The 131,083-nt window shown below is 42.5% G+C and overlaps 11 protein-coding genes, 1 long non-coding RNA gene and 2 pseudogenes across 13 annotated transcripts; 9 read left to right on the top strand and 5 right to left on the bottom strand.

Annotated features, from left to right (window-relative positions):
* Positions 1-6,141: 6,141 nt before the first annotated feature.
* Positions 6,142-7,746, top strand: LOC146253854 (uncharacterized). Its single transcript, XM_084676658.1, has 3 exons — positions 6,142-6,266; positions 6,351-6,858; positions 7,444-7,746. The coding sequence occupies exons 1-3, from the start codon at positions 6,142-6,144 to the stop codon at positions 7,744-7,746; spliced, it is 936 nt and encodes a 311-aa protein (XP_084532784.1).
* Positions 7,747-9,049: 1,303 nt separating this feature from the next.
* Positions 9,050-10,570, top strand: LOC146253853 (uncharacterized). The gene is made up of 3 exons (XM_084676657.1): positions 9,050-9,510; positions 9,679-9,850; positions 10,268-10,570. The coding sequence occupies exons 1-3, from the start codon at positions 9,050-9,052 to the stop codon at positions 10,568-10,570; spliced, it is 936 nt and encodes a 311-aa protein (XP_084532783.1).
* Positions 10,571-11,873: 1,303 nt separating this feature from the next.
* LOC146253852 (uncharacterized) lies at positions 11,874-12,582 on the top strand (annotated as a pseudogene).
* Positions 12,583-17,729: 5,147 nt separating this feature from the next.
* Positions 17,730-24,052, top strand: LOC146253850 (toll-like receptor 2). The gene is made up of 4 exons (XM_084677644.1): positions 17,730-18,142; positions 19,007-19,637; positions 22,138-22,482; positions 22,862-24,052. Exons 1-4 carry the CDS (start codon positions 17,730-17,732, stop codon positions 23,939-23,941), a joined length of 2,469 nt encoding a protein of 822 aa, XP_084533770.1. The 3' UTR covers positions 23,942-24,052.
* On the bottom strand, positions 19,883-20,895 carry LOC146253851 (uncharacterized). Its single transcript, XR_014731666.1, has 2 exons — positions 20,611-20,895; positions 19,883-20,256 (listed from the first exon to the last, which is right to left on the bottom strand). It is a non-coding gene; the product is annotated as an uncharacterized LOC146253851 (long non-coding RNA).
* A 3,778-nt stretch (positions 24,053-27,830) lies between the features above and the next one.
* LOC146253848 (uncharacterized) lies at positions 27,831-57,753 on the top strand. The gene is given in 6 exon segments (XM_084676638.1): positions 27,831-27,962; positions 30,746-31,059; positions 34,768-35,951; positions 35,954-36,790; positions 36,793-37,302; positions 57,026-57,753. Coding segments are annotated over 6 exon segments (3,705 nt in total).
* On the bottom strand, positions 41,585-45,583 carry LOC146253849 (uncharacterized). Its single transcript, XM_084676753.1, has 2 exons — positions 44,438-45,583; positions 41,585-41,929 (listed from the first exon to the last, which is right to left on the bottom strand). The coding sequence occupies exons 1-2, from the start codon at positions 45,452-45,454 to the stop codon at positions 41,756-41,758; spliced, it is 1,191 nt and encodes a 396-aa protein (XP_084532879.1). The 5' UTR covers positions 45,455-45,583; the 3' UTR covers positions 41,585-41,755.
* Positions 57,754-61,148: 3,395 nt separating the features above from the next.
* On the top strand, positions 61,149-64,092 carry LOC146253847 (uncharacterized). The gene is made up of 6 exons (XM_084676980.1): positions 61,149-61,666; positions 62,449-62,502; positions 62,693-62,794; positions 62,914-63,639; positions 63,803-64,023; positions 64,080-64,092. The coding sequence occupies exons 2-6, from the start codon at positions 62,470-62,472 to the stop codon at positions 64,090-64,092; spliced, it is 1,095 nt and encodes a 364-aa protein (XP_084533106.1). The 5' UTR covers positions 61,149-61,666; positions 62,449-62,469.
* On the top strand, positions 64,069-65,954 carry LOC146253846 (uncharacterized). 2 transcript variants are annotated; one of them, XM_084676660.1, is made up of 5 exons: positions 64,069-64,126; positions 64,240-64,596; positions 64,687-64,854; positions 64,974-65,025; positions 65,130-65,954. In XM_084676660.1, the coding sequence occupies exons 1-5, from the start codon at positions 64,103-64,105 to the stop codon at positions 65,240-65,242; spliced, it is 714 nt and encodes a 237-aa protein (XP_084532786.1). In that variant the 5' UTR covers positions 64,069-64,102; the 3' UTR covers positions 65,243-65,954. The 2 variants fall into 2 exon arrangements, with proteins under 2 accessions (XP_084532786.1, XP_084532785.1); XM_084676659.1 differs by having other exon boundaries at positions 65,127-65,954.
* A 3,765-nt stretch (positions 65,955-69,719) lies between these two features.
* Positions 69,720-128,618, top strand: LOC146253841 (uncharacterized; annotated as a pseudogene).
* LOC146253845 (interferon-induced protein with tetratricopeptide repeats 5-like) lies at positions 81,953-84,888 on the bottom strand. The gene is made up of 2 exons (XM_084676642.1): positions 84,858-84,888; positions 81,953-84,240 (listed from the first exon to the last, which is right to left on the bottom strand). Exons 1-2 carry the CDS (start codon positions 84,880-84,882, stop codon positions 82,667-82,669), a joined length of 1,599 nt encoding a protein of 532 aa, XP_084532768.1. The 5' UTR covers positions 84,883-84,888; the 3' UTR covers positions 81,953-82,666.
* LOC146253844 (uncharacterized) lies at positions 89,017-100,866 on the bottom strand. Its single transcript, XM_084676678.1, has 6 exons — positions 100,833-100,866; positions 94,706-94,753; positions 93,813-94,464; positions 93,493-93,551; positions 92,103-93,332; positions 89,017-91,825 (listed from the first exon to the last, which is right to left on the bottom strand). The coding sequence occupies exons 1-6, from the start codon at positions 100,855-100,857 to the stop codon at positions 89,835-89,837; spliced, it is 4,005 nt and encodes a 1,334-aa protein (XP_084532804.1). The 5' UTR covers positions 100,858-100,866; the 3' UTR covers positions 89,017-89,834.
* LOC146253843 (transmembrane protein 184B-like) lies at positions 113,722-120,553 on the bottom strand. Its single transcript, XM_084676752.1, has 7 exons — positions 120,529-120,553; positions 120,259-120,349; positions 119,828-119,903; positions 119,588-119,679; positions 118,845-119,014; positions 117,256-117,450; positions 113,722-115,451 (listed from the first exon to the last, which is right to left on the bottom strand). The coding sequence occupies exons 1-7, from the start codon at positions 120,551-120,553 to the stop codon at positions 115,222-115,224; spliced, it is 879 nt and encodes a 292-aa protein (XP_084532878.1). The 3' UTR covers positions 113,722-115,221.
* Positions 121,298-123,859, top strand: LOC146253842 (uncharacterized). The gene is made up of 5 exons (XM_084676751.1): positions 121,298-121,872; positions 121,968-122,015; positions 122,152-122,536; positions 122,569-123,461; positions 123,610-123,859. The coding sequence occupies exons 1-5, from the start codon at positions 121,846-121,848 to the stop codon at positions 123,685-123,687; spliced, it is 1,431 nt and encodes a 476-aa protein (XP_084532877.1). The 5' UTR covers positions 121,298-121,845; the 3' UTR covers positions 123,688-123,859.
* Positions 128,619-131,083: the final 2,465 nt, after the last annotated feature.

Below are 131,083 nucleotides of genomic sequence, written 5' to 3'. Positions count from 1 at the left end.
ATATAAATTACATCTTTTGTCTGTCATAATGGACCACTTTGCCACACAGGAGAGAAGCCCTACAGTTGTGACGTCTGTGGTAAAACCTTTAGACAGGCCGGGGATTTAACAGTTCACCGCAGGACCCACACAGAAGAGAACATCTAAGCAGCACACACTGACTATTAATGTCTAACAAATGACATATTGAAGACATTGCATAGACTCTGGCATATCTATGATAGAAAAACCAACAGGGTGAAGTTGTCCCAGCAGTCACCACCTGACAGAACCTCTGTATGACGCACAGCTGGAAGAACTACTGGCCTGCACCTAATAGGACAGCTCATGCAGAAGATCAATTACCAGAACAAGCAAAACTGACAAGAATTATACCGTATATTTTATTGTTGTTTACTTTATCATAGTGTTTATGGTTCGATGATCGTGTTTTATTGATTATCTAATTAAAGTCTCATTTTGACATCATACTTTGAGTCAAGTTCCTCTATGGATACAATGTTGTACAATGTAATATCATTTTTTGTTAAGTTTGGCAACTGAAGTGTTGAGATACACAACTCATTAATGATTTTCTTTTAGAGAGAATCATTTTGTCCCAGTTGTGAATGATTTTGTGAGGCAAGACTTGCCCCCTAAAAATGTACCCATCATGTTTGTTCAGCATTAATACCATTCTAGTAGTCATCATGAAATGAGGAAGGAACATTGCAGCCTTTTTTGCCCCAGTAAATAAAAAAGGTTTGAGAAACATATCAAGGTATTGAGAGAGCTGAATCTGACTGATTGTGGCCTAGGAGAAGGCGACAATCCAGTCCTACTCATTCACAAACTTTCCACATACTACAGATATGCCACCACACCCCCCACGACCCCACCCCACGCCTTGGCCTGCTTCGTTCCCCCAGTGTGCCAGTCTGTGACCAGCACCTATCATGGCTACTGGACCGGATGGCTGCTTGTCTGCGCTGGCTTACCTCCATACCCCCACCCCCCTCCCTGTTGCAATGTTGTACAATGTATGTGCTTGTGTGCTGAGGTGGGTTTTTTTCGTTCCCACACTGTACTCCTCTAGGAGCATAGTCTGGGGTTGCCTTTTGTATGTTTGCTGAATGAGCTTTGGATAAAACAAGTTAGGAACGTAATAGTAAATGTTCACAAACTTGCAGGTAAGCAGCAAGCATGGTCACAGCCTCTGTGTGGCCTGTGAGGAGGAGCTCCTGTCCACACGCGTCAGACAGGAAACCGGAGACAAAGTAGTGGCACGTGCCACACGACCCCTGGCACTCCACAAAGGTCTGGGCATGAAAGTCTCGGAGGCAGCTTCCCTGATGATGTCAGAGACTGCCCACCCCCCTCATCACCAGCACCTGTGTGCAGCAGGGTTCAGTATGTATATGCGTTACATACAAATCGGACATATAAATTGTTATTCTTACCATCAGGAAAGAATACCCAGGGAGGTCACTTCACACACCACACAGCGGCTGATGTGCTCCTCTATCTCCTCGCCAGCCACAGGGATCATGGCCACAGCTGCCGTAGTGGAAAGCCAGTAGGACTGGTCATTGCGGCTGGCATAGTCACAGGTGCCCATGTTGTAGTAGGAGAAGGACATGGTGCTGAACAGGCCCATGCAGGAGCCTGCCTGGCCTGGTGAGAGTGAGGGGGTACACAGGAAACACCTGATGACTCCTCATTTGGTTACTGGTTATATACACTATCCTTCGTCATGTACGTTAGCTTGAAACAGACGTAAGACTGTTTTGAGTGAGTAGTGCTGTAGCGCCACATACCAAGGTCCTGTGGGTGAGCTTTTTCCTGGCCCTCCAGGCAGAGGAGGCACCAGTGTGTGTCGAAGGATCCTTAAGGAGCCTTCGTTTGAATGAACTTTGGAGAAATAATGAATGGAAATGCTCACTAAATAAAATGTGTATCTAAACAAGATATATTAGCAACTGCTTGCATAGGCCAACATTATACAAGCTAATACACGCTAACATTGCTTACATCGCCTTACGTAGGGAGAGTGGTGGGGACGGATCGGGGTCACTATCTGCGCGCATGCAACTCATGAATGATTTTCTCTTTTAGATAGAATCATTAAGTGTGCCAGCTGTGAATGATTTTGTGAGGCAAGACTTGTCCCCCAAAAACGTACCCATAATGTTCGTTCAGCGTCAATGCACCCCTTTAAACTGGTCATGCTGGTGTTGTGAGTGTCCGAGCCAAGGACACTGGACATCATGTAATGAGCGATAGATGGGTTCTGCCGCCTCCTCATAAAATAAATAATTCGAATGGTCATTTTAATCTGCGATGATATTGCGAGGTTCATTTATGTAGACAAAATACATGGAATGATGGAGAACAAAACATTGTGGTCTTTGGTCAAATTGAAAGTAAAGTAAAATCATCTGTGGCAGTTGCTTGTCGCTTGATTTCTGTAATCTATAAATATAATAGATATAATAGATATAATAGATATTATAAATAAATATCTGCCAGCGCACAGAAAAATGATTTATACATGTGACAAGCAGTGGCGATTTTAGACCCTTTTTAAGGGGTGCTCAAGCACACCTACATTTCATCTCAACACCCCTAAAAATAATAATAATCAATTAAAAAATTAAAATTATTATTGTTTATTATCATTTGATGCTGGTAGTTCATGAAGAAAGGGACATCCTTATTTATTTATTTCATTCAATATTTTGCATAATAATACATAAATGTATTCATTGTTATCCAGTGAAATTAGGGATTTATTACAGGCATTGAAACTCACCTTTAGGTGAGCCTCACCTGCATGACTGTTATTAGCAAGGGGGTTTAGCACTTTTGCAAGGCACTGTATTCATTCATTGACACAAAATGCATAGAGTAAACACAAAATAAAAATGCTTGAACGTCTTCTGCACACAATCTAAACCAAGACCAAAACTATCGATTTTACCAATGTACCAATGCTTTCACACTGTACATCAACCAATTGTCATAGTGATTGACTGATTATAAAAAACTGTATCTATTCATTATCTTTTTTGTATCATTGATAAACAGTCTTTGTGCTGTTTTCTTATGCCTGCATAGCCATAAGTTAGTTCTTTGTAAGGTGCAACTAGGAAAGGCCTGTGACACTAGTGTTGGTCAGAGGTCAGAATATTACCAAAATGCGATGTGATAAAACCTTTAGACAAGCTGGGGATTTAACAAATCACCGCAGAATCCACACTGGAGAGAAGCCCTACAGCTGTGAACTCTGTGGTAAAACCTTTAGGCAGGCTAGTGGTTTAACAGTTCACCGCAGGATCCACACTGGAGAGAAGCACTAAGCAGCCCACGCTGACTATTTATGTCAAACAAATGACCTATTGAAGACTTTCTTGAACATCTATGATAGAAAAACCAATGGGGTGAAGTTGTCCCAGCAGTCAACACCTGAGAGAACTTCTGTAAGACCCACAGCTGGAAGAACTACTGGCCTGCACCTACTGGGACAGCACATGCAGAAGATCATTAATACATTGACTCATACTTTAAGTCAGGTATTTTATGGATACAATGTTGTACACTGTAACATAATGTTATGTTAAGTTTGGCAACTGAAGTGTTGAGATATAGAACTCATTAATGATTTTTCTATTTTAGAGAGAATCATTGAGTGTCCCAGCTGTGTAAGATTTTGTGAGGCAAGACTTGCCCCCCAAAAACGTACCCATAATGTTCGTTCAGCGTCAGTGCACCCCTTTAAAACGGTCATGATGGTGTTGTGAGTGCCCGAGCCAAGGACACTGGACATCAAGTAATAAGCGATAGAAGGGTTCTACGGCCTCCTCATAAAAGGAATACATATTTAGAATAGTAATTTTTATCAGAGATGACATTGCAAGGGTCAATTACGTATTGGCAAAATACATCGATTGATGTAGAATAAACCATTGTGGTCTTAGGTCAAATTGAAAATAAAGTCAAATCACCGGTTGCAGTTGTTTTGTCGCTTGAATTCTGTAATCTGTGCCCTTGCCTGAGACTGCAAACAATACAGGTGAAATCGGTGATCCATCGAAAACCATGGGTTTAGCACATTTGTTCATACTGAAATCACAAAACTCTTAGCAAACACTTGACACAAGTCTATGTATACTTTTTCCATTGCTTTCACACAGAATACATTGAATAACTACAAATGTTTTTTTTGTATCATTAGTTACATTTTGTGAACCAGCATACTACTGTCAGAAAAAAATGCTATTGAGGATCCGTTTTGGTTTTGCCCCTTTACCTCTGAGGTCAGATTTACATAACGGCCTAGTGGCTGGCACTGCACACCTTCGAGGATCACAATGTAGACTTACAATATAAATTGGTGTGTGAGTGTTGCCTATGAATATAATCCACAGCACACAATAGATTCTCAATGAGTTGTCAATGAGTAGGCCTACATGAGTATCTGTTGCATAAGCACACATTAAATCGCGGACCCATCATTATAGGACTGATGAGTGTAGCATCAGACCAACAACTAAATAGTTTGTGGCTGTCTTGATGTATTAGCGAGTGGTGCAGCACAGGCTACCGCTGCCATCTAGTGGTAAACTGGGGTAATGCACGCAACCACACATAACGAGTGGAATAAGTGGTTTTCAAAAGTGCAGTTATACACGTTCTGTTGCAGCAATTAACATGTTCTAGAAGAGGGGTTTTGTGTTGGCCTCAGAGGCATGTATACCAAAACATGACATGGTCATGTTATCATTCTTCATGTTGAATTTACATTCACACAGAGAAGCCTGACTCACCTTCTGAAGGGTATGACTTTACCCTCGGTCATCCAGCTTCATAGACAGAACCCAGTGACATGTTTTTTTTTTTCTTTTTCATTGAGTACAAATCTGAGAATGGGCAGTATTTTTGTGAGTCAATCTTCATACTAGTTGGTGAATGTGAAAATAGCCCAGCCTGGGTGTGTTGGCGTCTGTTTGCGGAGAGAGGCCCAGCTCTCTTACTGGATGATAAATGAAGAACCTTAAGGTTCCTTATATAACTAAGTATTTCGCAAACCTAGACTTTGTGTTCACAAAAAATGTTCACCTTTATTGGAACATTTCATATGAATCATCTAAGACCAGCAGATCAATGATCAGTAAATATGCAGGATGAAAAAGATAAATGAAGATAATGGAATAAATAGAATACAAACAAAGACTGATATGTCTCTGTGGTTTTATTTGCCCTGTAAATTGAAATCCATCCATGTGTAGTCAGATTTCACGTTCATCACACGAAGGCTCCCATTCACAAGCAGCACAGGGGTAGGAGCCTTTGCCATCTCTGAAAATCCCACAACAAATACAGTAACTTACATTAATACATGACATTTACACTGTGGTTTTCAAGCACTCTCCGTTTTATTGAATTGTGTCAGTGCATTTAGTCAAGATATTTGATTGGACAGTTATCTGAACATACATTATATTATACTATAGTATGTATTGTGTAGGCTTATCATATAACCTATAATTTTGGAGAAACCAAATCACTGTAAAGAGGAGTTGTATGCCAAATACGTTTTTGTCAGTGTTGTGTTTCCACAGTCAAAATAAACATGAGAAACATACACCTCTCAACAAATGATCAACATTACATGTGCAAAGAGGCCCATTATGACAGACAATGGATTTCATTCATATGTGAAAGCTGCAGATCCCCTAATGGCCAATCATACTTGATCATGGGCGGAGACTAGACAGAGAAGACTCCTTAAAGGCTCCAGAGAGACTAAAGACACTCAGCCAGAGAGACTACAAAGAGAGACTCAACCAGAAACAGCAGTAACCAGACAGAGGATCAACCAGAGACACTACTGAGACAGACTCAACCAGAGATACCACAGAGAGAGGCTCAACCAGAGACTACAGACACTCAACCAGAGAGACTCAACCAGAAACAGCACTAACCAGACAGAGCATAAACCACAGAGAGTACTGAGACAGACTCAACCAGAGAGACTAAAGAGAGAACCTCACCCAGAAACAGCAGTACCCAGACACAAGACCAACCAGAGAGAAACAAGCTTCCAGAGACTAGATACAGGATCCAGAGAGACCAGAGAAAGAACAAAGGGAGAGCTGAGTAATGGAGACACATCACTGTGATACATGTGGGAAGAGCGTTTCCTCATCCAGTAGCCTCAAGAAGCACATGAGGATTCACACTGGAGAGAAGCCCTACAGCTGTGACCTCTGTGGTAAAACCTTCAGGCGGGCTGACCATTTCAGAGTTCATAGCAGAATCCATACTGGAGAGAAGCCCTACAGCTGTGACCTCTGTGGTAAAACCTTTAGCCGGGTTAGCAGCTTCACAGTCCACAGCAGGATCCACACTGGAGAGAAGCCCTACAGCTGTGACCTCTGTGGTAAAACCTTCAGGCGGGCTGACCATTTCAGAGTTCATAGCAGAATCCATACTGGAGAGAAGCCCTACAGCTGTGACCTCTGTGGTAAAACCTTTAGCCGGGCTGACAATTTCACAGTTCATAGCAGAATCCATACTGGAGAGAAGCCCTACAGCTGTGATCCTTGTGGTAAAACCTTTCGACAGGCTGGGGATTTAACAGTTCACCGCAGAATCCACACTGAAGAGAAGCCCTACAGCTGTGACCTGTGTGGTAAAACCTTCAGGCGGGCTGACCATTTCAGAGCCCATAGCAGGATCCACACTGGAGAGAAGCCCTACAGCTGTGACCTCTGTGGTAAAACCTTTAGCCATGTTAGCAGTTTCACAGCTCACTGCAGAATCCACACTGGAGAGAAGCCCTACAGCTGTGACCTCTGTGGTAAAACCTTTAGCCGGGTTAGCAGTTTCACAGTTCACAGCAGGATCCACACTGGAGAGAAGCCCTACAACTGTGACCTCTGTGGTAAAACCTTCAGGCGGGCTGACCATTTCAGAGACCATAGTAGGATCCACACTGGAGAGAAGCCCTACAGCTGTGACATCTGTGGTAAAACCTTTAGCCATGTTAGCAGTTTCACAGCTCACTGCAGAATCCACACTGGAGAGAAGCCCTACTGTGACCTCTGTGGTAAAACCTTTAGCCGGGTTAGCAGTTTCACAGTTCACAGCAGGATCCACACTGGAGAGAAGCCCTACAACTGTGACCTCTGTGGTAAAACCTTTAGCCGGGCAAACCATTTCAGAGCTCATGGCAGGATCCACACTGGAAAGAAGCCCTTCAGCTGTGACCTCTGTGGTAAAACATTTAGCCAAGCTGGCAATTGCACAGCTCACCGCAGGATCCACACCGGAGAGAAGCCCTACAGCTGTGACCTCTGTGGTAAAACCTTTAGCCGGGCTGACAATTTAAGAGCTCATAGCAGAATCCATACTAGAGAGAAGTCCTAAAGCTGTGATCTTTGTGGTAAAACCTTTCGACAGGCTGGGGATTTAACAGTTCACCGCAGAATCCACACTGGACAGAAGCCCTACAGCTGCGACCTCTGTGGTAAAACCTTTAGCCGGGCGGACTATTTCACAGTTCACCGCAGAGTCCACACTGGAGAGAAGCCCTACAGCTGTGACCTCTGTGGTAAAACCTTTAAACAGACTGGGGAATTAACAGTTCATCGCAGAATCCACACTGGAGAGAAGCCCTACAGCTGTGACCTCTGTGGTAAAACCTTTAGCCAACCTGGCAATGTCAGAGCTCCATGCAGGACCCACACAGGAGATAAGATCTAAGCGCCCACACTGACTATTTATGTCCAACAAATGACATATTGAAGACTTTCTTGCCTATGCTTTTGGAAAGACCTGTCTGAGGGCATTACATTACATTTCATTAACTATGCGTCACGCTAAATACACCAGGTTGTGCACATAGAAAGTACAGCTGAAGATCAATAACCAGAACAAACAAGACAGGCAAGAATTATACTTTTTTATTCATTGTTGTTTACTATTTTGGTGTTTAGCTGTAGTTTCATGATCGTGTTTTTTTAATGATCTAAAATAAAGTCTTCATTTTTATTGTTGTTTACTTTATTATAGTGTTTATAGTTTCATGATCATGTTTTTTATTATCTAATTAAAGTCTTCATTTTGACACCATACTTTCAGCGTCAACTATCTCCATGGATACAATGTTTTAATATCACATTTTATTAAGTTTAACCTTTTTATTTACATATCAGGCTTTTAAAAAGTATACAACAATAATGATTCAGAGTTGATCATTTCTAATAAGCAAAAAACAAATAATAAAAATGTAAATGAATACAAAATATGACATTATACATTTAGAGCAAGACATTTGCTATTTTAATTACACCTATTGGTACCTTATCATTTGACTTGTCACCAACCATTCACTACATACAAATTAGAGTGTTCTTACATTCTCTGCATATTGAACTCCAATGATGAAATAGATCCCCAGTAGGGCGCCAACTCCCACTGAGATGTCCTCTACCTTTACAATGTCCTTTCCATCCATGGGCAGTCACATGTCACAATCAGCACTGAAGGGGTTCCCACTCATGAGCAGCACTCTGGTAGGAGCCTTTGTCATCTATGAAAAGCCCAAAACAAATACAGTAACTTACATTATTACATTTACACTTTGGTTTTCAAGCAATCTCCGTTTTATTTAACTGAATTAATGAATTAGTCAGTGCATCTGATTGGAAAGTTATCTGAATATCAATTATATTACACCATAGTACCTCTCACCAAATGATCAACATTACGTATGTAAAGTGGCCCATTATGACAGACAATAGATGTCATTTATATGTTAAAGTTGCAAATTTTCTACTGGCCAATCATAGTTGATCATGTGCGGAGACTAGACAGAGAAGACTCCTTAAGGCTCCAGAAAGACAGACACTTAACCATAGAGACTGCAGAGACTCAACAAGAGAGACTACAGAGAGAGACTCAACCAGAAACAGTAGACAGAGGATCAACCAGAGAGAAACAAGCTTCCAGTGACTAGATACAGGATCCAGAGAGATCAGACAGAGAAGAAAGAGAGAGCTGAGTTATGGAGACACATCACTGTGACACATGTGGGAAGAGCCTTTCCTCATCCAGTAGCCTCAAGAAGCACAAGAGGATCCACACTGGAGAGAAGCCCTACAGCTGTGACATCTGTGGTAAAACCTTCAGGCGGGCTGACCATTTCAGAGCCCATAGCAGGATCCACACTGGAGAGAAGCCCTACAGCTGTGACATCTGTGGTAAAACCTTCAGGCGGGCTGACCATTTCAGAGCCCATAGCAGGATCCACACTGGAGAGAAGCCCTACAGCTGTGACCTCTGTGGTAAAACCTTTAGCCGGGCTGACAATTTCAGAGTTCATAGCAGAATCCATACTGGAGAGAAGCCCTACAGTTGTGATCCTTGTGGTAAAACCTTTCGACAGGCTGGGGATTTAACAGTTCACCGCAGAATCCACACTGAAGAGAAGCCCTACAGCTGTGACCTCTGTGGTAAAACCTTCAGGCGGGCTGACCATTTCAGAGCCCATAGCAGGATCCACACTGGAGAGAAGCCCTACAGCTGTGACCTCTGTGGTAAAACCTTTAGCCAAGTTAGCAGTTTCACAGCTCACTACAGAATCCACACTGGAGAGAAGCCCTACAGCTGTGACCTCTGTGGTAAAACCTTTAGCCGGGTTAGCAGTTTCACAGTTCACAGCAGGATCCACACTGGAGAGAAGCCCTACAACTGTGACCTCTGTGGTAAAACCTTCAGGCGGGCTGACCATTTCAGAGACCATAGTAGGATCCACACTGGAGAGAAGCCCTACAGCTGTGACATCTGTGGTAAAACCTTTAGCCATGTTAGCAGTTTCACAGCTCACTACAGAATCCACACTGGAGAGAAGCCCTACTGTGACCTCTGTGGTAAAACCTTTAGCCGGGTTAGCAGTTTCACAGTTCACAGCAGGATCCACACTGGAGAGAAGCCCTACAACTGTGACCTCTGTGGTAAAACCTTTAGCCGGGCAAACCATTTCAGAGCTCATGGCAGGATCCACACTGAAAATAAGCCCTTCAGCTGTGACCTCTGTGGTAAAACATTTAGCCAAGCTGGCAATTGCACAGCTCACCGTAGGATCCACACCGGAGAGAAGCCCTACAGCTGTGACCTCTGTGGTAAAACCTTTAGCCGGGCTGACAATTTAAGAGCTCATAGCAGAATCCATACTAGAGAGAAGTCCTAAAGCTGTGATCTTTGTGGTAAAACCTTTCGACAGGCTGGGGATTTAACAGTTCACCGCAGAATCCACACTGGACAGAAGCCCTACAGCTGCGACCTCTGTGGTAAAACCTTTAGCCGGGCGGACTATTTCACAGTTCACCGCAGAGTCCACACTGGAGAGAAGCCCTACAGCTGTGACCTCTGTGGTAAAACCTTTAAACAGACTGGGGAATTAACAGTTCATCGCAGAATCCACACTGGAGAGAAGCCCTACAGCTGTGACCTCTGTGGTAAAACCTTTAGCCAACCTGGCAATGTCAGAGCTCCATGCAGGACCCACACAGGAGATAAGATCTAAGCGCCCACACTGACTATTTATGTCCAACAAATGACATATTGAAGACTTTCTTGCCTATGCTTTTGGAAAGACCTGTCTGAGGGCATTACATTACATTTCATTAACTATGCGTCACGCTAAATACACCAGGTTGTGCACATAGAAAGTACAGCTGAAGATCAATAACCAGAACAAACAAGACAGGCAAGAATTATACTTTTTTATTCATTGTTGTTTACTATGTTGGTGTTTAGCTGTAGTTTCATGATCGTGTTTTTTTAATGATCTAAAATAAAGTCTTCATTTTTATTGTTGTTTACTTTATTATAGTGTTTATAGTTTCATGATCATGTTTTTTATTATCTAATTAAAGTCTTCATTTTGACACCATACTTTCAGCGTCAACTATCTCCATGGATACAATGTTTTAATATCACATTTTATTAAGTTTAACCTTTTTATTTACATATCAGGCTTTTAAAAAGTATACAACAATAATGATTCAGAGTTGATCATTTCTAATAAGCAAAAAACAAATAATAAAAATGTAAATGAATACAAAATATGACATTATACATTTAGAGCAAGACATTTGCTATTTTAATTACACCTATTGGTACCTTATCATTTGACTTGTCACCAACCATTCACTACATACAAATTAGAGTGTTCTTACATTCTCTGCATATTGAACTCCAATGATGAAATAGATCCCCAGTAGGGCGCCAACTCCCACTGAGATGTCCTCTACCTTTACAATGTCCTTTCCATCCATGGGCAGTCACATGTCACAATCAGCACTGAAGGGGTTCCCACTCATGAGCAGCACTCTGGTAGGAGCCTTTGTCATCTATGAAAAGCCCAAAACAAATACAGTAACTTACATTATTACATTTACACTTTGGTTTTCAAGCAATCTCCGTTTTATTTAACTGAATTAATGAATTAGTCAGTGCATCTGATTGGAAAGTTATCTGAATATCAATTATATTACACCATAGTACCTCTCACCAAATGATCAACATTACGTATGTAAAGTGGCCCATTATGACAGACAATAGATGTCATTTATATGTTAAAGTTGCTAATTTTCTACTGGCCAATCATAGTTGATCATGGGCGGAGACTAGACAGAGAAGACTCCTTAAGGCTCCAGAAAGACAGACACTTAACCATAGAGACTGCAGAGACTCAACAAGAGAGACTACAGAGAGAGACTCAACCAGAAACAGCAGACAGAGGATCAACCAGAGAGAAACAAGCTTCCAGTGACTAGATACAGGATCCAGAGAGACCAGACAGAGAAGAAAGAGAGAGCTGAGTTATGGAGACACATCACTGTGACACATGTGGGAAGAGCCTTTCCTCATCCATTAGCCTCAAGAAGCACATGAGGATCCACACTGGAGAGAAGCCCTACAGCTGTGACCTCTGGTAAAACATTTAGCAAGGCTGGCAATCTCAGAGTTCATAGCAGAATCCACACTGGAGAGAAGACCTACAGCTGTGACCTCTGTGGTAAAACCTTTAGACAGACTGGGAATTTAACAGTTCACCACAGAATCCATACTGGAGAGAAGCCATACAGCTGTGACCTCTGTGGTAAAAGCTTTAACCACGCTTGCAGTTTTAGAGCTCATAGCAGGATCCACACTGGAGAGAAGCCCTACAGCTGTGAACTCTGTGGTAAAACCTTTAGCACGGCTGGTAATTTCAGAGCTCACTGCAGGGTCCACACTGGAGAGAAGCCCTACAGCTGTGAACTCTGTGGTAAAACCTTTAGACGGGCTGGGGATTTAACGGTTCATCACAGAATCCACACAGGAGAGAAGCCCTACAGTTGTGACGTCTGTGGTAAAACCTTTAGCCGGGCGGACAATTTCACAGTTCACCGCAGAATCCACACTGGAGAGAAGCCCTACAGCTGTGACCTCTGTAGTAAAACCTTTAGACATGCTGGGGATTTAACAGTTCATTGCAGAGTCCACACAGGAGAGAAGCCCTACAGCTGTGACCTATGTAGTAAAACCTGAAAGGCTGGCCCTTTCAGAACTCACTGCAGGACCCACACAGAAGAGAACATCTAAGCAGCACACACTGACTATTTATGTCTAACAAATGACATATCGAAGACTTTGCATAGACTCTGGCATATCTATGATAGAAAAACCAACAGGGTGAAGTTGTAACAGCAGTCACCACCTGACAGAACCTCTGTATGACGCACAGCTGGAAGAACTACTGACCTGCACCTACTAGGACAGCACATGCAGAAGATCAATTACCAGAACAAGCAAGACTGACAAGAATTATACCGTATATTTTATTGTTGTTTACTTTATCATAGTGTTTATAGTTTGATGATCATGTTTTATTGATTATCTAATTAAAGTCTTCATTTTGACACAATACTTTCAGAGTCACTCCAAAATTAGGCTCGATACCGAAGGTACAAAAACAAATTTTAAACTTTTATTTTGAAAGCGCGACAAAGAAGATATAGGGTCAATATGTCCCCCCCAATGTCAAAGTAAATCCTCTGTCATTGTAGAGAACCATTGAGTGTCCCAGCTGTGAATTATTTGATGAAGTAAGACTTGCCCCCAAAAACGTACCCTGTTATGCTGGTGTCGTGAGTGATCGAGCCAAAGACACTGCGACATCAGGTATAAGCGATAGATAGGTTCTGCCACCTCCTCATAAAAAGAATACATATTTAGAATGGTCATTATAATCTGCAATGTTCATCTGGTTCATTTATGTATGGGCAAAATACATTGAATGATGGAGAATAAAACATTGTGGTCTTTCGTCAAATTGAAAATTAAGTGAAATGACCCGTGGCAGTTGTTTGTTTCTTGAATCCTGCAATCTCTGCCCTTACCTGAGACGGCAAACAATACAGGTGTTGTACCAAAATCAGTGACCTATCAGAAACAGATTGGCAGTGTGGCAATCAACAACAAAAAATTACAATGGGATTAACACCAGGGGCGTCGTTAGACCCTTTTTACTGGGACACGTGCCCCAGTATTAATCTGCTGTGCCCCAGTAAAATCTAAAGTTTGAGTTTTAACAATTTACTTCATTAGTCATGGCATTAACTTAGATTGATAATCCTGGAAAACATGTACACAGTATCCCAATCAACGCCAGGGGGGGTATTCCAGAAAGCAGGTTATGCAACATAACTGGATAAATTAACCCAACAGCTGATTTGCAATGTTGCTACAACGCTGGGTGTCATCTGGGGAGTTAATTTACCCGGGCATGTCACATGACCTGCTTTCTGGAATACCCCCCAGGCATCGGACTCGGCACACAAGTCAGAATTGAGGTAGACCAAGAAAATATTACAAAACTAAAGATAGTTTCTAAACGATAGGCCTACCCATCATCTTATTTTGACTAAAACATAAAAACAATATTACTTGAAGTTCAGAAAACAGTATTTGCACTCAAATAAATGTGAAAAAAACACGAGTGCCTGCATTAGCTATTTATGTCCCTGGCAAAGCTAATATCAAACTTGCATCCCTGTACTGTTGTAGAGAGGGTTAAGCAAGGGGAGTTTCTGTAGCCTGTGTATTGAGCGCAGCAAGCTTGAAATACAAAATAGGGAAATGAATTAGGGGCCTGTGTCCCAGAAGAGTTTTATGTCTAACAACGCCTCTGATTAACACATTTCTAAGTACTGAAATCACAAAACTCTTAGCACACAGTTACCACAAGTCTGTGGACTAAACTGGATACTTTTGTCATTGCTTTCACACAGAATGCATTGAATGACAATATATATTTTTTTTAAATCAATATAGTTAAATTTTTTGAGACAGCGTAGTCCTGCCAGCAAATTTAGCTTCAGAAGAGATTATAAATGAGTATATGAGCATCTGTACGGGCTACCGCTGTCATCTAGTGGTAGACTGTGGTAATGCAGGCAACCAGACCGTGTTTTGTCATGTGTGGAATAAATCAGAATCAGAATCAGAATGGGATTTATTCGCCATGAAAGTTTGCACAGACAAGGAATTTGCTTTGGCAGGAAGGTGCATACAGTAAACATATAGGAATCTTAAATTTAAATATGTGGTCTAACTATACTAAAGATACATAAACTAGCAATACTAAGTGGAATATAATTAAAATAAAATATACAATAAAGTAAAATATAAGTTGCCAATTTACAATATAAAATACAATATAAAACACAAATAATTACAGGAATTGAGTGTAGTGCAAAATGTAAATAGTTTTTAAGGACATTCAGTCAGTGTGAGCTTTGGCCTTGTTGAGGAGGCCAACAGCGGAAGGGAAGAAACTGTTTGTATGGCGTGAGGTTTTGGTCCTGATGGACCGCAGCCTTCTGCCAGAGGGGAGGGACTGAAACAGGGAATGTCCAGGGTGGGAGGAGTCAGCCACAATCTTATTCGCCCGTCTCACGGTCCTCGAGGTGTGCAGGTCCTCGAGGGAAGGCAGATTGCGGCCAATCACCTTCTCTGCAGTGCGGATGACACGCTGCAGCCTGCTCTTGTCCTTGGCAGTGGCAGCAGCGTACCAGGTGGTGATGGAGGAGGTGAGGATGGACTCAATGATGGCTGTGTAGAAGTGCACCATCATTGTCTTTGGCAGGTTGAATTTCTTCAGCTGCCGCAGGAAGTACATCCTCTGTTTAATTGTTTATGAAATCCCCAATGAGCCACACGAAGTGCAGTGATACAAGTACCAGAACATGAAATCAAGACATCTTCATGTTAAATTTACATTCACACAGAGAAGCCTGACTCACCTTCTGAAGTATGACTGGTATGACTTTCCCTTTGTTCATCCAGCTTCATAGACAGAACCCAGAGACGTGTTTTTTTGTTTTTTTATTGAGTAAAAATCTGAGGATGGGCTGTATTTTTGTGAGTCAATCTTCATAATAGTTGGTAAATGCGAAAAGAGTCCAGCCTGTGTGTTGGGCGTCTGGTTTTGGAATGTCAGAATCACAAAGCTGTAAGAACCTTAAGGTTCCTTATAGAAATTGTATTTCGCAAACCTGGACTTTGTATTCACAAAAAATGTTTACCTTTATTGGAACATTTACATTGAGTCATTTTACATTAAGTCTTTTAGCAGATGCTCTTATCCAGAGCATTTCTTATGATTAATCTTAGACCAACAGATCAATGATCAGTAAATATGCAGAATGAAAAAGATATGATGATTGATGGCTGATTGGATGTTGCAGTGTTGTGGTCTTGTGACGCCCAGACTGATGGCTTATTGGATGTTACAGTAGGTGTGTTCGACTTCATGCAGCGCCCGCATCGCCTGCAGGCGCCTGCCTGACTTGAAACAGCCAATGGCATTCTCAGCTTCAAGGCAGCCGGCTGCAGCCGACTGTCGGCGCCCCCGGCGCTGCATGAAATCAAACACACCTAGTGTTGTGGTCATGTGACCCCCAGACTGATGGCTGATTGGATGTTACAATAGGTGCGTTCGACTTGACCCGACTTCATGCAGCGCTGCAGCCGGCTGCAGGCGGCTGACTTGAAACAGTGAATTCTGGTTAGACTTTTTGTCCGACTTGAGACGAAGCAGAGGATACGTCACTGTGACGTCGCCATCAAAGTACCGTGAGATCGACACAAGAACTTCCCAGCTATGTATCCGAGCGCATTTTCTCAAGAGCAACTGCACAGGTTCAAGTGACGACACAGCTATTTCATGATTGGCCAGACACACACAACAACTTTGACGCATTTTGTAATATTCGGACACCTTCAGTGTCAATATTCCGCACCTATTCCAGCTTCTCGTGGTTTGCTGTGTTGATGTCAGTCATGGCCGATCAAGCGCTGTTTGCTTACTTTGCTTTATTTATAATTAAACTTAGTCTTTCCGTTAGTGAAGAGCTGACTAAAACCCTTTCTTCAACACATTTTTTATTCAATTAAACTTTTTTGAGCGTTGACGAAACTGAAGGTGTCTGAATATTACAAATATTTCACTTTGATGGCGACGTCACAGTGATGTATCCTCGGCGCTGTCTCAAGTCGGACAAAAAGTCTAACCAGAATTCACTGTTTCAAGTCAGCCGCCTGCAGCCGGCTGCAGCGACGCATGAAGTCCGGTCATGTCGAACGCATCAACTGACAGGATGTGTGTGCGTGCGACTCTCTACTGACAAGGCCGGTGGCAGAGACCACTGGACACTGTGTGTATACATGTGTGAACCTGTGTGTGTATTCATGTATATATGTATATGTGTGTGTGTGTGTGTGTATAAGTGTGTGTATATGTGTGTATACGTGTGTGTGTATAAGTGTGTGTGTGTGTGTGCTGAAGCTTCAGAATGTCACCCTCTCACACTTTTAGACACGGCTGGAGTTCGAACATATTTTTAACACAGATGTTGTTAAGATTATTTTACAGTTCCTCTTTTTAGATCATGTGAATAACCTACTACTTGCTCTGTCTCTCTCTCTCCCTCTGTGTCTCTCTCTCTGTCTCTCTCTCTCTGTCTCTCTCTCTGTCTCTCCCTCTGTCTCTCTCTCCCTGTGTGTCTCTCTCTCTCTCCCTCTGTCTCTCTCTGTCTCTCTCTCTCCCTCTGTCTCTCTCTCTCTGTCTCTCTCTGTTGGTCTCTGTGACAGTTTCATATAATAGTCTCCTGGTTTTACTCACTGAAATAAAACCCATATAGAATACCTGTGTTTGCAGGTTATTTGAAACAGTGTTTTTATCAGAGGACCTGTGTGTGTGTATGAGTGTTTGTTTGTTATCACCCTGGGCCTTAGGGGAGATAGTTGTCATGGTAATCGCGGTGGAGAATCTGTAACCGGGAAGAACAACTGCTCATTTCCTCTTTTTACGTTTTTAAACCTAACAGGCAGAACACACACCCACACCCACAATTAGAGTTCCTCTGTACCTCTGTCAGTCCAGATGCAAACACGCTCACACACTCTCACACTCTCTCACACATTCTCTCTCACACTCTCTCACACACAAACGCTCTCACACACAGAAGGTGAACCACACAGAAGAACTTCAGAAAGGTACAGTCTTCCATCCCTCGCTCTTTTTCTGCAGTTTACAGAACCTGCTTGACTAACCCCTCCCTCTATCTTACACTCTCTCTCTCTCTTTCTTTTCTCTCTCTCTTTCTCACCATTCACTCATTCTCAGGACAGCCATGCCTTCACCACCCTTCCTCCTCCTCCTCCTCCTCTCCGGGGGTCAGAGTTCAGATCCGGGGGCGAGGGCTGAGTGGGGGACTGCGTGCGGCTGTGACGTGCGTCAGGTGTGTGACTGCTCCTCCAGGAACCTGAGCCTCATCCCCCAGGTCCCTCTCCACGTTGTCGCCCTTGACCTGTCCCTCAACCGCATCGCCGCGGTGACCGACGCTGACCTCGCCGCCTACGCCCGCCTGACCATCCTGCGTCTCCACGGCAACCGCCTCCAGAGCGTGGCGGGGAGGGCGTTCCGGTCGCTAGGGAAACTGGAGCGTCTGGACCTGTCGGCCAATCGGTTGGCCAGCCTGAACGCTGACTGGTTCACAGGGCTACTGTCTCTCACACACCTCAACCTGCTGGACAACCCCTACAGGTACATGTGTGTGTGTGTGTGAGGGAAGGAGTGTGTGTGTGAGGGAAGGAGTGTGTATGTGTGTGTGTGAGGGAAGGAGTGTGTATGTGTGTGTGAGAGGGAAGGAGTGTGTGTGTGTGTGTGTGAGGGAAGGAGTGTGCAGTGTTTCCCCTATGTTGATTTTACCATGGCGGCCCGCCACGGTTACATTTCTGCCGCCACGGTATCAGAAATAGGGCTGTACAAAATGTTAGGCCGTCTGTCAGCCGTGATTGTTAGAGCGCATGTCGCACTTCACAGCGCAGTTGAGATTGCGCGTGTGCGTCCTTGAGAACTGAGAAGTCGTATAACTTATGTTGTCAGTTCATTTAAGCCTGTTATTGTATTAGTCTATAGTTCTTGCAAATTTAAATCAAGTTAACTGGTGATTTTCGTTGTTTATATTCTTCCCCTGCTAGCGAAATTGCACGTCTGTTGATTCGATAGCGATTGCTGCCCTTGCTCACGTTTGTATTTTAGGTGCATTATTATGCTTAAGTAGCCTAGTTTTGATGAATAATAGTGGGTATATTGTTATTATTTGCTACAGAAGGCTTAGCCTATCAAGATCAAATGAAGCAGACAGTGTACATGCTTCCGGGTGGCCTACCTTAATCTATAGGCTAGGCCACTGCATTTACAATAAGTTGTTACGTCAATTATTAATTGGCAGCATTTATGCCATTTAGAACATACTGTAAGGTGTCTTTAAGTATGCACATTTTATTTATTTAGGGGAAATAATACGAACATATGTGCAATATTACATTAGCTAGAGAGAGAGAGAGAGAGAGAGTTTGAAGGAGGGAGTGTGCGCTATGTTGATCTCACCCCTGCCCCGCCCAGGTCCCTGGGCCCCCGCCCCCTGTTCCAGGGCCTGCTGTCCCTACGGACCCTCCACCTAGGTGGCCCCTCTCTGGAGGAGATCCAGAGCCACGACCTGGCAGGGGTGGGCCGGCTGGACCTCCTGGAGCTGCACGCCAACCACCTCCGCCACTACGACCCGGGTTCCCTGTCCCGGCCCTGGCCCCTGGGCGCGGCCACCCTCAGCCTGCGGGAGCCCTTCCTGACCAACCAGACGCTGGCGGAGGCTGTCCTGGACGACGTGTCGTACCCGGAGACTCCGCTGACCCTGTGCGACCTCCAGATGGCCGGGAACGCGTCGGTGCGTCCGCTTGCTGCCGTGGCACGGCGCCGCGTGCGCTCGCTGTCGCTAAGCAACACCTCGCTGTCGGATGAAACGTTGGTCGACTTCCTGGAGGTGACGGACGGGTCGCCGCTCAGCTTCCTGTCGCTGCAGGATGTGAGGTTGGTGGGGACGGGGCACCTGGAGCCAGCACGGAAGACACAGCATGTGGGGCTTGACACGTTCTACCTGAGGAACGTGAAGATCGTCAACTTGTACCACTTCAGCTCCATGCAGCAGCTGGGGTTCCTGCTGCAGTATCCCCGACAGGTGTCTGTCATCAAGGCCAAGGTGAGGGGGGGGGGAGAAAGGGGGGAGGGGGGGGGATCTTAACATCCCAGATTCAGATCCATTCTCTGCTCTGGCAGAGATGGGACTTCACAATTAATTTTTCAGAAAAATATCTGTACATTCTACCTTCTCACATTTTCATGCCAGGCTTGTTACTTAAGTTTTAGTCTGTATTTGGTGGCATGATCAATATGTAACAGATCTTGTTCTGCGTTGTGTCTATGTGAGTGAGGCACACACTGGAGTCGAGTTGAGTTGGTTTATTTCTTATTTGGGAGATAAAAAACACGGGCGTCACACACAGTCCACATAGAATCTCTCTCCACTCAGCTCCGAGCATCCGTGCTCACTCAAGCAAGCTTCATAAATTATTATTGTATTATAAATACATGTGGAAGAAATTAATTAAATAAAAACACAGTTTATAAAATATATACACCAATACAGTAATACGTTTTTTTTCTTCACAATGCATCAATTGACGTTTTCTTCTCACACTCATCAACTCATTTTCTGTTTTACACAATAAGAAAAGTCAAAAACACATAACAGGCATACCTTATTTGGGAGATAAAAAACACGGGCGTCACACACAGTCCACATAGAATCTCTCTCCACTCTACAAAATAAAGGAAGCAAATGCTTAACTACACATATAAATCACACAGCTGCATTCAAAAAGTCAACACAGACAAGCAGCAATCTTTTTTCCCCTGCTAAAACTCTCGCGGCCGGGAAACCCCGTAGTAACTGCCGCTAGCCTAAAGCTAGTTCATAAAACATTTTTATAACACATAAAAGTCCGTTTTTTTCAACAGTTTAACCAGCTTAAAGTTATCTGTGAAGCATGAATTTCTCCCGCGTGCCTAAAAGCACGTCATAAAGCAGTTTGAATTATAATGTATCATTTAAGAGCAACAAATAAAAAGTTTATAAAAAAATCAACGGGAGAGAGATATAAAACATAACTTACCAGCTCCGAGCATCCGTGCTCACTGAAGCTGGACACACAGGTGCAACGCTAAAATTACTCCCCAGGGAAACAAAAGGATATGCTATGGAAAATAACAATGTGGGACCTATTTACACTTGGAAACTATTTTGGGGAGTTCACAATGAAAAAAGGTGTGGATAATGACCAAAAATAAAATGAAAATAAAATAAAATTTAGCTCGGCTACAAATACCAGGATAAATATTATTTATACGGCTGTGAAAAGTAACGCCTTAACGCGTTATGATTAAATTACAGGATTAATTCGTTATTTTTGTTTAACGCATTTAACGTAATATATCCACAATTCCATTCCTCCATCTGCAACTTCTGGATGAGAATTTCGTGTTCCAAAAAAACTAAGATAGAACATCCAATAAAATATACTAGTGATATGCACACTCTGGGAAGATGTTATCGCTCTGCATAAGAGCGTCTGCTAAATTACTGAATGCTAAATGACTGAATGTTATCGTTTCACCGCAGCAATACCAGCCTAAAGTAATCTATACCACCTCAACGCGAAGCATGCGTTGGTCGGCGAGGGGAGTTCGAGTAGAATGCGCCAAACCACCCTCACTGAACAGCGTAGGGCCCTCACTAAGTCTGCCTGTGACAAAGTGACTAGCACAGATGCCAAATATATTGCAAAAAGCTGTAGACCGATTGATATTGTTGAGGACGAGGGGTTCACCGCCGTGTGACGGGTGACTTGAGCATCAAGGTAGGCCTACCGCAAAATCAAAGACGCACACTAATGACGAAAATTCGGAAAATCGGTAATAGCCTATGTAATTAATCATGATTAATCCACAGAAACTTGTGATTAATTTGATTAAAATTTTTAATCATTTAACAGCCCTAATTATTTATTGAAATTGCTGTTTAATTTCACGCACAACAAACGTAAGCTAGTCTATGAAGCTACCATGGAGCTGTGCTCTTGTACTCGGCTCTGCTGTAATCTACTCTGTTTTAGGATTCGCTGTTCCCCTTTCCTTTTCTCTTCTCTCCTTTCAATGTGTGTGAACAAAAGGTTTTTAATAGGTTGGAAAAAGAAAGTTTCCCCAAAACATTTCTACAGGTGAAAAAAAAATCGCAAAAAAGGTTTCTACAGGTTGAAGTTTTTTTTTTAAAGGTTACTAAAAAGGTTTGCATCATTGACTATACTGTAATCTAGAGTAAAAAGAAAAAGAATACAAAAAAGTTTAGATTTTCTTTTTTCGAAAGCCTCTCCCCCCTCTTTCTGTCTCTCTCTCTCCTCTCTCTTCTTTCACCTTGTGAAAAAACCTTTGAAAAAACATGTAATTTTTTGTGTCGGGTTTAAAACAATTTCATTTTTTGATGTGATTTCAAATGAAATGTAATGTTTTCGAAAAAAAGGTTTGAAATAAAGTTTCACAAAAGAAGTTTCCATCATTGATAAGTACCCCCCTCCCTCCTCCATCCCTTTGTCTCCCCCTCCCCTCTCTCCTCTTTCCCCCACTCCTCCCCTCCCCTTCCCCAGGCCTACGTCCTCCACTGCTTCACCTCCGTCCTCCTGACCAACCTCCAATACCTGGACCTGAGTGAGAACCTTCTGACCGACCAGACCCTGAAAGAGACGCTCTGCTACGGGGCTGGCTTCCTCCGGAAACTCCGGGTCCTCAACGTCAGCTCCAACTCCATCCAGTCCCTGGCCCTGGCCGGCCGCCTGGTGGCACGCCTGGACAGGCTCACTCACCTGGACCTCAGCGGGAACGCCCTGGCCTCCATGCCCGGGGCCTGCTCCTGGCCGGCCTCCCTCAGGTTCCTCAACCTCTCCTGGGCCTCGCTGCGGAGGGTCACCCCTTGCCTGCCCAGCACCCTGGAGGTAGGGGCGCGCTGACGCCACCGGCACACACTAAGAAGTCTGTGTTACTGAGGACTGGGTTTAACAGCCCCTTAAAGCAGGTCTAGGTTCTAGATCAGGGGTGTTCCCCCCTGGTCCTCAGGGGACGCTGTCCTACATGTTCTAGATCAGGGGTGTTCCCCCTGGTCCTCAGGGTCCGCTGTCCTGCATGTTCTAGATGTTTCCCTGCTCTTGCACACCTGATTCTAATGAATGGGTTGTTATCAAGCTTCCACTGAGCCTCATAATATATGTAAAACATCATATAAACATAAGATCCCTATAAAAAAATATACGTATATTTGTGCTTTCTTCATATAAAAAAAGATATTTAACCTCTGACATGCATGTGTGTGTGGAGGTTTTGGACCTGAGCCACAACGACTTGACCAGCCTGGGTGTGGTGCTTCCCAGGCTGAGAGAGCTGCTCCTCCCTGGGAACAAGATGCTGGCTCTGCCCTCCCCCTGGAAGACACCCAACCTGGAGCTGCTGGTCGTCACCACCAACGCCCTCAGCGACTTCTCCCCCGACGACCTACGACCTTTCGGGCGTCTGCGAGAGCTGCAGGCCGGCGGAAACAACTTCCTGTGCTCCTGCTCCTTCGTGGCGTTCATGGCGACGGCGTTGTCCGGGGCGACGGTGGAGGGGACGGGACCGGGAGGTGTGGGGGTGCGTCTCACGGACGATCCGGACAGCTACGTCTGTGACTCTCCGCTGTGGGCGCGGGGCGAGAGGGTGGGCGGGGTAAGGTTCTCGGTGGTAGACTGTCACCGCCTGGCGTTCGTGGCGTCTCTGTGTGGCATCTCCCTCCTCGCCGCCGGCCTCCTCGCTGCCCTCCTCCACCGGCTGCACGTCCTCTGGTACCTCCGGATGATGTGGGCGTGGCTATCTGCCAACCGCAGCGCCAGGCGCCGCCGCCATCGCCAAGACCGCAGCCGTCTCCTCGGCACCGACGACGCCGTCAGTGACTCCTCGCGGTTCAGCTACGACGCTTTTGTCTCCTACAGCGAGCAGGACGCCGACTGGGTGGAGCACTTCCTGGTTCCGGAGCTTGAAGAGGACTCCAGCTCCCAGGATGCACCTCTGTCCCTCTGCCTCCACAAGAGGGACTTCCTGCCGGGCAAGTGGATTGTCGACAACATCCTCATCGCCATGGAGAACAGCCGGCGCACCATCTTCGTCCTGTCGGGGCACTTTGTGCAGTCGGACTGGTGCCGCTACGAGCTGGAGTTCTCACACCTGCGGATGTTCCAGGGCGACCAGGACGAGGCGGCCATCTTGGTTCTGCTGGAGCCGCTGGGGGAGAAGGACGTCCCCCGCAGGTTCTGCCGGCTCAGGAAGATGATGAGCTCCAGAACCTTCCTGCAGTGGCCCCGGGAGGAGCAGGGGAGGGAGGAGTTCTGGAGCAGCCTGAGGACTGCTGTGAGGGGGGATGACTGAACACACACACACACCTGTACACACACACGTGTACACACACACACACACCTGTACACACACAAGTGTACACACACACCTGTACACACACACGTGTACACACACACACACACACACCTGTACACACACACCTGTACACACACACACACACACCTGTACACACACACGTGTACACACACACACACACACACCTGTACACACACACGTGTACACACACACACACCTGTACACACACACACACACCTGTACACACACAAGTGTACACACACACCTGTACACACACACGTGTACACACACACACACACCTGTACACACACACCTGTACACACACACACACACACCTGTACACACACACGTGTACACACACACACACCTGTACACACACACGTGTACACACACACACACACCTGTACACACACACCTGTACACACACAGGAGCATGCAAGCAGATTGACACTGATACGTGGGTTTTCTATAAATGTGTGAGGTTGTCTCTTGCTGTGGTCAAGTGGTCACGCAGCAGGTCTCGGACAATACACATATAGATAGGAGAATGTGCTACTTTCACCTTTAGAAAGAGCAACATGCAGAAAATAGTACAAATGATGAGTGATGAATGAACCGCTTGGGTTGTTCTCACTGTGCATTAAGTTGTGGAATGTATACCGTTTAAGGACATGTTTTGGGGGTTACTATGTTTGTATGGTTCAGCTCATGCATATAATGTTCATCTGATAGACATGTTTGTCAGTCACGCCAACCACTTTGCCTGTCGTGGTGACCTGATCCGAGCAGCTCGATTAATAAACAAAGTCAACTCTTTTTCATTGCGGTGCGTTCCTTGGCCCATCCTCCGACAGAATATCATCTAACAGACACAGATCATTTCTTTCTACGAAGGGTACGCCTGCCAGCCCTGTTTGATGACCCCCTATCCTGACCCGAACACACGGCCACAGAATACATTTAATGTGGCCCTAAACAGAACAAAGATAGAAATGACCTTTGGAATCTTGAAAGCACGCTTCAACTGCCTGCATGGCGTCCGAGTGGACCCAGACCGGGCTGGTCAGATGGTGACAGCCTGTCTTGTGCTCCACAATGTGACCTCCATAACAAGGGAGAGAGCCCCACCTGTCAGTCAGCATCCCCCAGATGTGGGAGATCCCTTCACCCTTCACTACCCAACTGGCAGGGCCGTGACAGCCGCTATAAAGCAGCAGTTTTTTGTTTGAGGGGATACAGGCTAAGCCATTATTCTTTAGATTTAATCATTTAGCAGCATTTTTTACTTTTCAGTTGGGCTATTTTGGTTCCATAGCATTTGAGCTATATAGATTTTATTTGTGTCCTTGGCCAAGGCACTTCACCCCACTTGCCCTGGGGGAATGTCCCTGTACTTACTTTAAGTCGCTCTGGATAAGAGTGTCTGCTAAATGACAACATGTAAATGTATTTAATGGCTGTTGCCACCATATTCTGATTATGAAATGTTGAAAGCGATATCCAAAGTGCCCTCTGTAGAAACTTTGGACTCTAATATGTTGACAAAATGAAACAAGGATTTGCATTCTGTCTACATCCAATGTTATGATTTCCGTTCTTGAAATGTATGCAAATATATCATATATCAATGTATGCATACTGTGTATATCATATTTTACAACTTAATGCTTCATTTTCTCATAGAAACATACATTTACAACTGGGGAGGTTTTGTGTTGATATGTATATATTCACTGGGGTGTCTCCACTTAACCCATTTGTTTGTCCTTGGGTTGCTTTGACCCATTTTCTGATAATTTCCATATCAGATATGTTGGTTTCCTTCAAACAAAACATTTCAAACCAAAAAGAACAATGTATAGAGTACCCTGCAATGCTCTTCACAAGTTAAATAAATGATCATTTCACATACTTTCATTGAATTTGAATGTTTTCACTTATATTTCAATTCATTCAAAAAACAACAAATAGAACATTGAAAGAAAGAAATGTTAAAACACCCCTCGAATAGACTAAGGCACAAAATACATCTTTGGGACAAGCCACAAAAAAAGGTACAAAAAGACTCAAACCTAGAAAAGAGTTAAACAAATACATCTTCCTCAAGTGTCTCCCTACCCCAGGAACACAGAGAAAGAATATCAGTGTAACTGCAGCTAAGTTTAGTGTAATTCATTCGTACATTCAGTCAGTCATGTAATACCTTCTCATATTGCAGTTTCTCTATCTCCAGCCTTGTTTTCTCCATTAAAAGCCTCTCGACCTACGGTCTCGGTTAACAAACGTTTAACAAATCTCGGTTTACAAAGGCGTTTGCAGACCTGTCGAGGAGTAAACATTTGCAGTTTATCATGGAGATACGTAAAGTGAGGTGTCCCTACTCTACGTTTGAACGTTTATTTTGAGACCTAATTTATTTAATGGTGATATGTTAGTAGGTTGTGGCATGCAGTCAGTGTTCTGAGTCTCAAGGTACGTACGAGTTTTGTGAACTTTAATTTGACCGCCCTCATGGGCAGCGTAAAGACAGTGTGCTGTGTTCTGTATTGCTGCAGTGGAGCCAATATAAGTTTGGCGCTCATAAACATTCTGTGATTTATTTCATATGTTGTAAATATCAGTTTTTAAATAGACACACAATAATATATTAATATTATTGGATTCAAAACTTTGCAATTCCAATCCAAAGTCCTTTATTGTTAATTTACATGTAATGCTTATTGCAGACATCCCAACCTGCAGAGACTCATTGTAAGGCAGATTTTCTGTGTAGCCTACATGTACAGCCGAAGTATCTGTAAGGTCAAGAGGTCCTGCAGCAAGGCCTCTCTGAGCAGAATATAGGACACAGCCCAGACAGTTAGGAGACTGTGAGGCAAAACATGTACGAACTGGGACTTGAACGTAATTAACGACCACCGTAGCTGCTCTAGTGTACAGTGTACTGACCACTGAAGACCCGTCAAGGAAGCAATTCTGTGCGTTCTATATCCGTACTGTCCAACTCATGTATTCAAGCAAGGCTGAGAGACAGAGTTTTCACTCATGCCATCAGTTTGTCTTGAACTGATTGTTTGATCCGGGTGCTCGACTAATATACCAAAGTCAAACTCCTTTCCGTTGTCATGACTCCTTCGGCCTGCCTTTCTTCAGAATAACCTCCCTATCACTCATTTCAGGGAGGTGGCTTCTCCTGGAACTTCTGGGAGACTTGGGATGTCTGCTTATTGTGTATTAAATAAAGGTAGGGAAGGCAATGTTTGTTACAAAAGTAACTTCATGTCTTCATAGCAACCACTAAAAAAGAGGTTTGACGGTAATATGAAATCATTCCAACATCTGTGGGCGTGGCAATACTGTAATAAGAACGGCCAATCATTAAGGGGTACCCTGACTATTGATTGGACGGGCAACCTGTCTGTCTGTCGCACTCTGCCCCTCCACTCAATGCTCGTTACTGTAGTTTTGTGGGAGTTGCTTTAAGGGGAGGAGGTGGGATATTTTGGTTGAAATTGTGTCAAAAAGAAGCTAAAAATGGCTAGCTTCACGCAACTTGCCTACCCTGCCATTAACTTGGGACTGTTTCTTCCAGATCCCCTACTGGCCAATCATACTTGATCATGGGCGGAGACTAGACAGAGAAGACACCTTAAGGCTCCAGAGAAACTAAAGACACTCAACCAGAGAGACTACAGAGAGAGGCTCAACCAGAGAGACTACAGAGAGAGACTCAACCAGAGAGACTACAGAGAGAGACTCGACCAGAGAGAGACACAACCAGAAACAGCAGTAACCAGACACAGGATCAACCAGAGAGAAACAAGCTTCCAGAGACTAGATACAGGATCCAGAGAGACCAGACAGAGAACAAAGAGAGAGCTGAGTTATGGAGACACATCACTGTGATACATGTGGGAAGAGCCTTTCCTCATCCAGTAGCCTCAAGAAGCACTTGAGGATTCACACTGGAGAGAAGCCCTACACCTGTGACATCTGTGGTAAAACCTTTAGACAGACTGTGGAATTAACAGTTCACCACAGAATCCACACTGGAGAGAAGCCCTACACCTGTGACATCTGTGGTAAAACCTTTAGACAGAATGGCCATTTCAGAGCTCACTGCAGGACCCACACAGAAGAGGAGATCTAAGCAGCACACACTGACTATTTATGTCAAACAAATGACATATTGAAGACTTTCTTGCACATCTATGATAGAAAAAACAAGGGGGTGAAGTTGTCCCAGCAGTCACCACCTGAGAGAACTTCTGTATGACCCACAGCTGGAAGAACTACTGGCCTGCACCTACTGGGACAGCACATGCAGTAACACCAGATCTACAGTCCAACATGACTGGACACAGGGAAGATACTCTACCCCTGTAACAATGGAGGGGAAGCTGTGTCAGACTGGGTAGAATCTAGGTAAACACTGGCTGACACCTTTCAGTTTTGAAGCACATATTTGTATTTTCATAAGAAACCCATCATGTTTATCTCTGCAGCCCTTTAGAGTGTCTGTGTGTTTCACCCATTTATTGAGTAAGATTGGTTGGTTTGTTATTGTTTTAATTACAACCTGGTGAGGGTAATGCAGGTTGTTCTTGAAACTGTATCTGTACTTTAAGGAATACAATACTTCGTAGTTCTGACACCAAAACTGTGTCAATACTGAAGGATTGTTAAGGATTTTACCATTAGCACCCCTATGCTTTGGAAAGACTTGTCTGAGGACATGACATTATATTTCATTCACTAAATACACCAGATAGTGTACGTAGAAAGTACAGCAGAAGATCAATAGCCAGAACAAGCATGACAGGAAAGAATAATACCTTATTTTTTATTGTTGTTGTTGAGATACACAACTCATTAATGATTCTCTCTTTTATAGTTCTCTCTTTTTAGAGAACCCTTGGCATAGGAACGGGGGGGAACGAGTCCCCCTCAATATTGGAAAATGCTGCATGTGTCCCACCAAAACATTACCCTAGATACCACAGGGACAAAAACATTTTTTAACTTTTATTTTGAAAGCGCGACAAAGAAGATTTCGGGTCAATGTGTCCCCCAATGCAAAAGTAAATCCTACGCCCTTGTAGAGAACCATTGAGTGTCCCAGCTGTGAATCATTTTATGAGGCTAGACTTGCCCCCCAAAAATGTACCCATAAAGTTTTCAGCGTCAATGCACCCCTCCATCCCCGTTATGCTGGTGTCGTGAGTGATCGAGCCAGAGACAATGGACAATAGGTAATATAAGCTATAGTTATGAGGTTCTGCCACCTCATTAAAGGAATACATATTTCGAATGGTCATTATAATTTGCAATGATAATCTGGTTAATTTATGTAGGCTATAGGCAAAATACATTGAATGATGGAGAATAAAACATTGTGGTCTTTGGTCAAATTGAAAGTAAAGTAAAATCATCTGTGGCAGTTGTTTGTCCCTTGAATTCTGTAATCTCTGCCCTTGCCAGAGACTGCAAACAATATAAGTGTTGTACCGAAATCATTTCAAACATCGTCAGTCACATAAGCGCAGCTAGTTCTGGCAGGGCAATCGGGCAGCGCGCGTCATTGATTTAACGGGGACGTAAGGCGTCTTACTCCACCTTCCTTTACTCCACCCACTACCACACCCATGTTAGCAGCGCATATCCATTGGGCCACGTCCGATAAGGCGTCTTTAAAAGACGCGCGGATATGCACACACTCACCCCGGTCGTTGTATGATCAGTGACACGTCCCGTTGCAGCAATTTAAAATGTTCTAGAAGAGGGGTTTTGTGTTGGCCTAAGATAAATATATACCAGAACATGCCATGAGACATGTTATAATTTTTCATGTTGAATTTACATTCATGACTCACCTTCTGAAGGGCATGACTTTAACTTCGTTCATCCAGCTTCATAGACAGAACCCAGTGCCATGTTTAAAAAATATAAAAAAATCTGAGGATGGGCAGTATTTTTGTGAGCCAATCTTCATAACAGTTGGTAAATGCGAAAATAGCCCAGTCTGTTTGGGTTGAGTGTCTGGTTTCGGAGAGAGGCCCTCTCTTACTGGATGATGAATGTAAGAACCTTAAGTTTCCTTTTATGAATAAGTATTTCACAAACCTAGACTTTGTGTTCACAAAAATGTTTCACCTTTATTGGAACATTTCATATGAATCATCTATGACCAACAGATCAATGATCAGTAAATATGCAGGATGAAAAAGATAAATGAAAATAATGGAATAAATAGAATACAAACACAGACTGATATGCCTCTGTGGTTTTATTTACCCTGTAAATTGAACACCTGTTTCTTTTTTACCACTTCTAATCATATAGCCTATAATTTTGAAGAAAACCAAATTACTATGAAGAGAAGTTGTATGCCAAAGAAGTTTTGTCACAGTGTTAGGTGTTTCTCCAGTAAAAATAAACCTGAGAAACATACACCTCTCACCAAATGATCAACATTTCATATGCAATGTGGGCCATTATGACTGACAAAAGATGTCATTTATATGTGAAAGTTGCAGATCTCCTACTGGCCAATCATACTCGATCATGGGCGGAGACTAGAAAGAGAAGACTCTATAAGACTCCAGAGAGACTACAGAGACTCAACCAGAGAGACTACAGAGAGAGAATCAAACACAAACAGCAGTAACCAGAGGATCAACCAGAGATGTGGGAAGAGCCTTTCCTCATCCAGTAGCCTCAAGAAGCACATGAGCTCACATCAGAATCCACACTGGAGAGAAGCCCTACAGCTGTGACCTCTGTGGTAAAACCTTTAGCCAGGCTAGCTGTTTCAGAGTTCACAGCAGGATCCACACTGGAGAGAAGCCGTACACCTGTGACATTTGTGGTAAAACCTTTAGCATGGCTGGACATTTAAAGGTTCACCGCAGGATCCACACAGGAGAGAAGCCCTACAGCTGTGACCTATGTGGTAAAACCTTTAGCCGGGCTGACAATTTCAGAACTCATAGCAGGATCCACACTGGAGAGAAGCCCTACAGCTGTGACCTCTGTGGTAAAACATTTAGCCATGCTGGCCATTTCAGAGCTCATAGCAGGATCCACACTGGAGAGAAGCCCTACAGCTGTGACCACTGTGATAAAACCTTTAGACAGTCTGGGGATTTCAGAGCTCATAGCAGGATCCACACTGGAGAGAAGCCTTACAGATGTGACCTCTGTGATAAAACCTTTAGACAGGCTGGGGATTTAACATCTCACCGCAGAATCCACACTGGAGAGAAGCCCTACAGCTGTGACCTCTGTGGTAAAAGCTTTAGACAGGCTGGGGAATTAACAGTTCACTGCAGAATCCACACTGGAGAGAAGCCCTTCAGCTGTGACCTCTGTGATAAAACCTTTAGCCGCAATAGCAATCTCAGACGTCACCGCCTGTCCCACACTGGAGAGAAGCCCTAAGCAGCCCACACTGACTATTTATGTCAAAGAAATGACATTCATGCAGATCTATCATAGAAAAACCAAGGGGGTGAAGTTGTCCCAGAAGTCACCACCTGAGTGAACTTCTGTATGACCCCCCAAAAAATGTGTTACGCATAACGCAGCGTTATGCTGGTGTTGTGAGTGCTCGAGCCAAGGACACTGGACATCAATAAGCAATAGAGCCTTGGTGGCTGCCGCCTCCTCATAAAAGGAATACATATTTCGAATGATAATTTTAATCTGTGATGACTTTGCGTGGTTGATTTATGTATGGGCAAAAGAGATTGAATGATGGAGAATAAAACATTGTGGTCTTTGGTCAAATTGAAAATAAAGTGAAGTGACCTATGGCAGTTGTTTGTCGCTTGAATTCTGCAATCTCTGTCCTTGCCTGGCTGAGACAGCAAACAATAGACCAATAGATAGTTGTACCGAAATCGGTGACCTATCGAAAACACTCAGTTTGGCAACTGAAGTGTTGAGGTATACAACTCATTAAGGATTTTTCTCTTTTAGAGAGAATCATTGAGTGTCTCAGCTGTGAATGATTTTATGAGGCAAGACTTGCCCCCAAAAACGTACCCATCATTTTGTATGACCCACAGCTGGAAAAACTACTGGCCTGCACCTACTGGGACAGCACATGCAGTAACACCAGATCTACAGTCCAACATGACACAGGAAAGATACTCTACCCCTGTAACAATGGAGGGGAATACAATACTTAGTTGTTCTGATGTACACCAATAATTGTGTCAATACTAAAGGATTGTTAAGGATTTTTACCATTAGAATCGCTTTGGAAAGACCTCTCTGAGGACATATATTTAATTCACTGTACGTCATGCTAAATACACCAGATAGTGCACATAGAAAATACAGCAGAAGAACAAGAACAATAAATCTACCTTACTTTTCATTGTTGTTTACAATATTATTGTGTTTATAGTTTCACACGTGCAAACAGGGCGAGGGACGTAACAGTCTGTGTTCTGCACCTCTCTTTCACCAACTGTCTTTGGAGGAGGGGAGCATTGAACTGATCCTCCCAAGGTTTCTAAAAATACATCTCAAATGTTCCTTGTTTTTTGGTTGGTTGAGGGGAAGTTCTATGGGCGTATGTGAATCCCTCTGTGACATTGCTTGTAAAAAGGGCTATACAAATAAATGTGATTTGAATTTGATGATCAGTCGTCCAATGCCTACTGATCTCTATCCATTGTTGAAGACTATGGACGCACTTCTCTGTATTTACATTTACAAGTAAAGGGTCAAGAGACTAGATGGTTCTGCAACAAAAGGGTTAATTGTTCTATTTACCAGATGATAGCCTGAAAACAGGGCAGTTTGTACCCTTCTCTCCTACTTCACTGGAAGATGAAGACTGGAACAGAGATGTGGTAAACACAGGGCTGGGCTGTAAGGCCTATGTCCTCAAATCTACGTCATCACATTATAAATCTGAAGCACGGACAGTAACGGTAGGCTATATATCACGATATATACATTTTTTTGAAACATTTTTTGTCCATTTGTTTCAATAGACTGCAATCTGCACCGTCCATAATTTGGTACATTTGGTACAACTCTAAGTTTGGGGAAAGGGAAATGTGCTGCGAAGCATGTAACATAAAATACACTCAGGACTCTGCTTTGTGAAGAGGAGGGTGTATTTATGTTAGTCAAGTTGAGAGATCATCTGAGTGAGTGAACCAAGTACAGACTACATACCAGTGACACTAGAATGCTCTAGTCCAGCTGTTACTCTGCTGCTCTGAGGGAAAGCCCCAAGAAACAGGATATGGGTTAGATAAACCTTCACAGGCAATTGCGGTTATTATATCCACCTGTGATCTCTAATAGTCTTTCACATATTATGTGAATGTTTTCATTTTTCTCATCCACAGCCTAGTCAAGTCAAACATTGTCAGTCAACTAACATTATACTTGATTTCTCTTGTCAAGAAATGACATACGTTCACCACAATAATTACTACCTAAATAAATACTTTTGACATTTACAGTCAAATATAATCCTGTACTTTCGACAGTTCAAACTTATTTAAATACAACAGAAAATAATGCTAAAACCTACAGGAAAATATTTAAAGACAAAAGCAATTTCAGTCTTACTCCATACTATGTAGCATATTACAGAGTGTACTGAATTATGTGTATTTACATATGTTGTGTGTCATAGGTCTGGAGACTCAGACATGTATGAAACAGTATGGGGATTAATAAGGAGGATTTCTTTTTTTAAAGATGGGTGAACAACTGAAACAATATTCATTAATCGGTGAGATGACTGAAGCTAAATAACTTACTGAGCACAGCCCTGTGGGTAACGGTTCTTACTATCTCAAATGAAAACAGCATAGCAACTAATACATAAATCTCTTCATAATTATGAATTGATGATACTGAGTTAAGTACTATACCCACATTAAGATAGTAAAAGAAAATATTTTAAAAGAGCATTTGGTGGGTACAACATGTTCATGTCCGACAAAGCAGGGGGAGTGAGGTGACATGGAATAATAATAGTCACATTTAAAATATCCGCTGTCGATTTTCTGTAGATGCTCAAAAAGGAAACCATTTTTATGCAGAGACACCAACTGTTCAGTGTTAAAGTAACTTTAGATGATTAAGTAATACATGTTGAATTTGTTGAGAATCTGCTGTACATAACATCTGCAGATGGAATATTATCAAATGATTGTGACATTGTACAAGAGTGTTGTTTGTGTGTGTGCGTAAGTGGTTGCGTGTATTTGTGAGAGGAATATTCTATTTCCATTTTTTAATTAGAAAAATGAGCAATTTCCAATCCAAGGTCCTTTTATTGTAAATTTACATGTAATGCCTATTGTGTAGTAATTAATCAGATAGGTTTGTATTATTTTGAAGAAAAGCAAATTAGTATAAAGAGTTGTAAGCCAAATAAGTTTTGTCACAGTGTTTTGTGTTTCTCCAGTAAAAATAAACCTGATAAACATACACCTCTCACCACATGATCGACATTACATATGCAAAGTGACCCATTATGCCAGACAACATGTGTAATTTATATGTGACAAATGCAGATCTCCTACTAGCCAATCAAACTCGATCAGGGGCGGAGACTAGAGAGAGAAGACTCCTTAAAGGCTCCAGAGAGAAAACAGACACTCAAACAGAGAGACTACGGAGACTCAACCAGAGAGACTACAAGGAGAGACTCAAGAGGAAAAAGCACTAACCAGACGGAGGATCAACCAGAGAGAAACAAGCTTCCAGAGACTAGATACAGGATCCAGAGAGCCAGAGAGAGAACAAAGAGAGAGCTGAGTTATGGAGACACATCACTGTGACACATGTGGGAAGAGCCTTTCTTCAACCGGTAACCTCAAGAAGCACATGAGGATCCACACTGGAGAGAAGCCCTACAGCTGTGACCTCTGTGGTAAAACCTTTAACCAGGCTTGCAATTTTAGAGCTCATAGCAGGATCCACACTGGAGAGAAGCCCTACAGCTGTGACCTCTGTGGTAAAACCTTTAACCAGGCTTGCAATTTTAGAGCTCATAGCAGGATCCATACTGGAGAGAAGCCCTACAGCAGTGACCCCTGTGGTAAAACTTTTAGCCATGCTAGCAATTACACAGTCCACAGCAGAATCCATACTGGAGAGAAGCCCTACAGCTGTGACCTCTGTGGTAAAACTTTTAGCCATGCTAGCAATTACACAGTCCACAGCAGAATCCATACTGGAGAGAAGCCCTACAGCTGTGACCTCTGTGGTAAAACCTTTAGACAGACTGGGGAATTGACAGTTCACCGCAGAATCCACACAGGAGAGAAGCCCTACAGCTGTGACCGTCGTGGTAACACTTTTAGCCATGCTAACACTTTCAGAGCTCACAGCAGGATCCACACTGGAGAGAAGCCCTACAGATGTGACCTCTGTGGTAAAACCTTTAGCCGGGCTGACACTTTCAGAGCACATAGCAGGACCCACACTGGAGAGAAGCCCTACATCTGTGACCGTTGTGGTAAAACCTTTAGCCATGCTAACACTTTCAGAGCTCACATAAGAATCCACACTGGAAAGAAGCCCTACAGCTGTGACCTCTGTGGTAAAACCTTTAGCAATGCTGGCAGTTTCACAGTTCACCGCAGGATCCACACTGGAGAGAAACCCTACAGCTGTGACCTCTGTGGTAAAACCTTTACACAGACTAGGGAATTGACAGTTCACTGCAGAATCCACACAGGAGAGAAGCCCTTCAGCTGTGACCTCTGTGGTAAAACCTTTACACAGACTGGGGAATTGACAGTTCACCGCAGAATCCACACAGGAGAGAAGCCCTACAGCTGTGACCTCTGTGGTAAAACCTTTAGTCGTGCTTGCGATTACAAAGATCACTGCAGGATCCACACTGGAGAGAAGCCCTACAGCTGTGACATCTGTGGTAAAACCTTTAGAATGACTGGGAAATTGAAAGCTCACAGCAGGATTCACACTGGAGAGAAGCCCTACAGCTGTGACCTCTTTGGTAAAACTTTAGCCGGGCTGACCATTTCAGAGTTCATAGCAGGATCCACACTGGAGAGAAGCCCTACACCTGTGAACTCTGTGGTAAAACCTTCAGCCGGGCTGACTGTTTCAGAGTTCATAGCAGGATCCACACAGGAGAGAAGCCCTACACCTGTGAACTCTGTGGTAAAACCTTCAGCCGGGCTGACTGTTTCAGAGTTCATAGCAGGATCCACACAGGAGAGAAGCCCTACAGCAGTGACCTCTGTGGTAAAACCTTTAGGCAGGCTAGCGGTTTCACAGCTCACTGCAGAATCCACACTGGAGAGAAGTCCTACAGCTGGGACCTCTGTGGCAAAACCTTTAGGCATGCTAACAGTTTCACAGACCACCGCAGAATCCACACTGGAGAGAAGCCCTACAGCTGTGACCTCTGTGGCAAAACCTTTAGGCATGCTAGCAGTTTCACAAATCACCACAGAATCCACACTGGAGAGAAGCCCTACAGCTGTGACCTCTGTGGTAAAACCTTTACACAGACTAGGGAATTGACAGTTCACTGCAGAATCCACACAGGAGAGAAGCCCTTCAGCTGTGACCTCTGTGGTAAAACCTTTACACAGACTGGGGAATTGACAGTTCACCGCAGAATCCACACAGGAGAGAAGCCCTACAGCTGTGACCTCTGTGGTAAAACCTTTAGTCGTGCTTGCGATTACAAAGATCACTGCAGGATCCACACTGGAGAGAAGCCCTACAGCTGTGACATCTGTGGTAAAACCTTTAGAATGACTGGGAAATTGAAAGCTCACAGCAGGATTCACACTGGAGAGAAGCCCTACAGCTGTGACCTCTGTGGTAAAACTTTAGCCGGGCTGACCATTTCAGAGTTCATAGCAGGATCCACACTGGAGAGAAGCCCTACACCTGTGAACTCTGTGGTAAAACCTTCAGCCGGGCTGACTGTTTCAGAGTTCATAGCAGGATCCACACAGGAGAGAAGCCCTACACCTGTGAACTCTGTGGTAAAACCTTCAGCCGGGCTGACTGTTTCAGAGTTCATAGCAGGATCCACACAGGAGAGAAGCCCTACAGCAGTGACCTCTGTGGTAAAACCTTTAGGCAGGCTAGCGGTTTCACAGCTCACTGCAGAATCCACACTGGAGAGAAGTCCTACAGCTGGGACCTCTGTGGCAAAACCTTTAGGCATGCTAACAGTTTCACAGACCACCGCAGAATCCACACTGGAGAGAAGCCCTACAGCTGTGACCTCTGTGGCAAAACCTTTAGGCATGCTAGCAGTTTCACAAATCACCACAGAATCCACACTGGAGAGAAGCCCTACAGCTGTGACCTCTGTGGTAAAACCTTTAGACAGAATGGCCATTTCAGAGCTCACTGCAGGACCCACACAGAAGATGAGATCTAAGCAGCACACACTGACTATTTATGTCAAACAAATAACATATTGAAGACTTTCTTGCAAATCTATGATAGAAAAAACAAGGGGGTGAAGTTGTCCCAGCAGTCACCACCTGCGAGAACTTCTGTATGACCCACAGCTGGAAGAACTACTGGCCTGCACCTACTAGGACAGCACATGCAGTAACACCAGATCTACAGTCCAACATGACCGAACACAGGGAAGATACTCTACCCCTGAAACAATGGAGGGGAAGCTGTGTCAGACTGGGTAGACACTTGGTAAACACTGGCTGACACCTTTCAGTTTTGAAGCACACATTTGTATTTTCATAAGAAACCCATCATGCTCAATATCAATTTCTGGTTGACCTCTGTTTATCTCTGCAGCCCTTTAGAGTGTCTGTGTGTTTCACCCATTTGTTGAGTAATATTGGTTGGTTTGTTGTTGTTTTAATAATTCTTGAAACTGTGTCTGTACTTTAAGGAATAAAATACTTATGTCAAAACTTATGTTAAAATATTTGTGTCAATACTAAAGGATTTTTGAGGATTTTACCATTACCACCCCTATGCTTTGGAAAGACCTGTCTGAGGACATTATATTTAACTCACTGGACATCATGCTAAATACACCAGATAGTGCACATAGAAAGTACAGCAGAAGATCAATAGCCAGAACAAGCATGACAGGAAAGACTTATACTTTATTTGTATTGTTGTTTACTCTTACAGTATTTATAGTGTTATGATCATATTTTTTTGAGTCAAGTTCCTCTATGGATACAATGTTGTACAATGTAATATAATTATTTGTTACAGCAACTGAAGTGTTGAGATACACAACTCATTAATGTTTCTCTCTTTTATGGTTCTCTCTTTTTAGAGAACCATTGGCGTAGGGAACAGGGGGGGGACGTGTCCCCCTCAATATTGGAAAATGCTGCATGTGTCCCACCAAAATATTAGCCTAGACCGCTGTGACAAAAACGGTCTTTTTTAACTGTTATTTTGAAAGCGCGACAAAGAAGATTTTGAGTCAATATGTACCCCCAATGTCAAAGTAAATCCTACGCCCTTGTAGAGAACCATTGAGTGTCCCAGCTGTGAATCATGTTATGAGGCAAGACTTGCCCCCCAAAAATGTACCCATCATGTTTGTTCAGCGTCAATGCACCCCTTCAGCCCCGTTATGCTAGTGTCGTGAGTGATCGAACCAGAGACACTGGACAATAGGTAATATCAGCGATAGTTATGAGGTCCTGCCACCTCCTCATAAAAGGAATACATATCTCGAATGGTCATTATAATTTGCAATGATAACCTGGTTAATTTATGTATAGGAAAAATACATTGAATGATGGAGAATAAAACATAGGCTCGCGGTCTTTGGTCAAATTGAAAATAAAGTGAAATGACCCGTGTTATCTGCCCTTGCCAGAGACTGCAAACAATACAGGTGTTACAGGCCAAAATCGGTGACCTTTCGAAAACAGATTAGCAAAACAGTGTAGCAAGCAACAACAAAGAATTAGGCCTACAATTGGTTTAGCACATTTGTTCGTATTGAAATCCCAAAACTCTTAGCACACACTTAACACAAGTCTGTGGACTAAACTGTGGATACTTTTTTCATTGCTTTAACACAGAATACATTGTGTGACTGCACTTTATTTTGTTAAAATCATTATAGTCACATTTTGTGAGACAGCATAGTCCTGCCAGCAATAGTTTTTGGACCCTTTACCTCAAAAGTCAGATTTACATAACGGTCTGGCGGCTGATGCACACCTGCAGGATCACAATGTAGACTTATACAGTTTTTTACAATCGCTATGACAGTTTTTTCAATACTTTAAACGAGTTTTCTAAACTCTTAACGCACCAACACACCTACCACACACAATTGGCATAACAGTTAATTTCATGCTCAAAATCACACATCGTAAACTAAACTCAAACACTAAATGTCATAACACAAAAATACACTATACATATCACCATGTCTACCAAACACTAACACAGTTTAGTCAATTTTAGTCAATCATAGCACAATGGCATAAAAACACTCACATCAGATGGAATTACAGAAACTGCATTCTTTTACGTATATGTGCCAGGTCTTACATTATATAGATTATAGGTTGTGTAAATGCATGCATTTTGTTTCTTTTATTGCATTTTATCTGTTCTGACATATAGTGTGAAAGCATTGGTAAATTAGTCCCTAAAATTCGATTGTTTTGGTCTTGGTTGAACTTGTTTGTAAAAGAAGTTCAAGCATTTTAAATTTGTGTTTACTCAATCCATTTTGTGTCAAAGAAACAATAAATGCGTTAATTGTATAGCCAACACAGGTGGATGTTGTGCTAACTGTGTCAAGAGTTTAGGAAACTTGTTAAGGTATTGAAAAAAGTGTCATAGCGATTGTAAAAACTGTAAAGAGGAGTTGTAGCCTATATGCCAAATAAGTTTTGTCACAGTGTTTTGTGTTTCTCCAGTAAAAAATAAACATGAGAAACATACACCTCTCACCAAATGATCAACATTACATATGCAAAGTGGCCCACTATGACACACAAAATATGTTATTTATATATGAAAGGTGCAGATCTCCTACTGGCCAATCATACTCGATCATGGGCGGAGACAGTGAAGACTCCTTAAGGCTCCAGAGAGAATACAGAAACTCAACCAGAGAGACTACAGAGACTCAACAGTAGACACTAGAGAGAGACTTAACCAGAGAGAGGCTCAACCAGAAACAGCAGTAACCAGACAGAGGATCAACCAGAGAGAAAAAAGCTTCCAGAGACATGATACGGGATCCAGAAAGACAAGACAGAGAACAAAGAGAGAGCTGAGTTATGGAGACACATCACTGTGACACATGTGGGAAGAGCCTTTCCTCATCCAGTAGCCTCAAGAGGCACATTTGGCATGACGGGGAATCGATCCGGCAACCTTCTCATTACAGGCCTGACACCCTCCCTGTAGTCTCTCTTGTTGAGTCTCTGCAGTCTTTCTGGTTAAGTGTCTGTAGTCTTTCTGGAGCTTTTAGGAGTCTTCCCTGTCTAGTCTCCCCCCCATGATCAAGTATGATTGGCCAGTAGGAAATCTGCAACTTTCACATATAAATGACATCTATTGTCTGTCAAAATGGGCCACTTTACATAAGTAATGTTGATCATTGCGTGAGAGGTATTGTGGTGTAATAATGATATTTAGATAACTTTCCAATTAGATGCACCAACTACTTTAATTCAGTTAAATAAAATGGAGAGTGTTTGAAAACCGCATTGTAAATAGATTTTTCCAAGTTAATGTATTTGTTTTGGACTTTCATAGATGGCAAAGTCTCCTACCCCAGTTGTATACTTTTCAAAATATCTGATATGTAAATAAAAAAGGTTAAACTTAACAAAAAGTTATATTAAAACATTGTATCCATAGAGGAACTTGACTCTGAGTGTACGGTATCAAAATGAAGACTTTATTTTAGATCATCAAAAAAACACGATCATGAAACTACAGCTAAACACCAAAATAGTAAACAACAATGAATAAAAAAGTATAATTCTTGCCTGTGTTGCTTGTTCTGATTCTTGATCTTCTGCTGTACTTTCTATGTGCACTATCTGGTGTATTTAGCGGGACGTACATTGAATTAAATATAATGTTATGCCCTCAGACATGTCTTTCCAAAGCTTAAGGGTGCTAATGGTCAAATCCTAACAATCCTTCAGTATTGACACAATGATCGGTGTTCATCAGAACTACAAAGTAATGTATTCCTGAAATTATAGATACAGTTTCAAGAACAACCTGCATGACCCTCACCAGGTCGTGTTGCTGTTGTATAGCCCTTTTTACGAGCAATGTCACAGAGGGCTTCGCATACGCCGTAGAACTACCCCTCAACCAACCAAAAACCCTCAAAAAAGGAAGACAAGGACATTTGAGAAAAAAATGGAATAAATATAAAAGAGACCTTGGGAGTTCAGTGCTCCCAAGTGTCACAGCTGTAAAACTCAATGATTCTATTTTAGAGAGAATGTATGAGTTGTGTATCTCAACACTTCTATTGCGAAACTTGACATAAAATGATATTATATTGTACAACATTGTATCCATATAGGAAACTGACTCAAAGTATGGTGTCAAAATGAAGACTTTAATTAGATAAGCATTACAACACGATCATCAAACTATAAATAGTAAACAACAGTATTTTTAAAAGTATAATTCCTGCCTGTCTTGCTTGTTCTGGTTATTGATCTTCTGCATGTGCTGTCCAATTAGGTGCAGGCCAGTAGTTCTTCCAAAAAGATCTTAAAGAAGTTCTCTCAGGTGGTGCCTTCTCAATGGGTCATTTGTTTGATATAAATAAACAGTGTGGGCTGCTTAAATCTTCTCTCCGGTGTGGATCCTGCTATGAGCTCTGAAATGGTCTGCCCGGCTAAAGGTTTTATCACAGAGGTCACAGCTGTAAGGCTTCTCACCCGTGTGGATCCTCATGTGCTTCTTGAGGTTACCGGTTGAAGAAAGGCTCTTCCCACATGTGTCACAGTGATGTGTCTCCATAACTCAGCTCTCTCTTTCTTCTCTGTCTGGTCTCTCTGGATCCTGTATCTAGTCACTGGAAGCTTGTTTCTCTCTGGTTGATCCTGTGTCTGGTTACTGCTGTTTCTGGTTGAGTCTCTCTCTGGTTGAGCCTTTGTTGTCTCTCTAGAGCCTTAAGGAGTCTTCTCGGTCCAGTCTCCGCCCATGATTGAGTATGATTGGCCAGTAGAAGATCATCAGCTTTCACATATATATATATTTTTTTCTTTGCATAGCCCTTTGCATATGTAATGTTGATAATTTGGTGAGAGGTTTATGTTTCTCAGGTTTATTTTCACTGGAGAAACACAAAACACTGTGACACAACTTCATAACTTCTCTTTATAGTAATTTGGTTTTCTTCAAAATAATAGGCTATATGACTAGACATGGTAAAAAAAGAGACACGTTTTGTTTTACAGGGCAAATAAAACCACAGAGACAAATCAATCTGTGTTTGTATTCTATGTATTCCATTATCTTCATTTTCATTTTCATCCTGCATATTTACTGATCATTAATCTGTTGGTCTAAGATGATTCATATGAAATGTTCCAATAAAGGTGAACATTTCTTGTGAACAAAAAGTCTAGGTTTGCGAAAGCCTTATTTATGAAAGGAACCTTCAGGTTCTGACATTCATCATCCAGTAAGAGATGGCCTCTCTCCAAAACCAGACGCCAACACACACAAGCTGGGCTATTTTCGCATTTACCAACTATTATGAAGATTGACTCACAAAAATACTGCCCATTCTCAGATTTTTACTCAACGAAAATAAACATGTCACTGGGTTCTGTCTATGAAGCTGGATGGACGAAGGTAAAGTCACACCCTTCAGACGGTGAGGTTACACAGACGGTTATCTGTGTGAATGTAAATTCAACATGAAGAATGATACCATAACAATTTCATGTTTTGGTATACATGCCTCTGATGCCAACACAAAACCCCTCTTCTGGAACATTTTTAATTGATGCGACTGGACTTGTATCCCTAGCCTGGCTCTGCCCTACTACGTACTTCCGCTCAATTTGGATTTTGCTTCTGTACAAATGAAGGACCAGGCTAGTGTATCCCTGCACTTTGTGAAAACGATTTATTCCACTCGTCACATGGGAGTGTGGTTGCATGCATTACCACTAGATGGGAGAGGTAGCCTGTGCTGCACCACTCGGTACTAGATCAAGGCAGCCACAGACTATTTCGTTTCTGGTCTGATGCTACACTCATTAGTCCTTTTATTGTGATCAGTCCGCGACTTAATGTGTGATTATGCAACAGATACTCATGTAGGCCTACACTCAGACAACTCATTAAGAATGTATTGTGTGCTGTGAATTATATTCATAGGCAACACTCACACACCAATTTATATTGTAAGTCTACATTGTGATCCTCGAAGGTGTGCGCCAGCCGCCAGATCGCTATCTAAATCTGACTTCCAGCGGATCATTGATATGGTGTGTTCCATTATTAGAATTGTGTTTTTAGAATTTTGCACTACTGTGTGCTGTGAATGCTTCGAAGTGTGCAGCAAATGCTTGTGTGTATTGTTATTAATGGTATGTGTGTGTCACTGTCAAATATGGCTGTGTGTACCAACTGAGAACACGAGTTGCATTTTGTGAACAGGTAAGAGATTTGATTGCAAAGAGTCATCTCTGTGAGGTTTTCAGTTTTGTGCATACAGTTTTGAGAAAGCCGTTATTGTTTTGAGAAACGTTTGTTAACAATTGTGAAAAACTTTAAGAGTTTTGTGATTTCAGTACGAACACACATGCAAAACCAATTGTAATTCTTTATTGTTGCTTGCCAGTTCTGCTAAACTATTTTCGATAGGTCACGGATTTCGGTACAACACCTGTATTGCAGAGAATGTCTAATAAATGAACAGGCTCTGTGTATTGTTTGCAGCAAAGGCGTAGGATTGACTTTGACATTTGGGGGACATATCGACCCATCTTCATCTTTGTCGCGCTTTCAAAATAAAAGATCAAAATGTACCGTTTTTGGACCCGCGGTATCTAGGCTAAATTTTGTGTTAAACACATGCAGCAATTTTCCAATATTCTCTCTAAAAGAGAGAACCATTCATGAGTTGTGTATCTCAACACTTCAGTGTCCAAAGTTAACAAAAAAAAATATTTCATTGTATCCATAGAGGAACTTCATTCTGAAAGTATGGTGTCAAAATGAAGACTTTAATTAGATAAGCAATAAAAACATGATCATGAAACTATAAACGCTATAATAAGGTAAACAACAATATGTTGTACACTTCTTGCCTGTTCTTGTTATTGATCTTCTGCATGTGCTGTCCTAGTAGGTGCGTGCCAGTAGTTCTTCCAGCTGTGGCTCATACAGAGGTTCTCTCAGGTGGTGACTGCTGGGACAACTTCACCCCCTTGGTTTATCTATCATAGATGTGCAAGAAACTCTTAGGTCATTTGTTTGATAGAAATAGTCAGTGTGGGCTGCTTAAATCTTCTCTACTGTGTGGGTCCTGCGGTGAACTTTTAAATCAGAAGTCCGTCTAAAGGTTTTACCACAGAGGTCACAGCTATAGGGCTTCTCTCCAGTGTGAATTCTGCTATGAGCTCTGAAATTGTCAGCCCGTTTAAAGGTTTTACCACAGAGGTCACAGCTGTAGGGCTTTTCTTCAGTGTGGACCCTGCAGTGAGCTGTGAAACCGCTAGCCTGGCTAAAGGTTTTACCACAGAGGTCACAGCTGAAGGGCTTCTCTCCAGTGTGGATCCTGCTATGAGCTCTGAAATGGTCTGCCCGGCTAAAGGTTTTACCACAGAAGTCACAGATGTAGGGCCTCTTTCCAGTGTGGATCCTGCTATGAGCTCTGAAATGGCCAGCCTGCCTAAAGCTTTTATCACAGAGGTCACAGCTGTAGGGCTTCTCTCCTGTGTGGACTCTGCGGTGAACTGTTAAATCCCCAGTCAGTCTAAAGGTTTTACCACAGAGATCACAGCTGTAGGGCCTCTCTCCAGTGTGGATCCTGCAATGAGCTCTGAAATGGCCAGCCCGGCTAAAGGTTTGACAACAGAGGTCACAGCTGTAGGGCTTCTCTCCTGTGTGGATCCTGCAGTGAGTTCTCAATTGGCAAGCCTGGCTAAAGGTTTTACCACAGAGGTCACAGTTGTAGGGCTTCTCTCCTGTGTGGATTCTGCGATGAACTGTTAAATCCCCAGTCAGTCGAAAGGTTTTACCACAGAGATCACAGCAGTAGGGCTTTTCTCCAGTGTGGATCCTGCGGTGATCTGTGTAACTGCTAGCACGGCTAAAGGTTTTACCACATAAGTCACAGCTGTACGGCTTCTCTCCAGTGTGGATCCTGCTATGAGCTCTGAAAGTGTCAGCCTGGCTAAAGGTTTTACCACAGAGGTCACAGCTGTAGGGCTTCTCTCCAGTGTGGATCCTCATGTGCTTCCTGAGGCTACTGGATGAGGAAAGGCTCTTCCCACATGTGTCACAGTGATGTGTGTCCATAACTCTATTCTCTCTTTCTTCTCTGTCTATCTGGATCCTGTATCTAGTCTCTGGAAGCTTGTGTCTCTCTGGTTGATTCTCTGTGTGGTTACTGGTGTTTCTGGTTGAGTCTCTCTCTGGTTGAGCCTCTCGCTGTAGTCTCTCTGGTTGAGTCTCTGTAGTCTCTCTGGAGCCTCCTCTGTCTAGTCTTCGCCCATGATCAAGTATGATTGGCCAGTAAGGGATCTGGAAGAAACAGTTCCTAGTTAATGGCAGGGTAAGCAAGTTGCGCGAAGCTAGCTATTTTAGCTTATTTTTGACAAAATTCCAACCGACATATCCCACCTCCTCCCCTTAAAGCAACTCCCACAAAACGACAGTAACGAGCATTGAGTGGAGGGGCAGAGCAGAGTCTGTTTAAGGATATATTAAAGCTATATTAGACATTCTCTGGGCAGAGTGTGCGCTGGTAGGTAGACAGACAGGTTGCCCGTCCAATCAATAGTCAGGGTACCCCTTAATGATTGGCCGTTCTTATTACAGTATTGCCACGCCCACAGATGTTGGAATGATTACATATTACTGTCAAACCTCTTTTTTAGTGGTTGCTATGAACACATGAAGTTACTTTTGGGCAAATATGACAATAAGTGCTTCTCAACAACATTGCCTTCCCTACCTTTATTTAATACACAATAAGCAGACATCCCAAGTCTCCCAGAAGTTCCGGGAGAAGCCACCTCCCTGAAATGAGTCTCTGCAGGTTGGGATGTCTGCAATAGGCATTACATGTAAATTAACAATAAAGGTCTTTGGATTGGAATTGAAAAGTTTTGAATCCAATAATATTAATATAATTTTTGTTTGTCTCATTTGCTATTTAAAAACGGATAGTTACAACATGAAAAATAAATCACAGAATGATTTTCATTACTCAACGGTGCCTCTGTGGCTTTCAGTGGTTGTTTAATGTATTTAATGTGTCTTGTCCATATATTAAAGCAATAATAATAACAAATACACAATTCTAAATAATACATTCTTTATATGGCCATATTAAAAAAAGAAAATTAAGAATTGTTTCAGTCCTCCTCATCAGGGCCAGGTTAAGGACATCTGGGGCCCGGGGCAGAAGCCGACCCAAAAATATCCGTATGTGATACATTGTAATTTCAGTGGCGGCTGCTGGTCTTTCAAAGAGGGGAAGCTAATTTTCAGCCTACATCCTAAAAATGTTTTATTTATTTGGCTAGTTCACTGGCTAGTTCACCCTTACACCAAGCCTAGCCTAATGAATGAATTAATGAATGAACGAACAATCTAACAAAACAATATTAATCAAGGAGGAAATGTGGAAATGAAGTTAAACTGAAACAAGGAACGTGGTGTGCAATTTCGCCATGCAAAGAAGCAAAAAATAGGTTGCTGCAGTTTGTCCTTCAACTACAGTTGCAAAATCCGCGATGGGACTGAGCTTGAATACCTTCTGTGACTTTTTGTAGTACAAAATTATTGTAAATCAAAAGGAGATGCAGTCTTTCGACAGACCCTCTAATCATCACGCAGAAGCCCAGCGTCCAGGCCAGCCCACTCCTCCATTCACCCCCAGAGACGCTGAGCGTCCGAGGCGGGACAAATCTCAGCATTCATCCAATGACCGTATAGTTTCGAAGCACTGAAAAAAACTGTTCAGAGCAGCCACATTGAAGTCCATGGAAGCTGAGCTTCAACAGGGAAATGCACTGTGACGCTACGGGAATGTATGAGAAGGAAATCAGTCCGTCGAGCTGCTAATATATGTAGCTGATTCTGAAAGAACTCGTCTTCAATATGAACGTGTTTCAATTGCAGGGGAAGCTGAGCTTCCCTTGCAGTCTTAAAGAAATCGCCACTGATTGTAATACATTGTAACACGCACCCCTAGCTAGGGATGGGTATCGTTAATTTGTATCGATATCGATATCATTTTTGAGACTGCTTAACGATTCGAGTCTTTATCGATACCACTATCGATACTTTTCTATATCTTAAGTAAAACAGATACATCAAATTTTAGGGGTATATGCGAGTCAAATAGTTGCACTGTTGAGCCCTGAATTGGCTTATTATTGTCAACAACGGAGACTCGTTACGAAGTTGGGGTGCGCTCACCAGAGCATTGTGCTGCAAAGGCAGCTGGAGTTTGCACCGTTGCGACTCGGAGACAGTCGAAGATGAGCTGGGAGGAGGTCTGCAGGAGGGAAAGAGAGGAACCGGGAGGGGGGGGGGGGTCTCCTGGATGCCCAAGTGTCACATGACTGCAAATGTTGTGGATAGGTTGTGGTTGGGTTCACGGTGTTGCTGTTATCATCAACCCTAATACTGGACACTATTCACATTCACAGCTGTGTGCTGGTTATGTAATTTAACACATTTAACCCTATAACACATAAATGCATGAAAAAAAAGAAGAAATTGTTGTTTTTTTGTTTTATCTCCCGTGCCGGAGCCCCCTAGTGGCCGGGGCCCGGGGCAGCAGCCCCTCCTGCCCATTGCACAAACGCGGCCCTGCTCCTCATATATTCAAGCAGCAATGATAATGAAGGCGGCAAGGTTCTCACATCGTTGCCAGATTGGAAATGGTATCATACAAAGCTCAAAATGATCTGGCAACACTGAGAAGGCGGTTGACCAATGACAGTTCTCTCTACAGACAGAGCTCGCGCAAGAACTTCTTGAAGAAGGTGGAAAGTAAGGGAGATACCCTTTCAAAAACGTGTAAGGACGTAATAACTAGTTTGTTTGTGAAAGACCCAGAGGAACACAAATATCCGACGAGGCAAAATCCCGGATTATTTTGGAATCCCTGCCGGACGCATTTTTTAGGTCTCAAAGGGATTCCGGGTAAAAGAGGACGTCTGGTCACCCTAACTAACATATCACCAATGATAATTCACCATTAATAATGACAAACAGTGAATCTAGCTGACAACACAATCGAAGTAAAGCTAGAGTTAGCAAGTTACCACCGAAATGAGTTTAAAAACAAGCTCAAAGTTGCAAATCTTTGATACAACGTCAAAAGCACCGCTTATAATGCTCGTACTTACCTTCAACTGTTGGAACGGCAACAGAGGTTTGATCTTTAAATAAATTAGGACTCAAAATAAACGTTTAACGCTAAACGTAGAGCTAAGGACACTTCGCTTTACGTATCTGATAAACTACAGTTGCACATTTGAAACACCAGGTGGCACCAGAACGGTAAAAAGGCTACAATATGATTATTCTCACCAGATCACTGGAAATACAGCTGACGATATCAATATAAATCAATTTAAATTTCTTACTGATTGAAGCTGTTTTATTTTGCGGGCGTCAGGGAGCCGCTATTGAAATGCGGGAGACTCCCGGAACTTCCGGGAGACTTGGGATGTCTGAGTTTATGTGATGGATGGGCTGGTAAGAGACAAGTCTGATTGCTGGTCATACCCTGTGTTCTGGGATTTTGGCAGGTCTATACTGCACAGCTAGCCTGGTCCTAACCAGACCCTCGTACATTTGGGCCCCAGACAGGGTCTGGGCAGGGCCGATCCGTCCGAACTCAACCCAGATCTTTCCAATCTAGAGACTTCCGCGTTCACATAAAGGGGCGGGGTTTGCATCGTATGTCCAATCGCAAACATGGACAAAACAAGAGCACATTTCACGCAGGAGGAGCAGACAATAATTATGCAAGCGTTACGTATCAAACACAAACATATCATGCAGGCAAACATTAATACTGTAGCTGCTGCCAGGTTAAGGAGAGAAAGCTGGCAGAAAATTACAGACGCTGTTAATGTGTAAGTTACATGACTTACTGATATCACTGCCCCAGGCACAATATGTGACCATAATTACACTTGTGCATTCCATAACGTTAAACTTGTATTGCTGTAATATTAGCAAATATAAGAACATCATTCAAACCGGTAAGTAGCAGTAGGCAATACTTACACATATTTTAAGGCCAATAAGTACAAGGCTGAATTGTCTGAGTCAGTCCCTTTTGTAGGATATTGGTATACAAAGGGCCTATAGAACAATGAAATTGCTTGCAGCCAACAGGAACAAAAGTGACGTGAAGAAAACTGGAGGGGGCCCTCCTCCACAGGACTTCACTCCTGCTGAGGAGCTGGCCCTCTCCAGCTATCAGGGTCACCCCATGATGATGCATGATGCAAAACAATAGCATTAGAGCTGTGTCTAAGCATCCCCAACACACACTATTTATTGAAGATATAATAGAGAGTGAGAGTGAGTATAATAGAGAGTATAATAGTCGGTGAGAGAGTGTGTGAGAGAGTGTGTGAGAGAGTGAGAGAGTGTGAGAGAGTGTGTGAGAGAGTGTGTGAGAGTGTGAGAGAGAGAGTGTGAGAGAGTGTGAGAGAGTGTGAGAGAGTGTGTGTGAGAGAGTGTGTGTGAGAGAGTGTGTGAGAGAGTGTGAGAGAGTGTGAGAGAGAGAGTGTGAGAGAGTGTGAGAGAGTGTGAGAGAGAGAGTGTGTGAGAGAGTGTGAGAGAGTGTGAAAGAGAGAGTGTGTGAGAGAGTGTGTGTGAGAGAGTGTGTGAGAGAGTGTGAGAGAGTGTGAGAGAGTGTGAGAGAGTGTGTGAGAGAGTGTGTGAGAGAGAGTGTGAGAGAGTGTGAGAGAGAGAGTGTGAGAGAGTGTGAGAGAGTGTGTGTGAGAGAGTGTGAGAGAGTGTGTGAGAGTGTGTGAGAGAGTGTGAGAGAGTGTGTGAGAGTGTGAGAGAGTGTGAGAGAGAGTGAGAGTGTGTGAGAGAGTGAGAGTGTGAGAGAGTGTGAGAGTGTGAGAGAGAGAGTGTGAGAGAGTGTGAGAGAGAGTGAGAGTGTGTGAGAGAGTGTGAGAGAGTGTGTGAGAGAGTGTGAGAGAGTGTGTGAGAGAGTGTGTGAGAGAGTGTGTGAGAGAGTGTGTGAGAGAGTGTGAGAGAGTGTGCCTCCCTCATGCTCAAACCTTGGTTGAGCACATGGTCAGCCACGGTGGCCCTTTTTCCTCCTTCTACTCATCTTCCTCCTCCTCCCTTTTTTTGTCGTCCTCCTCTTCCTCCTCCTTATCCTCCTCATTATCCTCCTCCTCCTTGTTATCCTCTCCCTCCTCTTCCTTGTCCTCTTCTTTGTCGTCCTCTTCCTCTTCTCACTCTTACCTCTCTCCTTCTCTGGTTGTTGATTTGTTCTAAGGTCTCCATTGTTCACCAAACAAAACAGAGCCTCAAGGCCCTTTTTATGCTGCAGTCCAGATCGCAAATTGCTCACCAGACCTGAGTGTTTAGAGATCTGAATATTTGTGTGTTTTAGCTTGATGGAGGGTGAAGTAGTGCCAAATTGGGTCGATCAATTATTACATGAAGTTACGTTTGTGAAAATTGTGACAAATGTTTGCTTTTTGTGTGTGTTAACAATTGTGAAAAACTGTAACACAAGTCTGTGGATACTTTTTGCATTGCTTTCACACAGAATGCATTGAATGACTGTAATTATTTTGTTAAAATCATTGTAGGTCTAGTTACATTTTGTGAGACAGCGCAGTCCTGCCAAGAAAATAAGCTATTGATTATCCATATTGTTGTTGACCCTTTACCTCGAAAGTCTGATTTACATAACAGTCTGGCGGCTGGCGCACACATGCGAGGATCACAATGTAGACTTATAATATAAATTGGTGTGTGAGTGTTGCCTATGAATATAATTCACAGCACAGAATACATTCTGAATGAGTTGTCAGAGAGTAGGCCTAGGTCTTTATCTTGCTCTCAACAAAGGCAGTCAAATTTTCTTTCCCTCTCCTCCCCCTGACCTTCCCTGCTTGCTTCCCTGCTTGGCTTCACGGAGAAATGGTCTGAAGTTTCAGTAATTTAGATAGTTTTCGATGATATTATTCAAAATCAAGTGAATTAACTACAACCACAAAAAGGAACAACCTGAGGGACTGAAGCCCAAGGAGAACAGAAGTATTTTGGGATGCTCTCCCAGACTGACCACAGGCAAGCAAGGTAAAGCGTGTTCCCTGTAGAACTATGGCTTGCAACGACTGCAAACAACTTACTCAGAGGATAGTTGAACTGGAGTTAAGAGTCAGAACCCTCCCCCCCTTTATAGATTCCATGCTACCTAGCCCGGAGGCTAAGCTACCGGCTAATGAGCCACCCTTGGAACCAGCTTTCGGGGCGCTGTTCGACCCCCTATCAAGTCTAATCAGACAACAATTTCACAGGATTATAAAGATCCAAGGTATGCTAAGACTATCCACAGCCCATCAGCTCTTAGAGGAGCTAACGCTGGTAGCACTATAGAATCTATTGCTAGCATTGACACAGTGGCTAACCTTGGTCTGGCAAAAGGACCTATCATTGTTAACCCAAATAAGATAAGAACTGGCTCCACAGCTACAAATAAGGCAAACGTTAGAAATGCAAACACAACACCACATAAGGCCACTATCTTGATTGGAGATGCCATGACAGCACATGTTAAACTGGCAAAGACAGAAAATATTTGTCTTAGCAACATATCTGTCGAGGAATTATCGTCAGAGGTACAAACATAAACAAACATAATACTTAAAAAACATTTCACCCAGCTACTGAACACACTCAACAGATATCAAGATGTATTCATCAGTGGACCAAATGCATGCTTTCGAAGAGGAAAAGAAGCCTTCAGTCTACTACTATCTTTCAACACATGGTTGGCATCTGTCTGTCTGGCACACAAACTGAGATTTATCGATAATTTCAATGTGTTCTGGAACTGTGCAGACCGTTTTCAAGCTGACGGACTCCACCCAAACTGTAGAGGATCTCAACTACTAACAGCAAACATCAGTCACGTGCTCCTGACCACAAATCAAGTTGCTCCCCCTATCCCTGTTGTGTCTAAGATGACTGACACATTCCAAACAACCTCCCATGGAACAGAACAGAACGTTCAAACAGCCTCCTGCAAGGACATGGGCCCTGCACTGATCTGCACCCCCCAGAGGAATTCCCTTATGATGGAACAGCTCAGTGACATAGACTTTCCCAATGAAAAGCTACGCTAGGACAGCCACCATGCTATTTCATTAGACATACCGGTCATCATCACAAACAGAAAATGGCATGGTAAAATGCATGGTTACAAACCTGAAACTAGTGTTAGAAGTCACAGAACTATCCATATTCTTCAAACAGATTTATCAACCCCTGTTTTATCTGTTAATACCCCACAGATGAAACTGGCCCTTCTAAATGTTAGATCACTAAATAACAAAACATTTCTAGTTAATGATCTGGTCAAAGAAAACAAATTAGACTGCTTCTGTTTAACAGAAACCTGGCTAAACAACGACACGGCAACAGCAACTTTGATAGAAGCATGTCCGCCAGATTACAGCTTCCACCAAGTTTCTAGGAAATCCAAAAAAGGTGGAGGAGTCGCAGCTATCTTCTCCTCTGAACTATTGTTCAAAATCACTGAGCTAGGTGAATTCACCTCATATGAATATCTTGCTATAGAGCTAAAAACCGAATCAATACTTTTTGTCATTATGTATCGGCCACCCAAGCACTCGCCAATATTCATACAAGAATTCTCTGAACTATTATCACTATGTGTCACTAGATATGACAAATTAGTTTTAAACAGAGACTTAAATATCCAAGTAAATAAAAAAGCCGACCCAAGAACTATTGAGCTCTTAAATCTCCTAGACAGTCTCAATCTAACTCAACACATAACAGACCCAACACACCGGCACGGAAACACACTAGATCTAGTGATAACAACTGGACTAAATATCAATAATATCTCAATAACTGATCTACCCCTCTCAGACCATCACTGTATACTTTTTAATGTGGAAATTATCCCAACAAAAACCACAAAAGAATTCTTAGTCCAAAGAGGATATTTAGACGATACAGCTATGATTAACAATTTGCTCTGTATGAACCAACTAATCATGATTGCTCTCTGAATGAAATGGTAGAAAACCTCAATGATGCACTATTATCTGTGTTAGACTCTGTTGCACCACTGAAAAACAAAAATTCAGTCCACAAGCAGAACCTCCCCATGGCTGAGAAATAAAAATGTTAGTGAAACGAAAAGAAAATGCTGTGCAGCAGAGAGAAAATGGAGGAAAACAAAGATCACTATCCACTACAATATCTATAAAGATACACTAACCACCTACAACAAAACCATCTGTCTAGCGAGGAGAGAATATTTTTCCAACATTATTACAGAAAATGCCAGAAACTCCAAGTTCTTTTCTCCACCATTGACCAGCTGCTAAACACTGTCCCTACCCCCCCGCCATCCTCAGCAGTTAAATGTGAAGAGCTTGCTTTGTTCTTCAAGAACAAAATAACTTTGATCAGAGCTAGTACTAGTAATAGTGGGGTCGAAACTGACATCAGTAGATTCTGCAACAAAACCATGAGCACATTTACCTGTATCACACTTAGTGAACTTTCAAACATTTTCAGTGAATCTAACTCCACAACCTCAGATATTGATCCTATACCCACAACATTCTTTAAGCGAGTGTTTGATAGTGTCTCAGGTCCGGTGCTAGAGATTATAAACACATCCCTTAGAACTGGCGTCTTCCCAGATGCCTTCAAAACAGCTGTTGTAAAGCCCCTATTAAAGAAACCCAAATTGGATAACAGTCTACTTGCAAATTACAGACCAATATCAAACCTTCCATTTATTAGTAAAGTACTGGAAAAGATAGTTTCAGTCCAACTAAATTATTTTCTTGAAGAAAATAACATTCTGGAAGTCTCGCAGTCAGGTTTCAGGAAAAATCACAGTACTGAAACTGCTCTCACCAAAATAATTAGCGACCTCAGACTAAACTCTGATGCAAATAAAGTCTCTATCCTTATCCTTTTAGATCTCAGTGCAGCATTTGATACCATTGATCACAACATCCTAATCAATAGACTGGAAAAGCTTATTGGGTTCACGGATAGTGTATTGAACTGGATGAAATCATATATCACAGGAAGGAATTTTTATGTTAGTTTAGGAGACCATAGGTCTAAGAAACATGAGAACTGCTAGGGGGTTGCTCAAGGAAGCTGCTGGGGTCCATTACTTTTCTCTCTTTATATGCTACCACTTGGTGACATAATCAGAGAACATAACATGAATTTCCATAGCTATGCGGACGACACTCAACTATATATATCCACTGAACCCAACGATGCAACGGCCATCAATACCATTACCAGCTGCCTGTTGGCAATAAACAAATGGATGAATGATAACTTTCTTAAATTAAATGAAGACAAAACTGAAGTCCTACTATGTGGCCCCAAATCCAAAAGAGAGATGCTTACTAAGAATCTAGGAAGTTTAACCCCCTGGCTTAAACCAGAGTTGACAAGTCTCGGTGTAATCCTGGACTCAGATTTGAATTTCACTCTCACATAAATAAAGGGACCAAAACTGCATTCTTTCACCTGAGGAATATAGCAAAGGTACGACCATTCATAGACCAAAATGATGCAGAGAAGTTAATTCATGCTTTTATATCCAGCCGGCTGGACTACTGTAACGCACTTTTCGCTGGTCTTCCCCAAAAAAACACTGAAAGACTACAGCTCATTCAAAAATTCTGCAGCTAGATTATTAACCAAAACTAAAAGGAGAGAACACATTACTCCTGTCCTAGTTACTTTACACTGGCTCCCTGTTACATTCAGAATTGACTTTAAGGTCCTATTCCTCACATACAAAGCTCTACACGGACAAGGACCTAGCTACATTGCTAACTCTCTTATAAACTACACACCAGCTAGAACACTGCGATCATCAAATGCAGGCCTTAGAGGTCGCCGGAAGCAGCCATAAGAAGATTGGTGATGCTGCCTTTGCCAATTACGCCCCAAAACTATGGAATAAATTACCCATAAATATCAGAGAAGCAAATACGCTAGACATTTTTAAAAGACAGCTTTAAACCATTTTATCCATTTTTGTTGAGTTATTGTATTTTGTTATTCTGTAGTTACTATTTTTATTATAATTTTACTCCGCAGATAGAGTGCGGCTTGTCTGGGTTGTTATATGTTTGGAAACTGCACGAGGCAGCTCGGATCCAAGACGGATTCGAGAGACCGCAGAGAGAGTGCGGCTAGTCTGGTTTGTTTTAGATGTTTTAGATCTATTACTTTTATCACTTGTATTATTCTTTTTGTTGATTTTATGAAAAGCACCTTGAGCTGCAATTCCTGTATGAAATGTGCTATATAAATAAAGTCTTACTTACTTACTTACATGTAGGGCTACAGTATCTGTTGCATAATCACAAATTAAGTCGCGGACTGATCACGATAAAAGGACTAATGAGTGTAGCATCAGACCAGAAACGAAATAGTCTGTGGCTGTCTTGATCAAGTACCGAGTGGTGCAGCACAGGCTACCTCTTCCATCTAGTGGTAGACAGTGGTAATGCACGCAACACACACATGTCGAGTGGAATATATCGTTCTCACAAAGTGCAGTGAAATACGTCCCGTCGCATCAATTTAAAATGTTCCAGAGGAGGGGTATTGTGTTGGCATCAGAGGCATGTATACCAAAACATGAAATTGTCATGTTATCTATCTTCATGTTGAATTTACATTCACACAGAGAAGCCTGACTCACCTTCTGAAGGGTATGACTTTACCTTCGTTAATCCAGCTTCATAGACAGAACCCAGTGACATGTTGTTTTTTTCCAGTGAGTAAAAATCTGACAATGAGCAGTATTTTTGTGAGTCAATCTTCATACTAGTTGGTGAATGCGAAAATAGCCCAGCCTGGGTGTGTTGGCGTCTGGTTTTGGAGAGAGGTCCTCTCTTACTGAATGATAAACGTAAGAAACGTAATATTCCTTTTATAAATAAGACTTTCGCAAACCTAGACTTTGTGTTCACAAAATGTTTTCACCTTTATTGGAACATTTAATGTGAATCTTCATAGACCAACAGATCAATGATCAGTAAATATGAAGGATGAAAAAGATAAATGAAGTTGTCTCTGTGGTTTTATTTGCGCTGTAAAACGAACATGTGTCTCTTTTTTACCATGTCTAATCATGCAGCCTATAATTTTGAAGAAAACCAAATTACTATAAAGATTAGTTGGATTCCAAATACGTTTTTGTCACGGTGCTTTTTGTTTCTTTTTGTTTCTAAACCTTAGAAACATACACCTCTTACCAAGTGATCAACATTACATATGCAAAGTGGCCCATTATGACAGACAAAATGTTATTTATATGTGAAGTTGCAGATCTCCTAATGGCCAATCATACTTGACCATGGGCGGAGACAAGACAGAAAAGACTCCTTAAGGCTCCAGAGAGATCAAAGATACTCAATCGAAGAGATTGCAGGCACTCAACCAGAGAGACTACAGAGAGAGACAACCAGAAACAGCAGAAACCAGACAGAGGATCAACCAGAGACAAACAAGCATCCAGTGACTAGATACAGGATCCAGAGAGACCAGATAGAGAACAAAGACGGAGCTGAGTTATGGAGACACATCACTGTGATACATGCGGGAAGAGCCTTTCCTCATCCAGTAGCCTCAAGATGCACAAGAGGATCCACACTGGAGAGAAGCCCTACACCTGTGACCTCTGTGGTAAAACCTTTAGCCGGGCTCATACTTTCAGAGCTCATAGCAGGATCCACACTGGAGAGAAGCCCTACAGCTGTGACCTCTGTAATAAAACCTTTAGCCAGGCTGGGCATTTAACAGCTCACTGCAGAATCCACACTGAAGAAAAGCCCTACAGCTGTGATCTCTGTGGTAAAACCTTTAGCCGGGCTGACAATTTCAAATCTCATAGCAGGATCCACACTGGAGAGAAGCCCTACAGCTGTGACCTCTGTGGTAAAACCTTCAGCCGGGCTGAACATTTCAGAGCTCATAGCAGGATTCACACTGGAGAGAAGCCCTACAACTGTGACCTCTGTGATAAAACCTTTAGACAGGCTTTCAGTTTCAGAGTTCACCGCAGAATCCACACTGGAGAGAAGCCCCACAGCTGTGACCTGTGTGGTAAAACCTTTAAACAGACTGGGGAATTTACAGCTCACCGCAGAATCCACACAGGAGAGAAGCCCTACAGTTGTGACCTCTGTGGTAAAACTTTTAGCCATGCAAGCAGTTTCACAGCTCACCACAGAATCCACACAGGAGAGAAGCCCTACAACTGTGACCTCTGTGGTAAAACCTTTAACAATGCTAGCAATCTCAGACGTCACCGCATGTCCCACACTGGAGAGAAGATTTAAGCAGTCCACACTGACTATGTACGTCAAACAAATGACCTATTGAAGAGTTTCTTGCACATCTATGATAGAAAAATGAAGGGCTGAATTTTTCCCAGCAGGCACCACCTACTTCTGTATGACCCACAGTTGGAAGAACTACTGGCCTGCACTTAGCAGGACAGCATATGCAGAAGATCAATAACAAGAACAAGCAAGAATTATACTTTTTTTTTTATTTATTTTTTTACAGTTGTTTACTATATTATAGTGTTTATAGTATGATGATCGTGTTGTAATGATTATGTAATTAAAGTCTGAAATTTGACACCATACTTTGAGTCAAGTTTCTCTATGGATACAGTGCCGTACAATGTAATATCATTTTATTTTAAGGTTGGCAAATAAAGTGTTGAGGTACACAATTCAATCATCTTCTATTTTAGAGAGAATCATTGAGTGTCACAGCTGTGACACTTGGGAGCACTGAACTCCCAAGGTTTTTTCTATATTTCTTCAATTTTCTTCAAAAAATGTGGTGGTCTTCCTTGAGGGTTTTTGGTTGGTTGAGGGGCAGTTCTACGGGCATATGTGTATGGAAGCAAATCGTGACCAAAATTCAAATGAAAATGCATTTCCAGAAATGCTTTTTCATTTTAAGAATGTGGCTGCATTTGACTCATAAATACAATTAGTAATCAATCATCCTATTTGCATTTTAATTTTCTTCTTTAAGACTGCTCATTCTTTCACTTAATTAAAATGAAAAAGACATTTGAAATTTAATTTTCAAAATATGCCCCAGCAAATAGATACCAAAATTCAATTTGAAATGTAAAATTCGAAAATGAAAATGCATTTCCAGAAATGCATTTTCAGTTTCAAGAACATGGCTGCAAAATCGTGACCACAATTCAAATTCAAATGCGTTTCCAGAAATGCATTTTCGTTTTCGTGTTCTGCCCGCAAAGTATGGAGGATTATAGGGGCCAAAACTAAATAAATAAATACTTGGATAAATAAATAATTATATAACGCAAAGCTTAAATAAATGACACAAAATATATAAATGTTACATGTATTTGTGTGTATATATATATGTTTACGTTTTCATGTGTTTACATGTATTTATTTATACTTACATTTATTTATTTATACTTACATTTATTTATTTATCCTTACATTTACATTTATCTACGGCGTTACTTGCACACAGCAAAATAAATCTGTTGTCTCACGTCACCAAGTCAGGGGGCGGGTTAAAGCCTCTGATTGGTGAATGAACAGTAATACACACCAGGCAGACTCCACCAGTCGATCATGTCTCTTCAATCTAGAGGGATCTCTACAGCTGCTAGGGGTGTGCGACACTGTACGATGTGGTATAGATCCGATACCAAGGAGTAAATACAGGGCTAGTATTGCCAATACCGATACTTTTGTCTTAGAAAATCAGTTTATCTACTTTCGTGTCGGGGAAAGCAATGCCTCAAAATTGATTAAGTGAATGCATCATCAATATGAATATTTGAATGAACATTTAAAATGTTTCCTTTAATGAATTGTTCATGATTATGATCATAATAAAACACAGGACAACGAGTTTTGTCAAAAATACAAATGTGTACCGGTGAGTCGTGTTACTGCACGTACACGGCAACAACTCAGCCTAGCAGGGGAGGGGCAAAGTGAGTTTGAGCGAAGTTAGACGGTGTTTGCACAACCACTCTGGTGTAAAGGGAGTTGTGTACTCAATGTGGAATTGAAACTTAAGTATCGATCTTATCACACTATCAATCAGGCTATTGATACCAACGTTGGTTGGTCGGTCTTGAGATCTATTTGCCCACCCCTATGCTGTATCATCTCGCAGAGGATCGTGAACACATTTTCATTCATGTCTGTGTCAGTTAGGGTCAATATTATTGCTATAATTTCAGCAAAGCTCTCAATATGATGTAAAAAAGAAGTGAATTGGCAGTTGCCTCCATCTCTTCAGCTACCGCCATCTTGGATTAGTAAAATCAGTCGAATCAAGTTGAACCACCAATGAGAGGCTTTAACCGGCCCCCTGACTTGGTGACGTGAGCCATCAGATTTATTTTGCTGTGTGCAAGTTACGCCGTGGATAAATGTAAATGAAAGGATAAATAAATAAATGTAAGTATATATAAATAAATACATGTAAACACATGAAAACATAAACATACACACAAATACATGTAACATTTATATATTTTGTGTCATTTATTTAAGCTTTGTGTTATATAATTATTTATTTATCCAAGTATTTATTTATTTAGTTTCGGCCCCTATAATCCTCCATAGCAAAGAACTGCCCATAATTCGAAAACGAAAATGCATTCTGAGCGGCGCAGCAGAGTGACGTCAGTAGCCTCTCTTCTCAGCTCCCTCCTTACCAAGCTACCCATCTTGTTCGGTAGGGGGCGGTGTGCACATACGCATTGCATTACATGGCTAAATTTGCCGGGAAATTGATTGAATTGCCGGGTCTTTAGAGGACGCATCACAGATCATGGCGCTCCCTCAAATTGTGAAGACACTGATAGAATTAGTTGAGCTGGTAGAAACTAATAATAGGCCTATATCTGAGTCTGATGCCCGTGACCGAGTAGAACAAACTGAGTTGAAAGTTGCTTGAGGAAGACCCAGATCATCTGGGATAGCACACATACGTCTTGCCGACATCCGCCCGATGTGTAGAAGATACGTCGGTAAGATAGGCTAGTATGGAGTTAGTTGGTATTTGATCGAAACTGACTTCCAGACGACGTGTGGACGATTAATCAAATCACACCCGGCCGCACTACAGATATATTCTGATAGATAACTCCTTATGCTGTTAAATACTAGGCTATGTCCGATCTCTCAGAAAGCAAATATTTCACTATCCATAACCGATATGAAATGTTACTTAGCAAATGAACATAGCCTATAGGCTGAAAATTGACTTTGATAGGAATAAGGAGACAATGAAAAATATGCTTGACCATCCAAAATTGTCTATTAGCAATACAGTAGCTAGCTAGCGTGACTTGATTCAACCTGGATTTTCTGTGTGGGTATAATTAAGAGACACAATTGAAGTTCATGATTTTATATCAGGCTGGATGTTGATGGCATCAAGCTCTTAAAGGAACTCCAACACAGAAAAGAAAACAACGAAACATAAATGTATAGGCTATAGCTTTGCCAGTTGTTCCACGTTTTCCATCGGTCTCCGCCGCCCTCCGAGTCTGTCTCGACTCACTTGGTAACAGTAACTGCCGATTTTGGCAAAGGAGAAGACAGAAGTTTTTACAAGTTTCATAAGCAGTTGCTCCATACTGTTCATCCAACGAGCAAACTGAGCTATTGTTCTGAGGTAAAGTTCGGTCGTTCTGAAATCGTCTACTTTTCCCTTTGAAAGCAAGCTGTTTCACCTTTGGCCTATTTCAGACCAAATTTGAATTTCCGAAATCTGAATTTCAGCAATCTGAATTTCAAGAATCTGAATTCCTGCAATCTGAATTTTTGAAATGTGTTGTTACTTCCTTTCTAAATGCACTAGATTCTTCTGTTGACTCGTTTATATTTAGTTATTGATATCCTTATCGTTTTGATTAAATAACGTATTTATTTTCGTCGTTGTTATTGTTTGTTTGTTGAACTGTAATGTTATTTTTCACCATTAGTGATTGACAACAGAACCGCACAGATCTGTTACATTGAGTTATTGGAATAAATACGTCATAATGGATACGTCAAAAGTTAATATTATAAATGAAAAGACAACATTATGAGTCACCAGAAGTTATTTGACCTCGATCACGTTGCGACCAATTTTGCGTTCCGTTGAATAATTTACTGCAAGAGAAGAAGAAAAACACAACAAATTCGCCTATTTAAATAACCGAATTCTCAAGTAAGCCTTTCGGTATGTGGTATTTTATTTAATGTAATAGGCCTACTTAAAAAGGTTAAGTCTTCTTTTCTATGTCAGTCCATAAATGTTGATTTGGGTTCATAGTACGTGGTTCAAAAGCAATCTCGGACAGGCCTGTGTCGATATCTGGAAGTGAGTGTCACCTTTTGAACGTAGCAAGCAAAGCCAGTGATGAGCTCTGAACTAAATCTCTGTTGGATAAACTGATGCGCGATGCTGTTATTAGGCTACCCTAAATTACTGCCGTCTATTATTATGACCAATTATGCCATATCAATTTAAGTCATTTTGTGGTCGAGGCAGTTTAAATGTTTGATGGACTAATGGCGCTGGTAGTTTCCCATGACTACAATTTTCAAACATGTAGACCTATAGGCAGTTTATATGAATGGACAGTATAAGCTATGGTTTATATAAATGACCCATATTGTGCATCATAACATTTATTTAGTTGGTATTATCATTGATTTCCACATCTAAATGTAGCCTATGTAATTAATAGTATGCTACCCTAATCAATATTCAGTTTCTGTGTACAGTTGTTATGGTTTTGACAAGAACCATGACGCATCAATAACTGTGATGTCACAATGTCTTAATTTCCCATGATGTCATTCCATTCTGAAGTACTAAAGTAAAAACTTCTTTTTGTCCTCTTCACAACAGCACCAGCATTGTAGTAAACCGTATCTGCAATAATTATCAGTAAACTATAATGGACGTTATTTAGATATCTTTTTATAGACATTTTGATTGCCTATGTCATTCTTTAGGTAAATGACTGTTTCACCAAAATGGACAGTGAAGATGAATATTATGAGATTCAGGTAATATTACACAGTAGTATTTATTTAAATCTGCTATTGCTGAATACTTAATATGTTAAAGATTAAGTAACCAATGCTTATTCAAAATGTAATGTGTCTGTAAAGAAAAGAAAAAGGCTCGGAAGTCATTATTTGAGTGACATTTTGGAGATGATTATTCAGTGTTAATAGTTTCAAATGTTGCATTCAGGAGGAGAACACCAAAATGCTTGAGCTAGTTTGTGAGCTGGAGAACATTCTCAGTGAAATGCAAGCATACGAACGTCGTTTGTCAGAGCTGTTTGACGGAAAGGTATGAATGACAACAGCAGTCGTTTCTGTCCTTAGCCTCTCTCATGACACTGAACAGATTTAGTTTGGTGACTAAAATATCTCAATTGGATCTCCTTATCTCTTTCTCTCTCCGTGAAGATCACAGTGGAGGGTCTGGACACGTTCCTCCAAAAGATCAGGTCTGCGGCAGCTCAGGATGTGAGGACATGCCTCTCTCCGGCCTTGAAAGGCCTTCCTATTATGGCAACAGGGAGCATGAAGAGCACTTCCACATCATCGTCTGGACAAACTGAACCAGAGTCTTTAGCCCTGACCATGCCTGACTTCACCATTGGAGCTGAGGTCCTGGTCCCAGGCATGATGACCTGTTCCCTGAAGCACCTGCTGGAGAAACCCGGAGAGATGGTCCAGCAGTCTCTGGCTAAGTTAACCATACAACTCAGTAACCTGGGCCTTGTCTCTGTTGTGGGAAAGAAGGCTGTGGCAGCCACTTGTGAAATCTATAATCTAGTCATGAGAGTGGTTTCCATCTTCCTGTCCCATTGTGGCAACTTCTCCAGGCACTTCTTGATCTCAGTTACAGGCATGATTGCACGGGACAACATGGCCGCTGTGCTTCGGTGCTTCACAGAAACAGCCAAGACCTTCAACCAACTGGGCTTCAACAGCACCGTGTTCCAGTTGAAGCCTGCAGTCCAGGCAGTGGTGACCTATCTGGGAAAGACATACCAAAGCAAAATGGCTGCTGCCTTCAAGTACCAGCTACCCCTGGCTGATGATTATTCTTCGGAGCTTGAGGAGTTTTGTGGGAAGATCGAGGCACCCATCATTGTTGAGGAAGTCCCCAGTGAGCTCCTGGAGAAGGTGGTGGACTCAGCAGAAAAGATATCTGGCTGACCTCTCTTACTGTCACAGGCCTATCCTGGCCAAACAGCTGACAGACATATCTAAAGTTATTTTACCTGCCTTGTCAGGTTCAATGTTCATATTGCAACTCAATGTTCTATGTTTACGTTGTTTTTTTAAGAAAGAAAAACTTGCTGCAGCTGGATACATCATTTATTATGATGATCCTGATGAACTCCTGGAGAAGACAGAGAAGAAGTCGGTGGAAAAGGGATCCCTGGCTGCTGTCTCTGAACGTCTTTCCCTGGCCTTACTGCCTCCTGAAGCCATACAGCTTGTGGCAACTGGACACATCGCTGATGTCCGTGCTGAAAAAGCCTTCATGAAGGCTGAATCCAAGGAGTTGGTTATGGCTGGCCTGAAGACTGCAGCTTGCAAAGTTGTGGAGGACCTCATAGCAGCAGCCAATAAAGTGGTTGGAATGGACACTCCCCTTAATACTGAGGTGAGAAATAATTACCTCAACATGGCACAGTCAACCTTCCCATTTTATGTTGGGTTTGTAGTGTTTTTTTGTTGAACAGATATATTTAACTGGTTTCCTACAACTTTTTACAGATCTCTCAGACTGAGAAGGTGGCCCTCATCACTGGCAAGGCTAAGTATCACGTTACTACTGAAGATGTTCCGGATGAACTCCTGGAGAAGACAGAGAAGAAGTCGGTGGAAAAGGGATCCCTGGCTGCTGTCTCTGAACGTCTTTCCCTGGCCTTACTGCCTCCTGAAGCCATACAGCTTGTGGCAACTGGACACATTGGACACATTGCTGATGTCCGTGCTGAAAAATCCTTCATGAAGGCTGAAGCCAAGGAGCTGGTGATGGCTGGCCTGAAGACTGCAGCTTCCAAAGTTGTCAAGGACCTCATAGCAGCTGCAGTAGAGATGGTTCACATGACCACTCCCCTGGATACCCAGGTCTGGCATCATTCATCAAAGCTTACTTTGCTGTTCAGACAACAGTACATATAACTTATTTAAGTCTTTACACTGATTTGCTGTTTACAGATCTCTCAGACACGGGAGGTAGCCCTCATCAACGGGAAGTCTGAGAATGCTGCTGAGGATGTTCTTAATGAACTCCTGGAGAAGGTTGTGAAAGAGTCAGAGAAGAAGAGATCCTTGGCCCTGATCTCTGTCTCTGACTGCCCCCCCTTGGCCATTCAGCTTCCTCAGGTAAGAGACAATATGGGTTCAGATTTTCTAAGGTTTGTGCACCTTGCTCTTTTTTACTAAACACCATCTTCACCTTTGGATGTTTTTACACATGTTCATTTCTGTGTCTTTGTATTCAGCTCACCGATCTTGTTCCTGAGCAGTGCAGTGGAGAGGCTGCAAAGTGTGCTGGTGTGTTATTCAAAGCCCCACGATGGCCTCCTTTTGGCCCTTCATTACCTTAGTTTGAAATGCGTGAAATGAATTCAGTGATGTATGCTGTTTTTATTCAGCAGATGAAGACAGACAGGTGAAGAAGGAGAAGAAGAAGAAGAAGGGAATCCGTGCATTCTTCAGAGGGCTTTGGAAGAGGGTGATATGTTCCTCTGGAATCCCAAAGGATGACTGAGGCCCTGTCACCTAGGAGTGTCTGTGCCCCTACAAGCAACACACAAAGTATATTTTGAATCCAAAATAAAACTGTTATTGGCATTTCCAAGAAGTTGTGATCCATGCAGAGATGTGTACACAGGTCAAACAGTACTGGGGCTAAATGTGTAGCGGGCTCCAGGATTGTAAATGAATCATGAACATAATTCAACTTTGATTTTATCCTCAACATATGAAATCTCCATATCTGGTATAAATCAACTCGGTCTGTACACAGTGTAAATGAAAACTTCTCATTTGTTTTTATATACATGCATTGTGCTGAAATTTAACATTAAAACTACTTTCTTGTTTTCTTTATTCAGTGAAATACATTGGTGTATAGCTGCCTGTCTATGTTACAGCCTGAAAAGGGGAGATATCAATGAAGACTCTTACACATGATGCATCCCTTCTGGCAGCTGCATTGAGAATCTGTATCATTTTCAAAGTGATTTACATAGTTACAAAAGTTCTCTCAATAGATACAAGACACAATTTGGAACAATAATAAGCATATCCTTTACATTCCAAAGTTAACTTGCTAATCTAATTTTCTTATTCTCTTCCAGTAATCTTTTACAAGTAAATAAACAATAAATTGTAATTTCTTACTCTTTTCTTAAACAGGTCAAATCAAATGTGACAGTATTCATAAAGATGATGTATTTGTCAATAAACAAGTTAAATTATAAAACATATGTACTGGGGACAACCACAGAGATATTGCAAAACATTACTAGTCATTTGTCTCCTCTATTCCTTGTTACCTACTATGGTTAATTCAGAAATGAACACACAACCACAAGTCATTAATCAAAAACATAAACATTGTCAATATTAACCATACACATTGATAACCTCATACTCTGCATGTTTTACTGAGCTAAACGTTATCAAAATGCATTCAACACGTGTTATTCTCATGCCGCTTTGTACAGAGTTCAGCTAGGTGTGTTACCGTCTCAGCTGGTCACATGGTCTGTCCAGTTTGACGAAGTCACATGGTCTGTCCACATCACTGAGGAAGTCACACGGTCTGTTCACATCACTAAAGAAGTCACATGGTCTGTCCATGGTGAGCAAGTCACATGGTCTGTCTACATCACTGAGGAAAGGTGCGTTCGACATGGACTGACTTCATGCAGCGCTGCAGCTGGCGGCTGACTTGAAACAGTGAATTCTGGTTAGACTTTTTGTCCGACTTGAGACGCTGCAGCTGGCGGCTGACTTGAAACAGTGAATTCTGGTTAGACTTTTTGTCCGACTTGAGACGGCGCCGAGGATAGGTCACTGTGATGTCGCCATCAAAGTATCGTGACATTGATTCGAGAACTGCCGGCTGTGTAGCCGAGCGCATTTTCTCAAGAGCAACTGCACGGGTTCTAATGACGACACAGCTATATCATGATTGGCCAGACTCACACACGACAACTCACCGGTTGTTTAATGCAGCCGCAGTCCATGTCGAATGCACCTAATGTCACATGGTCTGCCCACGGTGAGGAAGTCACATGGTCTGTCCACATCACTGAGGAAGTCACATGGTCCGTCCACATCACTGAGGAAGTCACATGGTCTGTCCACATCACTGAGGAAGTCACATGGTCTGTCCACATCACTGAGGAAGTCACATGGTCTGTCCACACTAAGGCTGTTGTGAAGAAGGGATACCAGCGCCTCTTCTTCTAGAGACGGCAGAGGAAATTTGGAATGAACCACCACATCCTCACGCTGTTCTTCACCAGCACTGTGGAGAACCTCCTGACTGGCTGCATCACTGTCTGGTACGGCAACAGCACTGCCCTCAACTGCATATATGTGTTGTGTATTTGATTGTACCTGTGTATTGTCTATACATATTGTAATTTGCTAGGTTCAATTTTACACGAAAAAAATGAAAGAGGGAAATGTTATGACGATATGACTATTGTGAAAACAGCCAGGTGGTAGATTTTAATATAGATTGCTGTAAAAACATTGATTTGTTTGCTACGTGAGAGCCTGTCAGCCTCCATTGAAGATTGCGGCAGCGACAACAGTGTTGTCAACAGTGTTGACACTCTGTCGATCTGCGTCTGGTGAGTATTTTCTTAATTTCGTACCAGGGTCAATTCTACATCTAAATGGACATCAGTGTTTAAAAGATATGGCGATTGCGAAGACAGCCAGTGGGTCAGCATAGTTTGTTATTTGTGTAAAACTTGGAATTTGAGTGAGACTGCGTCTTGTTTTGACGTTAGCCACAGAGTCACAGACTCTGCTCGCCCACTGGCAGTGTAGTAGGCTACAGTACGTCTTCAATGCCACAGCTATGGCTAAACTTTATTATGTCTTTTTACACGGCTGTTCTTAATAGTGTAGAATACTCCATTCACTTGAATGGGGCTTCCCAACGTTCTGCAATGAACATTTTTCTCATATTTGACCGTTGCTATGCATATTTGACCGCTGTCAAGGGAAGTGGCCTTTTTGCCTTGGATTCACGTCTTTCGTAGCACTCCGCAAGTAGTTGGTTTCATAAAAATTGGAAATTGGAAAACTACGCCCCGCTCTGCCCACCCCGCTGCAGTGTGAATGCACAATTACAGTAGCTTATTTCAAAGGGTGTTCTTAATGAATTATGCAATTTTAGTAGGCTAAATGCTTGAAATATCACTAGAAGCAGGGTGCAAGCAAGCACACCCTACAATTTCCCCAGAAATTGTACCCTCTCTAGTTTAAGGAATACAATACTTTGTAGTTCTGATGAACACCGATCATTGTGTCAATACTGAACGATTGTTAGGATTTGACCATTAGCACCCTTAAGCTTTGGAAAGACATGTCTGAGGGCATAACATTATATTTAATTCACTGTACGTCCCGCTAAATACACCAGATAGTGCACATAGAAAGTACAGCAGAAGATCAAGAATCAGAACAAGCAAGACAGGCAAGAATTATGCCTTATTTTTTTTATTGTTGTTTACTATATTAGTGTTTAGCTATAGTTTTATTATCTTATTTTTTTTATTATCTAATTAAAGTCTTCATTTTGACACCATACATTCAGAGTCAAGTTCCTCTATGGACACATTGTTTTAATATAATTTTTCATTAAGTGTAACCTTTCTCTTTACATATCAGACTTTTGAAAAGTATACAACAATAATGATTGTGGTTTGATCATTTCTAATGAGCAAAAATGAATAAATAGAAATCTGAATGAATACAAAATACAGCATTATACAGTTAGAGCAATACATTAGCCATTACAATTACCCCTATTGGTACTTTATCATTTGACTTGATACAAATTAGAGTGTTCATTACATTCTCTGCGTATTTAACTCCAAAAATTAAATAGATCCCCAGTAGGGCACCAACTCCCACTCTCTCCCAATCTATATCACAATATATACGTTTTTCTTAAGAATGTTTAATCCATTTGTGTCAATAGACTACAATCCTCACCAGCCATATGAAAATAGAAGATTAGAGATTTCATACACATACATCTATGCATATGACCAACATTTCTACAACAGTCACCACCGGAGAGAACTTATGTATGACTCACAGCGGCTGGCGCACACCTGAGAGGATCACGATGTAGACTATAAATAGGTGTGTGAGTGTTGCCTTTGAATATAATTCACAGCACAGAATAGATTCTCAATGAGCTGTCAGCGAGTAGGCCTACATGAGCATCTGTTGCATAATCCCACATTAAGTAGCGGACTGATCACGATAGGACTGATGAGTGAAGCATCAGACCAAAACTAAATAGTCTGGGTGCCTAGATTTACAACCGAGTGGTGCAGCACAGGCTACCGCTACCATCTAGTGGTAGCCTGTGGTAACGCACGCAACCACACTCCCATATAACGAGTGGAATAAATCGTTTTCACAAAGTGCAGTGATACACGTCTCGTAGCAGCAAATACAGCAACTTACATGAATACATTACAGTTACACTGTAGTTTTCAAGAACTCTCCGTTTTATGTATCTTAATTAAATAATTAGTCAGTGCATCTGATTAGAAAGTTATCTGAACATCAATTATAGTACAGTATAGGTAGGTATAGGTATAGGTAGGTAGGTATAGTATAGGCAGTCGCTCTGGATAAGAGCGTCTGCTAAATGACTAAATGTAGTACACTATAGTACCTCTCACCAAATGATCCACATTACGCATGCAAAGTGGCCCATTATGACAGACAATATTTGTAATTTATATGTGAAAGTTGCTGATTTCCTACTGGCCAATCATACTTGATCATGGGCGGAGACATAGAAAAATCCTTAAGGTTCCAGGGAGACTACAGACACTCAACCAGAAAGACTACAGAGAGAAACTCAACCAGAAACAGCAGTAACCAGACACAGGATCAACCAGAGAGAATCAAGCTTCCAGTGACTAGATACAGGATCCAGAGAGACGAGACAGAGAACAGAGAGAGAGAGACAAATTATGGAGACACATCACTGTGACACATGTGGGAAGAGCCTTTCCTCATCCAGTAACCTCAAGGAGCACATGAGGATCCACACTGGAGAGAAACCCTACAGCTGTGACCTCTGTGGAAAAACCTTTAGCGAAGCTACTAATCTCAGACATCACCGCAGAATCCACACTGGAGAGAAGCCCTACAACTGTGACCTCTGTGGTAAAACCTTTAGCCGTGCTAGCAGTACCACACATCACCGCAGGATCCACACTGGAGAGAAGCCCTACAGCTGTGACCTTTGTGGTAAAATCTTTAGCATGGCTATCAATCTTGGACATCACCACAGAATCCACACTGGAGAGAAGCCCTACAGCTGTGACCTCTGTGGTAAAACCTTTAGACTGACTGGGGAATTAACAGCTCACAGCAGATTCCACACTGGAGAGAAGCACTACAGCTGTAACCTCTGTGGTAAAACCTTTAGCAACACTAGCTGTCTCAGACGTCACCGCATGTCCTACACTGGAGAGAAGCCCTAAGCACCTTTGGCAACTGGTGTTGAGATACACAGCTGTGTTGAGATACACAACTCATTAATGATTTTCTCTTTTAGAGAGAATCATTGTGTCCCAGCTGTGAATGATTTTGTGAGGAGCGTCAATACACTCCTTCAGCCCTGTTATGCCTGTGTCGTGAGTGCTCTATCGGTTTTAAGCGATACATAGGTTCTGCCACCTCCTAACGTTACCACGTCACTGAATGTTAATGAGCCTACCTTAAGTTAGAATTTTGCAGTCACAATAAACAGTGGACCAGAGACCTTTTTGTTTTTATATTCTGTTTATATAGTGTATTTGTAAGTGTAGATTACACAATTTAGATGAATAAAAGGGAAACCACTGGATTCACAGTTTATTGAAAGGCACGTGCCGGAAAAACGTGTTGGCAATGTGAATAAGTTAACACTTTTGGTTATTCAAATATAATGTATCATTATTTGTATCATTATTAATAATATCAAAATAACACTCTATACAATATGGTAAGAGGTTTAAACTTGCTAGCATATATAGTACAAAATAAATTAACCATTTTGTATCCAGGAAAGAGCATTGTAGCTGGTGAATTGAAAGGCCAGAGACACTTGGTGTTTGTCCTTGTCTTGGGAACCACAATTCACTTTTGGTTACATTCTCAGGGAGATAATTGACTCGTTAATAAAACATATTTATTTCAAATTTTAGGTAATTCAATTGGATTTGAGTGATTTGCATATTTTCCATAGTCAGGCAAAAGGTTGTTTTGATGTATAAAGGGGGGTGTTTGGGGGTTATTTTTAATTTAAAGGGCTATTTAGGTGTGTCAACAAACAAACAAAAGTACCTGACACAAGAAAACCTGGGTACAAATCAGATTCTGGGGGTTAAAGAAGCTGGGGTCAAATTGACCCCAAGGACGAAAGATGTTAGTAAATTTGAGGATAACAGGAGGGTTAAGTTAAAACTTATTCCCAAAAGCTATGTTTATAATCAGTTAGCCGCATCAACCAGACTAGATCAAAGTTTAGCTTGATAGATACGTTTCAAGGAGAACAAGTAACTTAAAATGCACATTAATAGTTCATTATCTAAATAGTAAGATAATCAAATCAATGATACTGAAATATCATCAAATACAAAACATGCCTTCAGAGCAATGGTTAACAGAGGTATTCACAATGAAGATTTGGCGCCTAACGCACCGGAGCTGTATCGTAAACAGAACTCAAAGTGATGAAGCGGTCATATGACTGAAAAGTTGTCTAATGCATACAAATTCAAATTGGATCATTAATCAAGGCTGCAGTAGACCAAGTGGTGCCCTTGCAAGACAAGGGAATATGTTAAACACATATGGTCTGCTGCAGGCACAAACTCTGTAAATCATGTACATGTTACAGTATTAAAATTATAACTAAAATTTAATACATAAAATAAGAAACAAAAGCATATCAAACATGACATTAAAAGCTGTTTAGAACAATATTTACAAGAACACAACTTTCAATGATAATTTCAGAGTCTTCCTCTGTCCACCTTCCTCTTCAACTGTTGAGATCACCTCTCCAGAGGTGAGTCATTAAAGTGTGATTGTCATTTTAGCATTCATGCAAATCAACAACTGTCCCAGACGAGTGTCTGGGTGACCAGTGACAAAGGGGCTGCCAAAACGGCGGGCTGATTATTGTGTGGCAGTGTATTAAGGATAGATGGAGTCACCTTTAACCTAATTTAGGAGAAGGCCTGTTGAGCAGGAAGGAATGTTGCCGCAGACGCTATGTCTGCCTTGGAAGGCAGGAGGAGTGCAGAGAGTGTGAAGGTGCCAGTATGGTACTCCGACTCCGTTACGGAAGGGCGGGTCGCCGGATAGGACGGATTAATTAGCATTTCTGTTGCCTTTATGGTTCTCCGAAGGCTGGGAGTGCTGAAAACAATTCACCGCCAGAACAGTAGGTGGAGAAGCGGTTTTTTGTTAGGGTTAACAGGGTTAACCCGAAAACACGTTGCTTTGTTGCGTCTTTGTAAGTTAGAAATCGTCGTTGTTTATCTCCCACCTCTCATCACACGTGTGACACTTTTACCAGTTGTCACTAGTCAGACGATGAGTGCAGCAGGTGCAGTCACATAATATTATATTAAAGACAAACTCAAGGCCCGCCGCGTCATTTTATGTGGCCCGCGGAAGATTAATGGGCTATTAAAATAAGTCTACGCTGCTTTACAGCGTGCATTGACCATAAACGACATCTCTCACCATGCATTTCAATTGTGTTACGGCAAAGGGACGACATCCCGCCTCTAGAAAGCAGTGTATGCACATCAGTGTTAAACGCAAAGTTTAACTGGGTGAAGGCGAGCATGGTTTGAATGACAGCACTCCAATGCAGCCGGTTCTGCAAACGTACCCCATGTGCATTTTCAGCCAAGGTCCTCGGGCATTCAACCCAAGTTGGTATCGCTCTCGAACTTGGTTAGAGTACTCAGCCAAGCTAGCATGTTTCTGCTTCCCTTATCGACAATTTGGAGCCAGCAATGATGAAGACATCACCTTCATTAGACGAGGTTTTACCTAGGCTATTGGAAAACGGCAATGTTTATTTTACATAAAGCTCAAAAAGCTATTCTGCGTTCAGATGAAGGGCAAAACAAGTTTTGCTCTTGCGCTATGCGCGCTTGCATTTTATCACCAAACACTGAGAACAATTTGCAAATGTATCCTCCCAAGAAAAACAGCAGATTGTCCAAGAATTAAAAGGCGGACTTAAATTGCAGCATAATATGCCCTAAGTTCACAAAAGCTACAACAAAAACACCATGTTTTTACATCGTTACTGACGTTACATCGTAGTTACAACTGGCCCTTTGACGGCAACCATGCTGATGTGGCCCTCGGTGAAAATGGGTTTGACACCCCTGCGATATAGACAAAGCTCTGGTTTTGTGAATTCATTTCTCCACCAAGTGTATAATCCAATGTGAAAAATAATAAACAAAAAGACTGATATAATTGGAAACAAAAAGATCCATACAACTGTATGTAGGCTACAGTCAAAACTACAATGTAGGCTACTACTGTAGGTCACTAAACTGTGGCAATCAGTGCACAGACAACAAACTCACGTTTCTGTATTCGCTAGAGTAGAGCATAAACTAGCTCACAATAAAAATTTCTCTCCAAGAAGTTCTCATCACAGACGTCTTTCAAAAAGACGACCTTAGAGAAAACGCCTTTCTGTCGACGTCGGAAATGATGTCGTTTGGAAATGATGTCGTAGCGGACCAATCACGGCCAAGGGGTATCCGTCTCGTACAGCACGGCACGACGGATCGACAGGAATTTAAACGGTGCACGGGAAAGGTCTCCGTCGGCCCCGCAGACGACAGAGAGGGCGTTTCAGGGCGTTCCAACTATGCGTAGGCCCTTCCCATGTGTCCGTAATCGTATAGTACGGAGTAGCATATAACGGCCTTGAGGCTGGGCTGTTTGATACAGGGGGATTTTCTTCTGTGTGTGTATCTTGTTATGTAGAACACTGCTGATAGTTTAGTTTGGACCAAGAGGAGACAATGGAGCAGGGGTTGCTATGGTTAGTTTCAAGTTTCAAGTGTTTTATTTGTCAGGTACACAGAACAACACAAGGTCAGACTGGGCACTGACATTTTTAAGACAAGACAATGCAAGCACCTGGTATAACATGACATATAAGTACACAGAACATAATTTACATCTATGCTGAGCTTAAATAAGTGAAACTTCCTAAATATACAGATAGCAATAAATAATCGACTATACTAACACTAAAACGACCTAAATTACAGACAACAATCAATAATACACTACACTAACCCTAAATGCACATAAAACCTATTTCAACCCTATAACCTATTCTAACCTAAGTGGAGTACAGTACAATAGTGTAGAATTGCAGATCAGACCATACAGAAGCCTGGTGGCGGTACAGTGAGGTACAGTAGTGCAATGATACTGATAGTGCAACCAGTAGCTGAAAGTGACTGAGTGTATAAGTGACTAGTGTGCAGTAAATCAATGTCCATATCAGTGTCCATTCAGAAGCCTGATGGCCATTGGGTAGAAACGGTTGTCCAGTCTGCGTGTGCATGACCGGATGCTGCGGTAACGCCTGCCAGAAGGCAACGGGGTAAAGAGACTGGGATGGGTGGGAACAGTGTCTTAGAATACTGCTGGCTTTCCTTAGGAAACATGTGTGGTGGATGTCCTGTAGGGCTGGGAGCTTCCTGCCGATGATAAACTCAGCAGAACGGACCACACTTTGTAGGGCCTTGCGGTCCCTGTCTGTGCAGCTCCCATACCACACTGTAATACAACCAGTCAGAAGGCTCTCTATAGTGCATTTGTAAAAGTTAGTGAGGATGACTGAGTCCATAACAAACTTCTTATTGAGTGTTTCTAGCTGTTCTCAGTAGAAACTAAGGAGCTACTAACTCCAAAGGGTGGGAGCTGGACATGGGCATGTCAGAGTGACCTCAAGTAAGGAGGGGGCTGAGTAGGGTGAAGGAAGGTTTGCGAGAACAACATGGTTGGGGGTCAAGGAAAGTGCAGGTTTTCGGGGAACACTTTAGGTCACTGGATGAGAGGGGAAAGCAGCCCCCAAAGCCAAGGTTGAGGCTGCGTGCGTAGTGGATGGGTGACTCAATCTTCCAGAAGCTTCTAGAAGGTTCCATATTGCACATCTTATCTCTTGGGACAAGGGGTTGGGGCTAAATATTCTGCCTATATTACCAGCACTCTCTGTGCACTTAGTCTGTGCACCTGATTGGAAAGTTATCTGAACATACATAATATTATACTATAGCCTATTGTATAGGCTAATCATATATCCTATAATTTTGAGGAAAACCAAATCACTATAAAGAAGAGTTGTATGCCGAATAGGTTTTTGTCACAGTGTTGTGTTTCCAAAGTAAAAATAAACATGAGAACCATACACCTCTCACCAAATGATCGACATTTGCAAAGTGGCCCATTATGACAGACAAAAGATCTAATTTATATGTGAAAGCTGCAGATCTGCTACTGGCCAATCATACTCGATCATAGGCGGAGACTAGACAAAGAAGACTCCTTAAGGCTCCAGAGAGACTACAGCCTCTCAACTACAGAGAGACACTCAACCAGAAACAGCAGTAACCAGACAGAGGATCAACCATATGGAAACAAGCTACCAGAGACTAGATACAGGATCCAGAGAGACCAAGAACAAAGACAGAGCTGAGATATGGAGACACATCACTGTGACACATGTGGGAAGAGCCTTTCTTCATCTGTTAACCTCAAGAAGCACATGAGGATCCACACTGGAGAGAAGCCCTACATCTGTGACATCTGTGGTCAAACCTTAAGCCAGGCACACCATTTCAAAACTCATAGCAGGATCCACACTGGAGAGAAGCCCTACAGCTGTGACCTCTGTGATAAAACCTTTAGACATGCTGGGGATTTAACATGTCATTGCAGGATCCACACTGGAGAGAAGCCCTACAGCTGTGACCTCTGTGGCAAAACCTTTAGCCAGGCTTGCCATTTCAGATCTCATAGCAGAATCCACACTGGAGAGAAGCCCTACAGCTGTGACCTATGTGGCAAAACCTTTAGACAGGCTGGGGATTTAACATCTCACCGCAGAATCCACACTGGAGAGAAGCCCTTCAGCTGTGACCTCTGTGGTAAAACCTTTAGCCAGGCTAGCAGTTTCACAGTTCACCGCAGAATCCACACTGGAGAGAAGCCCTACAGCTGTGACATCTGTGGTAAAACATTTAGCCATGCTAACAGTTACACAGTTCACAGCAGAATCCACACTGGAGAGAAGATCTAGAAGCACACACTGACTATTATGTCCAACAAATGACATTTTGAAGACGTTCTTGGTGATGCTTTGGAAATACCTGTCTGAAGACTTAACATTATATGGTATTCATTGTATATCACCCTAAATACACCACATGCACAATAGAAAGTACAGCAGAAGATCAAGAACCAGAACAAGCAACACAGGCAATAAATATACCTTAAAAAATGGTGTTTATAGTTTCATGATCGTGTTTTTATTGATTATCTAATTAAAGTCTTCATTTTGACACCATACTTTCAGTCAGTCTTCTATGGATACAATGTAATGCTGGGAATGCAATACAGGATAATCGGGCCGATTTCGCCCCTTCCAACAATCCTACATCCCGATTATCTTGATGGTTCTACTGATTATTTTATCAGATATTTCCTTGGTGTGTCAAGAGTGACCGTATCTGCTCGGAAGGACGTCTGAGGCACCCCGATCGCAAATCCTAAATATTCAACAATCATGTTGAATATTTGCGATCAGAAATCCTGTTGTGTGGGGGGAACCATGAGGACCACCCCCCAAGTTTATCACGTGAAACGAAACAATATCCAATCAGAAAGCCAGCTGAGAGAAGACAGAAACATAACAAACGGAGTCACTGCGCAACACGAAGTTAAATGGAATTGATTTACAACAGCAAACCCTTTCCTTTTTCTGTGAATTTTCTATGAAAATAATTCCAAACACTACCATCGCAACCCTTACAAAAAAAGAAGTATATTACAGTATACAATACGTATATGGATAGTACACTTTTGGACTTTTGGACACTTTTATTAATGGAAAAAAAACGAAAAAGCCACTTAAGAAAGAAGCAGCCAGAAGGGTTTCAAGTGCATTATGCATTTGAAGGTTATAATAACCTGCTATTAAAAAGTGGGCCAATTCAGTTTAATTAGTACAAAAAAAGTATATAAATAAGTACACTGCTATTATACTTTAAAGGTGACATGACATGCTGTTTTTGGATGCTTTTATATAGGCCTTAGTGGTCCCCTAATACTGTATCTGAAGTTTCTTTCCCGAAATTCAGCCATGGTGCAGAATTATAGGCACTACAAGTAGTCCCACAATCAGCTTTCCTCAGAACTCGCTGTTTCTGTGTCTGTAACTTTAAATGCTAATGAGGAGGAGAGGGGCGGCAACATGCGCTAATGTTTACAACGGATGTATCGCAATGGCTCGTAGCCCCAGTTGCTGTAAGATGGCTCGAATTTAGCCATTCTCATCTGATCACCCTGGTTTGCAGAGGTGCACACTCAGTCATTTCAATGTGGAGAAAGGCGGATATCGCGAGCCATAACACCAACAGCAGAACGGTTATCCAAATAACAAAGAAGTGTACAACACTGGCGTTATAGCGTTTGTATTCACACACACACTTGATGCCATTTATCTTTACGTTAGCAACAGTAACTCAGCTGTTAGCTGCAGAGCTAATGTTACAGCCACATTCTAAGGGTAGCAAGCTAGGTAACCGTAAAGCAACAAAATGATATAGCTTTAGTTAACTTACTTGTCCAAGGTTTGTAGCTTGACCAAGGAGATTTAGTAATGATCCAGAGGTGGAGGGCCATTTTTGTGTTGGCTGAAGTTGAGGAAACAGTAGTGGCTGAAATGTTTGGCGCAGACATGCAAAACTTTGGGAAGTTGTGTCGGCGCATTTCCAGAGAAAATAAATTTGAGATATTGGTTGTGCAGAGGCTCGGATGAAGGAATAAAATAAAAATGTGTGCTTGCATTTGTACATCCAAGCACTGAGCAATACAGTACGGCCGCAGCATGTGTAGCGAGTTGAATAACAAATGGATGTGAGATGATCGCATCAAAGTTGACATATGCTCCAAGCAGTCATTATAATTTGACAGTATGTTTAACATCAAGACTAGCCAACTATCTAGGCATGTCATTGTCCCTCAATCATTTAGAACGGTTAACAGTTTTGCTGGAACTACTTGGCTGATTATAGTTGGTAGGGACCAAAAATTGACGCAAGCCCAGGGGCCCCCACCGCCCTAAGTCCGGCCCTGCTTGTTATGACAGGCAAAAGAGTTCATTTATATGTGAAAGCTGCAGATCTTTGCCATCTATGAAAGGCAAGAATCAAATACAGTAACTTACATGAATTACATTTACACTGTGGTTTTCAAGCACTCTCCGTTTTATTTAACTGAATTATAGAATTAGTCAGTGAATCTGATTGGAAAGTTATCTGAACATAAATTATATTACACTACGTAATGTATAGGCTAATATAATTTGTGTAGGCGTATAATTTTGAGAAAAAAAAACTAATACTATGAAGAGGATGCCAAATAAGTTTGTGACAGTGTTTTGTGTTTCTCCAGTAAAAATAAACCTGAGAAAGATACACCTCTCACCAAATGATCAACATTACATATGCAAAGTGGCCCATTATGACAGACACAATATTTAATTGATATGTGAAAGCAGCAGATCAAATGGCCAATCATACATAAATCATGGGCGGAGACAAGACAGAGAAGACTCCTTAAGGCTCCAGAGAGATCACAGAGACTCAACCAGAGAGACTACAGAGAGAGACTCAACCAGAGAGAGACACAACCAGAAACAGCAGTAACCAGACGGAGGATCAACCAGAGAGAAACAAGCTTCCAGAAACTAAATACAGGATCCAGAGAGACCAGACAGAGAAGAAAGAAAGAGCTGAGTAATGGAGACACATCACTGTGACACATGTGGGAAGAGCCTTTCCTCATCCAGTAGCCTCAAGAAGCACATGAGGATCCACACTGGAGAGAAGCCCTACAGCTGTGACCTCTGTGATAAAACCTTTAGACAGACTCTGGATTTAACATCTCACTGCAGCATCCACACTGGAGAGAAGCCCTACAGCTGTGAGATCTATGATAAAACCTTTAGCAAAGCTAGCAATCTCAGACATCACCGCATGTCCCACACTGGAGAGAAGCCCTAAGCAGCCCACACTGACTATTTGTGTCAAACAAATGACCTATTGAAGAGTTTCTTGCATCATCTAAGATAGAAAGACCAAGGGGGTGAAGTTGTCCCAGCAGTATGACCCACAGCTGGAAGAACTACTGGCCTGCACCTACTGGGACAGCACATGCAGTAACACCAGATCTACAGTCCAACATGACAGGACACAAGGAAGAAGCTCTACCCCTGAAACAATGGAGGGGAAGCTGTGTCAGACTGTGTAGTCACTTAGTAAACACAAACTGACACCTATCAGTTTGGAAGCACACATTTGTAATTTCATTAAAAAAGCATCAAGGCACTCAATATTACTGGTTAGGGTCATGCAGGTTGTTCTTGAAATGGTATCTGTACTTACAGGAATACAATACTTAATAGTTCTGATGAACACCAATAATTGTGTCAATACTGAGGATTGTTTAGGATTTTACCATTAGCACCCCTATGATTTGTAAAGACCTTTTCTGAGGGCATTATATTTCATTCACTTTCTGTCACGCTAAATACACCAGATAGTGCACATAGAAAGTACAGAAGAAGATCAAGAACCAGAATAAGCAAGACAGTTGTTTACCTTTTTTTTATAGTGTTCATAGTTTCATTATCATAAAAAAAAAAATCTTCTTTAAATAAAGCATGTACATGTTTGCCCCCTTTTGTGCTTTGTAGCAACTTTTTCATGAAGCAGTGTAACTCAGGCAAAATAACTAGCCACACAAACAAACTACCAGTGGTAGTGACCAGGCTTCCAAATGCAGATTCTACTGTGGAAAATAATATTAACTGATTATAGCCTATGTTCCCAGGATATTGTTACAGATAAACCTAGCTTCTATAATATTTTATCCAAGGTTAGGACAGGAGTATTGATTAGGGGTGTGCAGCCCCGATAGTCGCATAGAAGTCACGCTATCATGATGCTACGTTACTACAAAATCTGTTTTCAGATTTCAAATTGTGGGCCTAATGTTTAGATTGCTCACAGAGTGGTTTTGGACCGTGTACCTGCGGCGGCCATAGTTTTTTCTATTTTGTAACCCGTGTTGACAAACGCAAAATAGGGCCGTAATATCGTTTTGTCCATTCGGATGTCGGAACTGGATTATTGGAAATTAAATGCTTGGATTGTTTTGTTTTATTTTGGAATAACGGAATAACCATATAAGACAAATGGTATTAGGGGCATCAGGGGGTCAGATGGCTGAGCGGCTAGGGAATCGGGCTACCAATCAGAAGGTTGCCGGTTTGATTTCCAGCCGTGCCAAATGACATGTCCCTGATTAAGGCACTTCACCCTACTTGCCTCGGGGGGAATGTCCCTGTACTTACTGTAAGTCGCTCTGGATAAGAGCGTCTGCTAAATGACTAAATGTAAATGTGTTAAGAGCCATTTACTTGTTTGTTTGATTGGCCGTATTATACATACTAGCACAAGTGAACAAGAGAGGGGGAGAAATGTGCAATGACATCATAAATCAGCTTCTGTAAGGACTGCAGTATACCAACACGCACCAGGGTGAGCTTCAACAATGACAAACCCTGGTTTACACCTAAACTCAGAAGGCTGAGGCTGGACAAAGAGGCCGCGTTTAGGAGTGGGGACAGGGACCGATTCAAGGAGTCGAAGAACAGGTTTAGCAAGGCGGTGAGAGAGGCTACATGACTGTGAGAGACTGAAGCGCCAGTTCTCTGCTAACAACTGCTTCTGTCTGGAGGGGCTCAGGCAGATCGCCAACTTCAAGCCCAGAGCCCCCCACTCCACTAACGACTCTCCTCTGGCCAACGACCTGAACGAGTTCTACTGTCGTTTTGAAAGACAATTGGACTGCCCTAAACTATACCCCCCCCCCCCACCACCACCAGCTCAGTGACGACACTCTCCATTCAGGAGACAACAGATAACAGACTTTTCAATAGGCAGAACCCATGCAAAGCAGCTGGGCCGGACACTGTCTTCGCTGCCACCCTCAAGCACTGTGCTGACCAGCTGTCTCCGGTGTTGACCTACATCTTTAACACCTCCCTTGAGGCATGCCATTTGCCAGCCTGTCTCAAGTCCTCCACCATCATCCTTGTGCCTGTGTATTTGTTTATATACTACAACAACATTATACAATCCCTGAAATTCAGTTATGGCTTTTGATTTAGGAGTGCCACCCCAAGATTGGCAGTGGCCCCATCTGGCCACTCCTATGAAACATTTCTGGGGGCGCCACTGCTTTTGCCTGTTAATGCCTGCACTGCAGTGAAGAAAACTATATGACAACAATAATGTTTAATGTAACTGGCCCCTCTAACAGAACCTCTGGTGCCAATGTAACTGACCCCTCTAACAGAACCTCTGGTGCCAATGTAACTGACCCCTCTAACAGAACCTCTGGTGCCAATGTAACTGTCCCCCTCTAACAGAACCTCTGGTGCCAATGTAACTGACCCCTCTAACAGAACCTCTGGTGCCAATGTAACTGACCCCTCTAACAGAACCTCTGGTGCCAATGTAACTGCCCCCTCTAACAGAACCTCTGGTGCCAATGTAACTGCCCCCTCTAACAGAACCTCTGGTGCCAATGTAACTGACCCCTCTAACAGAACCTCTGGTGCCAATGTAACTGCCCCCCTCTAACAGAACCTCTGGTGCCAATGTAACTGCCCCCTCTAACAGAACCTCTGGTGCCAATGTAACTGGCCCCTCTAACAGAACCTCTGGTGCCAATGTAACTGCCCCCCTCCCTCCCCGGGAGATGGGAAACTGAACAGCGTATTAGCATGAACCACATAATGCCAATACCAATGGAGTTACAGTTATTTGACTTTGTGGGTCAAATCAGAGCAAGAATGGTCAAAGTAAGGTTACATGAAATATACATTTAATAACATTGCAAATGAATGAAATCAATTACAAGGCAAACATGTTACAAAATGAAGGTTAACGCTTACCTATGCTACCATGATTATTGCAAACCAGAGAGAGAAAGCAAGAGATGAGGAAGGAGAAGGGCAAGCCAGAGCTGAGGAGAAGAGGCCTCAGGAGATGAAGAATCCACAGAACAATGCTTCACAATTCCCTTTATACACAAGAACAACCAATCACACCACATTGACCCTTACTTATCAACATATGACTAGCAATGATACAGTAAGTTACACAATGAGATGTGAGAGCCATCAAGTACAAACTCTGTCCAGCAGCTCCATATTTTAGCATATGAGTGGTGGGGGCAGGGTGACACTCAACCTTACATACGCATACATATTTAAAATATACAGAAATATCAGTTGTAAAATTAAGTACACCACTTAAAATTCTTCAAATGTTTGGATGTTTGATATTGGTTTAAACAATAGGTTTGGAGGTGATGTAGTAACATTTAAAAAAATTAAAACGCCCCCAGCATGGCAAGCACACCTCAGAATTTCCCTGAAATTGTATTCTCTCTAGTTATGCAAGTATTGTATGTTTGTCTTTGAAAATCAACTAGTCACATTCAGTAAAAAAAAATTTAGAGGTAAAGTTTAAACAAAAATCCATCTCAGATTGGCAAGCAGCATGGGCAAATGTTCAATCTAAAACTCAAAAGTGGTTGCCTGGTCATCCCTTATTTTTTCCTGTAGCATTTGCTTGTCCTCCTTCCTTTGATTCTTTTTCTCTTTATTCATTGCCACCTTCTCCTTTTTCCTCTCTTTCTTCTTCTCTTTCTGTATCTCCCTCTTCAGCCTCCTGCTCTCCTTCACACTCCTCTGCTCCACTCTTGATTTTTCCTTGTTCTCCTTCTCTCTTTGTCTCTCCTGCTCCTGTTTGTCCTGGTCATGCAGAAAGGTCAGTATCTCATTGGCTTCTTTGGAATGCTGTGTGCTCCACCATTCAGCTATTAGCCTCAACTTTCTTTCTGCCTTATGTTTTTCACCTGTATGAACTGGAATTTGATAGGCTGCTTTCAACTGTGTGACAGCTGCGCTCAGGCTCCTGATTTGATACATCAAGAAACACCCATAGGAGCATAGCACATGCTGCCGCTCAAACTCCCCCAGGCTCTGGTCCTTCTCCAGGGAGATGAAGATCTTAGTAGCCTCTTCCATCTGCAGGTTTTGACCGTAGGCCTCTGCCAGCTTCACACGAGCCGAAATGTTGGAAGGCCGTAGCTCCACAGCTCTTGAGAAGTGATGTATGCTCTCTGCAGTTTCGGTGTCAAGCATGCTTTCCGATGCAACCTGCTCCATCCTCGCACGCTGCCTCCTCTCCTCCAGCATCTGGAACAGCAGCCACTGGTGGCACAGGCCTGTCTGGTAGTGCAGAAAGAAGGACGTGGGAGTGACCTCCAGAGCCTTCCTCAGAACATCCAAAGACTCCTTAATGGATCCCTCCATTTTGAAGAACTTGGTTAAATGGTTGGTGGCCAGAAGAGAATCTGGAGACAGGCTCAGGACCTGCTTGACAAGTGCCATGGCTTCCTGTCTGTCCTTGTCCTGGCTTTGCAGTTTTAGGGCTAAGAGGGCCATAACCTCCACATTTTCAGGCTCCAGGACCAGGGCCTTCCTTAGCTGGCTGGTTACCTTGCTGGTCTCCTCTTCTCCCTGGACCTTGCCCTTTAACCTACCATCTAGTCTGTACAGCACCACAGCATAGCCCACATTGAAAGACACACTCTGTGGTTCCCTCTTAAGGGCCTTCTCAAAACTCTCTTTGGCTAAGAAGATGGAGAGCCCCAACCTAAGAAAAGTCCAACCCATTTCTCCACAAATGGTGGGAAGTTTGCGGGCTCTCTTGGGATGACCTTTGAGGATGGCACGCATCTTTTGTAGATAGCGTTCCACTTGATCCACATTCCCAGCGTGGTAGGCAATCCAGGCATAGTTCCCATATGTCACCAGCAAATGGTGGTCATCCTCCTGTCCCTTCAGTGCAGTTTTTGCCTTGCGAAGACATCGTAACGCGATACTGCGGTGTCCTTCCAAGTGGCTCAAGTATGCCAGAATGTTAAAGTATGTGCCACGGTATGTGGAGTGGCAAAGCTCTAAATGATTAAAGAGTTCTTCAGAGATGGCTTTTGTATTTTTGATGTCAGACTTGTCTATGCCCCATGTGAAATGACACTGGAGAGCTTTCAGATCGTCCTCCCAAAGAGACATCAACAGAAGCCCTGTATTGTGGTGGGGAGGGGGAAAATAATAAATCTGTGAATATTTACATCAAAATATGAAATAACTACATAATGACAGATTAAATGTAAACATCTGTAAACTTACTTCAGGGGGGATGTCCTCTCTTAGTGTAAATAAAACAGGTGTTAATCCTTAAATATGATCATTTGGCCTAAATAAGCTTTGCACAGAGACTTGTTGATGTTGTTGCATTCTCAGTGTGTTTAAAGGTCCAAGGTTTCAAAAGTTTTTTATTTGCCGTATTTTTTTGTTATAGAATAGCAGAGATCATTTACAAGTTCTAAAAGTAACTCAAAAAGTGTCCCAAATTACCTGACTTCACCCTACATTCTGAATAGAATACACAGTATATAGGGCATGATAAAGTTAAAACTAAAAACATGTTTTCCGTCTTAAATATAAACGGAGGTCATATACAGAAAGAAACTACCGCCTAAACAGAAATTGTATAGGTTATGTTGCACCATGAGACGAGGGATCAATACGTTATGGGTGTGTGATTGGGAATTAAAGTTTTAATAAAAACGGTAGTCTATAAACATGCCAGTTTACAAATATTTCTCAGATTTCAAATTGTATCGTTTAGATTACTCACCAAGGGGTTTGGGAGACTCCGCCATTTTATGTCAGCAGATAACAAGGAAGTGAAAGTTAAGGTTTAAACTCGTTCAGTTGTTAACCCATTCCTGTGAAGGTAGCAAGCTAATGCATGCAGTTTTTGTTGCAAGCAGGAAAGCATCTATCATGTGCATCCGTCCATAATCTTTGATCTCCCCGGTGTGGTTCTTTAATAACACAGAAAAACACCAGAAAGCACACCGGTACTCAAAAAATAAAAACAGCACAAAGGGAAGGTGACGCTAGGGATTCTTTACCATTAATACCACTTAATCACATGTATTTATAACTGAAGTTGTCTGTTTCTTCTGGTAAGATATACTTTATAGTTTTGATAACGCTGCTACAGTTCTCTTTAATATCTCTTCAAAAGTCCCAGATATCATTGAGGCAATATGTATTCTCTTAGTTTTGCATACAATAATCAGACACTGTTTTACAGTAACAAATGTGTAACTAACAAATGTGTAACTAAAGCAGTTTCAATTATACACTCTCATTTCAAGTTAACCCCTGAGTCCTACCCCCTATTATGATCTTTGAGTGAATTCAACATATGGATCTGAGAGTAGACTATATAAGAGAACAGTGTATGATAGTCAATTCAGTTTAAAGGATGAATGATTGAGGGATGAGGGTATTTCTGAGGAGGTTATCATTAACAGCTACTTTGTACATTACACACATTTTGTACTGTACACTACTTTGCACAATACTTTGTAGTCTCTCTGACTAAATTAGAGCTTAATCAATTTTACACATATTTTAAGAACTGGTAGAGGTGTCTCGTCACCAGGATTCCTTGACATTTTCAGTCTAACCACTGGAGCTTTTTTTCTTAAAAGCGCTTTTCTAGTTTTTCATCAAATTTCCTTGCATTCTATTAGGATACAAAACCTCATATAAGCCAGTAGTCCACACAGCTGGGGCGTCTTAAAAAGTGTGCATGTAACAGTAGCAGGTTAGACCCAGAAATATCAGTGCTCCCAACAGGTACACACTCATGAACAATTAAACAGGGTTCTGTTTGGGCGCATTCATCCATGATCTTTTATTTATTTGTTTGTGGAAAACCCCAATGACAAAATACATTAGTCACCCCAAAACAATCTTCAAGCATAGACTATTTCCATGCTCTGAAGCAATTAGATATTTTAACACTGGATTTCTGTCAGCAGCCATCAGTATACTGGTGCTGCATTCATACCAGAATAAGTGAAACCATGGGTACGGTACTATACATTGAATACCATGATAGAAACGTGGAACCAATAAATCTATTCTTCAAAATGAAGTTTTGAGCAAGTTCTTTTCATAGTTCTTTTCATAGTTTTCGAGTTCTCTTTCTGAAAGCATGTTTAGAATCTGAAATATACAATATATATGTACTAGGGCTTTTGTTCATAAAAGCAGTTTGTGGGAACAGTTTAACTGTTAATACTCAATTTGTTTGTGCCACTATGTCTAATTGTTCTAACCTAGCTATGAACGGGTATGTTTAAATATTTCAAAACATGGTTTTCTTTGCAGGCTCTGAGCACACTTCTAGTTGAAACTCAAAAGCAATATCCAATAATCACCTTGTTCAGTACTATCACACTAGTCATGTAACAATAACAATTGTAACAATACATACTGTGTACAGTAACAGTATTAGTGACTATGTTAAGATTGTGGAAAAGTCATTGTCTATATTTTGGATTATGCAACAATGTAAATAATCTCACCTGGACTTTCGTCCCCTTTGGAAGTCTCCAGAGGTTTTGTGTTTAGTCTGAAATAGTGCCTAATGACTTACTTGACATGACTGTTTGTAGAAAGTCTCTTTTAGATTCAACAGATCCTCCCTAAACTAGAGCAGGTCCTATGGTGCCACACACTAAGGAATGTTACCTGCCAACCGCAGGGTTTGGTGCAGCCAGCAGCAAACCTTTATTAGGAAAACTGAACACAACTCAGAGTGTTTTGACTTGATGTGATGGTACAATTATTTTACACACACCAGTTTACTGCTTTTCTGGATCAAATTGTACTAGCTAAAGATTCAGACTAGCCATAAATGCACAGTTGATTTAGGAAGGTTCTGTTTTAAAGGGTCAATCTACTAGTGAAATGGATTTGGAACCAATGACCCTTTACTGTGAGATAAACTACATCTAACCATGTGCACTGTCATGGTCAAGCTCCGACTGCAGGACAAGTTTGCAAGGAACAAGTTTGGAACTGATTTGATGCAGTAGGCTATCACATAAATACACCCTCTGCTGGTAGTCAACCCTATTATGTACTGACATAGCCAATAGACAGTGTAACACTTTTTCACTGAAGGCTGTTTATTATAGCATTAAACTCTGTAAGGTGGAGACATAAGAATTGACTGACTGTAGTGTAAGGCTGGGTGTCATCCTGCCCCCACCTCTCATATACTAAAACCTGGAGTTGCTGGACGGAGTCTCTACTTTATGGCTCTCATATTTAATTTTGTAACTTACTGTCGCATTGCTAGTCATATGTTGATAATTAAGGGTCAATATGTGGTGTGATCGGTTGGACTACTGCAACTCGCTGCTCGCCAGTCTCCCAGCATACGCAATCTACCATCCAAGTTTATAGTTACAAAGTTGTCATTAGCCACAAGCATACAGCCTGTACACCTTCAAGTCAATAAGATTATGTGTCAACAGGAAAGCTGCACCGTCTTCTTCCAGATAAACTGAATCAACCTCTGAGCCTTCCTCACTACAAAACCCAATATTTAATATTTATAGAAAGATACAAAACCTCAACTACACCTATTATTAACTTGGTTATTGTGTATTGTATTACTAAATGTGTTGAAGTTCCAATAATGTAACATGCTCATCTTAGAATGGAGTAATAATTCCTGAAATTACCAAGTAAAACAGTTCCTTTTCTGTCCCAGCACCAGATTATTTTTGCTACTGACGTAAATGTATCTGAGATAATTGTACTTTAAATATTTAATTTGATTAAAAGGTAAGTCCAAGACACAGAAGGCTACGTGTGTGCCTACATATGTGTTTGTGTGTACATCACATCTTTAGTTTTTACTGTATGTGTTTATGCATTTTGCTATATATTCAATGTGTGGTGGTTTAATTACTCTCATGTCAAAGTAACTCCAGATGGAGCCGGATTCACTTTTCAGAGACTTTACTCCAATTCTCTCGCCTGACGTTGTCATACACATAATTCTAGTCAGAATAAGAGTCTGATACTGCTCTGTTGGACTGTGAGTATGGGGCGTGTTTCAGGCAAACCCTGAAAAAAAATCTCTCTTTGCTCAATTGGATAGACCTGCAACCAATCAGAGCAACGTAGTATGTTGTTTGTTGAAAACAAATTCAACCCAAGCGCTCTTTGGTGATGTGGTTGATTACTTTACTGTTGATCATCTGTCCATCATCGTATAAAGCCCGCCCTGACAATTTGATTGGTGCGAACAGCTCTTGTTCGGGCTAAGTCTCCCCCACCGAGCAAACCCAGAAAAACTTCCCGACCAAAAACAATTGAAGGCGGGCAAAGTTCGGCTGGCACCCAGGCTACCAATTGTGTGCTCAGCTGTACTCCACTGCACTTCCCCATTCCCCACACACGTCTCAAACCAACCAATCAAATGATAGAAATACCAAAACTCTGGTAAATTCCATGGAAACCACCAGATGTCCATATTAAAACATTTAAACATACAAATAACTGTATTCAACATACATATGAATAAACTCAACCTCCTCTAAACATTACAATATTGTACTCACTGTGGTATGTATTTTCCCTGTGATGTACCCGTAGCAAATCACTGCTACTGTAAATATCAACCTCATACATGAGAATATCTTTCTTCAAAGTCTTCTGTTCATTCTCGTCTTCCTAATGAGTCTTACTTTGAAATATAAAAGTCCCAAATTAATATAACGAATGTGTATTATGTAACAGCATTTAAAGTAAACCTAATACAGGGGTCAACATTCCATGGCTCCTTGACCTAATACTGAGGCATAACCTTAGAAATCTAAAAAATCATTTAAGAAAATCATATTTGAGAATTTCATGTAACATAATATATAGGACAATGATTTGCATCAGTAGCTATAGCAATTCAGCCAGGACTCCTGTATATCAACTGTATTTATTGACAAAAGAGAAATCTCCCTCCCTGGGAGCAGCTAGCAATGCATACATTTACACATAAGGCAGGGAGCACACAGTTGAAATCCATTATTGCACAGGAAACACAATACAGAGGAGTTGAATGCTGTGGACTTCAACAAGCAAACACAGAAGGGCAAGTAGGACATGTTCCATTGGTATGTGTTGTTCATGCTGTTCTTTATTATGATACAATTAAAGGCAAAAAGATGTCACCATGTCATGCATCATTCAGCTGGACTACTGACACTAATTGAGAGCATGTTTTCTGTAACAAAAGCAATGCAAGTGAGGGACACAACATGATAGTCTTGGCTGCATTGTTAAAGTTAATCTGTACGTTCTCTGTTAATTTTGTTTTACACATCCGTAACTGCCATTCATTGTAATCTAAATGAATCAAATAGTTTGTGTATCTGCAGACAGTGTCTACAGGAAACCCCCCAATTATCTCTTTTCCAGTAGAACTGATCACATCTTCTCCTAGTCTAAAAACCTTCTCTGTGGGTCTGTCTCAAAGTCAAAAGTCACATCTGTTCAAAACATTCTCTTAGTCTAAACAGAGTCCTTGTATTCTCACTTAAAATCCCCAGCTTCAATCCTTGTCACAAATTTGACATTTCACAAAGTTTAACATTACTTTTCTAAAACTAATGGCATATATGAAGTAATGTCATCCCATTGATACAGTGTTTACAAGGGCTTTGAACTGTTTGCAAAGGTTACAAAGTAAAATTTGTCAAGTTTATGAAAATGTCTGGGTGTTTAATACCAATGTGTTTATTCAGAGCAAAACACAATGTTTGTCTTGATATTTCTTTTTCAGGTCATCAATTTCTCTTTGATGTGCTTCCTCTAAGCGTTCCCTTTCTTCTTTCAGTTCCTTGTCTTTAAGTTTTGAAATTTCTTCCAACAGGCGTGTGTCTTGTTTATGTTTATACGCTATGCTTTTCATTTCTTCATCATGTCTTTGTACCGTAGCTTTGTATTCCTCTAAGTATTTCCTTCGGTAATCATTAAACTCCTCTGCTTGGTTCCGAGCGTCCTCTTCATATCTTCTTTTCATGTCTTTTATTTGTTTGTCGTGTGCGTCCATCGTTTCCTGGCGCTCTCTTTCATCTCTCTCTCTTCGAATCTGGTCTTCTTTCTTTCTCCTCAAGAAGTCTTCACTTCTTTCTCGTTCAAATGCCTCTTGGAGTTCTCTCAGTTTCTCTCTCTCTTCCTCCCTTCTCTTAAGCTCTTCTTCATTTCTTTTGTCGTCATCCATTTTCTTCTTCAACTCCCATTGCTCTTGTTGGGTTTTCATTTCTCTCTTTGTCTCTTCTAACTCTGTCTCAAGCTTTTCTCTGTTCTGCTGTTCTTTACGTCTCCTAACGTTTTCTTCTTTTTCTTGTTTTTGCTTTTCTTCCTTCTGTTCTATGTCAAAATCCTCCCTCAGTTTCTTTTGTTTTTGGTCCCATTCTTGTCTTTCTCGCTCCTGTCTCTCCCTGTCTGCCGCCTCCTTTCTCCTGTTTTCCTCAGAACGTTCTTTCTCCATTTTTTCATACTTTTTAATCATTTCTTGTTGTAATTCTTCTTTACCCTTCTCTGCATCTTTAATTTGACTCAACAACTTTTCTTTTGATCTCTCAAATTGTAATTGTCTCTCTTTCTCTTCCTCATCCTTCTTCATCTTGTCTTCAATTTGTCTACTTTCAAATTCTTCTTTTTCTTTATGAAGTCTATCGTTCCATAGTTTCCTCTCTCTCGCTATCCTGTTGTTATCCTCTTGTTCTTTTAGTTGCCGTGCCCTTTCCCATTGCTCACGTTGTTTTCTCTGGGAAACTTCCATATCTTTAACCTTTCTCTCCCATTCTGCCCTCTGTTTCTCTTCTCTGTCTCTTCTCTCTCGTTCCTCTGCATCTCTTTTTTCTTTCTCCAGCCTCTCCCTCTTGTCTATTTCTTTACCCATTTCTTTTATTTCATTTTCTTTTCTTTGTAACTCTTCCTGCTTTTGTTTTCTCTCGTTCTCAACCTCAAGTCTCTGTTCCTCCATTCTTTTTTCCATTTCATTCATTTCCTCCTTGTGTTTGGTTTTAAGTTGATTCTTTTCTCTTTCCATCTCTTCTTCTTTCTGTTTCAGTATTTCATCAATTTCTTGTTTGATGGCAGTTTCAGCCTCCTGGAACATCTCATTAGTATAGCAACCTCCTCCATTCTTCTTCACCATCTCATCTATCTTTGTCATCAGCTCCCTGACCTGGCTATGGTTGTTCTTGTCTCTGTTATTGAAGACATGGTACCTGCCTCCACAATCCTGGATCAGTTTCTTCACTACTGTATCCCCTCTTTGAATGAAACTCTCGATCGATTCTCCCTGAAGATCATCGCCTCTTGTAAATAAGACAATAGTGTAGATGCCTGCATTTTTACCGAAGTTTCTCTTGATGAGATCCAAGGTATCTTTTTCCTCTTTTGTGGTTCTTCCAATCCCTAATGTCAGTAAAAAGACATGGGGACCTGGAGCTAAAAGACTGATACATTTCCCTATTTCCTCTTGAACTTGATCATTAGAAAGAGTTGTATCAAAAAGGCCTGGAGTGTCGACTACTGCAACAGACCTGCCATCTACCATTTCTGTTTTCTTCTGGCACACAGCTGTCACAGATACCATACTTGCTTGAGAAATGAACATACTGCTCCCTAAAATGGTGTTTCCTGTAGCACTCTTTCCACTTCCTGTCCTCCCAATCAACACAATCCTGACACACTCTTCAAGGCTGCTCTTCTGGGAACCTGACAGAATAAATGCAGTCATGTAAGCAATCTGTAAAATCTACTTATAAGCAATGTAGCAAATATAACTATGGGCAACAATTTCATATTTTCACAAAACAAAATTTGAGATGTTGAGTAGTGTTAAAACTTTTGAATGTACTGTATGTATGTTGAATGTATGTTGAATGATGATGAAAGGTTCAAACAAAAGTACGCTCTACAGAGATATACATTTTAAAAGACCCCCAGACATTAACATTTCAATGAATATATATTATATTCATAAACCTCTCACCAGTTTGTATGTTTTTGATCTGGTCCTCAAGCTCCTCAATCCTCTGCTGAAACTCGTTTTCGTTATCTCTCAAATTCTTCTCCACCTGTGCCTTCATGTACATCTCAAGACTGAAGCAGCTGTCAGCAGCCATCTTGTTCTCTATCTTCTCTAGAAGTTGAGGGACTTGAGTGTTGTTAAAAAACTGATAACCTTTTCCACATGAGTTTAGGAGATGTACACAGCTTTCGTTGACTTTCAATAAAGCCATCAAGTTGTCATGTGTTGCTTGAAGGTCATGAGTGAGTACAGCCAAGACAAAGTCTTTGATCTGTGAGCCATAGTTGTCCTGCAGGGTCTGCAGTTCTCCTTTGTCTTCATCAGTGAGTGGACCCACAGGCACCACCAGCAGGAAAGCATGGACTCCAGGAGGGTCACACAGAGAGACACAGCGGAGAGTCTCACGCATCACTTCCTCCTGAGTGAGGGTTGATCCATACAGAGCAGGCATCTCCACCAGGGTCAGCCAGCGTCCACACACCTCTCCCTCTCTCTTCACACACACTGCTGAGGAGAGAGACTCTGGCCTGGTCTCTCTCTGACCCAGTATGGCGTCGGCTGTGGGAGTCTTCCCAGATCCACTCCTTCCACACAGGACCAAGTTCATTCTAGGAATGTTACCCTCTAGCTCTGACTGTGGTGACTCTTCTTTATCTCCATCATGTTTCAGGTATCTCCATCCATTCCCTTTCACCATCTCTTCTATCTTGTTGGTTAACTGTGTGTGGTCACTTCCATGTGTCATTTTGTAATGACGTTCTCCACAATATCTGATGATCTGACTCACACAGGGATTCTCTTTCTTGTCTTCATGTGTTGTGATCACCATAGAGTGTCTGAAAGCTTCTGTTCCAAACTGGCTTAGGATTGATTTTGATCTCTTTTGTTCCTTCTTTCTAAATTTCTCTGGTTTCAGCAGCAGTAAGAGCACATGAGGACCAGGAGCAGACAGGGACAAACACTTCTTTATCTCCTGCCTTAGAATCTTGTCAGTCAGATTTTCTGCAAAGAGGTCTGGTGTCTTCACCACAGTTATCTTCTTGCCATTCACATGTGCACTGGCTGACACACAAGTGTTAGTGGAGAAGCTTTGTAGAGTACGGTTACTATAATCCTTCCCCAGAATATGGGTTACAGCCAAAGCCTTCTTATCATCACTCTTCCCCAGCAGCACAATTCTAAGTGATGACTCTGTTAAACACATTTCATGGATCAAATGGGTAAATGTTATATATACAGGATTTATTTCAGAACTATTGACATAAAACCCATACTGATGTAATTAATCATGACACTATATGGTGTATAAACATGTTGTGTAAAAACTGTTAAAAATATATATTATGTTTACCATCTTTATTTTGAGTGCTTGATGAGGACCAGGGTCGCCAGTTGAGGGCACCACCCAAACTGGTGGGAAGCCCGGCCTTTGAAAGGAATGGTAACCTTGTACGAACCCCTATATAAAACATTTAACTTCTGTCATCCAAGATAAAACATTCTAACTGGTTGCCTATCAGTACTTATTGTATTAACAGTTACTAGTAGCATCTGGACTCCCATTCTAAGTCAGTGTAATTGGCTTATATTAACGACATTCAATGATCAAGTTCCTATACTAACCTACTGAATTATTAACAGTATCCCTGCAGTGTAATGTAGTATGGCCACTTACCATCACTCCATGCTCTCATATTCAACCCACTCCTCTCTTCTGCTTCTGCTCCTCTCTGTGTTGTTGCTCCTCCTGTAGACTCTTCATTCAGCTCACAGGTGAGGTGACCTCCTCTATTCTCCTCCACAATCTTGTCTATACTTGATATAAGGTTAGTCTGGTCAACAGAGTGCTTTAAGTACCTCTGTCTGCATTCTTTGATCAGTTTCTGAACCTGGGGATGTTTATCCACACAAGTTTTAATGTCTCGTCCTCTGTTAAGTCCAGCATTTACTACCACCATAGAGTAGTCATATGACTTTCCGCTTAGAGAATCAAGAATGTTTCTGATTCTGTTTCTCTCTTCCTCAGTGAACTCTTCAGGTGTCACCACCAGGAGGAGCACATGAGGTCCAGGTGCAGACAGAGTCACACACTGCTGCAGTTCCTCTGACCGTTTATCATGAGAGATATCTGGGTGTAACAGGTCTGGAGTGATGACCACAGTGAAGCATCTTCCGTCTACCAGTCCCCTGGCTCTCTCAGTCTGGCGTAGAACATAGTTGAGGTCAAATGCCTCTCTGTTCAGGAGGAGGTTTCCTACAAAGCTCTTCTCTCTGCCATTCCTCCCCAGAAGAACAATCCTCAGCGCTGGAGGATCCTCAGACACTGTGGGGTAAATGTCAGAAGTCAAAGATTTAATTTGTTTAAGTAAGTGCAGCTCTCAGGCACAGCTACTGGCACTACACACACTAAGACTTTCCAAGAGTAATATACAATGTATGAAGCACAAAGATAAAACTTTTACATACATATATACTACACATATAACTATGAAGATAATTTCCAATATTTATGATGTATCATGCCATATAACTTAGAGGTAGACATGATTGATGAGTCAACTCACTTTCAGGAGGCAATAATTCATAGCTGCTGGTCTTCCTCATTCCTCTCTCTGAGAATGAAACATTTCAGAACAATGGAATGACAATTAGAATGGAACATTCATTCTGAATGCATTTCAAGCATTAATTTACTAAAGGCATACAGTGTAATAGTTGAGTGTGACAAGATTGCATGCGCTCATTGAGCTGCATTCTGTAGTAGGTGATGTTGGTTCTTTATTAGTGTGAAATGCTATGCTTCATGGTCATATATTCATATATATATATTCAACCTAGATGTCAAATATGCGAAATATGCCAATATCTGTACCTATTGTAATAAGAACATTATCAGTTTTTTGAGATGCATAATGAAAGCATTCGATTTTCCATATTATAGGGCAGTACATGTGTATGTATAGGTTTGATAGGTCTGAAAACAGAATAGTCCATAGTAGGGGTGGAATCTTTATACATATTTATACAAAATACATTTCCTTTGGTAATCGTAGCTGGGGTAGGCTAGCCTGACTTTGTCACACTCATAATTCTAGTCAGAATATGAGTCTGATAACTCTCTGTTGGGCTGTGACTATGGGGCGTGTATCAAACGAACTCGTAAAACAAATGGCTCGTTGCTCAATTTGATAGACCTACAACAAATCAGAGCAACGTAATATGTTGTTTGTTGAAAACGAATTCAACCCAAGCGCTCTTTCGTGAAGTTGTTGATTACTTGTTGTTGGTTACTGTTGATCATCTGTCCATCATCGTATAAAGCCCGCCCTGACAATTTCATTGATCCGAACAGCTCCTGTTCGGACATAGTTTTTCCCCAAACGTGCCCCCCCAGACCCAACTTCCCGACCAAATGTATTTGTGGGCGGGGATAAGTTGGGCTGGCAGCCAGGCTAGGCTATATTTCCTCAGAATGCAATGTTGTGGAACAAGAAAGATATTGGTTAAGATTGCCGAGTTTTAAGGTTTTTGTGTTGAGAAGAAAAAAGAAAAATTGAGACAGTTGTCTCCCCTTTATCAGTACCGGTCCTAGCACATCTGGTGCCCTAGGCGAAATCTATCAACAGCGTTGATAGCATTTGTGCTTTTAGGCTTGGCGTCTTCCTGGTTGTCATGGAGATGACGTTAGTTGGCCTGTTCGTTTGGCTGCTGAGACCTGAGCCTACCCTACGCTCGTGAAGGCAGCATGACTGCACATCACAACCCCAACAATGTGTGAGCAAACCGCATACGATCGATTTGACAGCACTCGCAAGTCCGAAGAAGTCACCATCTTTTAGCTTAGTGTGCTTTTGAGGTAAATACCACAATACACCTTATATAGAAATATCACTGTCAGTTATGCCACCGAAAAAAGGCCACCTGCGTCAAATTCATATTCGACCCTGACAAGTTTCGCTTTTACCCATGGGCGTCAGCAGCATTTTGAAAGTGGGGGGGACACATTTTTCTGGGGGGTCTGGGGGTTTCTCCCCAATAATTTTTTTAAAGATGTAGATGCAATTTCCCGCATTATGGTGCATTTACCACAACTATTACTACCATAGTTGTTATACATATACTGAGGGGCTGGACATTTAAATATTTTGAAAACTAAACTTCCCAATAAGCAATGGGATCTTCAACTACCTGTCACCTTTCAGCTCTCACCTCAGCAACAGAGCTGTCTCCACTGCCCCTGCATTCTGCCCCTGCCTCACTCTCAATCTCAACCACCTAGGCTATATCAGGAGACATGGAGATGCATTGAGCATTCTTTCATATTGATAATTGACATAAGATTAATGTAGATTGTTCATATGAAGATTTCTGAGATGTAAATCATGTTATCAGCGCATCAAATTCACAATTGGTATAAGTTCAGAAGCCTAATAATTATGTAGGCTACATCAAAAAATTGCATCTCCCTAAAGCATGACTGGACAGTTCAGAAATGGTCAAATGTGTGTTCAAACCTGTAGTCTTTTCCACAGATCACATCCTTAGGATGTAAGCTTTCAGAAAATACATGGGTTAGGTGGTTGAATCCGTTTCCCTAAATGGCACAGCCCAAAAAAGTATCAGCCATATACTCCATTTATCAATACCGAATGTATTATGCATGGGCAGCATACTAATATGGAGAGAAGGACGTGTCTCCTGTCTCATTAGATAACATCCTGGGGGTATAAGCTTTCAGAGGATATATAGTTTTTCTGGTTGAATCAGTTTTGCCTTCATGTTACACACTAACATGTAGTAATGAAATGCTACGAATTGCCAAAATTACAAGTTGAGCAACTTTGTTAAATTTGGAAGACAATTCTGAAATAAAGGGTTTGTCTTTCTTCTTCTTTTTCCAGTCGTTAGAAAAACTAGCATGTTAGCTAAGGTTAACTACAGATTAGCTCACAGTTGTAATGGCAATAAAAAACACCAGCAATTTCTTTTGTAGCTACTTGGAAAAAAACATCCTTGTCATATATTTCTGCCTGAAACACACCCTAGGTCTGAACACGGCCAAAGCACAACATATTTCAGACCCGGATTAAGAAATCAACAAATGCTGACTTGTAATGGGTAAATAAAGTATGCTATTGCTAGATAGTCAGAGAATGTCTCATAACTGTGCGTTCACACTGCAGCGGGGCGGGCAGAGCGGGGCGTCGGCTTCCCATACATTTTCAATGAAACCAGGCGTTACGCCCGCTTAGGGCATTGTGGGAAGGTGAGCGGGGCGGCAACGCTCGCGTAGGGCATTGTGGGAAGTCGAGCGGGGCGGCGAAAGTTGGATTTTCTGAACTTTATGTAAATGAGGAGCGTGAAAATGCCAGCGATGGCCAATCGGGTTGGTTTCTTGTTTCTTGTAACGTAGCAACTGTTGGTCATCGTAAACATTTCTAGGTTTGACAATTTCAAGATGGAAGATCAACTCATCGTATGTGTGTCTTCATACCCAGTATTGTATGATACGTCTATGTTCAATTACAGAGATGTAAACAAAAAATTTATGTCTGGCGCAGGGTTGCTGAGGTTGTCGGCGTCCCTGGTGTGTTGTATTTTGTACTTAAATTCAGTTTTTCACATTACGTAACTTTCTTCTGTGCTAGCTGCATAGTCCAGCTTGCTTACCCGGCACACGATTGACATTCAGCACTGAAATGCTGGCTGGCAGCCACTCGCTATCCATACAGTGAATGTGTAGTGGCAAATCATAATCTAGCGATTGATTTGCAGAGATTTCGAGTAATATAATAAAAGGTTACACATGTCAACGTTTATGTCTGATGCATCTTTTTTTCCAGCCGGAACAAGACCCGTTACTGTACATAGAGTGCGGGTTACATTTAATCTTTCACTTGGCCTAAAAAAAGTGTGGAAAAAGATAACCTATGTGTGCTGTATATAAGATCATGTCAGATCCAGAATGCGTATCGGATTTTTGCTTAATGTGTGTAAAAGTTGTATTTTGTCTGCACATTTGCCATGACATTATACGAACTACAACAGTGATTTAAGAGAACTACAGCTCTGAATTAATCTGTCTGACACGCCCCCAAGCGTGGTGCACTGTGGGAAGGCAGGCGGTGCAGAGCGGTAAAAAAGTCTGCAGTGTGAACGCACTGTAACCTGTCAGCTGTGTTGTCGATACCTGGAGAGAAAAGTGGAAGTAACCAGAGCTTGCCATCAAGCAGTAGCTCTGGTCGTACAATGTGTATGACGTCAATGCCATTTTCAAAGGCTTTTTATAACAGAAAGGCGACTTTAAAAAAATCTAACACCCAGTGGTGTGTATTTTTTTTGCCCCCCTTTCGATTTCAGAATTCAAATTACTAGACAAAAAATGTTATCCTGAGAAAAGTTGATTTTGAGGGGTATAGCTCCATAGACCTCCATTCATTCTGCACTCGACCGTTATCGCCCTCATATGGAACTTTAGTGGAACTGCAACCAGTTCAGAACCCAGAAGTTTCTCGAGAATGGGAGTTCTCTCTTTAATAGACATTCTCTGGTTTTACTACCAAAAAACTACAAATAGTTGCAGATTTTGAATCAGAAAATATGGTACTAGCAACAGAGTTCTAGCCAGGTGACTATAGCTCTGCCGAGGCAGAGGACGTGAAGAAGAATTTATGAAGGTAAATATCGGTGGTCTGGTTCAAATGAGTTACGTTATGGGGGGGGGGGGGGGGGGACGTAGCCTGGTCCTAACCAGACCCTCGTACATGTCATTTGTACAGAGGGTCTGGGATCTCTCCATTGACAAACGTTAACTTCCTTGAAGGCGGGTCCTCTGTTGAAGTTTAAAACTATTGGATCCGCCCAGAGCCACTCTGATTTGCCATTACCAATTGCAAGTGTTCGCCTTAGCCAACTCCTTCACCACTACTGTAACGGAGCTAGCTGCCGTAGCTCGAAAATCAAACTTTTCCCGAACCCCGTGGGGAGGAGGGCCACAACATCATGGCCACCAACAAAACTCAGCAAGGAATGTTCTTGCTCTGGCTTTAACCTATGGATATTCGGCAGCATTGCCACAACCGCAGAATATTTTCGCTCACATCTTTCTCCGCTGCCATTACTGAACTACTCAAACTAGTGCACGACATTAAGGTCATCGTTCTCAGCCACTTCCTCTGTTCGCTGATTGGGCCTACAAAAAAATTGTTTCTAGAAACCGACTTCAGAGCCTAGCTCCCAGACCTAGTACAGAAGCAAAATCCAAATTGAGCAGAAGTACGTAGGAGGGCAGAGCCAGGCTAGGGGGGACAGGGAGTACGACACCAATCGTCACTCATAATGCCTAAACTTCACAGCCAATCAGGGGCTGGTTAAAATACCATGACATTGTTTACAAGAGCACAGATTCTACATTGATCTAGCTTCTTAATTTTGCTCTCAAAGTGTACTAGATTGATCCGTTAAACTTTAAATAAAAATAAAATAAAAAAATGATTGGGGTGGCAGTATTTTTTATTGGGGTGGCAGCTGCCACCCCTTGCCACACCTTAGATCCGCCACTGGCACAAGGTGCAAACAACCTTAGTCTAATCAAGGTTTCCATTGGGAAGCTTCTTAAAAATACATTTTCCCTGAAGCAAACCAGGCGGCTTCATAGCCATGTTAGCACGTCTTGTTTTATGTGATAATTTCATACACAAGGCATACACACAGGTTCGAAGACTTGTTCTCGCCCCCTTCTGTGCAATTCGGCTAGGTAAAGGTATACATACATACAAATTATTTTTTTAATTATAGTTTCGGACAGCGTAGGTGGTTGCCTGTTGTAGCGTAGCACATTTATATACATTTTAATATTTTTATATCAATATATTGTCGGGGACATTTTGACCAGATTGTAATATTGGGGGGTCCCCCCAATATATATTATGATTACGGCCTTGTTTTATGATAATGGACACCTCGAAGGGCATTATCCATGGTCTATGGATATGCTAGGGTCACTTAGCAATTTTTCATTCATGTTTTCATGCGTTTTTTTGTATAAAAAAAAAATCACAAGACATAGGCTAAGCCAACTCTGATAATTCTAGTCCGCACAGCTCTTAGAACGAACACCGGCTTTGCAGCTCAAGGAACTGCACCACTTTACATAATGTCCCTGTGGACTTTTCTTTCAGCGGGCTACGCCAGCCTGCGTGTACACAACAAACAGCGTTTTGGTGTAGCCCAGCTTGGAGAAACCTTTTCCAACTTTTTGTCGGACGCCCTGTTTCAATTCATTTTTTGTCGCTTGCGTTGAAAGCTCTGTAGCACATAAAGTCACATAAAAACTAGTAGAGGGTGTGGTTTTCTTAAAGATTATCCTACTAAGAAATCTTTTATACAAAAAGTGCCCCAAATTACCTGACTTCACCATACATTCTGAAGACACTGTATATAGGACATGATTGAAACATAAAAATTGTCCTTTATGGATATAAGTTTAGGACATGGGCTGTACAGAAAAAAACGTAGGCCTCATCAGAAATGTTATATAGGTTAAGCTGAAAGAGACAAGTGATCCTGTGGCATCAGTAAGTTATGTGTGCTTGATTGGGAAGTATTGTTATTATAAAAACAGTATATCAATTTATCATTCCAGTTTACAAATATTTCTAAGATTTAAAATTGTATTTTTTGTTTGCTCACCGATATGTTTTGTAGACTCCGCCATTTTATGGTCACAGATAACAATGAAGTGAAAGTGAAAGTAAAACTCATCCAGTTAACCCATTCCTGTGAAGGTAGCTGTCATGTCTATGGCCACGCCTAGGTAGGCCACTGAAGCTCTGCTTCCCCTGAGTTGAGTTAATTGATTTCACCTGTTGCTTTTTGACCCCTTTTAGTTTGCTATTTAAACCACAGTGTTTCCTAGTTTCTTTGCAAAGTCGAGATTTCACCCTTTCAAGATGAATATATATATATATATATATATATATATATATATATATATACGTTTTGTGATGGAGAACAACTTTTAGTTACTTTGACAGTGTCAGTATGAGCCTTGTTACTTTCAGTTCTGTCTGTTTCTGTGATCGACCATTTGCCTGTCTCTGAAGAGGTTTGTGGATAACCTCTATTACCCTGTCTGCCTGTGTATGGACTACTGCCTGTTCCTGGACTAGCCTGTCCTTAATAAACCCTCAGCACTAGTAAACTCATTGTTATAAAAAGAAATATATAATGTTTGCTGGGGGCAGGTGAAACATCTGTTGAAGACAGAAGTTAAGCAGGATGCTGAGCTGTAATTAGAATAGATGAATGTCCGGTTCCAGACCTTCATTCACGATAAACAATTAAAATCAGGTGTACTGGGTATATCAAAGGATACTTAGTGTGCTAAATGAATGGGCACCCAAAAAAATGTATTCTATGTAAAAAACATAATATTTTGTATTCATGTGACAACGCACATTTTATTCCACCAAGTTCACACAGTTACATAAGACAATTACAATATTGTATTCATACACTATATTATCCCAGAGAAGAATATTCTTTGATTTGATTTAGACGGTTTATGTACCATCCTTTCTTCAGCTTGCAATAATTCAACCTTCCCATAACATACAGCCCAGAAGTAGGCACAATGCAACACCAACAGCACAGGCAACAGTTAAGAGGGGAACATGGGCCTCATTCTCGAACATTTTATGAAGTTTCTTCTGAAATGTTTCTTACGGGCTTTGGAAAAACAACGTAAGAAAAAGACATCCGCCAAATTAATGAATGCTTGAAAATGTGTTCCTATGCAGCAGAAGTTTTCTGAGCTGTGCTACCCAGGAAGAGTTTTCATAAGTTGAAAGCGCGTCCTCGTGCTCCTGAGTTTGCATACATACACGCCCCGACAACTCCTTATAAGGGCACGCAACAGCAGTGATGTGTGCAGTCAGAATCAACACAATTAGGAAAGGAACAGGAACGCAAATTATGTCCAAGCGAAAAGCAACCGGTGCACAGGTGCATCGATGTAACATCATACCTGTAGGATGAGCAGTGGAATTGTTCTCCACTGGATCTAACAGTGTGCACACTAAGCAAGGTTAATTATTATAATTATTTAAATCCGAGGATGTCTGTTATGGCAAGCCGTTTTACCATTTACGTAACCAATGAATTCTTGATATCCAAAATTCAAATTCTTGATATTCAAATTGCAATTCTTGATATCAAGAATTAGATTTTTGGATATCAAGAATTCATTGGTTAAATGATAAAACGGCTTGCCATAGTCTGTAGAGTTAATGTGAACGCAATCACCAACGATTCTCATAACTTCATTAACACTTCAAAACACAGAGTTTTCTTAAATGCGATTCCTTTGATCCTTGTGGTTTTTTAAGGAATCGCATTTGAGACAACTCTGGCCGATTTACGACTGCTATTTCGAGTTTGGAAAGTCTTCTGAAGTTCAGAACAAATCCCAGATGAGAAAACTTTCATGAATGCCAAATGTTTTCCTAAATCCAATTCAGAAGAAATTCCTTCTTAATTCTTCTTAACTGCGTTCGAGAATGAGGCCCATTGTCATCTCGGTTTCTGGTGGCCTCTGGGTGTCTGAACTGAGGATAGATGATGTCTGCGGTCTGGATCCCACACACAGTCTTCTTCCAGGCCACTCCTCACAATGCCACAGTTAGGTGGAACCCAGGCTGTGTCATAACCACAATCATGCCAGGTCTCATGGTAGGGATTAGCCTGGTTTCCAGCCCAATTTAGCCCCGCCCACCAAAACATTTGGTCGGGAAGTTGGGTCTGGAGGGGCTCGTATTGGGGACAAACTATATAAAACCAGGATCTGGGCGGACCAATGAAATGGTCAGGGCGGGCTTTATACGATGATGGACAGATGATCAACAGTAACGTAATCACCCACGTCACGAAAGAGCGCTTGGGTTGAATTCGTTTTCAACAAACAACATATTACGTTGCTCTGATTGGTTGTAGGTCTATCCAATTGAGCGAAGAGGCATTTGTTTTACGAGTTTGGTTTAAACACGCCCCATACTCACAGCCCAACGGAGAGTTATCAGACTCATATTCTGACTAGAATTATGAGTATAATAAAGTCAGGCTAGGGATGGTTCTTGTAGGTTATTTTGATCACTTTGACGACATTGACCCTCACCTTCAGAACAACCCTCTCATGCTCATGCAACTCTAGTGGGTATCTGCAGGTCTCGGCTGAGGTACACCCCTGGACCTAACATGCCCTTTCTGAATTGCTGGAAACCATTAGCCTGTATGGCATGAGCATTATGTTTAGTGGTGCCATGGTACATGATGCTTGTCCAGAGCAGCATGTCTAGTGGTGCCATGGTACACAATGTAGGTCCAGAGCCAGGGCCGTTGCTAGGAATTCTGGGCCCCCTGAAAGAAGATTGGTGTGGGCCCCCTCCCCCCCAAAAAATAGGCCCTGTACTTTGATCCAGACCGGCCCACAAGAACAGGTCGTATACACCACCACAGCTGCCCTGCTAATGCATGCATATTATTTTTGATGTGATGCTAGTTCGGGAGTTCTACCTTTAATGCTTGCGCGCTATGCACGCGAGACATATTTTTTGGCCTTTATTTGAGCGCAAAATAGTTGAGCTTTATGTAAAATACACATAAACGTTTTTCAATTGGTAAAACCTTGTCTAGTGAAGTGTCTTTTTTTCTCTTAATTTTTCACTTTAGTCATATCATTTTAATGTGATGTCAGGAGGTGCTGCAGCACACTAAGCACCCGTAGTTCCCACGGCCGTGGCCCCGCCCTGTTACGATAATTTCTTTATCAATAAATGCACAGAGTCGTCGGATTTTTAAAAAGTACAATAGTTTAATGCTTGCCAGCAAGGAGACAAAGTCTGATCACAATACAAAGTTTTGTCTGTTAGCATGTTGTGCTAACTAGCTATTTAAGCACAAGCGCTCTTTACAGTCATTGGTTAGGACAAAGGCATGCAAATGTTCCATGGCTCTTCTTCATTGGCTCCTTGAAGAAGAGCCACAGTAGACCTGGTGCGAGTGTGTGCATGCATGTTTGAGTGTGTGCATGTGTGTGCCTTTTGACCCCTGTAAGCTTGACCTCGTGATTCACCCAACACAGATAAGGCCAGACATCTTTTATTGCCTCTCCAGTAAGAGAGAGTGGTCAGCCCAGGTCACCTTGTTTACATATGCCTCGTGTTACCCAAAGTTCAGATTTGTGGGTAGGCCTCTCTCTACACACAAGGAATGCTGAACACAGAATAATTCTTATACAGGATAAATGTGTTACATCTTCAATTTTTCCAACAGCCCCTCGACTTTTCATCGCCAAAGATCAATTTAACAAAACTTTTTTTATTAGACTATGTATTAGAATGTTCTTGACAGTGCCTGACGTAAGGCTCCCAATTTGTTTATTTTTTTCAATTAACCACTCAACAAGGAGTCACTGGGTATTATTATGTAAGAATCAATGTGGAAGTAATTGCCAAAGGTACAGCAGTTCACTAATAAGTCAAAACAGCCAACAAGCGTCTACCACTCACTCACCATCATCAGCATCTTCACTATCCCCTTCACAAGTATCTGTAGTAACCCTACTTTCTGGTATTTGTTCTTGGGTGTGGTCTGGCTCTGTAGACAGCAAGGACTTGAGTAGACTTATAAATATTTAATATCTTATTTAATTAGGGTTCCTCCGGTAGGAGGAAACCTATTGTTTTTGTTAGTATTCCTATTATTATTATATTTCTCCGCTAAATGGCCCAACAGCTCAAAAAGTCCTGGACCCGATTTTTAACAATTTGGCCAATGATACAACAGGTCCCTCACTACTCCCACACGGCTAGTGGCCCACGTGTGCCCATAGGTGGCGCTATAAAACACCCAAAGTCTACGTGATTTCCCCAGCGCCCCATTACTCCAAAATGCCTGAAAATTGGTACATATCCCTTATTTATCATGGGGAACAAAGAAGCCTCAAGAACCCATAAGGTCCGCCATGATAGATTTTGCTGTATTGTCCAAATTTGGTACAACCTTCAAAACCCGTCTCCTCATGAACCATAGATCCAATCGACTTGAAATTTGTTACAGATGTGTAGAATACATGTTTTTATAAAGGGTCAAATTGAATAAGAAATGCAATACAAAATGGCTGAAAGAAGTGTATTTATGTAAATGTACAAATTACCTCAATATTTTTTTTGTTAATAAATCAAATATAATTTTGACTGATTGTATTTCAAACCTAATAGGGTTCAAGACGACATCAATCTCTAGAAACAAAAACAATTTCACCTTGGTATGTCAATATATGATTGAATTCAATTGATTTGCTCCACAGTGCAGTCGCTCCAAATTCTCGTAGACTCATCCTGCCCCTTGACACTAGGGTGACCACTTTGCGTTGTGTCGCACAGCATTTTCACCCCTTGTTCCACACGTTGCATATTGCAAATGCTGTGCTATCCACCTTATTCTCAGGGGGTCTACTGTAGAAATGATTATGGGTGCAACTTCCGGTGAGTAGCGGAAGTTGCGGTTTGCTATACGTTAGTCCCCATAGACATAATAAAGAGGGTTAACCTCTTTATTATGTCTATGTTCGTCCCAGCCAGCCGTCAACAGTGATTCTTTCTAAAGTAATTTCAACTGTAATTTAACTAAAACTGGTTTGTTTTTAAACATTTGCTGTAATTTGATTTTTATTATCATTGTTATAAAATGTCATTGCGGAGCTCTGGTAGGCTACCTGTTGCGCTGTTCGCGGCTTTACTAGCTAACAACCAGATTTAGCTAAATCTGTAGCTTCAACGACAGTGTGTTGAACACACACCCACAACAAAAAGGGATTGTTCTTGTGAAAAATGGTACAGTTTCCTTCGCCTGCCAACAGATGAGGGCCACAAAACAATGTAGCTGAAAAACCCAGCCTTGAAGAGACCACCCAAAACACTCGTATATGTACTCATTTTATTTTGTGGACAAAAAGCCGATGGAGGAAATCCGCATCCTACTTTGTGTTTAGGCTACGAAAGACCACCCCAGATTTAGTTGCAGTACTGTCAGTAAAGGTGGGATGCAAGTGTTCATATATAGGAATTTTTGTGGGTTAGTAGTGTGCTGGTCCAGCTACACATATATGGAGGATTATTATGGAGGATTATAGGGGCCAAAACTAAATAAATAAATACTTGGATAAATAAATAATTATATAACACAAAGCTTAAATAAATGACACAAAATATATAAATGTTACATGTATTTGTGTGTATATACATATATGTTTACGTTTTCATGTGTTTACATTTATTTATTTATACTTACATTTATTTATTTATACCTACATTTATTTAGCCTTACATTTATTTAGCCTTACATTTACATTTATCCACGGCGTAACTTGCACACAGCAAAATAAATCTGTTGTCTCACGTCACCAAGTCAGGGGGCGGGTTAAAGCCTCTGATTGGTGAATGAACAGTATTACACACCAGGTGACTCCACCAGTCGATCAAGCTCTCTTCAATCTAGAGGGATCTCTCTACAGCTGCTAGGGGTGTGCGACACTGTACGATGTGGTATAGATCCGATACCAAGGAGTAAATACAGGGCTAGTATTGCCAATACCGATACTTTTGGCTTAGAAAATCAGTTTATCTACTTTCGTGTCGGGGAAAGCAATGACTCAAAATTGATTAAGTGAATGCATCATCAATATGAATATTTGAATGAACATTTAAAATGTTTCCTTTAATGAATTGTTCATGATTATGATCATAATAAAACACAGGACAACAAGTTTTGTCAAAAATACAAATGTGTACCGCTGAGTCATGTTACTGCACGTACACGGCAACAACTCAGCCTAGCAGGGGAGGGGCAAAGTGAGTTTGAGCGAAGTTAGACGGTGTTTGCACAACCACTCTGGTGTAAAGGGAGTTGTGTACTCAATGTGGAATTGAAACTTAAGTATCGATCTTATCACACTATCAATCAGGCTATTGATACCAACGTTGGTTGGTCGGTCTTGAGATCTATTTGCCCACCCCTATGCTGTATCATCTCGCAGAGGATCGTGAACACATTTTCATTGATGTCTGTGTCAGTTAGGGTCAATATTACTGCTATAATTTCAGCAAGGCTCTCAATATGATGTAAAAAAAGAAGTGAATTGGCAGGTGCCTCCATCTCTTCAACTACCGTCAACTTTTCGACCACTGTAGCATTCAGTATTATATTCATTGAATCCGCACAAGGTGCTGCCATCTTGGATTAGTCAAAAGCAGTCGAATCAAGTTGAACCACCAATCAGAGGCTTTGACTGGCCACCTGACTTGGTGACGTGAGACAACAGATTTATTTTGCTGTGTGCAAGTTACGCCGTGGATAAATGTAAATGTAAGGATAAATAAATAAATGTAAGTATAAATAAATAAATATAAGTATAAATAAATAAATGTAAGTATAAATAAATACATGTAAGTATAAATAAATACATGTAAACACATGAAAACGTAAACATATATATATATACACACACAAATACATGTAACATTTATATATTTTGTGTCATTTATTTAAGCTTTGTGCTATGTAATTATTTATTTATCCAAGTATTTATTTATTTAGTTTTGGCCCCTATAATCCTCCATACACACAACTGGTAGCACAACTGGCTAATTACTCATTCGATATAAAGTACAGGCCTGGGTCTTCAAATCAGAATGCAGACTTGTTGTCCAGATTCCCGGGCACACAGACATCAGATGCCCTGGCTGTTCAGGAGTTACAAGAGGAAGATGTGAGCCTGGAACTAGAGGAGCAAGGTATGGAACCTTCGAAGGACTCATGGCGGCCGCCGCAAATGCAGGACCCCGACCTCTGCCTACTGCGGAACTGGCTATGATAGGGTGAGTTACCCACAAAAAAGTTAAGGCGGAACTTCTCACCTGTAGTTTGCCGGTTATGGCAGGAATGGGACCGTCTGAAGGAACAAGATGGCCTCCTGGTAAGATGCATTGAGGAACCTGACACCCAGACACAAGCTGATCAACTCCTGGTCCCTAAAGCCTATCCTCGTGGGCTGTGGAAAGATTACCATCAGATGACTGGGCATTCCAGTGCCAAAAAGGTCCTATCTGTCCTGCGCCGCCACTTTTTCTGGCTGGTATGGGTAAGGAGGTGCAAGTTTGGACCCGGGGTTGCGCCATATGTGCGGCCAGTAAGCTGGGAAGGGAGCCTCATGCTCCTCTCAAATCCATCAAGACCAGTTACCCGTTCGAAGTAGTGGGCTTAGACTATTTGGCTTTAGGTCGACCAACCGATCAGTATCCCTATGTGCTGGTCATCACTGATCTCTTTTCCAGATATGCCCTGGCCATACCAACCAAGGACCAGACTGCAATAATGACCGTGAAAGCCCTTTGGACTTCCTTGATCCAGTCCTTTGGATGCCCGGAACGTTTCCTGACCGATCAAGGGGCAGCATTTGAGTCGGGATTGTTACTCCAGTTGTGCAATTTGTAGGGCTGTGTGAAAGCCCGTACCACCCCCTATCACCCTCAGAGAAATGGTGCCTGCGAACGGTTCAATAAGACGCTGTTGGGGATTCTAAGCTCGTTGGAACCGTAGATACATTCGCAATGGCACACACGGGTACCTTTTCTTGTCCAGGCATACAATAACACTACACATTCCAGTACGGGGATGACCCCGCATTATGTGCTATTTGGGCGTCACGCCCGCCTGCCTGCCTTTGGACATGCAACACGAGGTCACTCCCCCGCAACAAAAGGAAACCCTGGAAGGGTGGGTTCACTACCATCACCGGTCCCTATGTGATGCTTATACAAGGGTTAAAGAACAGGCATCCCGCCGGCAGACTTGGGATCAAGCTCGCTACAACAAAGGCCCTCAAACCCTCCCCTTGCTTCCAGGTGACTGCGTGTTGACCCGAAACTTTAGACAAAGGGCCCAAGGGAAGCTTGCACCCCGATGGTTTCCCAAGCCATTTGTAGTTATGTCCCAGGTACATCCAGATCAACCAGTATACGTAATCCGGCCCAAAGGCAGGGAGGGCCCCACCCGTACCCTTCACCGAAACAATCTCAGGCCTTGTCCGGCCTGTTTCCGTCCCCAGGCCCCTCGGAGGACAAGACTTTTCCGTCACCATGTCCCCCAGAGCGAGTGGGTTTCTCGCTGGACTTCTTGCTGTTGTCTCCTAATCAGTCTCCATCCATTCCCCAGTCAAAAGAAACCCGGCGGATTGATCCAGATTCCCCCTTCTTCGAGCGGCAAGAAGCTGATGTGGTTAACCCTGTTTCTGATAGCGAGACTCACCACACTAGTCCTGAGCCCCGGCCAGTATCAACTTCTGTCCTCGGTGCACCTGCCTCCTTGCTATTACCTGAGCCTCCTACCCTATACCTAGATCCTTTCATCCTCGAGCAGCAAGAAGCTGACATTGTTACCCCTGACCTAGACAGTGAGTCTCAACACACTAGTCTGGAGCCCCGGCCAGTATCAACCTCAGCCCTCGGTGCACCTGCAACTGCTTCCTTGTTATTACCTGAGCCTTCCACCCTAAACACTGATGGGGGCAGCCTAGGGGAGGGAACTCAACCGGTAATTCCTACTACTGCTAACTTGCGGCATTCCAACCGTAGTAACTTTGGGAGGCGGCCTATCCGCTTTAGGCAAATGTAGTGGTCGGGACGACCACTGGTAAAGTGGGAGGGTAATGTCGCGGGTCATAAGGTGTAAATGTAATTATTGGTTGAGGGAGTGTTGGGTTGGATAATTGTCAACAGGTGCTGACTCCGGAGGGGGGCGTGGTCGCTCGGCGCACAAACCCAGAAAAGAGGGACGCCGCATGAAGATGGCAGAGCCGGTAAACGAAGCACGCCACCACACCTGTTGCAACGAGAACCGCCGGACGAAGGGACGTTTCCATCGAGTAAAGCTGGTGTAAAGCATATTAGTTAAATGGCCTGTATTAACCAAGCTCTGCTTGTATTTTGCTAGTTCCAAAGAGCGATGCGCAGCAGACCGAACCGCGTTGGAGATTCCAGCTGTCGTCTTGGATTATAGTGGACTGATCCACGAACTGGTGTGGGAGTGCCGACCGGGTGCGGGACTACACAGACGCATTATTGGTGACCGACTGCCGGTGCTGGGACAAGGACGTTGGGTCTGAAGAACTCTGAAGTTGGAGGTTGCAATCACAATCGAACTCGAACTATCAGTGCCATTGACTACCGAGGGGGGGGGGGGGGGTACTTTCATGGAAAGCCGACTTCAATTCCATTAATATTTTAGACAAATATCAATTGTAATTTCTTGCTTGTGTGGGGTCGGGATGGTTTGAACTCAGGAAAGGGTTTCACTACTGGAGAGGGGTAGGGATTTGGGGTCAGAATTAATTCTAACTGTGGCCTGACAGACCCCGGTGCCTGGCCTGCGGCCTACCCTGTGCGGAGAGCGTGAATTGTAGACCTTGGTTTTAACGTGTGCGCATGACAGCGGTGCCGTGATATATTCTAGTCTTTAATTGAGTGCAGTGAGCTCCTTAGTCTAGTCCTTGGGTGGGTGTGGCAGTTTGCAGTGTGATTTGAGAGTTTAAACGTGGACTCGCACTTTGAGGGCAGTAGGTGGTTGAGGGGTGCTCGGGCTTCTTTTGGGCTGGTTCCATCTCAAACCCCGGTCCTTATGCCACATTTGTGTCTACCCCAGTGTTGTATGCCGCCTGAAGGTTACTGTATCAATGCCCTTTACTATGAATTTTTGTACCCAATAAAGTGTAGTGATTTTTGTTACTCCTGTGTGTTCATCTGAATTGTTGGGCTCAGTGTTGTGTCAGAGAAGGTTGTTGTAATTTACATCTCAAAACCTTACTTCTTGTTCTTTCCACTTGTGCTGAGCTTTGAGGGTTATAAGGAACATGACATGTCCAATTAACCCCTAATGCAGCTGTCAATAGTCGAGAAATAACATGTTCCATTAAACACTTCCTACTGGACCTATATAAGCTATGTTCAATTCTGTAATCTGCAACCCAAGTAGAATAAACGGCTTCGTTATAATTCCCTAAATTATCCACTATGGAATATCCTGAAAGAATAGTTGTATCATTTGGGCGCACTGCTGAACCATCTAAAAATAGGATACAATCACTATGTTCCAAAACTGTTTGTTACAAGTCTGTCCTTACACTGGATGTAGAATTAATAACATCCATGCAATCATGAAGATCTGTGATATAAATCTTTTAGATCCACAGCTGGATTTGTGTGTTTCCTTGGTAAAGTCAAATTTTGAATTTCTGAATGAACTTAACACTCGTGTCAAATTCCAGGCCTGCTTTGGATGAACTGTATGGGATTATCAATGGTCTGGAAAATGTGCACCCAGAGGCAGCCTTCATTGTTGTTGGTGATTTCAACAGAGCTAACATGAAGAAAGTCCTGCCCAAGTACTATCAGCACATTGACTTCTTCACACGTGGAGACCAGATCCTTGACCATTGTTATACAACATTAAGGGCAGTTACAAACCCCTCCCCCACCCTGCTTTTGGGAAGGCTGATCACACCGCCATTCTTCTCCTCCCCGCATATGAACAAAAGCTTAAACAGGTCAGACCGGTTGAGAGGTCAGTTCACCTATGGAATGACGAGTGTGTGGCGACCCTCCAGGACTGCTTTGACACCACTGACTGGCTGATGTTCAGGGACGCAGCAGATGGGGGCATTTACAAATACTCAGACACTGTCTCAAGCTACATCCAGCACTGCATTGATGACGTCCTCCCCAAGAAGGTTGTCCGGTCTTTCCCAAATCAGAAGCCCTGGGTTGATGCCGCGGTCCGGGCCAAGCTGAGAGCCCGCACTGTCGCATTTAATTCTGGGGACCCTGATGAGTACAGGAAGGCCAGATACGACCTTCTGAAGGCCATAAAAGCAGCGAAAAGGGCTTACAGGACCAAGGTGGAGTCCAGCTACCATGGCTCTGACCCCAGGCGCATGTGGAGTGGACTTTAAGCCATTACAGACTACAAAAGGAGAGGCTACAATGAGACCCAGTCCTCTGTCCTACTGCCAAACGAGCTGAACTCCTTCTACACTCACTTTGAGAGGGACAGTGACCCCCTGCAGTGGAGCTACCTGAAGGCCAAGCCAGTGGTGTGCCTACACTAACTGTAGCCGAGGTGAGGCTATGCTTTAAGAAGATCAACCCTCTCAAGGCACCTGGCCCTGACGGCATATCAGGTAGGGCCCTTAGGGGCTGCGCTGACCAGCTGGCAGGGGTCTTCAGTGACATCTTCAACCTCTCCCTTAACCTGTCTGTACTCCCCACCTGCTCCAAGAGGACCACCATTATCCCTGTGCCCAAGAACACCAAGGTCACATGTCTGACTATTGCCCAATAGCACTGACCTCTGTCATCACGAAGTGCTTCGAGCGGCTAGTCAAATCATTCATCTGCTCCTCGCTGCCCCCCACCCTGGACCCTATGCAGTTTGCATACCGGTCCAACAAGTCTACAGACGATGCCATCGCTCTGACTATGCACACCGCTCTCTCCCACCTGGACAAGCGGAATACATATGTGAGGATGCTGTTCATCACAAGGTGGTCAAAGCGGCCCGTAAGCGCCTCTTCTTCCAGAGGTATGGACTCAGTCATCCTCACTAACTTTTAAAGATGCACTATAGAGAGCATTCTGACTGGTTGTATTACAGTGTGGTATGGGAGCTGCACAGACCGGGACCGCAAGGCCCTACGAAGTGTGGTCCGTTCTGCTGAGTTCATCATCGGCAGGAAGCTCCCAGCCAGCAGGATTCTAAGACACTGTTCCCACCCATCCTTCAGTCTCTTTACCCCGTTGCCTTCTGGCAGGCGTTACCGCAGCATCCGGTCGCGCACACGCAGACTGGACAACAGTTTCTACCCAAGGGTCATCAGGCTTCTGAATGGACACTGAAATGGACATTGTTTTACTGCACACTAGTCACTTATAAACTGTCACTTTCAGCTACTGGTTGCTCTTTCAGTAACATTGCACTACTGTACCTCACTGTACCTCGCCACCAGGCTCCTGTTTGGTCATTGACATAGTCACTGATCTGCAAATTTGCACTATTGTACTGTACTCCACTTAGGTTAGAATAGGTTATAGGGTTGAAACAGTTTTTTTTTGTGCATTTAGGGTTAGTATAGCGTACTATATATTGTTATCTGGAAGTTTTAGTATTAGGGTTAGTATAGTATATTTGATTATTTATTGCTATCTGTCTATTTAGGAAGTTTCACTTATTTAAGCTCAGCATAGATGTAAATTTGTTCTGTGTACTTAAATGTTATGTTATGCCATGTGTTTGCATTGTCTTGTCTTAAGAATTTCAGTGCCCAGTCTAACCTTGTGTTGTTCTATGTACCTGACAAATAAAAGACTTTAATTTGAACTGGAACTAGAGAGAACACAGGGGAGATAATACAAGGCCCTTCTCAGCTGGGATTCCACTACCTTCATCACTTCACAAATCAAACTGCTCAATCTTTAAACTGTATATACAAGATATGGTTTATTTCAACACAGCCGCTCACATTTTTGGCAACTCAGTTTTCAAATATTCTCAAACTTTGTTGTAGATTCTAAGTTGTCATTATACATGGGCGCCCTCTGCTGGTCATTCCACTACATTCTGCATTCCAATTGGTCACCATGACTTTTATTGAGGGGATTAATTCCAGTGTGGAGAAGTGAGTGGATAGAACATAGTCTACGACATTATTTTATAATAATATTGTTACAGTTAGGGGGTAAACACCATTGTGCCGAATTCTACAGTACCACAGTTTAATTCCATGGGAAAAGTTTAAACTATTCTTCCGGTGGGTGACTACATATCCATGTAGCATATTCTCTTGTTGAAGACATCCTCTGTACTGCCTTGAACACACAATGCCCCAATTACTGGATTATAATCCTGGTGCAAATTGTCCAGCCCTGCTGATAAATCCTATTCATTACTAATCTGTAATCTATGTGGGCGCTGCCTGTTGCATTAGACAACCCCAGCATTTTCCCCACAGCGGTTCCCTCCACCAGTGTCAACAAAAATATCTTTCTGGAGGTACTCTGAGTGACCCCACAACTACAGTTAAACAAATCCCAACAACACACACATTGACACACACTCAAACATATGTACAGATATAATATTCCTCAAATATTCTTATCCAAACTGAATAATTAGACCAGTCTAAGGGTGTAACATCATGTCATCAAACATCAAAGCAAGCATAAATCATTTGAAAGAAAACAACAGTACCGTTAGATCATAATAGAAGGTCCAGCTAAAGAAGGATCCTTTTGAGTTGCTAGTTTCAGTCACTTCAAAATCTTTCAGTCACAAAGTGTCCCGCCATCCCAGGTGGGACCTCCATGTATTTGGCAACACTTCAGTAAGAGGCAGACTTGGCAGGAGGGTGGAGGATACATGACCACAACCAATAAAAACAAAATGGCGGTTTCTCTATGAACCACAGTAAATGATACTGAACATGGCACTCATGTAGATGTGTATGTGTGTACGTCAAAGCAAGTCATAAGTTGTGTTTAAGCATAACTTGAGGGGACATGAGTGTACGTGTGTGTTCAGGTTTCTAGATCCATATTGGCAGAGGTATGTGTTTTCATTTCAATAAAATGTGACCTTACTTTGTAGCCTATCACTTCCACTGTAAATATCAACTCCTTCCGTGAGCGTTTGAATGTATTGTACACAGCCAGACATGTATGCAATGAAATGGAACAGCCAAAGAACACATTTATAACAATAACAATTTAAAAACAGCACTGTTGAGTTGATACAATCCATCTCACTCTTTAAGCTCTGCCACAGTTTAGACCCCTACCCCCCGCCTCACACACACACACACACACACACACTCCTCTCTGTAAAACTATTTAATCCTCTCTTTCTCCTTTCACCCCCCAGGGGTCAACCACTGTGTGTGTGAGTGTCGGTAGGTAGACTGTGTACGAGCGTCCCTCTAGAACTCGTCGTCGGAGCTGAGCAGCAGGGTCTTCTCTGTGTCTCCGCGCGTGCTGAGGGTGCTGTGGCTGCGGGAGAGCGCCGGGCCGCCGCGCTGCTCCAGGGTGGACTGCTGGGTGTACTGCTGGTAGGCCGGAGAGAAGTTATGGATGGCGTCCTGGACCATGTCCCCCGGGTTCATGGTCTCCTTCAGGCTGCTGGAGATGCTCTTCATGGGGGCGCAGCGACCTGGGGGAGACGGAGGGAGGGAGGAGTGTGGGGGAGAGGGGTGTGATGGAGGGAGGGGTGAGGAAGGGGGGGTGGTGGAGCAAGGGAGGGAGGCAGGGAGGACAGGGAGTGAGGGAAGGAGGGAGAGGTGTGAGTGGAGCCCGTGGAGAGGATGAAAGATGGATGAGGGAGAGAGAGATATCAGGAAGAGCAGAGTGAGTGCCTGGAGTAAACACAATCAACAGAATGAGCAGGACTGCCACTGACAATGGTATACAGCACACTGCCAGTGAACACCATCAACATGAAACAGACAATGACGCAACACAAATGTAACCTAACACTGGAGAAGACGACACACATTCAAAACAAAGGAGTTACAACTTAATAACACAACACTGTATGACCGGCATCACAGACACAGAATGTCACAAGCTGGGGCCGGGCCAGACCTGACACAGCAAGGGATAGACCTACCGTACTGTCCATAGACAGGAAACGGGCCTTTTAGTGCAGCGGAGAGGGGAGGGAGGGAGGGGATGAGACAAAAGGGATGGGGTAGGTGGGAGGTTGAAATAAGGATGACGGTTTAACAAAAGAGGGAATATCAAAGCGTATACAGTTGATTTTAAAGATGGAGAAGGTTTTAACATAAAAAGGTTCCAAGGAGATGAGAGAAAACGGGGAGGAGAAATAAGAAGCGGAAGAAAAGAGAGAGAGAGAACAGGTCAGTGGAAAAAAGTCACTGACACGTTTGAATAAAATAATTGAACATTTAGACCAGAACACCAAGATTATGACTACAGCAAAACTTAGAATTCCCTTGAGTGAATGCAGGGTTTCCCGCCGACAGTTAAGGCGGCCGCTTAAGCAACACAAGCCATCCACCTTAACTACGTTGTAAAGAAAACAAAAAAATACAAATAAAAGAAAGGTTGCTGATGAGGAGTGAGCGTGTGTGTACCGTAATTTTCGGATTATAAAACGCGCCTTTTGTCGCATTTTTCGACCCTGCGGTTTATATAACGGTGCGGCTAATCTATGGATTTTTACAGCTAACGGTTAATACATGGGAGCTTCCTCAAGCAGCCATATCTTTCCCCACAACTAATTACATATGGTAATTAAACATTAAAACACCTGCGGTTTATAGTCCAGTGCGGCTTATATATGTGTACATATCATTCAATTTAGTTGCTGCGGCACATGCAATGGTGCGCCTTATAGTCCGAAAATTACGGTGTGTATATACATATATATATATACACATACATACTTTTTCTTTGATTCCACTGATAATTGATTTAGGAAAATAAGACGCATTTTCTATAAACCGCACCCCACCAGAATAGGAGCTTTGTGTTTGTAAATCTGAGTATAAACCGCACTGGAATATATGCCGCACTTGATACAGGAACAATAATACCAAGCCATGTACGAGTATAGGCGATCTTACAGCATTGTGTAACACACTTCAGTTGTGTATAGTATGTCCAGAAAGAAAGTCAAGTCACTCATTTAGTGGCCAAATCCATTGTTATGTCTACAAAATTATTTTAAATATAGTATAAATTTAGCAAGCTTGCAAATCCTGAGGATAGCCTACCGAAGTTTAATTAGCCAATTTCGTTAGCAAAGCTAGCTAATGTTAGTTTGCTCGCTGTTTATAACATTTCACTGGGTCTTGCAGCTGTTTGATTTACTGAAATTATTATTAAATGTTATGTTCTACTGGCCATTTGCCTACTTTTAGCAAGTCACCAAGCCCTGATAGTGTAACTGAGACGTAAAATACGGTATGAGTGTGTCTGTCTGTCTGTCTCACCGTTGGAGTCCAGCCTCTTGTCCATGTAGACCTTGTAAGTGAAGTCGTAGCGAAGGGCCACGGCTGCGAAGAACATCTCGATGCAGATGATGAAGTTCTGGTAACCAGCGGCAACAGTGCCCTCGCCCACCGACACCTCAGCAGAGTTGATCTGAGGGATGGCACCACACTTCTCCAGGATGGCCAGGAGCATGCCTGGGGAGGGAGGGGGGGAAGGAGGGGGAAGGAAGGAGGGGGAGAGGGGGGACGGGGGGGGGAAGGGAGAGCAGGTAGAACAGGGGGAAGGAGCAAGCGAGCAAAAGCAGGAGATGTAAGAATTCAAATTCTGACTCAAACATTGAGTTTTCTCAACAATTGTTGAGGCAAGTCAGCATTTGGCTCCATGGGCGTAGATTTAGGGGGGGACGCTAGGTACTTGTTCCCACCAACATTTGAAAATTATAAAATTGTCCCCACCAATGGACGCGACAGTACAAGAAACGCCATAATTTGATTGGCTGAAAACCCGAAGGGGGAGGGTTACCTGACACGCGACACGCACGGGAAGAAGCACATGCTACTTTGCTTGCTTGCACTGGCAGTCGCAGACAAGTTAGAGGGTGTGTCGGCGACAATGGTACAGCTAACTTACCAGGGCTGTCTGCCGACAATACATAGCCTACATTAAAGGCCAGAGTAACATATTTCAGCATGTACATGTTTGCCCCTTTTTGTGCTTTGTAGATCAGATATGCCTCCATCCAAGAAGAAGAAAGGGGACATACGAAGCTTATTCAAAAAGCAGAGTGTAAGTCAGGCTAAATACCTAGCCACACTAGCAGTGGTAGTGACCAGGCTTTCAAATGCAAATTCTACTGTGGAAACGTATTAACTGGTGATATTATATGTTACCCAGGATATTGTTACAGCTAAACCTAGCTTCCTTAGCTAATCTTTCAACCAAGGTTAGGAGTCTAGCCTAGGACAAAGTCACAGTTGATGGACTGTCACTGCATTGCTAGACAGGTGCTGGAAAAAACAGTTGGCAATGTGAATACGTTAACACTGTTGGTTATTCAAATATAATGAGTCATTATTTGATTATTAATGTCCAAATAACACTGTATACAATATGGTAGGAGGGTTAAACTTGCTAGCCATAGGATAGGCTACAAAATGAATGAACTATTTTGTATGCAGGAAAGAAAGCATGAAAACACTCCAGATGTAGAGCAGGCTGAGGAAACATCATCAGGGCTTCAGGTGAGGTTTATGATAATAAAACAGTTTGTTGTTCAGCGTTACAGTCTCATCATCACAGCCTCTTTTTTTTTTTTTTGAGAGTGCATTTTTTTGATTATACAGTTATACTACCTCTTTAGGGATAGTATACAGAATGGCATCTCGATTTGCGCACAGGGGGGGGGAGGGGTTGATGGGTGGATGTCCCCACCAAGTCTGAGACCAAACCTATGCCCTTGTTTGGCTCATACCCTAACACCCATGATTCTGAACGTGTGTTCATCTGTCTGGTTTGCATGTGTACATATTGTCTGTGCTGCACGTGGGCAGTGATAAAAAGAGATGTAAGGAGAGAGAGAGTTGCTCACCCTGCCAGAAGGAGAGGAAGATGACAGACTTGACCATGAAGAACTTGAGCATGGGGCTGTAGGGGACGAGCAGGTCGCGGGTGGCGAAGTAGAAGAGGAAGAGAGCGTAGAGGGACAGGCTGACCGAGACGTTGTAGATGATGGTCACGTACAGGTAACCACCTGACACACTGGGGGGGGGACATTAGCATCAATTAATTATTTCTAAATTGGTTCAGGCAGTGTGCTAAATTATTCTGAAGCAGACAATAGCTATATAATCAGGAACTGATTTGCAATGGTGACATTTAATAATATATTGATATCTTTACACACACACACAAGGTAAGGTCCACAAGTCTGAAACCACCTGTCAAGATACATCCATTTTGCGTTTGTTTCTAAATGTAATAGAAATGTTTTCACAACCAAGGATCATATCAGTTTAACAATCCCGCCCCCCCCCCCCGCCCCCCCGTTGCTTTAATAACAGAGAGCACTCTGGCCTCTACAAGTTTGTGCAAAAACCTGATGATCCCAGCATGATATGACATGTTCCCAAGAGCTTCTGGTGATGTCACGGAATGCTTGGCTTTCTCAGTCTCTAATTGCCCCATTCAATGTGGCCTCAGACTTTTGGACCGTACCGTAAAAGAAATAAACCCATAACCCTGCTTCTCATCAACAAGCACACTTTCCTAACAAAAGCGTATTGAGTCGTGTCTGAGGTGGACCACTAGAGGGAGTGGCACAGCTCCACTCACTTGAAGTCTCCGTCTCTATACTTCCCAAAGGCCTGCAGGATGACTGTGATCATGGCCATCAGGGGCTTGACCACACAGAACTGGAGGGTGGCCTGAGGGAGGGAAGGGGGAAAGAAGTGTAAAAGGGAAAGCAGAGTTCAAGTACACAACTAATTTCAACCCCGCCTTCTCTGATATTTGTGTTTTACGGAGGGGCAGTAAAACAGCTGAAACGAGAGAGCTGGGACGTTTGGTTCGAACCTGTTTGCAGAAGCGGAGGAAGCCAATGGAGTAGGTCCTTCCCCAGAGACAACAGGTCCCGTACACACAGCTGGACCTGCAGGGGAGGGAGAGAGACACAGGGGGAGAGAGAGAGAGAAGGAGAGAGAGGAAAGATCATGAGGGGAAGAGAGAGAGCGGAAGGGGGCAGAGAGGAAAGAGAAAAAGAGAGGATAGAGAGGGAGGAGAGAAAGGAAAGAGGCGAGAGAAGAGAGATAGGGAGAAAAGAGAAGTACAGAGAGAGAAAGAGAGAGAGAGAAAGAGAGAGAGAGTGAAGATGAGCAAGAGAGAGGAAGGGGGCAGATTAAAGAGAAAGAGAGGATAGGGTTAGGGTTAGTGAGAATAAGTGTGTGTGCAAAAGATAATGTATACATAAGCCAGGAGAAAGAGATAGAGATAAAATGGAGACTTACTCAATGGGCTTTCCTCTGATCTCAGCCATGATGGCACTCTCCCCTCCCAGGTGCTCATAACACAGGCTGAGGAAGTTGTAGATCACAAACGCTGCAAAGGAGCACACCAGTGGCGATTTTTTTTAAGACTTGATCTTTCTTAACATTAAAAAAAATTCATGGTCAAATATTTACTATTGTGTTAACATTTCAAATGCGTTAGAACACGTTCATTTTGAAGACGAGTTCGTTCTGAATCAGCTACATTAACTGATTACCAGGTCGACTGACTGATTTCCTTATCATACATTCCCATAGCGCAACAGTGCATTTCCCTGTTGAAGCTCAGCTTCCATGGACTTCAATGTGGCTGCTTTAAACAGTTTTTTTCAGTGCTTCGAAACTATACGGTCTTTGGATAAATGCTGCGATTATCTCCCGCCCTGGACGCTCAGCGTCTCTGGGGGTGAATGGAGGAGTGGGCTGGCCTGGACGCTGGGCTTCCGCGTGATGATTGGAGGGTCTGTCGCAAGACATCTCCTTTTGATTGACAGTGATGTTGTACTACAAAAGTCGACGAAGCTATTCAAGCTCAGTCCCATCGGTTTTTGCAACTGTAGTTGAAAGACAAACTGCTGAAACCTATTTCTTGGTATTTGCTTGGCGAAATTGCTTGCCAATTTTCGTCATACATTTCACACAATTAGGCTATTCATTAGGCTACAGTCAGTTCACCTAATTTCCAGATTTCCTTCGTGTTGAATATGTTTTCGTTAGGTCGTTTGTTCATTCATTCATTTATTCATACCGGAGGCTATGGCTAGTGTTGTAGGGGTGAACTAGCCAGTGAACTGAAAATGTATGATGTAGCCCGAATACGAGCTTCCTCTATTTGAAAGACCAGCAGCTGCCAATGGCTCGTCATGACGTTGTAGTAATTGACTTCGCACTGTGTTAACGTTCAATCACCATGGTAACATGATGACACATTGAAGATGTCATAAATGCATTCCCTGTTTATAAATGACAAGCATTCGATTTATACTCAGATCCATGAACACATCATCATGAGAAGGTAAGACCTCGATCCTAAATCAAGCATATAAGCTAATTTAAAACATTTGTTTTAAAACAATGTAATTTGAATTTAATTTAAAAACAATCATATCTGCGCTCAAACACATCATATGACGGTAAGATCTCGATCCAAAATGAAACATGTAAGAAACTAAAAAAAAAAACAAATAAAATCAACTTTGAATATTTTTGAGGTTGGCCGCGGCCACGCAAGAACCACGCAAACCTCGGTCAGAAGATGGCCAAATTCATGTTTGCGTCTATTGGGGGATAGCCAAACAATAATTAGGATATTGAAAACATTTTCACAATGTTGGCCTTTTAGTCTAAACATAGCAGATTTACAGACTGGCTCTTTCCAGTTTGGCCTCCAATCCAGACCATTGTTCTACGTCATAATGAATAGAATGTTTAGATGAACGCAGTGATGTCTGATATTTTCTCAACACAGTAGCACAGCACACACTTGTTTGTATGCATCTTTCATGAAATTTCTAATTTTCAATTGATTGTGAATGTAGAAAAGGAACAATGAATCCTGATACAAAAAAAGACAAGGTAGGTCAACCTTTCAACACTGATTATTAAAACAGTAAACTGATATGGCTGTCCTGATAGTTTGTGGAATGAACTCTAGTTTGATTGTTTCACAGCAGAAGAAGCCTTCTGAAAGAGACCTTGAGGCAGATAAAAAAGCCACAGTGAGTCCAACTGTCATCATAAAAACCTATTATTACGATTATTCTTCATTCGCCACACAATTACATATTAACATGTATTATATTGAGTGTTTAGGGTGACAATGCAAGTCACTTAATTGTCTCAATTTTGTCAAAGGCCAATGGGGAAAGCCTTTCACATGAGGTTGCTGCCAAAGGAGACTTCAAGGAGACTTCAAGTCAACCTTCCAAGACGGTGGGCAAACCTCAAAGGAAGACCTACGCCTGTGTCCTGAAAACGGCTGCAGGGGGCCGGGAGAAGATGGCCGGACGGACCTGTCTGATGACCGAGGAGAAGCATCGAGACGTCCTCAGGTCAGCTGAGGCTGAGAAGCCCACTGCCAGAGAGAGGGATCTGGCCAGGGAGGTTGAGAAGATGAAGGTGGAGAGGATCACCTTCGAGAACACAATACAGGAGCTTCACGAGAAGCTCCTGACGGAAGTGAAAGCTCGTGTTCAGGCGGAAGAAGCTCTGACCAGGGCTCGGACCACCCTGCGCCGCCGCGCCGCCGCGCCGCCGCCAAGATGGAGGCAGAAAGAACCGCCAGCCTTGCAACAGAAAACTTGGTAGACCTCCAAAGGGCCCGACAGGATTTGGAGGATGGTTTGACCTCTCACCTCAGAGCCTGGGAGAAGGAGAGGGAGGTGCTGACATCTCAGAGGAACCAGGCGGTCGAAGCCTTGAAGTTGTCCGAGCAGGGCCTCACTGTGGCCACAGCCAAGCTGCTGGATGTGGGAAACATGGCCCCCAAACCAGCTCAGCTTGAGGGAGAGTTCCAGACGGAGCTCTCTAGCCTCAGAGCTGAAATTTGGGCAGCCCAATCTGCCAGAAAGACGGCTGATTCAAAATGCAACATGACTAGGGCAAATCTCATCACGCTGGAGAGGAACCTTCGGGCAGAAATTGCAGAGAAGGATGGGAAGATCCTCGTCTTGTCCAGTGAGAAGGAGGAGGCCCTTCAAGTGTCGCAGAAGGCGAAACAGGACCTGGAGGCTTTTAAAGCCAATCTGATGAAGACGGCCGGTGTCATGACCAGACTGCAAGTCGACTTGAGGGAGAAGCACAAGCGCTGCCAAGATCTGGAGAAGACCCTGGACGAAGTTCAGGATGAATCCCGTCACATCGGAAAGGAGCTGATTAGTAAATGTGCAGAGATGGAGGCTCGAGAGAAACAGGCTGCAGACACAGCTGAGGAGCTGCTGTCTCTACAGAAACAGGCTGACCAATCAGCAGCAGACCTGAAGGCTCTGCAGAAAGTGGCTGACCAATCAGCAGCAGACCTGAAGGCTCTGCAGAAAGTGGCTGACCAATCAGCAGTAGATCTGGTGGAGGCTCTGCAGAAACAGGCTGAGCAATCAGCAGCAGACCGGAAGGCTCTGCAGAAGGGGTCTGAAACAAGGTGCCAGTCTCAGGAGACCCAAACTGAGGTAGTCCAGTCGTGTCCAGGGCCTACATTAATTATTTTTGTGCATAGAAACAGGCCTTCTAATATGTCCTGTAATGCATATTGGAGTGTACACCCTGCATGTTCCCTTGTGTACTGGGGTAGTTGTGTTGACACTTTGTGTTTTTCAGAAACGTTTCTGCAAAAAGAAAAAGAAGGGTGGCTGCTTTGGCCGCATGATGTTCTGGAGAAAATCCCAGCATGCATAGGGGGATGTTAACACCTTCATCCACCACCCTCGCCTCCTCCCTCCCTACAACCTTCCTCCACCACAAACCACCATCATCTCTACCCTCCTCCTCCACCACAACCACCATCATCTCTACCCTCCACCACAAACCACCATCATCTCTACCCTCCTCTATAACAAGCCACTATCATCTCCACCTTCCTCCACCACAACCACCATCATCTCTACCCTCCACCACAAACCACCATCATCTCTACCCTCCTCTATAACAAGCCACTATCATCTCCACCTTCCTCCACCACAAACCACCATCATCTCTACCCTCCTCTATTACAAACCACTATCATCTCCACCTTCCTCCACCCCAAACCACCATGACCCTTACTGTGCACACACACACATGCACATACATCATCCTTACCACCATCCACCCATCTGACCTTATCCAAACACACAGACATATCCCTAATCACCCTAACACCCTACCCTTGACACATGGCATCATGCATATCAACATTCTTGCATGCTGAATAACTCAATAAAAGATGCCTCCCAAAACTTGGGGTCTTGCTTTTTCCTTCCTCATGAGAGTGGCATAAGCCTGTATACAAGGGATGAAACTGACCTAATAGATAAACTTTCCTTTGAATCACATGACATGGAATGTGTTCTAGACTGATAGTTACGAAGCTCTGTGTGTGTGTGTGTTTGAGGCATGTCCGCGTTGCCGTGAGTGGCTGCTGGTGCACTCCCTCTCTCTCTCCTGCTCGCACTACCGTGACCTCTCCCCCGACTGGCCCCTGCAGCGTCGGTGGTGGCCTCCGCCCCTCTCGTTGCTTTTTGTCATTGTGTTGTCTAAATGTTATTGACGTAAGACTGTCAATAACATTTGACCCTCATCCCCCAGGTCCCTCTCCACACCGTCGCCCTCAACCTCTCCCTCAACTGTATCGCCGCGGTGACCGACGCCGACCTCGCCGCCTACGCTCGCCTGAGCACCCTGCGTCTCCACGGCAACCGCCTCCGGAGCGTGACGGAGATGGCGTTCAGTTCACTTTCGTTCAACTTCTATGCACCCCTTCCGCCCCGTTTTGCTGGTGTTGACCCCCCAATTGTCATTGTATATTTCGCACTGTGTATTTGACCCTTTACTTCAAAAAGTCAGACTTACATAACGGTCTGGCTAAAACCTTTAGCCAGGCTTGCAATTTTACAGTACACAGCAGGATCCACACTGGAGAGAAGCTGTGACCTCTGTGATAAATCCTTGAGACAGGCTTGTCAATTAAGAACTCACAGTAGGACCCACACAGAAGAGAAGATCTAGAAACACACATTGACTAGTTTATGTCCAACAAATTACATATTGAAGACTTTATTGCATATATATGATAGTAAAACCAAGGAGGTAAAATTGTCCCAGCAGTCACCACCTGATAGAACTTCTGTATGAACCACAGCTGGAAGAACTACTGGCCTGCACCTACTGGGACAGAAGATACATACAGAAGATCAATAACCAGAACAAGCAAGACAGGCAGGTGTCTTTTTTTAACAGGTGTTAAAATCATTGTAGTTACATTTTGTGAGCCAGCATACTCCTGCCAGAAAATTTCGCTATCGAGGGTATAGTTTTTGACCCTTTACCTCAAAAGTCAGATTTACATAACGGTGTGGCGGCTGCGAGGATCACGATGTAGACTTAGAATATAAATTGGTGTGTGAGTGTTGCCTATGAATATAATTCACTGCACAGAATATATTCTCAATGAGTTGTCAGTGAGTAGGCCTACATGAGCATCTGTTGCATAATCCCACATTAAGTCGAGGACCCATCAGGACTGATAAGTGTAGCATCAGACCCAAAACTAAATGGTCTGTGGCTGTCTTAATTTACCATCGAGTGGTGCAGCACAGGCTACTGCTGTCATCTAGTGGTGCACTATGGCAATGCGCGCAACCACACTTCCATATAACGAGTGGAATACATCGTTTTTAAAAAGTGCAGTGATACACGTCCCGTCGCAGCAATTTAAAATGTTCTACAAAAGGTAGAAAACACCTTTTGTAGAACATTTTAAATTGCTGCGACGGGACGTGTGCCTCAGAGGCATGTATACCAGAATATGACATCGAGACATGTTATCATTCTGCATGTTGAATTTACATTCACAAAAAGAAGCCTGACTCACTTTCTCAAGAGTATGACTTTACCTTCGTTCATCCAGCTTCATAGCAAGAACCCAGTGACATGGTTTTAAAAACACTTTATTGAGTAAATATCTGAGGATGGGCAGTATTTTTGTAAATCTCACGAAACATCTTAATTGGTTAATACTAAAAAGAGCCAGCCTGTATGTGTTGGGCGTCTGGTTTTGGAGAGAAGCCCTCTTACTGGATGATAAGTTTAAGAACCGTTCCTTTATAAATGGTATTTCGCAAACCTGGACTTTGTGTTCATAATTTTTTGTTTAACCTTTATTGGTGGATTTCATATGAATCATCTTAGACCAACAGATCAATGATCAGTAAATATGCGGGATGAAAAACATAAATGAAGATAATCGAATAAATGGAATACAAGCACAGACAGATATGTCTCTGTGGTTTTATATGTCCTGTAAAAGGAACACATGGCTCTTTTATCATGTCTAATGATATAGCCTATAATTTTGAAGAAAACCAAATACTACGAAGAGGAGTTCAACCAGAAACAGCAGTAACCAGACTGAGGATCAACCAGAGAGAAACAAGCGTCAGAGACTAGATACAGGATCAAGAGAGAACAAAGACAGAGCTGAGTTATGGAGACACATCACTGTGATACATGTGGGAAGAGCTTTTCCTCATCCAGTAACCTCAACAAGCACATGAAGATCCACACTGGAGAGAAGCCCTACAGCTGTGACCTCTGTGGTAAAACCTTTAGACAGGCTGGGGCTTTAACAGTTCACAGCAGGATCCACACTGGAGAGAAGCCCTACAGCTGTGACCTCTGTGGTAAAACCTTTAGACAGGCTTGCCATTTTAGAGCTCATGGCAGGATCCACACTGGAGAGAAGCCCTACAGCTGTGACCTCTGTGGTAAAACCTTTAGACAGGCTGGGGAATTGACAGCTCACCGCAGGATCCACACTGGGGAAAAGCCCTACAGCTGTGACCTCTGTGATAAAACTTTTAGGCAAGCTGGCAATCTCAGATATCACCGCAGAATCCACACAGGACAGAAGCCCTACAGCTGTGACCTCTGTGGTAAAACCTTTAGCAATGCTAACAGTTTCACCTTTCACCACAGGATCCACACTGGAGAGAAGCCCTACAACTGTGACCTCTGTGATAAAACCTTTAGACAGACTGGGGATTTGACAGCTCACCGCAGAATCCACACAGGAGAGAAGCCATACAGCTGTGACCTCTGTGGTAAAACCTTTAGCCGTGCTAGCAGTTACACAGCTCACCGCAGAATCCACACAGGAGAGAAGCCCTACAGCTGTGACCTCTGTGGTAAAACCTTTAGACAGGCTAACAGTTTCAGAGCTCACTGTAGGATCCACACTACTAGATACAGGATCAAGAGAGACCAGAGAGAGAACAAAGAGAGAGCTGAGTTATGGAGACACATCACTGTGATACATGTGGGAAGAGCTTTTCCTCATCCAGTAACCTCAACAAGCACATGAAGATCCACACTGGAGAGAAGCCCTACAGCTGTGACCTCTGTGGTAAAACCTTTAGACAGGCTGGGGCTTTAACAGTTCACAGCAGGATCCACACTGGAGAGAAGCCCTACAGCTGTGACCTCTGTGGTAAAACCTTTAGACAGGCTTGCCATTTTAGAGCTCATGGCAGGATCCACACTGGAGAGAAGTCCTAAGGCTGTGACCTCTGTGGTAAAACCTTTAGACAGACTGGGGATTTGACAGCTCACCGCAGAATCCACACAGGAGAGAAGCCATACAGTTGTGACCTCTGTGGTAAAACCTTTAGCCGTGCTAGCAGTTACACAGCTCACCGCAGAATCCACACAGGAGAGAAGCCCTACAGCTGTGACCTCTGTGGTAAAACCTTTAGACAGGCTAACAGTTTCAGAGCTCACTGTAGGATCCACACTACTAGATACAGGATCAAGAGAGACCAGAGAGAGAACAAAGAGAGAGCTGAGTTATGGAGACACATCACTGTGATACATGTGGGAAGAGCTTTTCCTCATCCAGTAACCTCAACAAGCACATGAAGATCAACACTGGAGAGAAGCCCTACAGCTGTGACCTCTGTGGTAAAACCTTTAGACAGGCTGGGGCTTTAACAGTTCACAGCAGGATCCACACTGGAGAGAAGCCCTACAGCTGTGACCTCTGTGGTAAAACCTTTAGACAGGCTTGCCATTTTAGAGCTCATGGCAGGATCCACACTGGAGAGAAGTCCTAAGGCTGTGACCTCTGTGGTAAAACCTTTAGACAGGCTGGGGAATTGACAGCTCACCGCAGGATCCACACTGGAGAGAAGCCCTACAGCTGTGACCTCTGTGGTAAAACCTTTAGACAGGCTGGGGAATTGACAGCTCACCGCAGGATCCACACTGGGGAAAAGCCCTACAGCTGTGACCTCTGTGATAAAACTTTTAGGCAAGCTGGCAATCTCAGATATCACCGCATAATCCACACAGGACAGAAGCCCTACAGCTGTGACCTCTGTGGTAAAACCTTTAGCAATGCTTACAGTTTCACCTTTCACCACAGGATCCACACAGGAGAGAAGCCCTACAGCTGTGACCTCTGTGGTAAAACCTTTAGCCGTGCTAGCAGTTACACAGCTCACCGCAGAATCCACACAGGAGAGAAGCCCTACAGCTGTGACCTCTGTGGTAAAACCTTTAGACTGCAGGCTAACAGTTTCAGAGCTCACTGTAGGATCCACACTACTATTTATGTCCAACAAATGACATATTGAAGACTTTCTTGGCTATGCTTTGGAAATACCTTTCCGAGGACATAACATTATATTTTATTCGCTGTACATCATGCAAAAATACACCAGATTGGTTCGCGGAGAGTGCATATGGAAAATAAAGCAGAAGAACAAGAACCATAACAAGCAAGACAGGGAATAATTATACCTTTTTATTAAAATTATTATTATCGTGTTCACATCACACATGCAACAGGACGAGGGACGTAACAGCCTGTGGTCTGCACCTCTCTTTCACCAACTGTCTTTAGAGGAGGGGAACACTAACTACTCCTCCCAAGGTTTCTTCAATTTTTTTCTAAATTTTTTTTGGTCTTCCTTGAGGTTTTTGGTTGGTTGAGGGGAAGTATATGGGCCTATGTGAAGCCCTCTGTGACATTGCTTGTGAAAAGGGCTATACAAATAAATGTGATTTGAATTTGATGATCAGTTGTTCAAAGCCTACTGTTCTCTATCCATTGTTGAAGACTATGGACGCACTTACATTTGCAAGTAATGGGTCAAGAGACTGGATGGTTCTGAAACAAAAGGGTTTATCGTCCAATTTACCAGATGATAGCCTGATAACCGGGCAGTTTACACCCTTCTCTCCTACCTCACGGGAAGATGAAGACTGGAACAGAGATGTGTTAAACATAGGGCTGGGAAGTAGGCCTATGTACTCACATTTACTTCATCGCGGTATTGTAACAGGATATTGTTACAGCTAAACCTGGCTTTTGTAATACTTTATCCAAGGTTAGTACAGGAGTATTGATTAGGGGTGTGCAGCCCCAATAGTCGCATAGACGCGTCCTATCATGATGCTACGTTACCAAGTCACTGAATGTTAATCAGCTTACCTTAAGTTACAATTTTGCAGTCACAATTAACAGTGGATTAGAGACACTATATTCGTTTCTATATTCTGTTTATGTAGTGTATTTGTGAGTGTAGCCTATCAATTTAAATAAATAAAAGGGAGACCACTGGATTCGCAGTTTAATGAAGGAACACCATTGCATTGCTACCTGCTGGAAAAATGTGTTGGCAATGTGAATAATGTGAAAACACTATTGGTTATTCAAATATAATGAATAATTATTTGATTAACAATATCAAAACAACACTGTATACAATATGGTAGGAGGATTAACCTTGCAAGCGATAGGATATGCTACAAAATGAATGAACCATTTTGTATGCAAGAAAGTCAGCATCAAACCACTACAGATGTAGAGCAGGCTAAGGAAACAGCATGTGCTCAACCAATTATCCTATTTATTCAAGCATGGATTCTTTTATATATTTTCATTTTATTGATCTGAATAAAATATTTAGTCAGTGCATTTGATTGGAAAGTTATCTGAACATCAATTGTACTCATTAATTAATTAATTAATTAATTTAACTTCAAAGATGAATTAGATCCCCAGTAGAGAACCAACCAGAGGTGGAAAGTAAAGAAATACATTTACTCACGAGTATTTCAGGAAGCTTTTAGCATTAAGAGCTTCTTAACGAATCTGGGAAACCTGGCCAATGTCTGTGACTTTTTCCTCAAAGAAGGAGGATAAGTCGTCTGCTGTCAGGGTGGAGGGAGGGGGGGTTAACAATGTTCTAAGAGCGTTCGAGAGCACTCTTAGAACGCTCCTAAGAAGCTCTTAGCGTTAAGAGCTTCTTAACGAATCTGGGAAACCAGGCCATTAGCAGTCGGTTCCCTGAACACACCTTTTCTACCCACTCTCCCTCTATGACTGACCCAACTAATGTCTAAACTCTCTAAGATCTCTGACCTCATTCTCTCTCATCGCCCCACCTCCCGTCCCCTTGATCCAGTCCCCTCCCTTCTCTTTCAAATCCATCATCATTTATATTCTCCATGTCCTAAACTCTTCTCTTGCTTCCGGCACTTTCCCCTCTGCCTTCAACCAGGCCAGAGTTAGCCCTCTACTCAAAAAACCCTCCCTTAACCCAGCCGTCCTTCAGAACTACAGACCAGTATCACTGCTACCCTTATTTTCAAAAACAATTGACGCTGTATCTAACCAACTGTCAAACCTTCTCTCTCAGAACAACCTGCTTGAAACAATCGGGCTTCAAGACCGGCCACTCCACAGAAACCGCCCTCCTGTCAGTCACCACTGCCCTCCAGTCTGCCAGAGCGGCTTCAAGGAAATCCATCATCATTCTGCTGGACCTTTCTGCAGCATCTGTTGACTATCAGATCCTGCTCGCCAGACTTTATGAAATAGGCATCACTGGCACTGCACTTCAGTGGATCTCATCCTACCAGTCAGGAAGATCCTACCTGGGGAGGCAACGTGCTGCTCAAAGGGCTCTTTCTTGGAAGTCGCTTTGGATAAAAGCGTCTTCTAAATGCATAAATGTAATCAACTTATTAACAAATATTATGAGAACTGGTTTGAGGATTTTCCTCATTCCTTGACAATTTCAGTCTAACCAGT

Source organism: Hypomesus nipponensis, chromosome 17 (genome assembly GCF_054491055.1).
Source record: "Hypomesus nipponensis isolate SF chromosome 17, ASM5449105v1, whole genome shotgun sequence".
NCBI classification, from domain to species: domain Eukaryota; kingdom Metazoa; phylum Chordata; class Actinopteri; order Osmeriformes; family Osmeridae; genus Hypomesus; species Hypomesus nipponensis.
The sequence above is the reverse complement of the archived record's forward strand: the minus strand, read 5'-3'. Positions and strand labels throughout refer to the sequence as shown.

Bases quoted from the DNA above. Each gene is read 5' to 3' on its own strand.
- LOC146253842 (XM_084676751.1), top strand. From the start codon at position 121,846: ATGAATCCTGATACAAAAAAAGACAAG. The intron at 122,016-122,151 runs GTGAGTCCAACT...ATTTTGTCAAAG, and splicing joins AGGCAGATAAAAAAGCCACA to GCCAATGGGGAAAGCCTTTC. The intron at 123,462-123,609 runs GTAGTCCAGTCG...TGTGTTTTTCAG, and splicing joins CTCAGGAGACCCAAACTGAG to AAACGTTTCTGCAAAAAGAA.
- LOC146253847 (XM_084676980.1), top strand. From the start codon at position 62,470: ATGGACAGTGAAGATGAATATTATGAGATTCAG. The intron at 62,503-62,692 runs GTAATATTACAC...TGTTGCATTCAG, and splicing joins ATGAATATTATGAGATTCAG to GAGGAGAACACCAAAATGCT. The intron at 62,795-62,913 runs GTATGAATGACA...CTCTCCGTGAAG, and splicing joins CAGAGCTGTTTGACGGAAAG to ATCACAGTGGAGGGTCTGGA.
- LOC146253849 (XM_084676753.1), bottom strand. From the start codon at position 45,454: ATGGACACACATCACTGTGACACATGTGGGAAGAGCCTTTCCTCATCC. The intron at 41,930-44,437 runs TAAGCAGCCCAC...TGAGTTATGGAG, and splicing joins CCCACACAGTAGAGAAGATT to ACACATCACTGTGACACATG.
- LOC146253850 (XM_084677644.1), top strand. From the start codon at position 17,730: ATGCCTTCACCACCCTTCCTCCTCCTCCTCCTCCTCTCCGGGGGTCAG. The intron at 18,143-19,006 runs GTACATGTGTGT...TGCCCCGCCCAG, and splicing joins CTGCTGGACAACCCCTACAG to GTCCCTGGGCCCCCGCCCCC. The intron at 22,483-22,861 runs GTAGGGGCGCGC...GTGTGTGTGGAG, and splicing joins GCCTGCCCAGCACCCTGGAG to GTTTTGGACCTGAGCCACAA.
- LOC146253854 (XM_084676658.1), top strand. From the start codon at position 6,142: ATGGAGACACATCACTGTGATACATGTGGGAAGAGCGTTTCCTCATCC. The intron at 6,267-6,350 runs GCGGGCTGACCA...TAAAACCTTTAG, and splicing joins CTCTGTGGTAAAACCTTCAG to CCGGGTTAGCAGCTTCACAG. The intron at 6,859-7,443 runs GTTAGCAGTTTC...ACCTTTCGACAG, and splicing joins GTGGTAAAACCTTTAGCCGG to GCTGGGGATTTAACAGTTCA.
- LOC146253846 (XM_084676659.1), top strand. From the start codon at position 64,103: ATGGACACTCCCCTTAATACTGAG. The intron at 64,127-64,239 runs GTGAGAAATAAT...AACTTTTTACAG, and splicing joins ACACTCCCCTTAATACTGAG to ATCTCTCAGACTGAGAAGGT. The intron at 65,026-65,126 runs GTGTGTTATTCA...GTTTTTATTCAG, and splicing joins AGAGGCTGCAAAGTGTGCTG to CAGATGAAGACAGACAGGTG.
- LOC146253844 (XM_084676678.1), bottom strand. From the start codon at position 100,857: ATGGCGGAGTCTACAAAACATATCG. The intron at 94,465-94,705 runs GTGAGTTGACTC...TTTACCCCACAG, and splicing joins TGAATTATTGCCTCCTGAAA to TGTCTGAGGATCCTCCAGCG. The intron at 93,552-93,812 runs GTGGCCATACTA...GCTTCCCACCAG, and splicing joins AGAGCATGGAGTGATGGTAA to TTTGGGTGGTGCCCTCAACT.
- LOC146253843 (XM_084676752.1), bottom strand. From the start codon at position 120,553: ATGGGAATGTATGATAAGGAAATCA. The intron at 120,350-120,528 runs GTCAGTCGACCT...GCTCCTTTGCAG, and splicing joins AATGTATGATAAGGAAATCA to CGTTTGTGATCTACAACTTC. The intron at 117,451-118,844 runs GTGAGCAACTCT...CTCCCTCCCCAG, and splicing joins CTTCCTCTCCTTCTGGCAGG to GCATGCTCCTGGCCATCCTG.
- LOC146253845 (XM_084676642.1), bottom strand. From the start codon at position 84,882: ATGGCGGAGTCTCCCAAACCCCTTG. The intron at 84,241-84,857 runs GTGAGTAATCTA...ACCACAATACAG, and splicing joins GGAGTCTCCCAAACCCCTTG to GGCTTCTGTTGATGTCTCTT.
- LOC146253853 (XM_084676657.1), top strand. From the start codon at position 9,050: ATGGAGACACATCACTGTGACACATGTGGGAAGAGCCTTTCCTCATCC. The intron at 9,511-9,678 runs GCGGGCTGACCA...TAAAACCTTTAG, and splicing joins CTCTGTGGTAAAACCTTCAG to CCGGGTTAGCAGTTTCACAG. The intron at 9,851-10,267 runs GTTAGCAGTTTC...ACCTTTCGACAG, and splicing joins GTGGTAAAACCTTTAGCCAT to GCTGGGGATTTAACAGTTCA.